The 144,179-nt window shown below is 37.8% G+C and overlaps 3 protein-coding genes and 1 pseudogene across 7 annotated transcripts; 2 read left to right on the forward strand and 2 right to left on the reverse strand.

Moving 5' to 3' along the window:
- The first annotated feature begins 17,432 nt into the window (after nucleotides 1–17,432).
- Nucleotides 17,433–92,634, forward strand: ZDHHC20 (zDHHC palmitoyltransferase 20). 2 transcript variants are annotated; one of them, XM_080797886.1, is made up of 13 exons: nucleotides 17,433–17,662; nucleotides 43,431–43,457; nucleotides 47,811–47,914; nucleotides 54,037–54,157; nucleotides 64,664–64,733; nucleotides 66,962–66,994; nucleotides 67,603–67,723; nucleotides 76,629–76,761; nucleotides 80,743–80,869; nucleotides 84,772–84,861; nucleotides 86,274–86,389; nucleotides 87,690–87,767; nucleotides 89,097–92,634. In XM_080797886.1, exons 1-12 carry the CDS (start codon nucleotides 17,545–17,547, stop codon nucleotides 87,725–87,727), a joined length of 1,098 nt encoding a protein of 365 aa, XP_080654012.1. In that variant the 5' UTR covers nucleotides 17,433–17,544; the 3' UTR covers nucleotides 87,728–87,767; nucleotides 89,097–92,634. The 2 variants fall into 2 exon arrangements, with proteins under 2 accessions (XP_080654012.1, XP_080654013.1); XM_080797887.1 differs by lacking the exon at nucleotides 87,690–87,767.
- Nucleotides 92,635–96,954: 4,320 nt separating this feature from the next.
- LOC308340244 (large ribosomal subunit protein uL11-like) lies at nucleotides 96,955–102,188 on the reverse strand (annotated as a pseudogene). The gene is made up of 2 exons: nucleotides 102,090–102,188; nucleotides 96,955–97,465 (listed from the first exon to the last, which is right to left on the reverse strand). The product of its transcript is annotated as a large ribosomal subunit protein uL11-like (transcript).
- A 15,172-nt stretch (nucleotides 102,189–117,360) lies between these two features.
- On the reverse strand, nucleotides 117,361–118,146 carry MRPL57 (mitochondrial ribosomal protein L57). 2 transcript variants are annotated; one of them, XM_080798751.1, is made up of 2 exons: nucleotides 118,046–118,146; nucleotides 117,361–117,842 (listed from the first exon to the last, which is right to left on the reverse strand). In XM_080798751.1, exon 2 carries the CDS (start codon nucleotides 117,835–117,837, stop codon nucleotides 117,529–117,531), a length of 309 nt encoding a protein of 102 aa, XP_080654877.1. In that variant the 5' UTR covers nucleotides 117,838–117,842; nucleotides 118,046–118,146; the 3' UTR covers nucleotides 117,361–117,528. The 2 variants fall into 2 exon arrangements, with proteins under 2 accessions (XP_080654877.1, XP_080654876.1); XM_080798750.1 differs by having other exon boundaries at nucleotides 117,361–117,845; nucleotides 118,046–118,144.
- A 56-nt stretch (nucleotides 118,147–118,202) lies between these two features.
- SKA3 (spindle and kinetochore associated complex subunit 3) lies at nucleotides 118,203–138,417 on the forward strand. Of its 2 annotated transcripts, XM_080798749.1 has the most exons (10): nucleotides 118,203–118,401; nucleotides 121,487–121,548; nucleotides 121,661–121,826; nucleotides 126,005–126,416; nucleotides 130,163–130,242; nucleotides 134,664–134,749; nucleotides 136,342–136,545; nucleotides 137,834–137,964; nucleotides 138,101–138,136; nucleotides 138,273–138,416. In XM_080798749.1, the coding sequence occupies exons 1-8, from the start codon at nucleotides 118,299–118,301 to the stop codon at nucleotides 137,960–137,962; spliced, it is 1,242 nt and encodes a 413-aa protein (XP_080654875.1). In that variant the 5' UTR covers nucleotides 118,203–118,298; the 3' UTR covers nucleotides 137,963–137,964; nucleotides 138,101–138,136; nucleotides 138,273–138,416. The 2 variants fall into 2 exon arrangements, with proteins under 2 accessions (XP_080654875.1, XP_080654874.1); XM_080798748.1 differs by having other exon boundaries at nucleotides 138,101–138,417.
- Nucleotides 138,418–144,179: the final 5,762 nt, after the last annotated feature.

Here is a 144,179-nt window from a genome sequence, read left to right on the forward strand (position 1 = left end):
CCCTTCCCTCTGAAATCTATCAGCCCTATCTCCCATTGCTCTCCTTCTTGCTCCACCATTGTGGCCATTTTGTTTCTCCTGGAACCGCCCCTACCCCCCCCCCAAGGCTCACTCCTGCCTCAAGCTGTTTGCTCCTGCTCTTCACTTGCCCTACACTGTTCTGACTCTGGGTCTTCCATGGGACTCACTCTTCCATTTGCTGCTCTCTGCACAAACCATTCTTTTTTCTTTTCTTTTCTTTTCTTTCTTTTTTTTTTTTCTTAGATTCCATTTATTTATTTGAGAGCGAGAGATAGCAATAGAGAACACAAGCAGGCAGTGTGGGAGAGAAGGATAAGTGGGCTCCCTGGCTGAGCAGGGAGTCCACCTAGGGGTTCTATCCCAGGATCGCAGGATCATGACCTGAGCCAAAGGCAGATGCTTAACTGACTGAGTCACCCAGGCGCCCCTGCTCAAACTATTCTTATCAAAGAGACTCTCACAGACCAATGCCCATCCTCTTGTGATGTCCAATCACTCTCCATCTTCTTACTCTATTTTTTCTCTGTCTATCCTCTTAGAATTTCTGTTTCATTAGAGTAGGGATTTTTTTTACTCACCATTTTTCTTATTCTCATTTAACACTTAAAACAACACCTGGCACATAGTTGATGCTCAACAAATATTTTTGAATCACTCAATAAATATTTCAGAAAGAGCTATGGACCAGCTATGAAAGCATAGAAAAGACATCACAGAAATAAGCAATGTGGGATACCTGGGTAGCTCAGTCGGTTAAGAGTCTGCCTTCAGCTCAGGTCATGATCCCAGGGATCTGGGATGGAGCCTCATATGAGGCTCCCTGCTCAGTGGGGAGCCTGCTTCTCCCTCTCCCTCTGCCTGCAGTTCCCCCTCTGTGTCAAACAAAAACTCAAAAAAAAAAAAAAAGGAATAAAGCAATGCAATGCAGAACTTTCCAGAGAGAGGGAGGCTGATCACTGAAGCATCCTTCTTCTGAGACAGATCGATCCCTATTAAAAGATGAGCACATCAAGCTACCAGAGCCTATGGTTATCAAACCCTCTGATCACATAGTTAGTGCCCCCTGTTCTGATTTTATGCTCACCAAACAACCTTCTGATAATCTGGTTCCATCTTGTCTGCTTACAGGGATGAAAAACTCTGGTCAGCGGGTGCCTGGGTGGCCCAGTCGGTTAAGAATCTGCTTTTGGATCAGGTCATGATCCCGAGGATGGGATGAGCCTGCATCGGGCTCCCTGCTCAGAAGGGTGCTTGCGTCTCCCTTTCCCTGCTTGTGTTCAAATAAATAAATAAAATCTTTTTAAAAAGAGAAAGAAAGAAAGAAAAGAGAAGAGGGAGGGAGGGAGGGAGGAAGGAAGGAAGGAAGGAAGGAAGGAAGGAAGGAAGAAAGAAGAAACCAACTCTGATCAGACCAGTCTTTCCTGACCATCCTATGACCTTGCTGTGGTCCTTCCCATGCGTATTCATTAGGACTCTCGGACATGAACAGTAGAAAGCTAGTCTGAAATAGGTTAAACAAAAGAAGAATTTAATGAAAGCACATAGAGGTGTCTCACATAGTCAAACCTTGGGAAGGTCAGAGGAGCTGCTGGAACTTAGAAAAACTCCACCGAAGGACTTGAAAACCACTAGTACTCTCACAATCCTTTGCTCGGCTCTGCCTGGGTATCAATTTCATTCTCTTCCACTGCGAATGCACCAGAGAAGGACCAATGCTGCTCTCTGTGAAATTCAGAAACTCCTGGGAAAGGTGCTGATTGGCTAGCCATCTGGCTTCGTTCCACCCCAGGCCAATCAACTGTGGCCAGGAAGGTGGGGTCTGTAAGAACATGGCAGCTTCTGGGAGTCTGCGTGGTTGGAAGGCGGCGTTTTCTAAAAGGGGTTATTGCTTTCAGAAGAATGTGAAAGTATGGGGAAGACGCACAGTAGATTCTTTCTCCTCAAGTTGAAATTCTATAAGCTAAAACCAGTTTCGGACTCTAGAGGCATGCAGGGCATACTAGTACTCCATGCTGGAGGAGCAGGGTGAAACTTCCAAATAAGTTTTAGGAAAACTTCCAAGAAATTGGCTGTCTGGCCAAAAAAAAAAGATACAGTTGAGCAAGTTACTCCAAAAGTTCGATATACTTAACCCTTTCTCACCAATACATTTCACAATAGCATGCAATAAATGAAGAGCTGTGTATAAGGTTTTAATTTGACTCATATGTTTGATTTTTTTCTTCCTCTTGGTAGGGCATGTTTTATACTTTTATGTGGGGCCAAGAGGTGAAATAGTAGGAAAATTTGGGTAAGCAAAGAGCAGCCAGCTAGGCCTTCAGCTGCCAGCCCTTTCAGTCCTTGGGTCTTCCTTTCTAAGCCCTCGGGTATCCCATATATCAATAGAAGCACTAGTGCCTGGAATCCTTCTCTTTATGATATGTGAAAACTTTCTCCAGACTACAGCCTCTCTGCCAACATTGTTCCAAAGAAAAGCAGAACCAATATCAACAAATCACATGTTGAACAGCTGAGCTGAACGCCACCTTTAGAGAGTTAACTCCACATTCTCTCCCCTCTCCTTGTAAGTGGCAGATATTTACCTCAAAACTGTAATGGTTACAAGACGTTACCTGGGGAACTGGAAGACAAACTAGAAAATCGGAGTTTGATGCAAATAAGGAAACAGGCAAATAGTTAAAGGCAGCACAGGACAGGAGGGGTTAGATTTTGTTTAGTGAAAATTGCCTGTGCTCAAAAGCTGGGGTGCAAATCAAACCAATACCACCCCAATGTCAAAAGGATGAAATGTAAAAGAAAAAAAAGAAGAAGTAGTAGTGAGAAAAATTTAAAGAATCCTTGGAGAGAGCAAAATGGAGTCTCTCATGTCAAGCGGGAGCCTGTGTCAATGACACAAGTAGTTAAGGAGATATCGACAGGACCAGCATCAGATGACACCCCAGAACTGATACGAATAGAACCAGGTGTCTGCAGAGACCCCAAACTGATGAAATCCCTTTAAAAAGGGGAGGATTTTGGCAGCAAACTGTCAGACTCTTCAGGCCTGAGCCCTCTATGTCTGACCACTTAAAAAAGGTGACCACCATGGATCTGGGAACAGAACCGGGAGTCTTCCCTGCTTGAACGTCAGAAGCAGTAGGAGTTGACCGGGACCAGACCGAGGCCTTATCTCAGCTCTGCGCCCCCAGACTGACTTCACATTTAGTTCCTTAACTTCCTGCACCCTTCTGTTAGCTTATTCCTTGTGTGGCTTATTTTCCGTCCTCCTCTTTGTGCTGCGTAAGAAGCCAAGTTTAATCACATGGTGAAATGTCATTGAGTCTGGAATCCTGAACCTGATTTATCATTGTGATAACTTTGCTTTACGATTGAATAAAGCTGACATTGTGGAAAGACACAATTTGTGTGCATGCCTTCACACCGTACTCAGGACAATCCCGCCCGCAAATAATTTGTAGTAGCTCTAGAATTCATTTAAAATCATTTTTAAAAAAAAAAACAACAAAAAAAAACTAAATATAAATGTTCCACAAGATGGCAGTCTTGCTTTTCCGAAATGTTTTATCTGCCTTGAGCACCAAGCATGATCTTTAACAGAAAAACCAAGGAAATGTACGGAAAATTACAGAACATTTCAAAGAGGACTTCCTTATTGAAGGAGAAGCACCATAGGAGACTTTGGACTGACTTTGGACCGATTTTGGACCGACATGCCTAAACTAAATATTTACCAGCTCTTAGAGAAATAAACGCAGTGAGTTACCATATTTACCACTAACATGTGCTGTTTGTGATTGGTTACATTTAGGAGGAAGAAAATTAATCTCTGAAGTCACTAGATGACACTTTGTAATTGGGCAGGTTATTTCTTCAGCAGCCTTAGACTCAAACCTTTATTGAGACCTGTTCTCAATAGGACTAGCTAGGTGCTAGTCCTCCTTCTATAAGAGTTTTCTTTCCAAAAAGATGGAAACAGGAGAAAATATTTTGCTTATAACATTGATACCACCTAGATTTACATAATATTTAGATCCTCAATATTGCAGGAAAAAAGTATTAATTAATAACTCCATTATTGTTTGCAGAATGTCATAAAGCTTTCCCCAACTACAAAATTTTAGAAACCAAAGAGTACTAAAGGGATGCTCATTGCAGCATCATTTCAAATGAGGAAAATTGGGCCCCAACTTGAATATACAGCGCCATGAAAATGAATTAATATACCGTGCTATAGTTGTACCATGGAATTCTAGGCAGCTGTCAAAATGATGAATGAATCAAATGAAGTTACACGATTCTGCTGGTCACTAAGCTATTGTCTCTCAGTTCCAACCCCACCCCTCCCCTCCATATGCTCTGCTCTCTGATGCTGGGCAGACACTGCAAAGCCTGTTTCCCCTTTGTTGGGAGGCTCTGCAAGGCTGTCCTGGTTGTGTTCCCGCAGTCACAGCCTCTGCCCTGGCAGCGGTTGGTACCAGGCTCCGGCTTTTGTTGTGATTGTTTTGGACCTTCCAGAACCAAGCTCATTGTGTCCTGGAGAACGAGCACTGACTGGCAGGCGCCCCCTCCCTGAGCAGGACAGGGCCTTTTCCCTGAAGCTTCCAGACTCTGAGACCTCTAACCTCTTTCCTTTGTGTCCCTGGTCTTAGGAGCGGTAGCTTTTGGTACAGGTACTTTCTCTGTGTCGCCCTTTGCTTTTTTAGTTCTCTAACACCTGTTTGACCCATTCCTTAACATTACCTTTTCTCTGTTGAAATACTGAAAAATCCGAACTGACATAATGACTATATAGCAGGAATTATAGATATAGAATATAGATAGATGATACATAGAAAGATAGATGGATTCATATACATATATATATTAGAATATATGTGCTTATATACATATGTATATGTACATAAAAGGATATATGTACTTTGTTTTACATATGCTACATATATACCCACAGGCATACATTGTGCTTAAAATTTCATCTATTCTTCACAATACATGCTATGAGATAGATGCTATTACCCCCCGTTATACAAAAGAAGAAAGTGAGTCTCAGGGAACTGACATGAATTCCACAATACTACATAGATCACAAGTGATGAAGCTAGGATTTGAGTGCAAATATCACGGACTCCACAATCTATCTTTTTTCTACTCTGCTCAAAGTCAGTTTATCCTGAATAGTGCTGTCAAAGGTCAATCCCTAGGCTAGTCCACGAATGTTTTTTACCCCATAATACAAACTATAACACTATTCTAATAACACCAGAGAATATAACCTTCCTGTACAAGATTGCCTCCATGACTGAAGTTATGGGGAGTTCAAGAAAAATTGGGAAAGCACGGACATACATAGTTCCAGGGTACTTGTCATTCATTTGTTCAGTTAATACGATTTTGTGCCTTTTATGTCCCTGGCAATGCATGGGGCTTTCTGTGGTAAGCAAAACAGAACCTCCTCATGCTTTCAAAAAGTTTATAGTCTGGGGAGAGTGACTGTTTTTAATTAAATAATCACCCATAGGACAGGTACCTGAGCATATTATACAGGAATTTTACATAGACAAACTGCATGACTACAGGGCAGTTCCAAATGCTGAACCCCCTACACGCACACATACACACACACACACTCGCACTCACACACACACAGTCACATTCACACACTCACACACACAAGACCTTGGCGTCTACCCATCTCCTGTCTAGCATGGTGTGTCTTCTCTGCTTTTGTTTTCCAAGAACTTGTCAGCTCTTAATCCAAAGTAATCATAGAGAGGTACCACAGCAGCAGAGACTGTGGAGTTGTGTAACGTTTGTTAAAAACCTGCTCTTCTCTCATAAGGAGTCAGTCAATGTTTCCAATGGCAGCAGCCAAGCCCAGACTTTTCTCTGTAACCTACACGTGAGCAGTAACACATACCTGGACTGATCGATGAACAAGTGGCCAGGAAGCTTTCTGGGGGACAGACTTCCAGATGTGCAAACATAAATGTAACCAAACCAGAAACTCTTAGAGTAATCATGGGCAGGAATCTGTCATCCCACCATGACAGCTAAATCTCTGGACTCCCTTTTTGGCCGCATTTCATTAATCAAGAAACAGATCATTAGTCAACTATTCCGCAAAGAAAAAGGCCTTGCTGCAGCCTAGGCCCTCAGGGGGACGTTAAAACTAGTGGGAGAAACCTCACAGAGAAACAGGGTATTGGTATAGCCTCAAAGTACCTCCCCCAAAATACTTACTAATCACTGCAATGGTTTGACTAGATGTCCACACAGTCTTTGACATTCCTCTCTCCAGGAGGTAGAATTTAATTCCCTATCCTTTGAGTGTGGCCAGATTTAATGACTGTTTTTCAATGAATAGTATAGGGAAAGGGGAAACCCGTGGCTTTACAGTAGAGATAGCATCTTACCTAGTGGATGTATAGTATCACTATACACTAGTATACACTAGTGATCCTAGTATCACCAGTGAAATCATGCCCACCCTGATGTGACGTGGCAAGAAAGGCACATCATCTCTGTGGTTTCCTTCCCCAAACCTCATAACCCCAATCTAGTCATGGGTGAGCATCAGACAAAACCAAATTGAGGGGTACTCCCCAAAATACCTCATCAGTCCTTCTCAAAAGTGTTTTTCCATGCAAAGCAAGGGAAGTCAGAGAAAGAATTGTTGACTGAAAGCCGACCTCCAAGTAGGTAAGGAAAACCTGATTCCTTGTGTTACTGAGGACTGTAGTAGCCTGGGAGGCACTCCTTCAGATTGCTCGAAGAACTGATCCAAGGCTTGTTAATTATAAGGGAGTTTAGGGGCACCTGGGTGGCTCAGTGGGTTAAAGCCTCTGCCTTCGGCTCAGGTCATGATCCCAGGGTCCTGGGATCAAGCCCCACATCGGGCTCTCTGCTCAGCAGGGAGCCTGCTTCCCCCCTCTCTCCCTGCCTGCCTCTCTCTCTCTCTGTGTCAAATAAATAGAAAATATCTTAAAAAAAAATTATAAGGGAGTTTATATTTAAAAAGGTAAAGGGGTGTACGTGCCAGTAAGCAGTTTTCCAAATACTTGTGCTTCACAAGATATACTCTGGTTGCAAAAATTAAGGTTTTCTGATTTCCGCGTAGACACAAGAAAGACCTTTAGGTCATCTTAATACATTATGTTTCTATCGTATCTGATGGTTCAAAAGGATTGCCTGCATGCTTCTGCTTAACTGGTTTCCCGGTTCTTCCTGTTTTGGATATTTTCTTGAGGTCACTTGAGATAGTCACAGAAGGCTGACGTCAGTCACCTACTGCAGTTTGAGTGCACAGAAGGAGATGAAGAGGACACGATAACTAAATGCAAATCCTGGGACAGGAAATTACATTAGAAGGAAAACCGGTAAAAACCAGTCTGTGGTTTAGTTAAAAGTGTTGTGCCAATGTGAATTTCTTAGCTTTGATAAATATGCCATGGTTATGTAACATACTAACAGTAAGGGAAGCTGGGTAAAGGTTATATAGGAACTCTCTATACTATCTTAATAACTTTTCTGCAAATTTAAAATTATTTTGAAATAAAAAGATTAAAGAAGAAAAGGGGAAAAAGCCACCAGAAGCTGGAATCCATCTCTACTAATGCATACAGCATGTCTGCTGTTTAAGTAATAGGTAATGGAATGTTACTTTTACATTCAACAAAGATGTGGTCTGCAGAGGAGAAGTTGGTCTCCTAAGAACTGGACCCAATTCATTAGCAACCAGGCCAGGACACAGGAGGATTCAGGGAAGGCTCCCCTGTGGCAGGGTTGAGCCAGATCTGAAGGAAGGATGGGAAATACCAGGGTAAGGTGGACAGAGTGGACACTTTGTGGGGGGAGTATGCAGACAGAGCAGAATTGCCAGGACCTGAGGAGGCCTGGACTGAGGTTCAAGGAAGGAAGGAAGCCATGGGAGGAAGAGGGAAGTGAGTAAGGGTGTTAGGCCCAGAGAAAGCTGGAAAGAAAGAGCTGAGAAAAGGTGGGGGTATGTGGGAAGGCAGCAGGGTAGTAGGGCCTTTGAAGCCCCCATCAGACATCATTCAAATCATTTAGTTTGTTGAGAAGATTTGATTTTCTAAGGTCTCACTCTAACCATGGCATGGAGGTGAACAGAATACAAGAAAGAACAAGAGAAGAAAAGCTGCATGTGAGCCAAGATTTTGTCCCTGTTCCACTTAGAATAGTGCCTGGCACAAAGCAGGCAGTCAGAAAATGTTTACTAAATGAGTGAGTAAAGGAATGAATGAATATGTAAAAATGGATTGGAGGAGGGTCAGTGTGGGAAGAGCAGATGGGAGGTGGATGAGGTAATTCAGACACAAGACTTACTGGGAGACAAGTCAACTGAGTGAGGGAAGCAGGCCCCCAGCCTTAAGTGATGACTCTGCTTCCTGAAGCAGCTGCCCACGCCTGTCTTTTTACTGCCCTGCCCCTAACCTTGCCCCTGCTCCCTCTCTCTCCTCTGAATGCATCAGTAAAGAATGAGGATTTGTTAATTTCCCCAACTCATTTGTTCCTAAAGCAAGACACAGTCATTCTGAAGTCCTCAAAGAGTATTTTTTTATTCTCAGTAGAAATAGGGAAACAAGGCTTTGTTTTTTCATGTGTTTCAGCCTATCCCCTACACTTTGATGGCCTGACATATTCAAAAGACTGTGGTAAGATTCATTCCCACTACAATAAGAAAGCCAAGACAAAGGCCTGAGTGGGGGTCCAGGGCAGCCTGCCCCCAGGGCAGCCTGGGCCACTTTGGTATGATGATTATTTTGGGAAAAGCAATCCAAACCCAGCAGATTCAGGGGAAGTTATTTACCTCCCCCTCAGCTGCCCGCCGTCTGTACCACAAGAGAGCTATTGACATATTCCTCTTTACCTAAGAAACGTATCCGCCTACCAGAGCAAAGTTTGTTTTCCAAACATCTCCTCTCACCTCCTTTAAGGTCTTCCTTCCCTACCCTTCTCCTTAGCTCCTATAAACTTCTTGTTTCCTCACTGCCTTTGGAATTTACATGTCTGTGTGGATTCCCCTTACGTATGCTATTAAATTTGATTTTCTCCTGTTAATCTGTCTTGCGTCAATTTGATTCGCAGTCTAGCTAGAAGGACCCTCAGGGGAGGAGGAAATTATTCCTCCCCAACACCTGTCTTGACGTTTTTAATGATTATTAATTACTACCCATTCCTGTATGCCAGGGATTTCCCTCTTTTTAAAAATGATCACATATAAAAGTATGTTTTTTGTAGAACTGTGGAAAATACCAAAGCAATGCTGCTGCTAACATTTTGCTTCCAATTTTTTCCGAAGCACCTTTATGCTAAAAAATTTAGTGTCTACTCTGTTTATATTAATTGTAGTTACTGATCTAGTTGATTTTAGCTTTCTCATTTCATATGTTTTCTGTTTCTAATCCTCTTTTGTCGATTTTTTCCCTCTCTTTTCCTATCTTCGTTTAGACTGAAGAACTTTTCTCTATTTTCTCAACTGCTATTCTAATAGTTTATAAGTTAGAAATTGTATTTCTATTCTTTCAGTGAATGCCCTTGTTTGAGCATACATATTTAAATATTTTTCTAACAAAATTATTCACTATTTATCTCCAGTTTATAACTAAAAGAAGCTTTTCCACACAAAATGAACAGACCTTTTTGAATCTCTAAAAGTCAGAGAGAGAGTTTTATTTGATCCCAAGTTAGGCAGCTGCCAGGAAAACATATTCTTCACAGGGAAGAACATGCTCTGGAGAATGAACAATTTTACAGGATCATATATTTTTTTGATCTTGTAAAAGCTCAAAAGATTATAGATTAGCATAGAGGCAGAAATCACAAGTGTAACCTCAAGAAAGGCAGAGAGTAGGAGCATTGATCAATATCTTAAGGACAAGATGGTTTCCCTTTAGGCTACTCATTTACAAAGTAGGTGCGCCATATATATATGCTTGGTGGGCCATAAGTCAGACTATACAAAGTTTATGTACAGTCATGCTGACTTAAAAAGAAATCTAAAATGGCTTTCCTTATATCTCAGGCCTTTAGGGTTTTTGGTTTTTGGGGGGGGTTTTTGTATTTTTTTTTCCTCTCACCAAGCTTAACATCTAATTACCTCTATGTACCATCCATTCCCTCATCTGGTTACCACTGGCCAGAGCTTTCCTTTTACTTTTTTTAAAACACAAAAGAAGGTTGTTTTAAGCTTTTGCATTAGCTACAATTAAATTCACAAACGTACTTTACCAACAGCTGTATTCACCACTGTTTCTTGTTTCAAATACCTTCCTTCTTTCTGATCACTATTCTATGTGCTCAAATACGTCACCTAATAGCTCTTTCAGTGAGAGTCTGTAGGTGGTAAGTTTTCTTAGTTTTCATGTCTGAAAATGTCTTTACTTTGCCTCCACTCTTTTTATTGTGACAAAATATAATACACAACATAAAATGTTACCTTTTTTAAGTGTGCAGGTCAGGGGTACTAAGTATGTTCAATAATGTCACCACTATCCATCTCCAGAACTTTTCATCTTCTGCAGCTGAAACTCCATACCCATTAAGCAATAATTCCTATATTCCCTCCCCCGAGACCCTGGTAACCACCATTTTTCTTTTGGTCTCTATGAATTTGACCCTTCTAGGTACCTTACGTAAGTGGAATCACACATTGTCACTTTGTGACTGGTTTATTTCACTTAAGCATAATGTCCTTAAGATGCATTTATTTTGTAGCATGTGTCAGAGTTTCCTTTCTTCTTATGGCTGGATGATATTCCACTGTATGTATATATCACATTTTATTTATCCATTCTTCTGACAATGGATACTTGGGTTGCTATTGTAGCTGAACTCAAGGGGCTCACTGCTTGGGGTCCATTAAATTGAACACTGTAAGGACCTATTTTATATTTTTATATTTTAGCAAGAAGCTTTCATTGAGGTTAAACAAAAACCTTGTTGTTTAACCCTTGTACTGTCCCTGCTCCCCTTCCTCCAGGGGATTCACTTAAAAACAAGTCCCAGAAACCAGCTCCAGGTAACAAAGTCCAGATACAAAGGTGGGTCAGGCCAGGTGGAGACATCCGATCGGTAGGGGGTTACATGCTGTCACCCTAGCTACCAAGGAGTATGGGCCCCCGAGCTTTGGGAACCCTTTTGGCGCCAATCCTAATCAAGGTATAATAGGCTGATTCAAATGTCTACTAGGGTAAATTGTAATTCAATTGGTCACCTAGCATCACTGTGGAGTTTCCTGTGTATGTTACAATCTCATTGGCCACCTGTGCGTGGCCAGGCCCGACCTCATGGCCTTTGCCCCTAAAAGCTAGTCTGTGAAACAGAGAAGGGTTGCCCTCTCTTGTAAGAGGTGCGTCCCTGAACATTCGGTTTGATTCTTGATGCTTGGCGCAAAATAAAGCTTTGCTTGACCTTCGCTTTATATCAGTCTCGCTCCTTTAATCACGGACCCATTATTGGGGCATAACAAACACAACCCGAGGAAGTGTTGAAAGCAAAGGACTTTTATTACTTATTACAAGTTAGGAGACAGGGAAATAGCTTTCAAGGTACTGTTTCACCATAGGGTTAGTACAGGAAGTTTCATTCAGTGTATTAGGTGGTGGGGGAAGGGAGCTTGTCCATACATTAAGGAACCTATACATATTCTATTATTTAGGCACTTTGGTTCACTTGCACATGTCTAGCATGTCAAAATACATTGGATATACCAAAAACGGTGGAAAACCCAGCCCATATGAGGAGATCTTAGTATTATAATGAGCTACAGTTAATTTTGGGACAACTCAGGGGGGCTTCTGGGTAGGTCCTCAACTCCAAATCACCTCAAACTCACTCACATAAGGGGCTATCAGGCAAAACACCTAGCTAAGCAGCTCATTAGTGGGAACTGCAAAACAAAACACATTCCTTCCCTGTTTTTGTCCTTTCCCGTTCCTCCCTTCTGCTGATAGATTTCAGCCCCTTATCTAAATAATTCCCTCCTGCATCCTAGCTGACAGGGGCAAGAGTCTCCTGGGAAGGTGGGTGCAGTTGATTGGAGGCCCATGAGGTCATGGGAGCAGACATTCTGGTGCCACCTCATCAGGGTCCCTGGAGGTCTTTACCATCTCAAGAGACTTGGAATCTAAAAAAAACTTTATTCTTCATGTTAGAGATTTCATTAGGTACGGTTGGTGATGATATCTCTAGTAACTACTTGTCCTACAGGTTCCTTTGAATGATAGGCAAGTTTTCTCATCCCTTGAGCCTGGGTTGTTGTGTTCCTTGGTTTGTCCAGCCATGCCTGCGGATGATAGGACCTCTAAAGTTCAGAAGTGATAAGATGAATGTTTAGACAGTGTCTTCATTGTCACCTTTCGACAACTGTGAATAATGCTGCTATGAAAATGGGTATACAGGGGTGCCTGGGTGGCTCAGTGGGTTAAAGCCTCTGCCTTTGGCTCAGATCATGATCCCAGGGTCTTGGGATAGAGTCCCGCATAGGGCTCTCTGCTCAGCAGGGAGCCTGCTTCCTCCCCTCTCTCTCTGCCTGCCTCTCTGCCTACTTGTGATCTCTGTCTGTCAAATAAATAAATAAAATCTTTGAAAATGGGTGTACAAATATCTGTGTGAGTCACTATTTTCATTTCTGTGGGCATATATCAGAAGTAGATCGTATGATAATCCTGTGGTTAATTTTTTGGGGGATTGCCATATGTTTTCCACAGCAGCTAAACAATTTTATATTCCCAACAGCAACACACAAGGGTTCCAAATTTCCTCATAACCTCAGAATTTGTTATTTTCTGCTTTTGTTGTTGTTTGTTTTGTAATAGCCATCCTAATTGGTATAAAGTAGTATCTCATTTTTGTTTAGTTTTGCATTTTCCTAATGATTAGTTCGTTGAGTGTCTTATCAGTTATTTGTATGTATCTGTCTGGAAAAATAGCTGTTCAAATCCTTTGCCCACTTTTTAATGGAATTGTTTTGTTTTGCTGTTGTTGAGTTGTAGGTGTTCTTTATATATTCTTTATATCAATCTCTTATCAGATACATGATTTGCAAATATTTGCTCCTATTCCATTAATTGCTTTTTCAATTTGACTTTTACTTTTTTTTTTTAAGATTTTATTTATTTAACAGACACAGAGCAAGCAAAAGCAGGGGGAATGGCAGGCAGAGGGAGAGGGAGAAACAGGCTCCCCACAGAGTAGGGAGCCAGATGCAAGATTCAATCCCAGGACCTTGGGATCTTGACCTGAGCCCAAGGCAGACACTTAACTGATTAAGTCACCCAGGTGCCCCAGTTTGTCTTTACTCTCAAGTGATGGTATCTCTGGCTATACAATTTAAGGATATTAATTATTTTCCCTCAGCACTTTGAAAATATTACTTCATTGTCTTCTGGCATCTGTTATCGCTGGTGAGAAGTCAGGGGTCTGTCTAATTAGTGTTCCTTTGGTACTTTGACTTTTATTCCTGGAATTCTGTAAGAGTTTTCTCTTTATCCTAAATGTTCAATAGTTTCACCACTCTGTGTCTTGGGGAAGATTTATCATTATTTATTCTGGTTGATATTCAAGTGACCCTTTGCCATAAAGACTTAGGTCTTTCTTCAGTTCTGAAATTAATTTTTTCAAAACTTGTTTCTTTAATATTCTTCTCAGCCTCTTCTGGAACTTTTAATAGAAATTTATGTTGAAGCCTGTGAATATATGTGTTTTTCATATTAAAACTGTCTGTGTTGTGTTTTGCAGGAGGCACTGTCTTCCAACTTGCTAAGCACCCCCTTCTCTGGTATCCAGATTACATTATTTTATCTATTGAGTTTTTGAGAAGAATATTTTATTATTTTGAAGATTTCTAAACGGTTATTTTTCAAATCCACCTGCTCTTTTTCCATTTTTGTTTATTATTTTGTGTATTTCACAATTTCTTGTTTTATTTAGATAGAAGTTATTCCTTCTTTTACCTCTTTGGGCATGCCATGTATTGTTTGAGAAGTCTTTTTAAGACTGCTTCATAAAATTAATTTTATTTTGAGTGAATTCAAGTTCTGATTGTTTTTGTTCTCGTTCTTTCTTAGTATTAGATTTCTTTGTGTGTTTTGGCATTGTTATTTGATTCTGAGTTTGTGAGTTTGTGTTTTTTTCTTCTTCACTCTGTCCATATCTTTATCTACGTGGTTTCCCTAAACTTTGTTGGGTGGTTTCATAGATGCTTCAAACTGTCCTTATTCTTCTCCAGCTTTTAGTTCAAAACTAAAACTTAGACTGGCATTTTGAGGTTCCTGGCTGGTGGTAATAATAGAGACACCATATATTGTGTCACAAGGGCAGCTGGCTGTTTGGTCTACTTCCAGGTCAGGGAGCTACAGTGTGGCCTCCAGTCTCTTTTAAAAGCCAATATCCTAGCTAGGCCTTGAGCACTTTTTTCTGCTTCCTTTGTTGAGGGCTAGGAGGATAGAAGTCAGGAATAGAGGCTTGAGTCTCAGTTTGTCTGATTGATTTTCTATTTTTAGATTTATATCTATTATTTACTGTTTTTGGAGCAGAGTTGGGTACAAAGTTGATCAGAAGTTCTAAATAGCTTTCTTACCACTTTCTTCACTGCCACACCCAAGTTCAGGCCACCATACCTCTTGCAACAGCATCCTAACTGGTTTCTCTGCCTCTAGTATTTCTTTTCTCCAATCCATTCTTCCCACTAAGGCAGGGGGGGTTGTTATAAAATGTAATTCCATTCGCATCGCTACCCTGCTTAAAGTCTTTAAATGATGCTTCATTGTCACGATCAGTAGCAAAGATGGTGTAAAATCACCAGCCTAATATGGACAAGGAAAGAAGAAATTTAAGTTGCTGGCTCTTATTGATTACAGGCAAAGGAACATTAACTCATGTCTAGTCGTTTAAGACAGAATCATTCTCATAAATAAAAATAAAAAAGGACTTTTTTTAAAAAAGATGGAAACAGTCTCAAAAGAATGAAAATGTTGCTACCTTCCTAAAAATGTGCATCCTCACTGGATTGGTCTCAGGACAAGGAAATAGATCAGAAATATTCTCTAGGTCCCATAAAGAATCAATATCTTCTTAGAACACATGACAATCATTAAGAAATCAGAAACTAATGTGATCTGGTTGGTGACTTTAGGAGTTAGGAAGGTTAGCCAGAACACAGCAGAAGCCTTTGAACGTCCATTCAAGATACAGTTATTGAATATTTCTGATTTGCAAGGCACTGTAGAGAAAACAGGATATGTAAAATACCTTCTACTTTCAAGGATCTCACAAGGTAGTAGGCAAGGTGACATTTACAATTACCATAAAAAATATGTATGTTGGGGCGCCTGGGTGGCTCAGTTGGTTAAGTGTCTGCCTTCGGCTCAGGTCATGATTCCAGGGTCCTGGGATTGAGCCCCGCATCAGGCTCCCCACTCAACGGAGAGCCTGCTTCTCTCTTCCCCTCTGCCTGCTGCTCTGCTTACTTGTGTTCTCTGTCAAATAAACAAATGAAATCTTTTTTTAAAAAGTGTGTGTGTTGTTGTGGGTTGAATTGTGTTCCCAAAAGACATGTTGAAGTCTTAACCTCCAGTGCTTTAGAATGGGAACTTATTTGCAAATAGGATCTTTACAGATGTAATTAGTTAAGATGAGGTAATACAGGAGTAGGGTGGACCCTTAATCCAATAAAGAAAAGACAAGAGATATAGACACAGGAAGGGAAAACATCCTGTGACAGTAGAGGCAGTGATTGGAGTGATCTAGCTGCAAGCCAAGGAATGCTGAGGACTGGTGGCTACTACCCGAAGCTAGGAAATGGGCAAGGATTAACCCCTATGGTTTTCAGAAGGAGGATAGCCCTGCTATCCTCTTGGACTTTGAACCTTCAAAACTGTGAGACAATAATTTTCTATTGTGTTAAGCCATCAGTTTGCGGTACTTTGTTATGGCAGCTCTAGGAAACTTATACATGTATTATAAGCAAAATGGCACAACAGAAATGAATCCTTTCCAGATTAAGAATGTCTGTTGGAAGACATGGCTCTTGTGCTGAACTTTAGTAGGATGATTTTTATATACATAGATGGCAGGAAGGGAAAAGGCTTTAAGTTAGGGTCTTCGTGTATATCCAAATTCTAGCCTGAAGCCTAACCCTCCCAAGCATCCTCTCTGGAAAACAATCAGAATTTGATCCACCATAATGCCTTTAACCTACTGTCAATTTCGCCACTAACATGACTTTGAAGACACAAAATCTGGAAGGACAAAATATTTCAAACAACCTTTATTATTTCTAACACTGGTGTGCTGTGGTTAAATATTATTTGCTTTCACTACCTTTACATCACACTATAAAAGGGGGAAATCCCCTTCATGAAGACGTTAGTGAGCAGTAGCTAATTAAAATCTCAGTCTAACCGGAAGAGACATGAGACTGGAAATGCAGCTTGGAATTACTTGTAATGCTTCTGACCTTGTATTATGATGTCTTCAGAGTGATGCTTCTAGGCTGTTATGACTACAGGCATTATTTAGCAAGATTCTCCAGTTGTAAATAAACTCGAAATTTCAGTAGTCGTTTGGGGGACAGGGAGAGGGTTGTTGCTCCCCTTCTGGGTTTCAAATCAAACTGACAGACACTGTGCTCGCTTCGGCAGCACATACACAAACTGACAGACACCACATGGCTTCCATCCCAAATCACGGACATCTACCATTTCCATCTTTGAAAAATGATAGCCTCCTGGGGGTCCCCGGGGCGCCTCCTTCGCCTGGGGAGGAATGCTCAGGAAGGGGTTTTCATCTGTCAGTTCCGCCTGAAACACGGAGCAAATTACTTCAAAGAATAGGGGTTCTTAACCTGAGATGCACATTCGGAATCACTAGAGGAGCTTATAACAATATACATTCCTTGCCCGCACGTTGGATGGGGCACGGTCTGGCCCTGTTTGAAAACGGGCCCCAACTGGTCAGAGGCCGAAGGACCCCAGGAGAACAAGTTCTGTACGGAGAGGCCAAGGCCCACGAATCAGACAAGGAGTCATTTCCAGCAGCCTCCCGACGTGAGACGCGATCCACAAAAGCCACTTCCTCTCCCTGTCAGCCATCGAGGAAGTGTCTTTCGTCTCGCGGACCACTCCATACTCGGTTCCTCCTCTCCTCCCCCATTCCGCCACGCCCCAAGAGCAGTTCCCAACGGAAACCCCGCCCCCACGCCCGGGCCCCGCCCCCGGAGGCGCGGCGCGGGCGGAGGCGGGCGGAGGCGGGGAGAGCGTGGGCGGGGGTGGGGGGAGGGTGGGGGGCGGTGGGATGCAGGGCCGGGGCGGGACCTGGCCCGGCGCGGCGAGGGGAGGAGTCGTGAGGGGGACTCCCATCTTCTCTTCCGCGGGCTCCGTCTCGGAGGCGGGGCACCTGGGCGAGGAGCGGCCCCAAGCGCCGGAGTCGCTGCCGCCGCCGCCGCCGGGGGCCTGGCGCTCCCCTCTTCAGTGGGGCGCTGGGTGCAGTAGCCGCCAGCGGAACATGGCGCCGTGGACATTCTGGCGCTGCTGCCAGCGCAGCGTGGGCTGGGTGCCGGTGCTCTTCATCACCTTCGTGGTCGTCTGGTCCTACTATGCGTACGTGGTGGAGCTGTGCGTGTGTGAGTACCAGGCGGGGCCGGGGCCGAGCGGAAGGCCGGGCCTCTGCGCCCCGCCGGCCTGCGCTTGCCTTTGCCGGGCCGCGGGGGTCCGGCCCAGGCCCGGGGGGAAGCAGGCCGCCGCGCTTGTGGCTTTGTCACCGTGGTGCGGTGCGGTGCGGTGCGGCGCGGCCTTCGGGCGTACGCTACACCCCGCGCAGAGCCGCGCTGCTCGGGCCGAGGTCCGAGCGGAGCAAGGCGGTGATAGCGTCCTGGGGTCTGCGGTCCCCCGCGGGCGTCTCGTTCTCCTGAGGCTTTCAGACGGGTTGTCCTCGAACGGAGGAGGCGAGCCTCGTAGAAGTTGTGTGTGTGTGTGTGTGTGTGTGTGTGTGTGCGCGCGCGCGTGTGCGTGCGTGTTGCATTCTTTGCTTTGTTAATGTTTTAAAATAAAGAAATCTGTTCCTCCTAGACTGCCTCAACAGCGTGAGAGGAAAAGCGTGTTACCTGAAGAGCCGGGTGGTGGGTGGGGGAAGGCAGGTGGTCTTTTCGTTGTCGCGTGCTGACGGCAGGTTAACCCTAGAAGACAGATGAGCACCCGCTTCTGATGTTTGGTGGCACTGACCCATTTTCAAGTTCATTTCTTTCAAGTCTGAATCCAGTAACTTATACAAAATGTTATGTTAACACCGAAAGAATGAGTGAGATGACCTATAGGCCGATTCTCTTTTTATCTTGGCTATTTATTATGGAGGTTTATGTTTCTTTCATCCCCAGATTTTAAGGTTTTGTTTTATTTTCGTGACTGCCAATTCAGTTTCTCACCAGGTTCCCTGGAGTAAGAAAGGAGTAACACCACAGTACACTTCAAAGATTTAAGATACTGATTTGAATACATAGCCGTTGAGATTGAAGGAAATTGGTTGTCCTCAAAATATTGTTTGAGGGCTCCTACTTTGTTTGTGATAGTGATTCGTTGCTCTGCCTTAAGTTAATTGTTCATAGGCTTTGAGTGTGCAGCATTTTAGGGTTATTCTAGCCTTCCACTTCTGTGTAGTTCTGCTCTTTATACCAATTCTTCCTGTCAGTTGAGGACCAAATGGTAAGTGGTGTTTGTAAAAGCAGTCCCTTGGTATCCCAGTGATCTAGTTTTAGTCTCCAGGCCACTGTTCTCTAAAGGACCCTTGTTATATACACTTTTAAAAAAAAGAGCCACCAGAGGTATATGGATATTGATAGTATGAAATGAAAAGTAGTTTACCACCCACTCCACTTGCAAGTGGCAGAATCTGGACTTCTCCAGTTGTGGGTGGCTCTGGATTTGTACAACTGTCAAAGACTTGGTTAAAACAGTTCTGCACATGAAAGAGAATGCTTTGGCTCAGAAGGTTTGAGGAGAGGTTTTCAAATGAAAATAATCACCTTCAAGAAAATTATATTTAATTTTAAGGAAAACTATCCCAGCAAATAGGCCCAGAATAAATTAGTTGTGGAATACATTTCCACATAATAGTGGAGTTAATCTGTTGAATATTATTGAATAATGTTTGAATCAATGAAAATTGACTAGATTTAGGTATTTCTTGAAGCTACTTCCAAAAAATGATAGTGATCATAGGATTCTCATCAGTTTATGATGGTACTTGATTTTATTTACTCTGAAGTGGGTATTTATTCCAAAAGTTGTATTAGTCTTATTTAATTCTTATTTAATTTGGAAGACTGTCCCTACCCTATCTTAATTACACAGTGGTTTTGAAATAACGCTTCTGAAGAAACACTAAAAATGTGTGTTTATGTTGAAATTGCACAGCCTAACCTATAGAAGGTTTTTGTCAAAAAAAATCAAAAGGTGAGGTTAAACCTAAGGGAAATGAATATGAATACAGAAGTGCTGTGTGCTAGTGGGGATGGAGGGGACATTTTATTCATTCTTTCCTTTAATCCTCATATCTCAGAGCATAGGTATCTTCTACAGATGTAGGAAATGAGACTCTGAGCAAATAGGTCCTTGTTAGGTCACACAATTATTGAGTGGCTATTGCACTGTTATCCACATCTTTACACTATACATGTAACTTGTAGTGAGTCACTGGAACTGTAATTGTTTGTTCCATGATTGGAAGTGGGTAATAGGTGGGGTTGAGTGGTTCCCCTTTTTGGAGATCATGACTTCAGTTAGGCATTAGGCCCATCCTTTAGATATCATACCCCAGGATTTCATTAAATTAAAACATTCTGCAACAATTAAGGCCCAATGCTTGACAGAATTTTAAAATATTCAGTACTAAAAGGTCTTATATAGAGCCTTCACTTAATACTTCTAAGTTATCTGAGGTTAACTAGGGACAGTTTGGAAGTCTGCAGTATTACTGGACTGTATGAATCAGCATAAAGGCTCATTCACTTTCTTTTCGTTTCTTTTTTTTTTTTTTAAGGTTTTATTTATTTATTTGACAGAGATCACAAGTAGTCAGAGAGGCAGGCGAAGAGGGGGGAAGCAGGCTCCCTGCTGAGCAGAGAGTTCAATGCGAGGCTCAGATCCCAGGACCTTGGGATCATGACCCGAGCCAAAGGCAGAGGCTTTAACCCACTGAGTCACCCAGGCACCCCAAGGCTCATTCACTTGCATAATAAAAGTATCCTTTAAGCTACTTTTATGTGTTTATCTTTTCATAACACAGACCCTCCTACTGTGAATATATAACTTTGCTGTAAATTGAGTGAAGTGTGAGTTTAACTTTAAAAAGTGCTGTTTTAGCCTTATTTACAATAGCCAAACTGTGGAAGCAGCCCAAGTGCCTGTTGATTGACGAATGGGTAAAGAAGAGGTAGTATAGGGTGCCTGGGTGGCTCAGTTGGTTAAGCATCTGCCTTTGGCTCAGGTCATGATCCTAGGGTTCTGGGATTGAGGCCCTGGTCAGCCTCCCTTCTGGGCAGGAAGTCCACTTCTCCCTCAGTGCACATACCCTCCTGTACATATGTGTGTTCAGCCATTAAAAGGATGAATCTTGCCATTTGCAACAACTTTGAGCCAGAGAGCATAAGAGTATAATCCTAAGTGAAATAAGTTAGATGAAGACAAATACCATATGATTTCACTCATGTGGAATTTAAGAAATAAAACAAATGAACAAAGTGGGGGGGGAATGAAACAAACTAAAAAACTGACTCTTAATTACAGAGAACAGATGGTTCTCAGAGGGGAGGTGGGTAGGAGAATGGGTGAAATAGGTGAAGGCAATTAAAAGTACACTTGTTGGGTGATGGGTATTAAGGAGGGTGCGTGTTGTGAAGAGCACTGGGTTTTATATGCAACTAATGAATCGTTGAACACTAAATCAAAAACTAATGATGTACTATATGTTGGCTAACTGAACATAATAAAAAAATTTTAAATGATTAAGGAAAGTTAAAAATAAATGCACTTTCAATTTTTAAAAAGTGTACACTTGTCTTGATGAGCAATTGTTGAATCACTGTATTTTATACCCAAAATTAATATAACACTATATGTTAACTACACAAGTTGAAATAAAAAAAGTAAAGTGCTGTTTTAATAATTTTTATAGAATTTTCTTAGCTTCTGGTATTTTTTAAATCAAACTTGATAGAAGAAGATGATTATAATTACATCTTTATTATGTGAATTTATTTAATGCACATATAAATGTTCAAAAAGTTAAATAATTTGTCCAAGGTAATACAAGTAGTAAATGCCATGATCATCATTAGAAGTCAAGTGGTTTGGCTCTAGAGCCTATGCTTTTAAAATAAACTGCTATGCAAGACTAGTGTACTTGGTTATCCAGGTCTGTGCAGTCATGGCAGATTTCAGTCTTATCTATGATCTATTTATATAAGGTAATTTTCTCTTAAAAGGTAGCAGCAAAGGGTTTCTAAATAACTCAGACAATAAAAATGCTGGTCCACAGTAGGACATTTGAACAAATAGTTTTTAAGAGGCCTTCATTCGTTTTCAGTCTCTATAACTTATATATAACTTATAAGTTATATGTATACACATATGTACACATACATATGTGTATATATATGCCATATATAACTTACAAGTATGGCATATATATACACGTATATGACATATAAGTTATAATATATATGTTATATAAGTTATTGTTATAACTATAACCATAACACATATAAGATGTATACTTCTATTACTAGAAGGAGTAATAGTGAAGACAAAAGTTGAGTAAGAAGTAATTACATCTCACAGGCGAGAAGTAGTGATTAAGAACTAGTAATATTGGTGCTTGACACTAAATTAAACTGAAATCCTCTTTTGATTTTCTCCCGAGATTGCTATTGAAACATACAAATTTATGGGTGGATTAACCAACTTTTACACTTTGGTCAAGATGGTTATTTTGGAGGAAAGTGCTAAATTCAGGGGTTTTTTGTTTGTTTGTTTTTTAAGACTTTATTTAGGGGCGCCTGGGTGGCTCAGTGGGTTAAGCCTCTGCCTTCAGCCCAGGTTATGATCCCAGGGTTCTGGGATCAAGCCCCACATCGAGCTCTCTGCTCAGCAGGGACCCTGCTTCCCCCTCTCTCTCTGCCTGCTTCTCTGCCTGCTTGTGATCTCTCTCTGTCGGATAAATAAATAAAATCTTAATATATATATAAAAAAATAAAGACTTTTTTTATATATTTGACAGACGGAGATCACAAAAAGGCAGAGAAGCAGGCAGAGAGAGAGAGGAGGAAGCAGGCTCCTTGCTGAGCGGAGAGCCCGATGCGGGGCTCAATCCCAGGATCCTGGGATCGTGACCTGAGCTGAAGGCAGAGGCTTTAACCCACTGAGCCACCCAGGCGCCCCTCAGGTTTTTATCAGGACATCTTGTTCAGGTTATTTAGAGTTGTCAGTAGTAGATGTGTACCTCTTATTTGACATGTAGAGGATCTTAGAGCCCAGAAGATTTTAGAGATGATCTAATCCATTTATTTTACTTCTGACGAAAACTGTTGTGTGAAGGAGTTATGTGGTTTGCCTATGGATGGATATGCCTCATCTCTTCAGAGAGACGTATGTAGAGTGGAAGTATGACCACTGAGGCCATATAGCTAATATTCCTGTGTCTCCTTCATAATTTCTTCAAATTTAGAATGAGACAGGATAAATAGCTTAAATATCAACATTGAGCACAGTGTCTTGCCAGAGTTGATTCCAGTGTTTTTTATTGGTTTCAAAACAACCAGCTTTTGATTTCATTGATTTTTCTTTTTTTTTTTTCTCTTAAGATTTTAAGATTTTATTTATTTGACAGAGAGAGATAGTTGAGAGAGGGAACACAAGCAGGGGGAATGGAAGAGGGAGATGCAGGCTTTCTGCTGAGCAGGGAGCCCAGTATTGGGCTGGTATTACAACTGGAGCCTAAGGCAGATGCTTAACAACCGAGCCACCCAGGCGTCCCTCATTGATCCTTCTCTATTATTTTGTTTTCCTTTTCACTGATTTCTTGTCTGATAATTATTGTTTCTTTCCTTCTTTTACTTTGGGTTTAATTTACTCTTTTTCTAGTTTCTTAATGTGGAAACTGAAGTCACAGATTTGAGTCCTTTCTTGTGTTTAGTCTTACAAATTTACTCGTAAATACAGCTTTATTCACATCCCATCAGTATTTACATGTTTTTCAGTTTCATTCAATTAAAATTATTTTCTAAATTCATTTTGGATTTCATCTTTGACCCGTGGGTTATTTTAGTAGTATGCTAATTTGCAGTTATCTGAGGATTTTCCAGATACCATTTTGGTACTGATTTTGAATTTAATTCTATGTGGTCAGATACGTTGCATGACTTGAGTCCTTTAAATGAGTAAATTTTTTGTTAAAGATTTTATTTGACAGAGACACAGCAAGAGAGGGAACACAGGTAGGGAGAGGAGAGGGAGAAGCAGGCCTCCTGCCAAGCATGGAGCCCAATCATGACCTGAGCCAAAGGCAGACACTTAACAACTGAGCCACCCAGGCACCCCTAAATTTTAAATGAGTACATTTGAAAGGACTTGTTTGACGGCCTGAAATGTGGTCTGTAGTAGAAGCATTTCATGTGTATTTGAGAAAAATGTATGCTGTTGTATTCAGCAGTGTATTTTGCTGTTTGTTGTTGGGTAGAGTTTCTGTTATGTCATAATGTGCCATAGATGTGAAGGCAAGTTGGATGACGGTGTTGTTCAAGTTTCCTATGTTCTTGATGATTTTCTTTTCTTTTTTAGGATTTTATTTATTTATTTATTTATTTGGGAGAGCATGAGCAGGGGGTGGAGTGGCAGGGAGGAAGGGACAGAGAGAGAGGGAGAAGCAGTCTCCCCCAGAGCAGGGAGCCCGATGCAGGACATATTTAGTCCTCAGTCCCAGGACCCCGGGATCATGACCTGAGCCAAAGGGAGATGCTTAACTAACTTGAGCCACCCAGGCACCTTGCTGATTTTCTATTTGTTCTATCGATCAATTTTGAGAGAGGTATGATTATAATTATGGAGTTGTGTCTTTCTCTTTGTAGTTCTGTCAGTTTTTGCTTCATGCATTTTGTAGCTCTGTAATTAAGTACTAGTGTTTAGGATTATAGTGTACTCTTGGTGAATTGACCCTTTGTCATTATGAAATGACTTTCTTATCCCTGGTGATATTATTTGCTTTGAAATCTAGTTTGGCAGATATTAACATGTCCACTAATCTTCCTTTTGATTACTGTTGGCATGGAAGGTCTTTCTCTGTCCTTTTATTTTAACTTGTTTATATCTTTATATTTAAAATGCATTTCTTGGGGCTCCTGGGTGGCTCAGTCAATTAAGCATCAAAATGTTGGTCTCAGCTCAGGTCTTGATCTCAGGGTTGTGAGTTCAGCCCCATATTAAGCTCAAGCTGGGCATAGAGCCTACTTAGAAACAAAAGCAAAAAACAACATAAAAATTATAAAATATTAATAACTCTATACTTAATTAAGAAATTCAGTTGGTAATTCAAAAAACATTTCTTTTGTTGTTGTTCAGGACAACAGCATGCCCTGGTAGCTTCACAGACAGATTTTTCAAACATTTAGTAGAAAAAACTCATAAGCAGCCTATAGTTAGTTCTTGCTTTTTAAATTTAATCTGGAAATCTATGGCTTTTTTTTTCCTTTTTTTGTTTTTTTTGTTTATTGAGTTATAATTGACATATAACATATTAGTTTCAAGTGTACAACACAGTAATTTAATTCATAAATATACTTGGCATAATTAAATAAAATAATCACAATAAGTCTGGTTAACATCCATCAACCACACATAGTTTCATGTTTTTTTTCCTTGTGTTGAAAACTTTGAAGATTTACTCTCAGCAACTTTCAAATATACAACAGTATTATCAATTATAGTATAATCTCTTTTAATTGAGGTGTTTTGACCATTTACATTTAATGTAATTATTGATAAAGTTAGGTTTTATGATTCTGTTTTCTCACCTTTATTGGCTTATTAGTTGTAACTCTGTTATTTTAGTGATTTACTTTAGAGTTTATAGAGTACATCTTTATCATAATCTACCTTCAAGTGATATACTACTTCACATATAGTACCTTATAAAAGCACTTTTCCAATTCTTCCCGCCAAGTCTTATATGCTAATTATTATGCATTTTCTATATTATATAGCTCAAATATTGATATTTATATCAATTTATATCAAATATTTATATTATAAAGCTCAAATATTGCTATTTGTTTAAACCATTTGTTATCTTTTTAACAGATTTAAATAATATGAAAACAAATCTTATATATTTACTTATGTTGTTACCATTTCTGGTACTTTTCTTTTTTTATAGATCCAGATTTCCTTCTCATGTCATTTCCCTCTGCCTGAGGACTTTCTTTAACATTTATTATAAGGCATGTCAGTTGGCGATGAATTATTTCAGCTTTTGTATGTTTATAAACATTTTTATTTTACCTTTTTAAAAAAAAGCTTTTTAATGTATAATTCACATACCATAAAATTCTCTCATTTGAGATACACAGTGCAGTAGTTTCCAGTGAACTTACAAAGTTGTGCTGTTACAATACCATTCATTTTTAGAACATTTCAGATTATCAGATCCCTCATGCCTAATAATGATTAATTCGTATTCCCAGCCCCAGGCAACGTCTAATCTGTGTTCTGTATCTGTATGCCTTTCTTGGACATCTCATGTAAATGGAGTCATAACAGTAAATGGTCTTTCGTGTTTGGTGTCTTTTACATGTTTTTGAGGTTTCTCTGTATTGTAGCATGCGTTGGTATTTCTCCCCTTATTCTCTACTTCACATCTATTTTGTATTTTTATGTTTGTAAAATATATTTATAGCTTTACTTAAGAATCTTATTTCTAGGGGCTCCTGGGTGGCTAGTTATTAGGCTTCTGCCTTCAGCTCAGGTCATGATTCCTGGGATCCAGCCCCTCATTGGGCTCCCTGCTCAGCAGGAAGCCTGCCTCTCCCTCTCCCACTTATATTCCCTCTCTCGCTGTCTCTCTCTGTCAAATAAATAAATAAAATCTTTTTTAAAAAATCTATTATTTTTAGTAAGCCTCCACAAACCATTCGTGCACTGAATTAGAATGTAAATAATAATTATGTACTATTTTGTTATATCACATTTAAGTATTTGAAAAATCCTGCTTCTAAGATTTCAGTATGTTTGGGTATTGCTGATCTTTGCATCTACTAGAGAGTCTAATTCCTAAAAACATTCAATTAATATGTGTTGAATAGAATCATACAGTCATAAACTCACTTGTGAGTTTGAATATGTTAGAACAAACATCCACAATAACAGTATTAAATTATGATTACCAAACATATATATTTCAATAGTCTTCAGGGTTAAAGACTAAATGATCTTGCTTATTGGTTATGGAGTTTTGCTTTGGATAATGAAACAATGATTCTTTGAAATTGTACTGATACCATTTAGAAAAAAAAATCTGGTTCCCTATATCTCATCCCCAGTGGTTGACGTAATTATAGGAAAAATTAAGATGTGAATTAGGATTTTGTTAAAAAAAACCTTCTTATTTTGTTATTTCCTATCTGTTTTCAGATGCTGGAGTATAGTAATTTTCTATATAACTTGCCTTTGAAAGCTGTAGTGCCCTGTAAACCCTTTAATTGCATTCTATAATTATCCCAGCCGTCTTTCCTTTTTTTTTTTTTTTTTTTTCTAAAGAACAGATATTTTTTCTTTTGACTGCTGGTGGATTAACCAGTTCTTGTATTATTTTCTTTTGGTACCAGAAAACAAACTGGTCTGAGAGAGCTCTATAAATATATATCCAAAAAACCCAACCCAAGTGAACAAAAAGAGCTTTTATATTTTCTTCCATATAAACTGAACCCTCTTTGGGTCTTCACTATTTCTTTTAAGACAAAAATATATGAAGGGAAAAAGGGCTGGACAAGTTAGAAACCATGGCAGACTATTTGGAAGAAGATCATTATGTTCTAGTGATACAAATAAAGGTTTCCTTTTCCCCTGGCCTCTTCTAGTTTGTGGTGAAGATATAGCATGCTAAACTCCAGATTAAGCCTCTATTTGATATCTCTACTTGGATTTCTAATAGGCATCTCAGACTTACCATGTCCAAAACAAAAACTCCTGAATTATTTTTCTCTTTGCCCCCCCCCCACTACCTCCTACTCCAGCTCAGTAAATGAGTTTCATCCTCCTAGTTTCTTGGTTGAAAATCTTCGCATTACCAATTAATCAAGAAATCCTGGCATTAAATCCAGCTTCTCACCACCACCACAGCAACTATATTCATTCAAGCCACTATAATCTCTGTCTTGTGGCACAGACTGAGAAACATGACCACAATAGTTTGTACTTCCTGCGATCAAGACGGGAAGTCTTTTTGCCCGCCCGGTGAATCTGGGTTGGTCTTGTACTTGCTTTGATCAATAGAATGTGGTAGAAGTGATGGGTGAGATCTGGAGCCTAGGCCTTAAGATATAGCATGGAGCTTTGGTCTTAACTCTTTTGAAACCGGTTGCTGTGTAAGGGAGTCCAGATAGACATATGGAGAGAGACGCCCAGCTAAGACGAGCTAAGTGCCAAAGCCCCTTATATGTGAATGAAGCCATCTTAGAGTCTCCTGCCCTAGTTGTGCTGCCAGTTGACTACAGCTAGTAGAAAAACAGTCCAGCTTATCATAGCCTGAACTGCTGACCCAGACAATTACAGGAAATAATACTTGGTGGTTGTTTAAAGTCACTGAGTTGTGGGTGGTTATCACATTATATCATTGTAGTACTATAGTCTTATATTTTGTTTCTCCTTCTCCACTCCACCCCCATCCTCACCCTGTACCTTTCCATTCTCCATAGAACAGCCAGAATAGTTCCCTTTAAAATCAGTACCAGATTGGTCATTCCTCTTCTGAAAACCTTGGCTGGCTTCCTGTCTTGTTCAGTGGAACACCTAAAGTGCTTACCATGGCCTCCACCCCTCATTACTTCTCTGACATAATTTCCTCTCCAGTCTTTCTTTGTTTCTACAGTTGTCACAATGGCCTCTTGGCTATATTTTAATACTTATTGAATGATCTTCATAAATTATTTAACCTCTCTGAACTTGTTCCCATGCTATAAAATGAAATAATACCTGTCTTACAAAATAAAGTTTTTAGCAGAGTAGGCTTTCAAATATTACTGGAGATGGGAATAAGATTTAAATGGCCACTAGCATATTTTTTCTTGCCTTCTTTTTTTTTTTGTCCTTTTTTTGGTAGGAGTTTTCTTTGTTTGTTTCTTTATTTTTAATTCCTAGTTTGTTTTTAAACCTCCCCTCCCCATCTTTAGTGAGTGAAAGCATATTCTCATGCAGTCTTTTTTTTTTTTTAAGTATATTCTTAATTGGCTGTATTTGGAGATCATATTGCAAAAGCATGTGCCTATTTTGCATGAGCTGCTGGTTGTGTTCAGATTATGTGTGTGGGAGAGTATGTTGTTTGAGGGAGGGAGGGCTTCACATGATGTGGGACTTTAAGAAGATTAACACCTGACACTATTCTTATAAGCATATAAGCTACACAGATTTATGTATTGCTGAAATATGCAGCACATCATCTTAAGCAGATGGGCACCTACACTTAACTGAAATAGTAGGTCACAAATAATGGTGATTATAGTTTTATGGAGAATAGATTTCTCTAAAATAGAGATCCATATTCCTTGATGCTAAAGATTGTTTAAAATTGTTTTTATTTTTGTTTTTTATTTTTTAAAAGATTTTATTTGTTTGTGAGAGAGAGTGTGAGTGGGGATGTGGGGAAGCCGGGTTGGGCAGAGGGAGAGGGAAAAGCAGACTCCCCGCTGTGCAGGGAGCCCCATATGGGGCTTGAACCCAGGACCCTGAGACTATGACCCGACTGAAGGCAGATGCCTAACCAACTGAGCCACCCAGGCAGCCCTAAAATTGTTTTTAAAACATTTCTGTTTTCTGTGTCTTCTCAGTCTTTCCCATGCTTCATTATACTTATTAATGTGGATTTAGGCCCACCCAATTGGAATCATAGGAGGAGTAATTTTTATTAACATACTAATTGAACAACATGTAAAAATAAATGTGAGCTTATTGACTGTGAAGTCTTCAGGGAAGCTTTTGAAACATTATTGTTTAAATTACATGAAAAGGATATCACCAGCACCTGATGGAAATAATAACACCAAAATGTTATTGCATATGTTGATTGGATACATCACTAGTGTGAATTTATACTGTTTTTTTTTTCTTCTTCTTGTGTGATTCTTATTTTTCTGTGGATAACTCGTATACTTTTTACAAGTATTTAAAAAGGAGAAGTGGGGGTCATGGCTATGACAAATACCATGTGCACATATGCAGTAGCTTCCTAACAGTATATCGTGTCCCTCCTGAAAATGCAGCAAGAATCTCTTAAAATCCAAGACAAGATTATTACTCCTCTCTACAGCACCCTCCAGTGGCTTTCCTCTTTGCTCATAATGAAATCCATAGTTCTTTCTGCAGCCTTTAAAGCCCTAAATGCTCTGATCTGCCACTAATTTTGATTCATCTCTTCCTTTGCCAATTGTGCTTCAGCCAACAGGCCACCTTGCTTTTCCTCTATCAGGCCATGCATGGTCCCACTCAAGGACCTCTGTACTTCCTTCTCTTTCTGCTAGGGATGGTTACCTCTCAGATTCCACATGGCTAGTTCTCTCCACCTAGATTTCTTTTAAAATACTCAACTGTCAGAGAGGCTTTTCCAACTATGCCATGTAAATAAAATAAGTACTTCCTCTTTCACTTTTCTCCCTACCCTGCTTTGTGCTTACGGTGTTCTGGGTGCTGTATTTGACACTAGGAATACAAAGATGTATAAATGTGCGTGGTCAAATGCATTTAGACTTCATATAGTAGTCCCTATTTTTAATATTATAGTGTTCATTTGCATAATACATTTTATTTTTAAATTCCAGTGAATTAACATATAGTGTTATATTAGTTTCAGGTGTACAATATAGTGATTCAACAGTTCCATGTATTACATCATCAAGATAAGTGTAATCCCCTTTGCTGATTTCACCCATCCCCCCCACCCACCTCACCTCTGGTAGCTATCAGTTTGTTCTCTGTAGTTAAGAGCCAGTTTTTCCGTTTGTCTCCCTGCCCCGCTTTGTTCATTTGTTTTGTTTCTTAAATTCCACATACGAGTAAAACCATATGGTATTTGTCTTTCTCTGGCTGGCTTATTTCACTTAGCACTATAATTTGTAGATCCATTCTTGTTGTTGCAAATGGCGAGATTTCATTCTTCTTTATGCTTGAATACTATTCTGTTGTAAATATATATCATATCTTCTTTATCCATTCATCTGTTGACACTTGGGCTGCTTCTATACTTTGGCTATTGTAAATAATGCTACAATAAACAAGAGTGCATATATCCCTTCAAATCAGTGTTCTCATGTTCTTTAAGTAAATACCCAGCAGTGTGATTCCTAGATCATAGAGTAGTTCTATTTTTAATTTTTTGAGGAACCTCCATACTGTCTTTCCTGGGGGCTGCACCAGTTTGCATCCTCACCAACACTTGTTGTTTCTTGAGTTTTTAGTTTTAGCCACTCTGGAGATGCAAGGTGATATCTCATTGTGGGTTTGGTTTTTTTTTAAGATTTTTAAAAAATTTTTTATTTATTTGACAGACAGAGATCACAAGTAGGCAGAGAGGCAGGCAGAGAGAGAGAGAGGAAGCAGGCTCCCCGCCGAGCAGAGAGCCCAATGCGGGGCTCCATCCCAGGACCCTGAGATCATGACCCGAACCGAAGGCAGAGGCTTTAACCCACTGAGCCACCCAGGCGCCCCTCTCATTGTGGTTTTGATTTGCATTTCCCTGATGATGAATAATGTTAAGCATATTTTTGTGTGTTGGTCTGTTCATGTCTTCTTCCCATTTTTAATTGCACTTTGTGTTTTTTTGGTGTCGAGTTATAGAAGTTCTTTATATATTTTGGATACTAACTTGTTATTGGATATGTCATGCACAAACATCTCCCATTCAGTAGGTTGTCTTTTAGTTTTGTTGGTTGTTTCCTTTGCTGTGCAGAAGCTTTTTATTTTGATGAAGTCCTATTAGTTAATAGTTTATTTTTGCTTTTGTTTCCCTTACCTCAGGAGACCTATCTAGTAAGAAGTTGCTATGGCCAATGTCAAAGAGGTTTACTGCCTGTGCTCTCTTCTAGGATTTTTACGGTTTCAGGTCTCAGCATTTAGGTTTTTAATTCAGTTCAAGTTTATTTGTGTTTATGATGAAATAAAGTGGTCCAGCTTCATTCTTTTGCATGTGGCCGTCCAGTTTTTCCAATACCATTTGCTGGATGGACTATTTCCCATTGGATATTCTTCTCTGCTTTGTTAAAGATTAATTGGCCATATAATAATGAGTTTATTTCTAGACTCTATTTTTTTCCATTGATCGATGTGTCTGTTTTTAGGCCAGTACTATACTGTTTTGATCACTACAGCTTTGTAATATAACTTGCAGTCTGGAATTGTGATACCTCCAGTTTTGTTTTTCTTTTTCAAGATTATTTTGGCTGTTTGGGATCTTTTGTAGTTCCTTCCATGCAAATTTTAGGATTGTTTGTTCTAGCTCTGTGAAAAATGCCCTTGATATTTTGATAGGGGTTGCATTAAATGTGTAGATTGCTTTCTGTAATATAGACATTTTTTTAAAGATTTTTTATTTATTTTTTGACAGAGGGAGACACAGCGAGAGAGGGAACACAAGCAGGGGGAGTGGGAGAGGGAGAAGCAGGCTTCCCGATGAGCAGGGAGCCCGATAGGGAGCAGGGAGTCCGATGCGGGGTTCAATCCCAGGACCTGGGATCATGACCTGAGCTGAAGGCAGACATTTAATGACTGAGCCACCCAGGAGTGTTCAAAAGAACAATATTTGTTCTTTTTACCCATGAGCATGGAACGTCTTTCCATTTCTCTTTGTGTCATCTTCCATTTCTTTCTTCAGTGTTTAATAGTTTTCAGAGTACAAGTCTTTAGTTAAGTGTATTCCTAAGTATTTAACGCATATTACAAGTTTTAAGAAGCGCTGCTGTAACTAAATATCTAAATCTGCTTAACCTAGTACTTTTCTAAACTTTTTTTTTTGCCATGTTATTCTTTTTTTTTTTTTTTTTTTTCATGAAATACCTATTTAAATCCTTTTAGATTTAGACAGTTGTTGATCTTTGAGAACAAAGCTCCCAATAATGGTGTTGGGGAGGAATGGGGAGCAGATCAGTTCTGAAGGGACTTGTGCCTCTGAAATAAATGATGTTACCAGTAGATATGAGGGGTAATAGCTGATTTCTTCTACTTACCTTTTGTTATTAAATTCATCATTATTTCTATAGATGGAAGAAAAATCATTATTTCTATAGATGACAAAAAGGTACTTGAAAAATCCCAACATCTATTCCTAATTTTAAAAGAGTCTTAATAAAGTAGGAATAAGTGGTTTTTGAACAAAATTGCACACACACAAAAAACAAAAGATGCTTATTACCATGGCCATTGCTGTGTAACATTTGTACTGCATTAACAAAATCAATTACCATATTCAATCAAGAGAAAATAATTAGAAGCCTAGGAAGGAAAGGGAGGAGGAAAGCCATTTCTGTGTATAGATTATGTGATAGTATATCTTGAAAGCCAAGAGGATCAATAATAAACAGAATACCTAAACAAAAAGGATTGAGTAAAGTTAACAGACAAAAACCAGGATACAAAATTAGCAAACAAAAACCAGTACTTTCTATATATACATAATAAAATGTTTGAAAACATGGTAGAAGAAAAGTCTCTGTTTCCAGTAACATCAAAAAGATAAAAATACTTAAGAATAAACTTAAGAAATATGCTAGATCTGTAAGAGGAAAACAGTCTTGAAAAACACAAATGTAGACTTGAACAAGTGGAAAGACCTTGCATATTTCATATTCATGGATAGAATAACTCAACATTACAAAGACTTCTCTTCTCCCCAAGTATAAAGTATAAATGAATTCTGTTCCCAATAAGTTTTCTTTTTTTTGGCACTAGAATTTGATGCTAAAAGTCATAGGGAAAAATAAACAGGAAAGAATCAGGAAACCTCTGAAAAAGGAGTCAGAAAGGGGGCAAACGTTACCCTACCACATTTTAAACCACAAAACCTGTGTAATTAAAACTGTTGGGGGCTTATGAGAACTCTCTACTTTCTGTTCAGTTTTGCTCCAAACCTAAAACTTCTCTGAAAAATAAAGTCTGTTACAAAAACAGTTGTATGTTATGGTGTGTGGACAGACATATGGCCAATGGAACAGAACAAAATGTCCAGAATTAGTAATTATAGAAATTTAAAACTTGGTAAAAGTAGCATCTCAAATCATAGAGGAACAGATGGGAAAACTGAATAGATATTTGGTGAGAGATAAAATCAGGTCCATACCTCATATGACATTCTAAGAATAAACTACAAATTGATAAAATCTTATTTTTTCTTCTTTTCTTTTATTTTAAACTTTTAAAATAATTTCAGGGGCACCTGGGTGGCTCAGTGGGTTAAGCCTCCGCCTTTGGCTCAGGTCATGATCTCAGGGTCCTGGGATGGAGCCCTGCATCAGGCTCTCTGCTCAGCAGGGAGCCTGCTTTTCCCTCTCCCTCTGCTGGCTCTGCCTGCTTGTGCTCTCTGCAGGGAGCCTGCTTCTCCCTCTCGTTCTGCCTGCTTTTCTGCCTACGTGTGATCTGTCAGATAAATAAAATCTTTAAAAAATAAAATAAAATAATTTCAGACTTTTGAAAAATAGTATGAAGACTTTTCATATATCCTTCACCCTGATTCCCTAATATTATTTGTATACGTTCCTTGTCATTCATTCTCTCTCTGAAACAGTTTGAGAATAAATTGCAGATATAATGTGCAATAAATTGCAATATAATTGCAATACAATAAATTGCAATATAATGTGCAATAAATACCTCCGTGGTATTTCCTAAGAACAAGAATGTCTGTCAGTTCAAGCTTCTGTAAAAGAATACCACAGACCAGGTAGCTTATAAACAACAGAAATTTATTTCTCACAGTCCTGGAATCTGGGAAGTCCCACATTAGGGCACCAGCAGATTTGTTGTCTGGTGAGGGCCCACTTCCTAGTTCTTAGATGGCCATCTTTTCACTGTATCATCACGTGGCAGAAGGGACTGGGGATCTCTCTGAGGTCTCTTAAAAGGACACTAATCCCATTCATGAAGGCTTCACCTTCATGATCTCATCACCTCCCAAAGGTCCCATCTTCAATACCATCACATTGGGCATTAGGACTTAACATATGAATTTTGGAAGGGGACACAAACATTCAGTCTGTAACAAAGAACATTTTCTTATATGATCAAAGTACAATTATCACAATCAAGAAATTAGCATTGGTAAAATACTACTCTAATCTGTAAGCCTTATTCAGACTTCACCAGTTGCCCCACTAATCCCTTCTGCTCCACAGTCCAGCCTGTGATCACACACTGCAGTTAGTTATCATGCCTCTTTAGTGTCCTTTAATCCGAAAGAGTTCCTCATTGTTGCCTTCTGTCTTGTGACCATAACAATTTTGAAGAGTACAGGCTTCTTCTGTAAAATGTCACTCAAATTAGGTTTGTCTGATGTTTCCTTGTGATTACATTCAAAGTACACATTTTTAGCAAAAATACCACAAAAGTAATGCTCCATCATTGAATGTACCATTTCTAGGACTGTTAACTTTAGTCACCACTTCAGGTGGTATCCGCCAAGTTTCTCCATTCTGCAAAGGTATGATTTTTTCTTTGTAATTATTAGGTATTTTGGTAGACTCAGATGTACCACACAGATCCTTCGAGGAAGGACTTGCTGCTCAGCTGTGGCAAGTACGGTCAGTGGACAGCTTCTAGCTGTTAGCTCTTTCAACATGACTAACTTTCCCCCAAGGTCACACCCTTCCTGTGCCAGCCCGAATTCAGTGCCTGAGTGAGAAGGGGCCTGGCTGCTTTAGAGCTCTCTGCAGGTTGGCCAAGATTTTGATAAGCCTGCACTGCGGTTAGATTTCCCCTTAGTACATAGCTCATACCCCAAACTCTCTCAGCATCTGATTCCAGAGAACCCAACCTGAGACAAGTGTCTTTGTGGGGAAATACTTTGAGACTCCGTAAATCTGTTCCTGATTACTTGAACTTACTCTTTTTAGCATCTATTGAGGATTCTTGCTTGAAACAGTTATTATTGTGTGGGTTGTCAAATGGTAATTTTTCTAATTCTATGATTTTGTCTACATTTTATAGTTAGAATTCCACTGTAAGGAAGAGCTTTCCCTCCTCTTCAGTCATTCATTTACATCTGCATTCTGTTGTGGATTCTATTTTTTATGGATTATGATCTATCATTTATTGCTCAAATTGTCCCAGATTTGGCCAGTAGGAGCCCCTTCAGTTTGGTTTCTGTATCCTTTTTGACATGTTCCTATCATTTATTCCTTCCTTACTTTCTGGTACCACCAGATTTTTCAGGCTTATCTGATACTTTTCCCATGCTGCAATCTGCAGTTTCAAAATGGACCACATATGCATGTAAAAAATAAAATCATTCAAATACTACAAAGAAACATGGGTGGATGATCTTATAACCAGGGAGTGAGGAAAGCCCAACAGAAAAAATGGAAAAGTGACATAAACAATTCAAAAAACAACAAGAAAGAATGTCTCTTAAAACACATGAAAAGATGCTTACTCTCATGTAGGACATGCAAAGTAAAATTACCCTGAATTTGGAATTATATTCCAAACAAATGTTTGGAAGCACTTTATTGGATAGACGATGGAGAAACAGGCAGTCTGATGCATTGCTCTAGGAGTATAAAATGGTACAACTTCTATAACAGGGATTTGGGAAAACCAGGCAGATTAACTTTTGGTCCAGTAATTTCACATTAGGAATCTACACTGAGAATAAACTTCCACAAATAAACAACACATGCATAAGGTTATTCATTGCCACATTGTTTGTAGCAGTAGAGATTGGAGATGACCCAAATGTCTATCAATGGAGGCCTGATTATATAACCGGAACACCCACACAATGGAGTACTGTGCAGTGCTTTAAAACACAGTGATTGTCTCTATGTACTAATGTGCAGTAATGTCTAAGGTGTGGTGAGAAAAGCAAGGTGTGGAATAGGTATATAAAGGAAGAAATTAGAAATATTTAATACATTTCTTTACTTTGCAGAAAGAAATAGGATAAAGCAAACTAGTAAAAATGATTACCTGGGGTGAGAAGGTAAGAAAGGAAAGCTAGGCCTTTCGAGTACCTTTTTATATAGTTTTGACTTCTAAACCATTTATACCTTTTATATATTCAGAAAATACATAAAACAGGAAAAGCAAATTGTAAAATTTGGAAATATGAAACAAATGAACTTAATTTTATGTGAAGTTGGTACTATACACAGAAGAAAGAATTATTTCAAGTGACTTTCGAATATTGTACTCCTTAGTGGGATACAGTTTAAAGCCAAAACAAAACAAAATTTTAAAACTGCAAAGAAAACTTAAACTAATACACAGTGTTTAAACTATTTTAGGTATACTTTAGGATAACTAAATAAGTAAATTAGGAACTAAGATTTTCATTGTATGTAAATGCAAAAAGATACAAATATAATGCCTAAGAAAGAGAAAGTTTATAATGTTCTATTTGAATTGGAAGTATCAGTGTGAATATAAATAGGTATATAATACTACTTCTGTCATCCGAAAGGCCTTAAAAGCAGTGAAACTCCAGTAGCTATGAGCACCCCTGGTATTCAGTGGTTGGTTTCTAAATATCATTTAGAGGAAACAGATGCAGGGCACCTGTTTGGCTCAGCCCGTAGAACACATGACTCTTGATATTGGAGTCACGAGTTCAAGCCCCACACTGGAGGTAGAGCCTACTTTTAAAAAACAAAAAACAATCAATGCCCCTTGGAGAAATGGCTAATTTCAGGTATGGAGGTGGGGAAGAATATAAAGTGAGCCTGGGATATCTTGTACTAGACAGCACGGAATGCTCCAAGACTTAATGGAGTTGGTTCAGGAGGATACAGGAGTCAGTTGAAAGAGCAATGACCAAAGATGAGACATTAGAAAGAATGAGCATAGGGTGCCTGGGTGGCTCAGTCATTTAAGCATCTGCCTTCAACTCAGGTCATGACCCCAGGGTCCTGGGATCGAGTCCTACTTCAGGTTCCCTGTTCAGCAGGGAGCCTGCTTCTCCCTCTGACCCTCCCCGCCTCATGCTTGCTCGCTCTCTGTAATAAATAAATAAAATCTTTGTTTAAAAAAAAGAATGAGTGTAGTTGATAATGCACATTAGATAAATAAAAATCCTGAGTTTCCCTATTGATATTCAAAAACAAACATTTAAATTTATTTGCTAAGAGTGGAGTTGAATGTTATACCAGCATCCCATTCTGAAAATGGGTAATTAGAGGGAAATAATTAAGTTTTTGTGCTGCCTTTTTAGGAAGGAGTTGAGAGCTCTTTTCAGAAGAATGCCAGCTTGAAAATGTAGAAATAAATAATAGAGGGTTTTTCGTGGTGATTTTCAAATTATGCAAAATAATTGATTCAGGCAGATTATCGGTGGATGCTAAAACCGTTGGGTGAAAAGTTTTGGGGGAAGAAGATATTCACATACTGCTGACATTTTACCCCACAAAAACTTTGATTTTTTTTTTTTTTGATGATTGTTAAAGTGGAAAATGTACTTTTACAAAGGAGAGACCTGGTGGTCACCACCTTAAGTGACCCAAATGTAGCGCCACTGATAGTGACAAACCTAAATAATGTATCTCCTCATATGCTGAACAGTGCCCAGAATACTTTATACCTGAGTATTCTTATCCATTATCTCCCTCCCACCCTCTAATTACATTCAAGCCTTTAGACTTGAAGTGGAATAATAGGAAAAGGAGTTTGGGGTAGGGGTCAGAGGATGAAGTCAAGGACACCAAAAAGAAACAGACTTCTGGCCTGTTCTTTTTAAAAAGGAACTATCCTGTGAGATTCTAAGAAGGAGATGGTAATGGTGCATTATTTTGAGTCTCCCCAACTCACTGCATAAAAACATTCAACAACTTGAGTATCTACAACAAAACCAGTTTGCTAGAGAATGGGAATGAGTTTTAGACAACCAGAGTGACTACAGAGATATCAACTTGACTCTGATATGAACATTAAATATGTATGTTCTTGTAGACCTTAGACCTATGAGTAATAGTAATAAGGAAGAGAGGCTATAGTTGGTAATAGATATATGATCTAACAAAGTAGCTATAGTATAGCTCTTACAAAATAGATAACAATGTAAAAAATTATTTAAATAATCATATTTTCAGTAATCATATTGGTCTCATTATCGAGGCTGTTGGGTGGGCAATATGGGATAAAGAAAGTGAATTACATTATCACATACCCATTATTGAAGCAATAAAAACAAAAAGAAAAAAATGAATGTAATATTCTAATTCTTCATCCTTTCTGTCCTTGAGAACAGAATTCTCAGTGGTAAGAAAAACAAACAAACAAAAAAACAAAAAAAAAAACCCATACTATTAAATGATAAATTAATGATAAAAACTTCGCAAACTTAAATTTGAATTAATAGTATGATGATTAATAGTATGAACTCATAAGGTGTTTTATCTTAAAAAAAAGTATGTGTTATACACATACATAGATAGTAAAGGGATTGAAACTATTAATTAACAGATAAATCATTTATGTAGAAAATTCCAGAGAATACACAAAAATAGTACTAAAAACTAATAAGTGAATTTACTAGCAGGGTTCACAGGATACAAGATCAATAAAACTCAGTTATATTTCTAATAAGAATTAGAAACTGAAATTTTTTAAACACAATAATCATCAGAAACAACTACTTTAGGGATAAATCTAACAAAATACATACACAGTTTTGTGTATTGATGAGATAAAATCTAAAATGACGAGATACACTGTGTTTATGGAATGGAAGACTGATTGTCGTAAAGATGTCAGTTCTTTCCGAATTGATCTAGGGAGTCAACACAATCCCAGATAAAATCCCAGCAGGCATTTTTTTTTTAAAGGAAATCAGTAAGATAAGCTTAGAATTTATATGGAAATATAAAAGACCTAAAATAGCCAAAACACTTTGAAAAAGAGCAAATTGGAGGACTCACACTATCTGATTTCAAGATTTACTAAGAGCTACATGTAATCAAGTCCTGTAGTATTGGGATAAGAATGGATGTAAACATCAATAGGACAGAATAGAGTTCAGAAATTAACCCTTGCACATATTAGTTTAATTTTTAATTAATTTTTGTCAGAAGTCCCAAGGCAATTCATTAGAGAAAGGAGTTTCAGGTAACAATATTGGAACTATTGGCCATCTATATACAATAAAATTAATCTCAACCCTTTATACCGTATTTACAAAAATCAGCTTTTAAAATAGATCACATACCTAAATGTAAAACCTCTAAAACTTCTAAAAGGAAACCTGAGCAATTCTTTGTGTCTTTTGGTTGGCAAAGATTTCCCAAAAAGGACACAAAATGTGAACCATAAAAGAAAAAATTGATAAATTGGACCTCATTAAAATTAAATTTTCTGTTCCTCAAAACTCAGTGCTAAATAAATGAAAAAACAAAATATGGACTAGAAGGAAATAGTTGCAGAATATATTTGTTAAAGGACCATATCTAGAGTATATAAAGAGCCCACAATTCAATAATAAGGAGATAATGATTAAAAAGTAGCCAACAATTTCAACACACAACTTCACAAAGAAGAGGTGTAGGGATGGCCAATAAGCATGTGAAATGATACTCAACATCATTGGTCATTAAGGAAACATAAAATCACAATGAGATATCACTGTATATTTTTTAGAATAGCTAAAAATTTAAAGATCGACAGTTCCAAGTGTTGATAAGGATGTGAAGCAACCTGTAACTCATACATTTTTGGTGGGAATGTAAAACAATACAACTTGTGAAAAAAGTTTGGCTGTTTCTGATTAAGTTAAACATAGATCCAGCAATGTTATATCTATATATTTACCTCAATAATAAAAATATATGTCCACCCAACGGCTTGTGCAGGACTGTTTATAATAGGCAAAAAACAAAAGCAAATGCCTTATCAATTGGTGGATGGCTAAACAAGTTGTGGTACCTCCAACAGTAGAATACTACTCAGCAGTAAAAGAATAATTTGTTAATTAGAATTTCCAGTTCCAGGACAAGTGAATACATACTCTTCCTATTTTTTCTGCTAAGTACAACTAAAACCCTTGGATATTATGCATAAAGCAAGCATAAGACAATTTTGACACATGGAGAGAGAAAGGCAGATCATCCAGGGACCTTGGTACCTGAGAAATGGTAATGGTGGTGAATTCCCTGGGTTTTCTTTTTTGCCACATTTATCCTATCCTGTGTGCTAGAGAAGCTGGCAACCTGGAAACACCAAAGAGCACAGATGAAAAGCCCCAAGAAAGGCTGGTTTTCTTTAGTCAAACAGGAAAAAAGCAACCTATAGCAAGACCAAACTAGACAGTGACTGCCCTACTGCAGCCAAAAACATTGGGAAAATGGCACTCTGTCCCCACTTTCTCCAGCAGAGGCTGAGTATGAGCTTAGACTTGCCCCTTGTTCAGCTGTAACAAGGCACACCTCTTGTATCTCCCCAATTTCCTACTGGGGTGGTGTCAGAGAAGGTGAAGGCCTAGGCAGTGAGTAGACTTCCATTACCCTCTCCCTGGGCAATGGTAATGCACCCTTCCCCATGTAGTATCAGTGAAGGCCTTGCGCAGAGCACTTGTGTAGATCTTGCTCAATTCTTAAATCTTTCTCTGGAATTTTATCTTTTTAGGTGGCTTTATAAATAAAACTTCAGTTATAATTTCTATATAGTGATTGCATGTTTACTGGAAAGCTACTGATTTCAGTATACCACTACCACCTCTTATTTATAATAGTTTTTCAGTTGGTTTTCTTTGACAATAAAGGCATATAGTCTTATAATCTGCAAATAGTGATACATTTGCTTCTTTTCCATTTTTATACCACTAATATATTTCTCAGAATTCTGTACCTTGTATAGTGCTTCCCAATCATTTTACAGCATGGCAATATTGAAAATTATACTTTTAGTGTATATTAGCATAAATGGGAAATGCTTTGTGAGGTCAGAGGGGACCAGCTCAGGATCTAACTACTTGTGTTCTGCCAGCTGACCTGAGATAGATTGAGAAGAAGCCCTATGCCTCTCTAAAACAATGCTTTAAAAAAAAAAATCATGAACTTGCTTATTTTATTTCTTAACCATTAGTGGGACTACTTTCTGAGTGTTTCTCATTAAATTTTGCTGGTTTGGGGATTGAAGTAGATTTATTTTAGTTTATTAAGGAAGCGTCCGGGTACTCCTCTGTTTTATCAACAGATTTTAGTCAAAAACGGTTATCGAATTAACAAACATTTCTGAAGCATTGCTACTGTATGCCAGGCTTTAGAACTAAAACAATGAATAAGGTGAGAGACACTATAGGAAAGAACACAAGTCCAGGTAGATTTGACGTCAGATATCTGTCTACACTGCATGTACTAGTTCTGTGACCTTAGGCAAGTCATTTAATTATTTTGAGCTTTAGCTTACTTATCTGTCAAATAGAGCTAATAATAACTGTCAGAGTTGTTATTATTTTTTTTAAGAAAAATTTTTTAAAGATATTTATTTATTTATTTATTTGACAGAGAGATCACAAGTAGGCAGAGAGAGAGGGGAAGCAGGCTCCCCGCTGAGCAGAGAGCCCGATGCGGGGCTCGATCCCAGGACCCTGAGATCATGACCTGAGCTGAAGGCAGAGGCTTAACCCACTGAGTGACCCACTGATGCCTGGGTTGTTGTTATTCTAAGACAGGATTCCACACTTGTGTAGTCCAGTAGGGTGAGACAGACTTATTACCAAGTAATTGCACACACACACACACACACAAAAAAAGAGGTGGCATGGTAGAGATGGAAGAATGAACAGTGGCGATATAAATGAGTACTTTGCCTAAAGAGGGACTCAAGACAGTTTTACAGAGGTGACTATTTAAACTGGGCCTTGGAGGATGAGTAGGGGAGGCATAGCACCTATGAAACTGTTTGTTGCGTTAAGGAAACTGCCATTTGTTCAGGATAATTAGATCACAGGTATTGGTAAATGACAAATTGGAGAGGTAGACAGATTGTAGGTCATAGAGGGACTATAGTTGCTATCCTGAAGATTTTGAACTTTATTCTGTAAGCGACTGAGAGGTGTTGAAGTGTATTTAGCCATCAGATTTGCTATAATGAGGTGTATTAAGCTTATAGTTGAAAGTCTCTTTAAAGACCCTTAATCTCACAAAACAAACTGAGGGTTGCTGGGGATGGGGGGTAGGGAGAGGGTGGTTGGGTTATGGACATTGGGGAGGGTGTGTGCTATGGTGAGTGCTGTGAAATGTGTAAGCCTGATGATTCACAGACCTGTACCCCTGGGGTAAATAATACACTATATGTTAATAAAAATAATTTTTAAAAAAAGTAAGTCTCTTTAAGCTACTACGTTTGAGGAGAGCCTGAAATAAGGCAGTGATACAAATTGAGAGTAGATGACAGATTTGAAGAGCATAGGTAGAATTAACAGGACCTAGAGGCCATTAGGACTATCTGGAGAGAAAGGATAAATAGCAATTCCCAGGGTCTTGGGCTAGGAATAAAAAACACTCTAAAAAATTACATGGATAAGTTCTGTACTTTTTTCTATAGAAAAACACAAGTTGTCTTGAGTATAAGATTTTACAAAGTTTGGTGAGGTACATCACAGACTGATGACATGAACACCATAGATGAAAGTCCTATTCATTCTGTAGGGCAATAAGGAAAGAGCTAAAGGAAACCTAACTATAACCATATTGATAGACTTAAAATTAACAAGGGTCTGAAAAAATTTTAATGTGATTGCTGTGTTGATAAAAATTTTATGTTTGGCATTTTAGTGTTTTTAGGGTTTTTTTAAGTGCAATCCTGGATTTGCATTAGTGTTTACATTTTATAACTAAATTTTATTTTTGTGAAAATGATATTAAGAAAGTAGTCAATCTGAAATAAAATGTATGTACAAAATGTTCTAAAGTATATTATTTATTCACTATTTTTCTTCTATTCTAGTTACCCTCTCTGGAAATGGAGAAAATGGTAAGACACTTTAAGTCTCAATTTAAGTAGAATACTTATGATATCCTAATTGTGACCCACATGCTTTTTATTTAGTGATGACTATATGTGTTTTTGTTTTCATAAAGAAAATATGTTTTTCAAGTTTAATTAAAAGGAGATCTAGTATTGTGTTTATTCCTATTCAATATATTTTCATTTGTGTTATTTATATAAATTAAAATAGCTGTTATTTTGTAAGGCATCTAGCACCCAAACTTCTCCAATATATTTATGTACATATGTATGCCTTATATATTCTTCAGAATGCTTGATAGTAGTGATTCAAAGGTTTTTAATACCAGTTCTAGCTAAGGTTGAGGAGCAGATTTTGTTTCATGATGCCTAAATTTTATCGATGGTTCTCTTATTTATATATTTGTTAAAAATAGTACATTACTACTCACAGACATTTAACAAAATAACCAGACTGTAAATTTGTAAATTGTATTACTAGTTCATTTTGTAAGGGAATTCTACTTTTTAATAAGGACTAGGTAATGAGATAATGCCTAGAGGGAAAAATTCATTGGTCAGAATTTCACCAAGCTAAAAGAAAGTATTAAGTCTGTTGAGATCAAATTTCAAAAATGAAATTTGATTTGAGATATGAAAATCCAGGGGATTTCTAAAACAGTTGAATAGTTAGAAATTATTAATTAATATTTATTCTTATTGGAAATAGTTAGGCATTAAGCATGTAAATCTCAAGTTGCCTTTGAATCTGATTTCTCAATTCTAGCCAGGGTTGAGGAGGAATAAATATAGACTCAGTCTTGGTAGGATTGATTTTCTCCCTTTAAATCAAAACTGTTTTCTGTATGCGAAAACACATATACAGAAAGCAGAGAATTTTTGAAGTACTTATGAAGGAACATCTAACTTGTCTCATTATTTCTTAGAGCTGTTTTCCCCATGTCTTTCAGAGAGTCTTTTGACGAGGTTGTTTGCTTTTTTGTTTGTTTTTTTAAATTCATTTACAGGTGATTTTTTAATCAGATTTTTTGATTTGTAGATTCAGATTTTTTTTGCTTTGATTTAATTTGCTTCGTTAACTAAGCTTTTATCACTTCTTTTTTTTGTTCATAGTATTTTTATTTTGTAATCTATGCTGCACTTTTACCTGTATCCACTTTATTACTTCCTTTTTTTAAGATTTATTTACTTATTTTAGAGAGAGAGAAAACGCACGAGTGGGAGAGGCAGAGGGAGAGGGAGAACCTCAAGTAGATTCCGTGCTCAGCACAGAACCTGACATGGGGCTTGATCCCAGGACTCAGAGATAACAACCCATGCTGAAACCAAGAGTCGTCCTCCCAGCTGACTGTGCCAGGCAGGCACGCCTTTATCTATTATTTCTAACCAGTGGTTTATAGCATATGTATGTGATCAGAAGTTTTCTTATTAACATTATTTCAAATTCATGAAAAAGCAGTATTTCCTGTTACTCTGTACATTATAATTTGATATTTTACATTGGTTAAGTACTTATTACATTCCAGGCATGATGCTAAGAGATTTATCAGTTGTTTTTTTTAACTGAGGATTAAGAATTTTTTAAAGCAGACAACCATTTTGTTTTTGGACCTGTGGAGAGCAGAAATACTCTAAAAATATTTTAAATGTCTTTAAAAATATTTTTTAAGTATATTGTTTAATATGTTGACCTTAGTTGTAAATAACTGAATGATTAAGAAGTTTAAAGTACCTCAAGGTTACCATTTATCTTGAAGCTATGCAATAGACTACAGATGAGGATTGACAAACTTGATTGAATATGGGGGCCAGGCAAAAATTTTAAAAAGTGAAGTGAGCTAGGTGAAGATAGTATTGCAAACTCGGTAAATGACCTCAGTGTTCATATAACAGTAGGAGACTGAGCTCCAGTATACTTTTCCAAAGGAAGATCAAATGAAGGAATGATATTGAATCCATTAAGTAGACCATGAAGTTCAACCTGGAGGGAATGGAGACAGTAGAGAATGCAGATTTTGAGAAGCCAAAATTTTCAATGAGGATGGTAATCAGCTTTAGTGGACATGAAAAGAAAGCAAATTTGAAGATAGAAGGAAGTTTTGGTAAGGATTTTGTCTTGGTATCAGATATTGGCTCTGAAATAGGATGTGACGACTAAGATGATGAGTAAAATGGAGCAAAAGATACTTCTAGGTATGACATAATGTAAAGAACCTTGGATTTTTATCAAGCAGATACGGGTTTGAATCCTGGCTTTATCATTTACTAAGTGACATTGGGCAGGATATTAAATTCTCTACACCTCAGTTTTCACATTTATAAACTGAAAGAATACCTTACAGGACTACAGTGAGGGTTAGAAATAAGGTACACATCATTATATACCTTCTAATAGGCCTTCAGTAGGTGGAAGTAGTGATTTGATTAGCTGTGGTCAAATATGGTACCAGGAAGTCCCAGTGTTTTATAATGTATTCATCAGTCATGAGTCATACACATGGAGTTATTTCCCAGGAATATCACAGCCAGGGTAGAGTAGAAACTATGAACAACACATTTATACTGGCCATTGAGATGGACTGGAGGGAAGAAGACCAGTTGCCTTTGCAGTGATCAAATGAGTTAAGCAACGGTTTATGAGCTGTTACACTGGCAGTGAAAATAATGAGTGAGGAACTAGAATTTGAGGAGCTTTGTGATGATTAGCTGTGCGATGTGAAGAGTTACTGGGCCCTGGCTTCCTGTGGGACTTGTGGTTCTGTTCTCTTAGACCATATGTGCCCCATTGTAATTGTAAAAGAAAAGGCTGGGTCCAACAAGTTGTTGATTTTTTTATCATTATTTTATTTAAAAAGAACATTTTTTAAAACCAAAAGTGAAAGGAGAAATAACCTCAGATGAAAGGATGGATAGTACTTTGAATTGAATACATCTTAGCTTTATAAAAACTTCACTACCTTGTTCTTAGTGTCTCTCATTTCACTGAGGACCAGTGAAAACTTTTATGATTCCTTAAACTTGGGAAACATGGTAATACGGAACATGCAAAAAGAACCAGATTTTGAGAGGAAAGGTTCTTGGATTGTAATAATATAGTAGCCAGTATTGAGGTGCCTGGCTGGCTCAGTCAATAGAGCGTGTGACTCTTGATCTCAGCATTGTGAGTTTGAACCCCAGTTGGGTGTAGAGATTACTTTTTTTAAATGGCCAGTATTTATTAAGGATTGATTATGTGCCAGGCACTGTTTTAAATGTTTTGCATGTATTAGGTCATCAATATTAAGCAACTAACTTTAATAAAACGAATTAAGTGCTTTAATTGAAGTCTGAGCATATTGGGGGGCAGTATAGTATAAAGAGGTAATGAATTCTAAAAGTAATGGAGAAGGGTTATATGCAAGAAGTAATATTTGATCTGAATTAAAAAATGAGTAGAATTTCAAACTTTGAAGCTTGTGTCTGCTTTGTTTTCTTCAGTGGATTTGTAGGTGTCTCATTCCAAACAAAAAATTTAAGCACCTGGTAGATAGTCTTTCTTCCTATAGAAACCAGTCCTGCTTCTTTCAAAAAGAAAAACTATAGAACACAACAAAAAGCTCTAAGTTATATCAGTAATGAGTTAATATTTGGAGTTAAAGATGTTATAATGTTTACACTAATCCACTTGTGAAACAGTTATTGTAGAAATTTTAAATGGCTGAAAATTTTTCATTAGCCTATGTTGAAAGGAGAATGAAATCTAGCATAATGTTTCTGGTTAATCCAGGAACTGAGTTTTTTAGATTACTCATTATTCACAGTGGTGGGAACTTCCTTTATTACTTTTCAGTTTGTAGTTCCTTGAATTTAACGTTCATGGTGATGGAATCTGTCTTAAATAATTTTTTTTGGTGTTGGAAAAAATATGGAAGCCTCGTGAATTTGCGTGTCATCCTTGCACAGGGGCCATGCTAATCTTCTCTGTATCATCCCAGTTGTAGTATATGTGCTGCTGAGGCAAGCACTGACTTAAATAATTTTTAAGTCATTTAAAATACTGGTAGGAAGAGCTTGAAATTTAGTGAGTGAAGGAGGTGTTTCAACTTAAATCTTCAGCAGTTCAATAATACCAAATCCAGATTATAGTCTTTACTTATAAACCAGGCTGATAACCCTTAAATACAGGAACTGAATGTTTCTTCATATCTGTACTGGTAGGTCATTCAGATAAAGGAGTTTATAAATTTGATGTCTTTGGTAGGTTTTAATTAAGGTATTTATTGGATTAAGCCTCCTGACCCTAAATATTGTGTTTTAATGTAATGCTTTTTCCTGTTTTCACCTGGATTCAATGAAATGTTATTTGTTTTTATTTACCAGGAAAGGCCGTTGTTTACCTTGTGGCTTTCCATCTGTTCTTTGTTATGTTTGTATGGTCCTATTGGATGACAATTTTCACATCTCCCGCTTCCCCCTCCAAAGAGGTAAATTTAATGTTGGTAAATTACCAAATGCTGTAGCTAATTATGGAATTATTTGCCCTATGTTACCTTTGTTAAAACTTTACTACATAATGCATTTCTTCTGTTTCCGTTCATGAACTTGCTTGGTGACTCCACATTGTGAATGTGAGTCATCAGCCTGGTCTTAGATACAACCCACTGATTTAGCACACTAAAAGACTGATCATACTTTACTTAGTACTGGTATTTTTCTGCCATGCTATATAGTCTTAAAGACATCCTTTTTTTTACTGGACTAAAAAATCTTAAGGGACAGAATTGAGTTAGAAAAGTAGAGTGTATATTTGGACACCTTAACATATTTTCTCAGGCCTAAAGAAATATGCTGCAACTAGAGAAAGTTTTAATTGTGGGAAACATATTGTCTAGGCTATTGTTTGTTATACTTTAATATGACTAGTGTTTCTTCTAATTTGAGGTTCCATTGGGAAAATAATGTAAATATTTATGTAGAGTAAGTTTTAAGACCAGGATGTTTCTCTTGCCTTCACATAACTGATGAAATCTGGTATAATTAGATGGCTAAGAGTGTACCCTCTGGTGTTAGGATTATCTGAGTTTGATTTTCTGCTCTAACATATTACTTAATGTCTCTGAGCTTCCATTTTCTTATTGGAAAATGGAGCTAACAATAGTGCCTATTTCTGTAAGATGTTTGTGAGGATTAAGTGATATTCATTCACATAAAGCTTTTAACGCAGTACCTGCCACATGGTTGGCAATCAAATATTAGATGATGATAATTATTTCTACTCATACAAAATTCATCAAAATTTGTTAAAAATTATAGACCATATGTTTAAAATAATATCAACTTCCATTTAACTTTTTATGAAACATATATACAGAAAAGTATATGTAAGTGTACACCTGATGGATTTTCACAAACCTAACACACTTGAGCAACCACCACCAAGTTGAAGAAACAGAACATTACCAGCATCTCATAAGCCTCCTCATGCTCCCTTTCAGCCACACAAACCCACTTTCCTGCCTCCTAATAGCATCAGTTTGTTTTGCCTGGTTTTACCCTTTACATGAATGGAATCATAACTCTGTGTGTTTGTGTCTCTGGCTCCTTTCATTAACATTCTGTTTGCATGTTCTTCCATGTTGTTGCATGTACTTGTAGAGCACTCATTCTCTTTATTGTTTGGTATTCAGTTATAGTAAACATTAGTTTATTTAACTGGTCTGCTGTTGATGGGCAGGGGCATTTGGGTGGCTTCTAGTGTAAGGCTGTTACAAAGAGGGCTGCTATAAACATTCTATTGCATATACCTATGTGTATACTTACATATATACATCCATACATAAATGTATATATATGTATATATAACTATATATACACACATATATGTATATGTATATATAGCTATATATATATATAAAAAACTATATATACATATATATGTATATAGTAGGTGCCTCAGATTGGAATGCTGGATCATATGTTGTGTGTACATTCAGCATTAAGTAGAAAATGCCAAACAGTCTTTTGCCCATTTTTTTTCTATTGGGTGCTTTTGTTTTAAGGGGTAGTAAAATTACCAATCAGACTTCGTGTTCCTTAAAATATATTCATCAGACATTTGGTAATAATTAGTCAACTCTTAAAGTTATGTTACAAACTGCCTTCCCTATCTTTTTTTATTTTTAAGATTGATTTATGTTTAAAGAGAGAGCACATTCATGCTAGCAGGAGAGGGCAGAGGGAGAGGGAGAGAAGCAGACACCTCACCAAACGCTGAGCCCAGCACAGGGCTCAATATCATGACCATGAGATCATGACCTGAGCTGAAACCAAGAGTCGGTCGCTTAACTGACTGAGCCACCCAGGCGCCCCTCAAACTGCCATCTATGTCTTAAGCTCCAAGTTGAAAAGGAACTATTTTATTTAATTACTTACTACTAGTGATGGCTATTGAAAACGTAGCATGAACAGAAGTAAATACTTCTTGTTATGGGAAATAAAAAATAGGAAAAGAGGGGTGCCTTGGTGGCTCAGTCATAAGAGAATATAATTCTTGATCTTGGGGTCATGGATTTGAGCCCCATGTTGGGTGTAGAGATTACTTAAATAAATAAACTTTAAAAAAGTATAATGAAAACAATTGGTAATACTTCTGAGAAGCAGTATAGTGTAGAGGTGAAGAACTCAGACTCTGGCATCAAACTGCCCAGGTTCAACTCCTGCCTCTGCTACTTACTAGCCATGTGGCCTTGGAGACTTGCCTTAGATATCTGTACCCCAGCTCTCTCCTGTAGAATGAGGATGCTAGTAGTACATACCTTACGGGATTGTTGGAAGTATTGACTAAGTCAATAATATATATGGTTAAAAAAATAATAATAATATATGTGGTTAGTAATATTTATAATAATGATATACACTTAATAGTATACGTAAAGTGCCCGGAAGAACACATTGCACTTAGTAAGTGCCATTTAAATGTTATTTATTTATTTTGGTGGTTGTTTGTCATATTGCATCCATTCAGCATTCAGCCGAGGGCTTAAGCCTTTACATCTACTTCATCCTTCATGTTCCCCTATTCCTAGAAGTTCAGCTGATTCCCCAGGCCTGTGTCCAGTGGCCCTGCTATGGCATGCTCTTGCCTTCCCCATCATAGAACCTACCATATAGTTTCTTAATTGCCTCTTGACTTGTATGTACCATCTTATTGTCAGTGTTTTGTGGGCAGGGATCATTTTTATGGTATCCTGCACTACATCCCTCTCCCCACTATTTAGCACATAGTGGATGTTCACTACTGAATGAGTTAATTATCAAATCATCAAGGGCCAGCTAAGTTAAGCTGCACTGACAGGAAAGAGCAGGATTTTATGGTTCTCTTTCTAAATAACCTTCCAGTGTGCTGAGATAGCTCCTTGTAGTAATTACAAAGCTATGAGGTAGCTCCTAAAGTAACCATATTAAAAGGACTCTCTGAGCTGAGAGGTTAGAGCAACACTTGGGAATCAGACCCAGGGAAACTGGTTGAGTCTGAATAACAAAAACTCTACATTTTTAGGGAAGTTAAGTTATAAATATGGGTATATTTTTCATCTTTTATCAGCAAGTACTTGGCACCTACTGTTTGTCAGACTGTGCTAGGCTCTGGGAATAAAAAGAACAAAAAAGAATGGTCCTAAACATTTTAAAAGGAGAGACAGATGGTAGACAAGTAAACAAACAAAGTAATTATAAATTGTGATAAGTTTAGGTACTTTTAGAATAAGAACATGATGATGTAGTAAAGTATAACAATAAAAGCTATTAGGGGAAAAAACTACTTTGGTAGTATGGTCAAAGACATCTCTGAGGAAGTGGCATTATTAAACCAAGACTTTTTAAAGTATCTCTTTCACTAAAGTATTAGCTTTTTGAAGGAAGCATCTTTGTTGTTTATTGCTGTATCCCCATTGCCTAGATTCCAACCTTGTATGTAAGAGGCAGATTGCTAAATATGTGAATGAGTGAATGGTGAGAGGGAGGCAGTATGTGAAGAGCTGGCAGGCATCTTCCATCACTAAGTATCACCTGTAAAAAGAAATTATGGCCCCATCACTTCTCTAGTAATCCTACAGAGGTTGCCAGTCAGCTCTAAGATAAAGGTCATGCTCACAAGACCCTTCATGAACTAAAATCTTACTAACTTCATCTCCACTGCTTCTTCCTGGAACTCGATAGTCAAGTAATATTTTGCCCTGACTGTACCATGCTGTATTCACATCTTTGTGCTTTCTGTATGCTGCTCCCTTTACCAAGATTCTCTTTCCCTCCTTGTTTTCCTGGAAGATTCCTGTTTACCTCTCAAAACCTAGCATAGGTACCACTTTCTCCAAGAGACTTTCATTGATAGTCCCTATACCCTCCTAAGGGAGCTTTTATCATACCTGGTAACACATTGTACTATGCTTATTTGTAAGTTGTATTTCTTTATTGACATAGGCAGCATTCCTACTGGACTGTAAGAAATGTGCTTTTGAAGGCAGGGCTGTATTGATTCTTCTGTGGATTCCTATTACCCAGAGCAGTGCCACGTTCTTAATTGGTATCTAATATATATTTGAATTGAACCATCTGAACACTGAATTTAAGATGATGGCATTTCATAGTTTGAATTCTGTTTTGTAGTTTTTAATGAAAATTAGATGTATAGTAATAATTTCCTAAGTCTAATCCATTTTAAATTTTGTTCCATTCCTCGTCTAAAATTCTGGTGGCTCTTAAGATTTTCATTTTAAGTTTTTCATAATTTGTAACATTAGTCCTTAAGGAAAAGTAATGATATGGAGGCTGGGATACTACCACAGGCTAGAAATAGGACAGCCCTATGTGAAATCTGTTCAGATTTTACAAGGAAACTGTAAAATTTGATTGGAACATCTCCTATCCATATATGTATTTATCATCATACCAAATGATTCTTATATTCTACTGTGAATGCTTCAGAGACACATCATGTCAGGGAAGAACTTTTAATTCAAACAAGTTAAAGTTACAATTCTCTTAAAAGAGAATAGGCCATTTTGCTAAGTAGGGAAGTATTTCAGTCCTCAGAAGTATTCACGAGGAAGTGGATCTCAGAAACGTTGTCTGAAGGTTCCTACCTCCCTGGGAAGTTACGTAAGTGACGTTCAAGATCTCAATTTAAGATTATGGGAAACTTTTCTGACCTCTTTCTATTCTGTTTGCCTGTGTTACTTCTCATGCCTTAGAAGTAATTTGGGAGTTTCTTATGCCATCAAGATTTGATTGTGGGAAACAGACAAGGTAACCTAAATAGACTCTTTTATATCCTAAACTGTGGTTTTTGGTCAGGTTAGAGTAACAGTCTGGAAAAAGCCAGAACAGTTATTTTACATCAGCAATATGGAGGGGAGGCATACTAGAGTAAAACTCAAAACACTTGCATTTTAATATCAGCTCTGCCAATAATTGTGCAATCTTAGAAAATTCCCTGAGCCTCTTGGTTTCAATATATTCTGTTTCCTCAGCCCAGAGCTCTTTCTACTATGCCAAACTGTTGCCTTGTTTGGAATAGGGTAGGTTGCACTGATAAACTAATACTGTTATTACTGATGATGAGGCATCAAGAGTATGGAAAGCTTTGGTAGTGAGTTAGCAGGCAGGACGAAATACTTGAATATAAAAACTCCATTCATGACTCTTTAGGCCTTTTCAAGCAAGACCTTGCTTTTAATTGAAAAAAATTGAGAAACAATACAGTTAAAATATAGGACATGATCAAGAAAAATATCAAGCCATTTTTAGTTTAAAAGGAAATTCTGTGAAGTAAAGACTAAAAGAAACTGAAAGCTTCTGTTTACATGAAATTAGAGACATAAAACTGAGGGTCCTTGAGATGCTAGGATGATGACAAGAGGAGCAACTATAAACAAGTTCTTTGTAAGGAAAATGCTATTTAAGAAATGAACTGGAGGCTGGCCACACTATGGGAATAAAAACTTAAGAAATGGAAACAAGAAATAACTCCATAAAGGAATTACTCTTTGAGAAAAGGAGACTCTGCTTGCCTTGACAATCCTTTATAATTTTACAGAAAGTACTCCTATTGGTAAGCTTTTTAAAAGCTAAAACAAAGTAGTAAAAGCATGACTTTTCGAGCTCATTGATATATTTGAGTAGAAGATAGCTGGACCCTGTGCCTATGATTTAACGTCTTACTCAAACCAAGTGAATCTTGGACATCCTTCCAAAAATTAAAAATTTCTCTAATTTTCAAACATCAGAATTTTTACTAATAGAAAATATATGTATTAAGCCCTTTTTGGTTGGGGGGGTATTTAATTTTTCTGTAAAATACAAAGATGCAAAATTTTCTAGTTCATATTTTTTCCCATCATTAATATGGAGGGCAAATATTTTTTTAATCTGTCAAAGAAAGGTATGAAGTTTTAAAATATACTCAATTTCGCTTCTTTAATTTGAAAATAAGTTTTGCCTTCATAGAAGAAAATGTTTTGTTTTTTTTTCTGTTCAGGATGAAACTCTGTTTTTCTGAACATGATAGTTTATGAGATTGAAAAGAATTAATAGTTTTCTCCTTTTATAGTTCTACTTGTCCAATTCTGAAAAGGAACGTTATGAAAAGGAATTCAGCCAAGAAAGACAACAAGAAATTTTGAGAAGAGCAGCAAGGGACTTACCTATCTACACCACATCAGCTTCAAGGAGTAAGAAAAATCAGTCTTAAGCTTTCCTTTCCAAGGAATTTTTAAAATATGGTTAATCCTTCCAAGATACATCTGCATGATTTGACAGTTAAATGGATGTTGTGATTGCTACAGATAACATCTGCAAGAACAAGATTTTCCTGTGTTCTGTATCTTCTGTGGTATTTCAGATATACACACACATGTACATTTATTGATACAGATTTTTTTAAGAGGCTTACTGTGAGCCTCTTTTCTCTGCATTTTTTTTTCCAATTGAACCTCATCGTTTAAAATGTCACTTGTTATTCTTAGCAAACCATCATTTAGAAATTCTGGTCTGAATTTGAATATTGTGTGTCATCACAGAGTCATTTTTAAAAAAACAAGAATGTGCTAACTTAGAATGGAGAGGAGTAAAAGACACAAGGGGGAAGAATCCTGTCAAGTTTTAAGACCAATACTCGGAGAGCCAAAATTTGAACTCAGGTTTATCTGGTTCCAGAGATTTTGGTATTTCCACTCTCCCACTGCCTACGTGGACATAGGTGACTCCTGCAGCAACTTTCCTTTTCTCAGGGTGACAGTCTTACAAGAGGAATGAATTTATGAGTGGCCATTGTAGTCACTTAAGTATAGGAAATTGTTTTAAGTTATATACTATGTATCTCATGAGTTTTGTTCAAATATGGGATAATATAATAGCTAATAATTATTCAGTTCTGAATGTTTTACACACACTCATTTATTTATTTGTCAGAGAGAGAGCGAGAGAGAGCACAAACAGGCAGAGGGAGAAGCAGAGGGAGAAGCAGGCTCCCTGCTAAGCAGAGAGCCTGATGTGGGACTCGATCCTTGGACTCTGGGATCATGACCTGAGCCAAAGGCAGAAGCTTAACCCACTAAGCCACCTAGGTGTTCCACACATACTCATTTAAACTTCATAACAACCCTGTAAAGTAAATACTACAGTCTTCATTTTACAGTTGAGGAAACTGAGACACAGAGAGGTTATAACTTGTTCGAAGTCATATGTGGAAAAATGGATTTAAATCTAGGTGCTCTGGTTCTAGAACCCACTATGCTGCTGAACTCCAAGGGGAAATAAAAGGAGTTTTACCTTTACGTGCAAGTTGTAGCTAAGGAATGTGACTAAGTTTGTACACGATTTTAGGAGGGGGGTATTTGACTAACTTTTATTTTTTTCATGCACTTAATACTATTCTTTTTGCATGACTAATACATTGGTGTACATAACAAAAACATGAATTTCAAGCCAGATCCTAGCTTTTCCATTACTAGTGTAGTGAGAGTCACTAACTTTCTAAGTTCTTGTTTCCTTATTTTGTTGGGGTGGGGGGGGGGCTTTTTTTGAGAGAGTGCAAGTGGTAGAGGGCAGAGGGAGAGCAGGAGAATCTTTTTTATTTATTTATTTTTTTTTAAAGATCTTGTTTATTTATTCATGAAAGACAGAGAGAGAGAGAGAGAGAGAGAGGCAGAGGGAGAAGCAGTCTCCCCACTGAGCAGGGAAGCCAATGTGATACTCGATCCCAAGACTCCAGGATCATGACCTGAGCCAAAGGCAGACACTTAACCATCTGAGCCAACCAGGCACCCACAAGAGAGAGAATCTTAAGCAGTCTCCATGCCTGGCGTGGAACCCAATGTGGGCTTAATCTCACAACCCTGAGATCATGACCTGAGCCAAAATCAAGAGTCAGATGCCTAACTGGCTGAGGCTCCTTTGTTTCCTTATTTTGAAATGAAGATAAGAATATCTGCATCTTTGGGTTAGTAGAAATATTTAATTAAATGAGATATATGCATTTAGTGTAGATCTTGGTATATAATAATAAATTTTCAGTAAATGATAGCTAATATAAAATAATCCTTTTTTATATTCAATAATGAAAAGTCTGAATTATAATAATTATTTCTACTTACAGTTATTTAGATTAGATGTTCTTTTTTTTTAAAGGAGTCTTTTTTTTTTTTTAAAGATTTTATTTATTTATTTGACAGACAGATCACAAGTAGGCAGAGAGGCAGGCAAAGAGAGAATGGAGGAAGCAGGCTCCCTGCTGAGCAGAGAGCCCGATGCGGGGCTCGATCCCAAGACACCGGGATCATGACCTGGAGCCCCGGACACTGGGATCATGACCTGAGCCGAAGGCAGTGGCTTTAACCCACTGAGCCACCCAGGCGCCCCTAGATTAGATGTTCTTAACCCAAAGTCCAAGACTTCAGAGAATTTGTGAATTCAGAGATAATATGCAAAGTTGTGGGTACATGTAGTTTTTAAAGTACCCCATTCATACCAAGATAATCTGATTTTCAGAGCAGTATGTATGCACCAAAGAGTTAATAGCCACTGATGTAAAATCTTTACTCTTAAGGCTTTATTATTTTTCATTAATTATAATAGCTTTCCTCTAATCTGAATAATACCCTTCATCTATTCAGTATTATACCAGAATTATCCTAAACACTTTACTGGTGATTATTTCATCCTCAGAAAAACTCTGAGGGAGGTGCTACATTTATCTTCATTTTAGAGATGAAGAAATGAGGCACAAATTAAGTGTCCGAAGTCCCCCAAGTGATAAGATCTGAGATTTATAGCTTACCTTTTTTTTTTTTAATTTTCATTATTTATTTATTTATTTATTTATTTAAAATACAGTGTTACTAACTGTAGTCACCATGCTGTACATGGCATTCCTAGAACGTCTTTTTTGAGGTTTGTTTTTTTAAGATTTTATTTGTTTATTGAGAGGGAGGGAGAGGGAGAAGCAGGCTTCCTGCTAAACAAGGAGGCTGATGCGGGGCTGGATCCCAAGACCCTGAGATCATAACCCAAGCCGAAGGCATATGCTTAACCAACTGAGCCACCCAGGTGCCCTTTATAGCTTACCTTCTGACTATAGGTAGAGTCCCTGCTCTTGAGCACCATTTTATACTGCATTTCTATTGCTTAGAATTCCAAACTTTGGGAGTTTTATCTTTTTTCTTATTATAGAAATAATATCCATTCACTCTTTTAAAAAATTTTACAGAAATACATATTATAGAAAGTAGACCTTTCATAGACCAGAGACAAATGGAAATGTTGGAGCTGTCTTCACAGGGAGGAATTGGGGGCTGAGAAACAGGGATGGGGAGGCTTTCACCTGGTTCCTTTTTGGGCTTTTTTGAACCATTTGGACTAATTATTATCTATTCAGGAAACAACATGAGTCTTTCTAGACCTTCTCCCTCCATAGTGCGGAGCTTTGTCCTTTGTTTGCTTGCATCAGTTCTGTGCTAAAGCACTCTTATCTCTCCCCATCTTTTTTATTGTCTTTTTCTCTGTCTACGACAATTATTTTTTCCTCTCTAAATCCAGTTTAAAGTTTTAATTCAGTGTCTGCTTCTTGAGCAAGAAATTATTTTTATTTTTTTAAATTTTTTAAAGATTCTATTATTTATTTGACAGAAAGACAGTGAGAGTAAGAACACAAGCAGCAGGAGTGGGAGAGGGAAAGCAGGCTTCCCACTGAGCAGGGAGCCCAATGTGGGGCTCAATCCCTGGACCCTGGGATGATGACCTGAGCTGAAGGCAGACACTTAATGACTGAGCCACCCAGGCGACCCTGATTTTTTTTTTTTTTTTAAGATTTATTTATTTTAAGGAGAGAGTGCAAGCGTTCATGTGTGTGCAAGGATGGGGTTGGGGGTGGGCGAGGTGCAGAGGGACAGGAAGACAAGCAGATGTGCCACTGAGCGGGGAGCCCAATATGGGACTCCATCCCAGGATCCTGAGCTCATGACCTGAGCCAAAATCAAGAGTCAGTCACTAACTGACTGAGCCACCCAGGTGCCCCAAGAAGTGATTTTTTTTTAAAGTCTGCTCTGCACTTCTCTAATTCTTACCTTGTAGGTCACAAATCACTGCCTCATAGTTATTTCTGTTTATCTCCCCTCCTCGACCTTATTCTAAGACTCTGGCAGTCAGGAATTTTTCCCGTGGCCTCTTAACAAAGTGTCTCATTAAATAGGCCCTCAGTAGGTGTTTGTTGAATGAATCTCTTCCTGGGTTTTCTCCATAATGGCTGTTTATATGCTTTTTGCATGTCATTCTCAAGCAGAGGCAGTGCTAATCTTATTTGTATTGTGCTAATTTTAGTATAAGTGCTGTCAAAGCAAGCACTGTTTATGCACTTTTAAGTCTCCCTAGTTTTCTCTCCTTTACTGGTTTTCCCCATCATAGTCTGAATTTATATTTTATCAGAAATAATAATCACTGGTATTATCCTAGTAACACCTCCTTCATTGAGAATCTGATATGTTCCAGGAGTTTTATGTTTAATCTGCACAATAGTCCTTTACACTTGGTATTATGTGCACTTACCAAAGAGAAAATTGAGGTTCATGAAAAGTAAGTTACTGCCCCAAGGTCACAAGCTGATAAGTGGGAGAGCTAGCATCCACCCTAACTGGTGACAGAGTCCCTGCTGATTCCAGGACCATGTTGTGCCACTGCACCTTTACAGACTGGCTTTTCCAAAGCATATCAGTTTCCTCTTGGTATCTGTGTTCTTGTCCTTTCTTTTTCGTTTCTTTTCTTTGTTTCTTTCTTTCTTTTTTTTTTTTTTTTTTAAAGATCTATTTATTTATTTGAGAGGGAAAGTGCAGGGCTCAGGGGGAGAGGGAAAGAGAGACCCAGCACGGGGCTCCATCCCACAATCCAGAGGTCACGATCTTAGCTGAAGCCAAAATGAGTGGCTGCACCACCCAGACATCCCTGGTCCTTTCTTATATTTACATAAAGATTACTGACCTTTTTCTTCTCCCCCAGTTTTCTCCTATAACGCTTGCTTCTCCACTTAATCACAACCAGTTTTTTCCCTTTGTTCTCAGGTATACATCAAAGTATATGTCTCTTAAAAACAGCAGTTTGGTTCAGACTTTGTTCTAACCACCATTATATCTTCTCTTCCCGTTGAGTTAGATCCTCTTATAAGCTGTCTGCACCCAAGTCCTCTTTTTCCTTCCCAGCTAAATACCAGGCAAGTGGCTTCTATTCTCCCTACCCAAAGTTGAGTGGCTCTTGTCATTCTGGCTTCTTCAAAAGCTTTCTTTGTTATGCTTTACTATTCTAGTTCTATTTCTGCATCCTTGAATGATTATTCTTCCCACTAAATTTTTTTAAATTTTTCTTTTTTTTCAAGTTTTTTTTTTTTTTTACTATTTTTTTAAAAGATTTTATTTATTTGGTGTACGTGCTTGGCTGAGGAGCCAATGGGGCGAAGCTACCATCTGTGGGATTATAACTGAACGCCTCTAAGTCAGAATCTCACCCAGGTGGAATGATACAGCAGCGCTGTGATGCCTCCCTGGCTTCGGATAGCTGGTCCCCTGCCGTCCCTGCCAGGGGGCTGCTGAGCGTGCTCTGCGTGGCGTGGGGTGCTCCGCGTGGCTTGGAGTGCTCCGCGTGGCGTGGGGTGCTCCGCCGGGTGTCCAACCGGGTTGGTGCGGAGAGCCCCTCCTCCCGGAAACGGGGCGCGGCCGGAAAGGGGGCCGCCCCCTCGCCCGTCACACAACGCACGTTCGTGGGGAACCTGGTGCTAAACTATTCCTAGACGACCTGCTTCTGGGTTGGGGTTTCCTTCGTAGCAGAGCAGCTCACTCGCGATCTGCCGAAAGTCAGCCCTCGACACGAGGGTTTGTAAAAAGTTTTTTTAAATAAGAAAAAAGATTTTATTTATTTGTTTGACAGAGAGATACTGCAAGAGAGGCAACACAAGCAGGGGGGTGGGAGAGGGAAAAACAAGCATCCTGCCAAGCAGGGAGCCCAATGTGGGACCTGATCCCAGGACGCTGGGATCATGACCTGAGCCGAAGGCAGATGCCTAACAGCTGAGCCACCCATGCGCCCCTTTTTTAAAGATTTTTTTTTTTTTTAAGATTTTATTTATTTATTTGACAGACAGAGATCACAAGTAGGCAGAGAGGCAGGCAGAGAGAGAGGAGGAAGCAGGCTCCCCGCTGAGCAGAGAGCCCGATGCGGGGCTCGATCCCAGGACCCTGGGATCATGGCCTGAGCCGAAGGCAGAGGCTTAACCCACTGAGCCACCCAGGCGCCCCATAAAGATTTTTTTATTTATTTGACAGAGAGTGATATAGCTAGAGAAAGAAAACAAGCAGGGGTTGTGGGAGAGGGATAAGCAGGTTTCCCACCAAGCAGGGAGCCCGATGCGGGGCCCAGTCCCAGGACCCCAGGATTATGACCTGAGCAGAAGGCAGATAACCTAATGACTGAGCCGCCTAGGCACCCCTTTTTAATTTTTCTATTTCTTAACCTCACAAGGTTGCCTTGCCTTCATTCTTTTCATACTATTATTTCGGCTTTTGTTTTCACCTCTGGAACTCTAACACTAGGATATTGTGATCATTAGTTTATTGTGTCTCAGTTTGTTTTCTTTGATAGTTTTTAGGAATGAGTTTCACTTTTTCGAATATGAATTAAAACAGATTCAAGGACATTGTCACACTAGCGGTTACTTGTATTCCAAATCCTTTCTTGTATGTCATACAAAGGAGTGGAGTTGCAGCTGCACATGGGAATCACTTGTCCACCTAGAGCTACAGTCTAGCTTCAGGAGGGCTACAGCACTCTTCCTGATGTTTCAGAGGGAAGAACCTGCAGACCTGTCCCCCAGAGCACCCAGTAGCCATTATTCAAGGCTTCATCACTCTTCTTGGCATGTGTGTTCCCATTCAGCATCTCCAGCTGAAGTTCATTTTCTGGGATAGTTGCACTGATATATCAGTTTATTTTCTACATGCATCCATGGGACTAGGTAAACTTGGAGTCCTCCTACTCCATCATCTTCCCTGGCTCCCACCAGAATAACTGTCCTTGAGTGACCTATTACCCAAACCTACAAACCCAATTAAAACTGGATTCATCAATTCAAATTTAATACCATCAAGCAATATTTGTCACATGGTAGAAACTCTCTAAATATTTCTTGAATGAATGAATGAGAGAATGAATAAATGAAAAACATCCAGCGCCACTCTCCCTGCTTCTCCCAGACTGAGTTTATTTCTGCCATGAGCAGCCTTATTCATCTCAGCACCCGAGACTAGAAACTGAAGTTTGCTGATTACTCCTTTTCCCTTGGTTCTTCTGTCTACTCAGTCATCAGAATCCTTCAGAAGTCTTCCTCAAAGGTCTGTTCAGTTTGGTCTCATCTCAGAGCAGAATTCTCATCTCATAATTTTGAGTGGAAGTATAGAGGAAAAAGAAAATAAGATACTCCTGATCCTCATCTTACCACTAATTCAGCTGTATATAGCCTTGGGCAAATTACTTTCTCTTGATATTGGGGTGTTTTTTATTTATAGACTGGAGAGATCAACTAGGAGATTTGTACGGTCCTATATAGGTTACTTTTTCTACATTGTGTGGTTTTATCTCCCTAGTGTCCAACCCAGGTAAGGTATTATAGAACACACCCTCAGTAGATTATAGCTTATTCATTTAAGTGGCTATTTATATAGATTCCCTTCATCTTAAAGATATTTTTGTTGAAATTATAGGAGTAATACATGCCCATGATTTAAAAAAAAAATTTTTTTTAGGGCACCAAATGAAATGTGAGGGGCACCTAGATGGCTCAGTTAAACATCCAACTCTTGATCTCAGGGTCTGACTCTTGATCTCAGCTCAGGTCTTGATCTCAGGGTCATGAGTTCAAACCCTGCTTTGGGTTCCACACTGAGTATGGAACCTACAAGAAAAAAAGAAAGAAAAGTGAGTTTAACTTCACCCCCGCACTGTTCTCAAGGTGCAAGGTGCACCCTGCGTATCTTTGCAGGAATTTTTTATACTTGTCAGAGTATTGCATAACTTATGTACAATTGATTAATATATTTTAACAACCAGAGTGAATATTTGTTAACTAATACAAATTTGGTTACCTGGATAGTGTCTTTTAGCAGGTATGACTTATAACATGACTTCAAAATAATACTTTAATTCACATCTAGAAGGTGGATGCATCTTATTATGATATGTAAAGAGATAAAAATATGTATTCTTATTCCCCTTACAGATGTGAAACATGCTACATATTCAGATGTTCAACAATTTGCTCTTTTTTCTACATGATATATTTGCATTTTTCCAACTTAGGGTACATGTGTATTTTGTATGAAAAATTCTTGTTAATGTCTACATAGCATTCCACTATATGGGTGTATCAAAATGCTTAGCCATTTAGATAATTCAAGTTATTAATAGTGTTATACTATTCAAAACAATGTTGTAGTGAACATGTCTATAGAATTTTCTCGAAGTAGAAATCCTGGGTCAGAGAACACATACATCTTAAATTTTTATCGATATTGCCAAATTTCCTTCCAAATAGATTGTAGTACATGACATGATTCATGTACTTTTTAGAGGGTATACTTAATTTAAATTTTTATTTGAACCTATTTTCTATGCTTTTACTCTGTTGTTAGGATCACAAGTAACACGCAACAACTTAAGCTTTTTAAACTCCTTTCACCCCAAAAAGCTACCAAAAAATATGAAACCGTATCAGAAATTTGTGCATTTTCCTGTATCGTAAGGGCAGGACTACAAGGAGGGACTGGAACCGAGAATTGGAAAGCTAAAACTGGGACTCTGTGCAGCTTGTTTCTTCTTATTTTTGTATATTTGTTTCATTTTTAACACTATCTCCCAGCGGACAAGTTTTAATTTTTTTCCAATTCACCTGGCAAAATATCACCATCACATGTTATTACCCAGTTACAGCAGCATGCAGCCATAATTCATTCTCAGTCCCAGTGCTTAATCCATAGGAGAGAGAGCATCAACTAGAAGCGGGGAGGGTGGAATGCACGCACTCACTTCCCAGAGGAGAGAGTGTCTTATAGATTAAGCAGATACCCTGAAAGAAGCCATTTACAATATCAAGTAGAGTATTTGCCATTTCAGTGCTCTAAATCTATAAATGTTTCAAATATTTGTGAAAGACCACTAGTAAGTGGTCTTGTTGCTAAGTCAGTTGCTAAGTCAGTACAGTTTGCTTTAGAGAACAATTAGTGTCTAACTATAAACATGTTCTCTATTCATCTATAATAATGGTTTTTAAGGTACTTTCTGATTTGTGAAGTTTTGGGACATTTCCCTCATGAATCTCAAAGATCTATTTGTCACTTATTTAAATTTCAAAAACCGAAACTTAAGGTTCTGTTCAACATACAGACTCTGATGGAACTCTTATTCCCGTGGACTCCTCTTGAATTTTTTTTATCAGAGTACTTGAGCTGAATTGGGAAAACAAGTCTTACTTGATCTGATTTCTTGTTAATCTCTGACGTCATCCCCGACGTCCTTTTCACCCTGTTCAGGTACACCAGGCCCTCCCCTATTCTTTAAACAAACTAAGCATACTCCCACCTCAAGGGCTGTCCTCTGCTTAGAATCTTCTTTTTCCCAGTGCGACTTACTAACCCCCTTCCTTTAATTTCAGTTTTCTCAGATGTCTCTGAAATTACAGTATACAGTATACCAATTCCCCTTCCCTGCTTTATTTTTCTTATTAGCACTTACCATTAATATACTATTTATTTTGTAAACTTATTTATTACTCCTGATCTCCAAAAGAATGTAAGTTTCACAAAGGCAGGGATTTAAGCCTAGAACAGTATCTGGCACAAAATAGGTGCTCATGTTTTGAATGAATGAACATATAAATTGGGCAGCAATAACATATGTTAGAATTGAGTGGAAAAAGTTTGGGATTTTTTTTATTTTTATTTTTTGTTTTATTTTTAAACATTGATTGATTGATTGGACAGACAGATCACAAATAGGCAGAGAGACAGGCGGGGCGGGGGTGGGGGGGAAGCAGGCTCCCTGCTGAGCAGAGAGCCCTATGCAGGGCTTGATCTCAGGACCCTGGGATCATGACCTGAGCCAGAGGCAGAGGCTTTAACCTACTGAGCCACCAGGCACCCCTTGGGGGTTTGTGTTTGAAAATGTGGTCTCAGTTTTGCTATTTGGGATAGGGATGGGAGATAAAGGTTATGTTTTTGTTTTTCTTGAAAAAGCTATTTTATAATGTTAAAAACAAAATCCCACAGGGTGCCTTGAAACGTTTAGACACTTCATTTTTATATTTTATTATAGACACTGTATTATAGTAGGAAAAAGAACTTGAACTGGGACTCCATAACTCTGAGTTATGCTACCTAACTGGTGTTTGACCTTGTTGAAGTCACTTACTTGCTATAGATTCTCTTTTTTCATCTGAAAATTGCTGGGCGCTATTCTATTTCTGAGGTTCCCTTCTACCTCTTGACAGTTTGATTTCAGAAGCTTTCTAATCCACTTTGGTATTATTTTAAAATTATTAGTTGTAAATTTCACAGAATTGTTTGTAAAAGAAATGAAAACAAATTTTACAGTCAAATTAACTAAGCTTGCACATCCTTCAACAATTTCCTTTTAATTCTTAAATGTAGCCATCAGATACTGTGAAAGATGTCAGTTGATTAAACCTGACCGGGCACATCACTGCTCAGCATGTGACGTGTAAGTATTACTTGTTTGTTTCTATTTAACCCTAGCACTAGAAGTTGGTGACAGGAGAACGGAAGGGGAAGGATTATTTTATATGCTTTATACTTAGCAAGAACATTGTATCCTTTCCCTTTATTTGCTATGTATGCTGGGCTAACAAAAATATTTATATAAGCTAGAATATACCTTGAAGTAATCTTGGTTAAGAGTTACTATACTGGTTGATAGAATATACTTCTTACACTTACATTTAATTTAATATTGATAAGCAAATAAGTAAAAACCCCCTTGAGGGAGATAACTTTATTTCCTAGATTAAAAAGACTGTCATGGAAAAAAAAGATGATCATGATACTTTTCTCTTTTTTTTTTTTTCAAGATTTTATAAATTTGACAGATCACAAGTAGGCAGAGAGGCAGGCAGAGAGAGGGGGAAGCAGGCTTCCCACTGAGCAGGGAGCCCAATGCGGGGCACAATCCCAGGACCCTGAGATCGTGACCCGAGCTGAAGGCAGGGGCTTAACCCACTGAGCCACCCAGGCGCCCCACTTTTCTCCTTTTTATTGTAATATTAAAACCTAATAATCCATAAAAATACTGTTTTCAGTTACTGTCTGTGACATTGTTCCCAGAAAATTCTCTCTCTCTCTTTTTTTTTTGTGCCCTTCTCAGAAGGTAGTGTGTTGAAAGGAAGATTCATAGTTTGGGAATCTCTACTGGTCCTTGAACTTTACTTGAACAGGCTGTTTAACATTCTGGGTATTAGTTTATTCATTTCCTATATTTCAGCAGTCACTTCTTATCTGCCTGGGGATCTATTCCAAGACCCCCAGTGGATGCCCAAAACTGGATAATACCAAACCCTACATATACTATACATACATAACTATGATAAAGTTTAATTTATAAATTAGGCACAGTAAGAGATTAGCTAATAATAATAGCTAATAATAAAATAGAACAATTATAGCAATATATTGTAATAAAAGTTATGTGAATGTGGTCTCTCTCTCAAAATGCCTTCTGCTATACTCATCCTTATTGTGATGAGATGAAGGGAAGTAAATGACATAGGCACTGTGACACAGCATTAGGCCACCGTTTACCTTCTGAAGTATGTCTGAAGGAGAATCATCTGCTGCTGGACTACGGGTGACTGTGGGTAGCTGAAACCAGGGGAAGTGACTATGGATAAGGGGAACTGCTGTATTTGAAGTGTTCCATGGTCTAACTTCATACAAATCTAGATTACGTGTATTGGTGAAGAGGTAAATTTGGAGGTTTTCTTTTTATTATAAAAGTACAGTACTGCTTATCCAGGGAATACAATTTTGTAAATTATATGGAAAAAATAACCATCTATAAGCCTATCATTATTAATATTTTAATGTATTTGCTCCTAAAGTTTTATTTTTATGTGTTACATATTTTTAGTGTTGTGTGTTTTATGTTTATGTGTAATGTTTATGTGTTTTATGTGGTTAAAATAGCATAGGGATTTCTGTATTTCATTTTATCTTCCTCAGCTAATTTATAAGCTGGGCCTATCTAATTTACCTAGTGCTTTGTGTACTACATCATATTAAAATGTCATTTGGCGTGGTTCAAGGCATTTGGCTATGCTCAGCTGAATTCCCAGTATTAAAGATCATCTAACTATGAAAGGCCTTCTGGAAATACCAGAACTTTTCTCTAACCTACTGGGTTAGTTTTTCTTTACTTTTTTTAGAGAAGGAGGCAGGGGGAGAGAGAGGCAGAAGGGGAGGGAGAGAGACAATCTTAAGCAGGCTCCACACCCAGCTTGGAGCCCGAAGCGCAGCTCAGTCTCACAACCCTGAAATCGTCATCTGAACTGAAATCAAGAGTCAGATGCTTAACTCACTGAGCCACCCAGGCACCTCTGGGTTGGTTTTTCTAGGATATTATTTGTAAAGGTAAAAATTTAAGCCAAACGGGCACCTGGGTGGCTCAGTGGGTTAAGCCTCTGCCTTCGGCTCAGGTCATGATCCCAGGGTCCTGGGATCGAGCCCCGCATTGGGCTCTCTGCTCAGCGGGGAGCCTGCTTTCTCCTCTCTCTCTGCCTGCTTCTCTGCCTACTTGTAGTCTCTGTCTGTCAAATAAATAAATAAATAAATAAATCTTTAAAAAAAAAAATTAAGCCAAAGAAAGAAAAAATTATCAGAAATTAGAATTAGGGGAATTTTTGTGCAAGGATTTTCTTATGTTTATTTGTTTTTTAGATGTGTTCTTAAGATGGATCATCACTGTCCTTGGTATGTATAAAAAAAGAGGAAATTACATTGGGGGTGGAGAGGTGGGAAGGAGAGAATTGAGAGTAATTTATCTCAGCATTCCCAAATTTTGAGGGTCAGTTCAATTACTCGATTACTCAAGATTGATCTGGTCCTATTTATATGCATATTTATGTATGTACATGTTTATATTAAATGTATTCCTTTAAGTATATACTCTGATGTTATTAATCCAAGTAAGTATATATTAAGAATTAACATTAAAATTCCAAATTCCCTCATGAATTTATTAAAAACACACATCCACAATTAAGATACTGCTCCCTACTTCCCAAATGACCCATTTCTAAGTAATGTTTTTTATCTGCCATATGTATTATTGTTTTTATTTATTATAGTTTAAAAATAACATTAAAACTTACTGTCTTAACCATTTCTAAGTGTACAGTTCAGTAGTATTAAATATGTTTATATTGTATAACAATCTTTGGAAATTTTTCATCTTGCAAAATAAATTTCTATACCCATCACAGCCCCCTCCAGCTCTTGGCAAACATCATTTTGTTTTTTGTTTCTGATAGGTTGTGATTTATCTTATTTTTACAGTGTGATTTTCTTTATTCTTCTAGGGTGAATAACTGTGTGGGATTTTCTAATTACAAATTCTTCCTGCTGTTTTTATTGTATTCCTTGTTATATTGCCTTTTCGTGGCTACAACAGTTTTACAGTACTTTATAAAATTTTGGACGGTAAGTCTTCTTTCTTTCTTAAAACATATACGTAAAACTTTTTAAGATGATATATTCATAAAGAATTCATTCTTTATTATAAGTAGATTTACTTTATTTCAATTTTACTAGGTAGAATTTATGATGGATCAGAAAGCAAATGGGATTACAATTTACCTTCATATGTTTATTTGTAAATAAATGGATATTAAATAGGATATAGTAAACTTTTTTTAGTGAGTCAAACTATTTCCAGCAATATTCTAACAATAGACCTATCAATTTTAAGGAAGTAATTGCTTTTACTTGAGTTGAAGAGACTTAACTGCAGTTTTACAGTAATAACAGTGAAATTGCAAATAGCCCAAATAACCACTAATCCGGTTCCTGCCTCTATAGATGTTAATCCTTTTTCTGTCATAAGTTGTGTTTTTTTCCACATTTTTAATTTATATTTTATAACCCTGTTTTCTTTGATTTTTATCAAATCAAAGTTTTATATTTTTAAAGCAGTGTTCTTACAATTTCTTTTTTTTTAAGAAGTTATTTTTTTATTCATTGTGGAGAGAGTGTGTGCATTGCATGCACTCGAGCAGGATGGGGGTTGGAGGGGGAGGAAGGGTAGAAGCAGACTCTGTGCTAAGCACCAGCCCTACAGAAGGCTCAACCTCATGACCCTGGGACCCTAAGGTCTGACCCCAGCCAAAATCAAGAGGCAGATGCTCAACCAACTGAGCCACCCAGGCACCCCTAAAGTACTGCTTTTAAATAAATAATCAGAAAATCAGAAATCAAAGGGGCACCTGGGTGGCTCAGTTGGTTAAGTGTCTGCCTTTGGCTCAGGTCATGATCCCAAGGTCCTGGGATCAAGCCCTGTATCTGGCTCCCACCTCAGTGAGGAGGAGCCTTCCTCTCCCGCTTCCTATGCTCTTCCCCCCTGGTGTGCTCGCTCTCACTCTCTCTCTCTCTCTCGCTCTGTACTCCCTCAAATTAATAAATGAAATCTTTTAAAAATTAAAAATATAAAAGTAGTACTTTTCATTTATGATTTCTGGCTTAAATCTATTCACTGTATATTTACACAATATTCACCCAGGTTTTCCTTTGGCATTTTAGTTGTTTTTGTTTTCACATTTAAATCTTTGATTTTGAAGAAGGCATTACTGTGGTCAAAAGTACTTTGTATTTACTCTTCCTAACAATCCTGTTAAGAAGTTTTAAAATGTAGGTTTTATAATTGAACTCTTCAGGTGTGGTGAAGCCAGCAGATTGTGAAGTGATTACTATTGAAAAGATAGTTTGTTGCTCACAGTTTCTGAGGGAAGGGTCATACCACGCCGTGCAGGGCCACACAGGGAAGCACCAGGCAGGGTAACAAGATTTAGGTTAGCCAGTTTGCATAGTATCTGTGGTCCCTAGGCATAATGGTTGTCCCTGGTTATCTATATGTATCCTTGGAGTGGTTAGGACAAGGAAGTTTTGCCTCGTGGAGTGTAATAGTCAGATAGAGGAGGTGATACGGGATATGAACTCTGGATTTGTTAGTTTTTGTATGAGAGATTTATTCCTTGCTATCACTTAAGGACTGGATAGCTGTGGGAAAGTCGGTCTCTCTCCAGTCAGCATGGCCTCAGATGCCAGAGCATCAAGAATACAGAAAATAAGGGGGACCTGGGTGGCTCAGTCAGTTAAGCATCCAAGTTTTGATTTTGGCTCAGGCCATGATCTCAAGGTTGTGAGATGTTGGACTCTGCACTGGGCATGGAGCCTCCTTAAGATTCTCTCTCTCCCTTTCCCTGTGTCTCTTCCTGCCTGCCCCCACTCACTCACTCTCTCTCTCTGTTAAAAATAAAAATAAAAAAGAATACAAAAAATAAGAAAATAGAGTTAATGCAGAAAGAGTTGTTACTATCCCAATTTCCAAAGTTGAAAACTGAGGTTAGAGAAGTTAGGAAACTAGCCAGATTTTGAACATAAATATCTCTATTTCAACATCCAACTACTTTTCACTGTGAGTTGCTATTCATAGTCATACTTGGGAATTACATAATTAAAGCCTTAAGTCATCAAGCACAATTATTTTTCCAAGAAATATCTAATACTTTTTAAGGACTTTCACTAACACATTGTTGAGTTTTTAAACTTTGGGTATTTAAAACCCAAGATATGTTAGTACTTACAGTGCCTTTGTGTATATTAGAAGAGAGTACCCAGTTCTATGTGGTCTCAGTCCAGTGAATTTTGGGTTCTGCTCTTCCCCTAGTTGTAAGTGTCTTTGTTCAGTTTACAACCTACTTAATCCTACTCAGTGGCCCTATTTAAATGAAGAGGATTCAGTGCCAGATGAATAAAGTCTAAACTATAGAATTTCACATTTCTTTACCAGAAACTTCAGCAGTGTTTGCATATAATGATTTATTAAAGAATAAATATTTTGGGGGGTGACTGGGTGGCTCAGTTGATTAAGCATCTAACTCTTGATTTCAACTCAGATCGTGATCCTCAGGGTCATCAGATTGAGCCCTGATTTGGGTTCCACACTGAGCATTTCCAGAACCTTCCTGGGATTCTCTCTCCCTTTCTTTCTGCCCTTCCCCCACTCATGTGCATGCTCTTTCTGTCTCTAAAAAAAGAATAAATATTTTTAAAACTTTTTTCCGATTTATCATAATAAGGAAAGACTAATAAACTTAAATCTTTTTCTTCAGTTAACAAATATGTATTTAGTACCTACTATGTGCCAGGCAGTGTTCAAGGCACTTTGGATATATCAGTGAACAAAACAGAGTCCTGTTTTTATAGACCTTACTTTTGAGAAGAGGATGGCATATACGCATAATAAATAAGTAAATCCTATTGTGTATTAGGAAGTAAACACTGAAAAATAGTAAAAGTAGAGTGGAGTAAGAGATGTGGCAAGTGTGTAGGGGTGAGTATGACAGGGGCAGATAGAAGTGTTAAAGAGAGTGATAAGAATAGACATGTCTCAGTAAGACGATCAGATTTGAGAATAGGCATGAAGGAAGTTAATAGACACATGGGAGCTCCTAGATAAATAAAACAAATATTAACAGACCTAAAGGGAGAAATTGAGAGCAATACAATAATAGTAGGGACTTTAACACCCCACTTTCATCAATGGATAAATCATCCAGACAGAAAATAAATAAGGTAGTTGGTATTAAAATGACACATTAGGCCAAGTGGACTTACTAGACATATAGAATACTCCATGCAGGGGCGCCTGGGTGGCTCAGTGGGTTAAGCTGCTGCCTTCGGCTCAGGTCATGATCTCAGGGTCCTGGGATTGAGCCCCACATCGGACTCTCTGCTCCACGGGGAGCCTGCTTCCTCCTCTCTCTCTCTGCCTGCCTGTCTGCCTACTTGTGATCTCTGTCTGTCAAATAAATAAATAAAATCTTAAAAAAAAAAAAAAAAGAATACTCCATCCAAAGAAACAGAAAACACAGTGGTATAAAACTAGAAATCAGTTACAAAAAAAGAAAACTAGAAAACTCACAAATAAGAATGATCTAAAGTAACCTAACTTCACATCTCAAGGAACTAGAAGAAGAACATACAAGCCAAAGTTAGTACAAGGAGGGAAATAACATACCAGAATGGTGGGTGCCTAGGTCGCTTAGTTGGTTGAGTCTGGTTCAGGTCATGATGCTGGAGTCCCAGGATCAAGTCCCAGGCTCCTTCTCAGCAGGGAAGACTGCTTCCTTTGACCCTCCTCCTTCTCATGCTTTCTCTCTTGTTCTCTCTCTCTCAAATAAATAAATAAAATCTTTTAAAAAGAAAAACAAATCAGAATGGAAATAAGTAGACACTAAAGAGACAATAGAAAAGATCAGTGAAAGAGCTGGTTTTCTTAAAAAGATAAACAAAATAGTCAAACCTTTACCTAAACTCACAAGAAAGAAAGAGGACTCGAAATCAGAAATGGAAGAGAAAACATTGTATCTAATGCCACAGAAATACAAAGGATCATAAGAGACTACTATGAACAATGATACACCAGCAAAATGGACAACTTAGCAGAAATGGATACTTTCCTAGAAAATACAACCAAGATTGAATCATGATGAAGTAGAAAATCTGAAGAGATTAATTGCTAGTAAGGAGATTAAATCAGTAATCAGTAACTTCCCAATAAACAAAAGTCCAGGACCAGATGGTTTGGTAGTGAATTCTACCAAACATACATACATACATCTATTTATTTATAAATAAATATTTTTATTTATTTATTTGACAGAGAGAGACACAGCAAGAGAGAGAACACAAGCAAGGGGAGTGGGAGAGGGAGAAGCAGGCTTCCCACAGAGCAGGGAGCCCGATTCAGGGCTCCATCCAGGACCCTGGGGTCATGACCTGAACTGAAAGCAGATGCTTAATGACTGAGCCACCCAGGTGCCCCTCTACCAAACATTTAAAGAACTAATGCTAGTCCTCAAAATCTCCCAAGAAAATAGAAAAGGGAGCACTTCCAAATTCATTTTATGAGGCCAGTATTACCCTGATACCAAAAATGGACAAGGGCACTATGAGAAAATAAAATTATAGGCTTTATATACGTGTTGGCCAAAGATGTAAAAATACTCAAAACAATATTAGCAAGCTGAATTCAGCAATTCATTGAAAGAATCATACACTGTGATCATGTGGGATTTATTCCAGGGATGCAGATATGGTTCAGCATCTTTAAATCAATCAGCATGACATACCACATTAACAAAATGAAGGAAGAAATATGATCATCTCAATAGATACAGAAAAGCATTAGATAAAATTCAACATCTATTTTTGGTAAAAATTCTTAACAAAGTAGGTATGGAGGGAATATATCTCAACACAGTAAAGACCTTCTATGACAATCCCACAGCTAACATCATACTCACTGATGAAAGGCTTAAAGCTTTCCCCCTAAGATTAAGAAAAAGACCAGGATTCCCACTCTTGCTATTTATTCAACACAGTATGTATTGGAAGTCCTAGCCAAAGCAATTAAGCAAGAAAAAAAAAATTCAAGTAGGAAAAAAGTAAAGCTGTCTCTATTTGCATAATACATAATATTATATTTAGAATACCCTGAAGTCTCCACCAAAAACTGTTAGAACCAAGAAATCAATTAAGACTAGTTGCACAGTTCAAAAATCAATTGCATTTCTATACACTAGTAACAGACTATAAGAAGAGAAATTAAGAAAATTTAAGAAATTAAGAAAGATAGGTGAGAGACCTGTACACTGAGAACTATGAGAGACTGATGAAAGCAATTGAAGGCACAAATTAATGGAAAGTTAATCTGTGCTCATGGACTGGAAGAATTAACATTGTTAATTGTGAAGAATTAATATTATTAAAATGTCCATACTACCAAAAGCCATTTACAGAATCAGTGTAATCCCTAAGTTTTTCACAGAAAAACTTAGACATTTTCAACACAGACATTTTTCACAGAAATAGAACAAACAGTTCTAAAATTTGTGTGGAACCGCAAAAGACCCCAAATAGCCAAGGCAGTCTTGAAAAAGAAGAACAAAGCTGGAGGTATCACACTTCCTGATTACAAACCATATTACAAAGCTGTAGTAATCAGAACCCTGGTATTGGCATGAAAACAGACACATAGACCAATGGAATAAAAGAGATAGGCCAGAAATAAGCCAATGAATCTTTGGTCAGTTAATTTACAACAAAGGAGCCAAGAGTATACAGTGGGTAAGGGTAGTCTCTGTAATAAATAATGTTGGGAAAATGGATAGCCACATGCAAAAGAATGAAACTGGATCTCTATCTTACATCATAACAAAAATCAATTACAAATGGATTAAACATTTGAACATATGCCTTGAAACCATAAATCTAGATTTTAAAAACATTAGCAGTAAGCTCCTTCACATTGGTCCTGGTGATGATTTTTTAGATTTAACACCAAAACCAAAATAACAAAAGCAAAAGTAAACAAGTGGGACTACATCAGTCTAAGAAGTTTCTATACAGCAAAGGGAACAATAAACAAAACAAAAGGCAGCATACTGAATGGTAGAAGATACTTGCAAGTCATATATCTGATACGAGCTTAATAGACAAAATATGTAAAGAACTCCTACAACTCAGTAGCCCCCCTCCCAAAAAAAGTAATTAAAAAATTGGGCAGAGGATCTGAACAGACATTTTTCCAAAGACATGGATGGCCAGCAGGTACACGAAAAATTGCTCAGTGTCTAATCAGGGAAATGCAAATCAAAACCACAGTGAGATACCAACTCATACCTCTTAGAATGGCTGTTAACAAAAGATAAGAAGTAGTATTGGCGAGGATGTGGAGAAAAAGGAACCCATGTACTGTTGGTGGGAATGTAGATTGGTTTAACCACTATGGAAACAGTATGACGATTCCTCCAAAAATTAGAACTACCATATGATCCAAGCAATTCTACTTCTGGATATTTATCCAAAGGAAATGAAAACACTAACTTGAAAAGATAAGTGCATGCTCCATGTGCATTGCAGCTTATTTATAATAGCCAAGACATGAAAACAACCTAAGTGTCCCATCAGTGGATGAATGGATGAAGAAAACTATGTGTGCGTGTATGTGTGTGTGTGTACGTGTACGTGTACGTGTACACGATGGAATATTACTTGGCCATAAAAACTTAGGAAACCCTGCCATTTGTGATCATATGGATGGGCCTGGAAGACATTACACTAAGTGAAATAAGTCAGAGAAAGACAACTGTTTTTGTCACTTACGTAGAATCTAAAAAAAAATTTTTTTGGACTCCTAGATAACAGATTGGTGATTGTTGGGGCAGTGGGTGGGGGATGGGTAAAGTGGATGAAGGTGCTCAAAATAACATGAATAAGTTTTGGGTATATAATGCACAATATGGTGACTATAGTTAGGTATATTTGAAAGTTGCTAAGATAGTACATCTTAAAAGATCTCATCACTAGAAAAAAGTTTTTGTAATTGTGGTATGGGTGTTAACTAGACTTATTGTGACTTTTGCAATTGTACATATTGTGACTTTTGCAATGTGTACATATATTGAGTCATGTTTTACACCTGAAACTAATAGAATGTTATATGTTCAGTTATATCTCAATTTTTTAAAGAGTGTAAGGGTAGATTTCCGAAGATAAGATTTGAGCAGAGACTTAAAGGGAGTTAGTGGACATTTGAGAGAAGAACATTTTTGAAGAAACATCTGGAGTTTGGAGCAAAGGCCCCAAAGTAGGAGTGGCCCCTCCATGTTTGTTTAACAGCAAGGAGGCTAGCTAGTGTGGCTGGATTAGAATGAGCAAGAATGGGATTAATGAGAAGTCCAGGCAGTGGGCCTTGGAGAGTGTTGGAGGACTGTGTCTTTTGTGCCTCAGTGAAACGGGAGCAGAGGAGTAACATTGTCTTAAATGTAATGGATCACTCTGATTACAGAGCTGAAACTAGACTGCAGGTCAAGTGACAGCACCTCTTAGAAGACTTTTGCAGTCGTAGTGAGTGAAGGTGATAGTTTTCAGAGTTTTAGAAACTGCTAATCAGAAGTTTTAAATAAAGGCTATTTGCTAAAAAAAATTAATTTTTTTCCTAGATTTTAGTCTCTTTAAAAAACAGAGGGAAAGTATATATTTAAAGTGTACCTCAGATGTGCTTGAGGAGCTAAATATTCTTTGTGGTTTTTTTTTGTTTTGTTTGTTTGTTTTTTTGTTTTAGGAGCTAAATATTCTTGTCTGTTTTCATTTTTGTGTTTTTGGAGAAAATGTTGTCAATGACCTTTAGAAAACAACATCTCAGTGTTCCTTCAAAACAAAAGATTTATAAAACTAGTGTTCAGGATAATTTTGTATAAAATTTGGTTTCTTAATACATTATCTCTATTTGTACAAGCTTTGCCGCAGGAAATCTACAGAGAGTTGTCCAAAGGTAAAATAACATTATTGCCATGCCATTCTTGTGACAGTTTATAGTAAATATGTATAATACTCATTTGCTTCACAAGAAGGGAAGTTAAAAGAATTGCTTGGTATGTTTAAAGGCACTGTGGTTACTCTGGGAGAGAAGAGTAAAAAATATATGTCAGAATAATCTAATGCTAAAAACCTTCATTTTATCCTGTAAACTATGTTTAAATCAAGCCAGGACCACCCATGTTCTAGTGGAGTCTGTAATTTGCCCATGTGGTTTTATTTTAAGAGCTGACACTTAAAGGCTTCCTCTTTCTCCTATTAAAGGATACTAAGATTTTGCTTCTGTTAAAATGAATATAGCTATAAGAAAAGGGGTAACAGCAAAGCTGTTTTCATTCACTAATACCTTATGGTAAATGTATTTACCAAAACTGCTAATTACAAAAAAAAAAAAGAAAGAAAGAAAAAGTGTAGGAATTGAGTGAGGGTAAAAAAGCTGAGGGTAAAACAACTGAGGGCATGGGGATATATGCTGGGGTCTTCCAAAAATAGAAATTAAAGAAGTACACAAATTTATCACAATTAGTATCTGGTTAGCAGCATTTATAATTAAAATAAGCAAATACTTTAGCATAGATAAGGAAAACCCCATGTATAACCTGGATATCAGGGAAAGCTTATGAATATATGCATAAAGTACAAAAGAAAAATGAGTTTAAAAATGCATCTTTTTTTATTGAATATATTACTAAATTTCTTCAATGTTTAAGAGTAATTTTTTTAAATGACCCTTTCAACCTTTCATACAAGCAAGCTCCTTTGATAATGCCAGTTTTCTGTTTTGGGAGATGTTGCTTTTGGATTTATTATCTGAATTTATTTTATATTCTTCATATCTGGCAAGATTTTTGGTAGATTCAGCAGTCTTTAGGAAGAATCAAATAACAATATACTTTAAGGGCTGGCTGTTCTAAATAAAGTTAACTCTTCTTTCTTCCTTCCTCAGAATGAACTCTCTGATACACGTGCGAAGTTCCATGTACTTTTCCTTTTCTTCGTGTCTACAATGTTTTTCATCAGCGTCCTATCACTTTTCAGCTACCACTGCTGGCTAGTTGGAAAAAACAGAACAACAATAGGTAAGTAGGCTAAAAGAAATCATAATTATTTAGGAAAATGACCATAGATGACTATGAAATCATGAGGACAATAGTCAGATGATAAAGAAATAGAAAATCATTCTGCATTAAGGTTTACTGTGACTAGATAAGAACAATGGGTATATAATAAATGTAGAATTTCAATATTTTGAAGAATGAGGATGTGAGATTGGCATTTGCATGTATTTTCAGTAGTATACTGTATATAAAAGAACTATATAAATTTTATTTTTTTTAAGATTTATTTATTTATGAGAACAAATAAACAGGCAGGGGGAGGGGCAGAGGGAGAGGGAGAAGAAGAGAAGCAGGGCTCAGTCTCATGACCCTGAGGATCATGACCTGCACCAAAATCAAGAGTCAGTCGCTTAATGGACTAAGCCATCAAGGTGCCCCCACTACAGCTTATCTTTTAGCTAAAACGTATTCTTTACTTTTTTCCCCACCTGTGATTACACAGTGATTGGTGTGTTCCCTGATTGAGGCTAAGGAGTAGCATTTTAGCATGGTTAATCATTTCCATCTTTATGTCAACTATACCACTAATATCAGCATTTATTTCCTTATTTTGCTCATTATTTAAAAAGTGAAATAGAGGGGGAGAATTCATTAAGGTATTAAAATAATTGGACAAACATTTCCTAAATAAAGGTGGTATGACATTGACTCAAACTAAGCTATTGGCCTCTAAGTAGCCACTGTGCTATAATTGAAATATTTAGGCATTGGCTGATGTATACATCAGCCAATCAGATACAAAATAGGAATCTGTCACATTGTTTCATAGGAAAGTCAAAGACTCCTTGACATCTAAAGCCATGTGTCTACCAGAGCAATTGGAGGCAGATAGATTATAATACAGAAAGATGAGGACATTTTAGGGAAGCTTTCAGATATGTTTATATTTGGATTATTTTAACTTTGTTGTCTTACTGAGTCATAAAAAGGCCTGATGGGCTCCAGGGTAAGGATTTCTATGCCCTTTCTTCTCCAGCTCCCTCTCCGTTGTGGAACTCTCCTCCAGTTCCATCATGCCTTCATCCCTTTTCTATGTAAATAATCTTTCTTGTATTTAGTAATTAATTTGTTATCCTCTCCACAGAGTACCCTGCCATCTCCTTACCTTTACTCATCAATGGTAAAAGGCAGCTTACATGCAAAGTCTAGCCCTTATGAACTATGCCAATTAAAAACGAAGAGATTTCACATAGAAAAGTAGATTTCTTTTCAAAAATTGCTAAGTCTGGTAACAGTAGGCCCATGTTCTGGGGCGTCTGGGTGGCTCAGTGAGTTAAGCCTCTGCCTTCAGCTCAGATCATGATCTCAGGGTCCTGAGATCGAGCGCCACATCAGGTTCTCTGCACAGCAGAGAGCCTGCTTCCCCCTCTCTCTCTGCCTGCCTCTCTGCCTACTTGTGATCTCTCTCTGTCAAATAAATGAATGAAGTCTTTAAAAAAATAAAAAACAACAGTAGGCCCATGTTCCTATCTGGCATCCTTCAGTTGGAACTGAGTAGTAGCTGACTGTTTTAGATGGGAGCCTGAACACTTTAATTTGCCATAGTTCCAAGCCTGCTTCATTTCCTGCCTAACCCCTTAGTTATGAGAGAGGCGTACTTCATGGGAAACCTAGCGTTCTCTTTAAGCAGTATTCTTCTCTCTAAGCAGTAAGTATTCTTCAGTCTTTTTTGCCAGTGACTACAGTAAGAAAGGCATCATTTATATTGTGACCTAGGGGATGCACATGTTTATAAAATTATATAAATAAAATAGGCAAGTATATTCAGAACGTCATTAATCTCTACATATGCAATGTACTGTAATATTTTCTGTTTTAGTTCATTAAAAAGATATGCTGGTCACACACACACACACACACAAAATAGATGTGAAAAACACCTTTAAAGGTGTTTTAACGCTTATTTTGAAAAAACTACCGTGGCACACCACCTCCTTTACAGCTCACCTTCCACACCCCTGGCCCTACCTAAGCTGGTTCTCTACTGCTCCTTCCAGAGTTCTGTTCTTCTGTCCTTGGAGAACACTTTCTGTCATCTCCACCCTTCTCCGTAACTGTCACCTACCTATCTTGAGACCATTTCCCCAGTTTAAAGAGTTTCTGTATTCAAACAAATGCTATTATCCCAAACAGGCAAGCTGCTCCCTTTGATGCTCATGGCCAATCTTTACCATAAATTAAACACTGAATCTTTTAATCCCTTGGAACTGAAGAGCACCTGAAATTGTCAGTTTGAACTTTCCATTCTCTGGCCACTCGTCGTCCTTGCAGCTCTCTTTTTCTGTACGCCAACTATATTTCATCTTTTACACTGCCTGCATTCTCCTGGTCTCATTTCTCACCTTTCCCATCCTAGATCCTGTAACAAATGACAACTCTTTTTAAAAGATTTTACTTATTTATTTGACAGAGAGGGATCACAAGTTGGCAGAGAGGCAGGCAGAGAGAGAGGGGGAAGCAGGCTCCCTGCCGTGCAGAGAGCCTGACATGGGGCTCAATGCGGGGCTCAATCTCAGGACCCTGAGATCATGACCTGAGCTGAAAGCAGAGGCTTAACCACTGAGCCACCCAGGTGCCCCGACTTTAACAACTCTTGACAGCACTCTCACACTATACATGTCCTGGCTTTCTCCTATCATTCAGCTACTGATGCATGACCTGAGCTATTCCAGCTCTCTACTCTACCCACAAGTAGGTCAGGCTATAGAAAGCTGAGGAAGGCAGTCTCACTCCCATAGCAACTGGTGCACCTACACATTTAAAGTGTCAGACCTCACTTGGGTCCTTTATTTGGCAGTCATGTCACGTGTTTCTGAAAAAATAAGAAGTTGTCACAAGTAATTTCTTATCTTCTCCCCTTTATAACCTTACACAGACATTTTTTCTTTCAAGCCCATCACTGTCACTCTGCCTCTAACTTCTGAGGACAAATGTCTTTTCTGGTATCTAAGGTTAATCTTTAGAACTCTTCTAGAGGATGTCTCCTTTCCTTTAGAATTTTCTTCCATCAATTTTTACCTTACTTTCTATATCATCAACCTTTTCCAATTCCTCTCTCCCTGCCTTTTTATCCTTAGCTTATAAAACATGATAAAATAAATTGTATTTTTAAATAAAGAAAAAAAACCTTTTTCTTGTGAAATATGTATTTTTCTCTAGCCCCCACTCAGCATCACTTAATATCCAAACTTGAAATAATGGTCTCTGATCACCATCTGCTTCTTTATCTTTTATTTTTTGTTCAGGATCATGCTCACATACTACCACCCCCATTCACACATGTATATCACAGTGTAGTTTTATTAGAGTTTGTTAGATTGTGGGTTCTTTGGTAAGAATTTCATCTCATTTATCTTTGGATCTCAAATACCTGGTACTGTGCTATTAGGCACATAGTAAGAATTTCATTAAGTAGTAAATGAGTGGGTTGCAAGAGCTAGATATCTTTTTAAAAAGGTGAGATATAGTGAACACACTTCAATAGATTTTTAGTAATATTAGATAATTGTTTTCACATTTTCATTTTATAAAGGTGATGAAATACTCAGAGGTGCTATTTTTTTCCCAAATAAGTTTCAGAAATTTTTCTTTTAATTATTATAATTATCTTATTTTAAATTATATTTATATAATTTTGATATCAAAAATATAAAGTGGGCACCAGAGTGGCTCAGTGGGTTAAGCCTCTGCCTTCAGCTCAGGTCATGATCCCAGGGTCCTGGGATCAAGGCCTGCATCAGGTTCTCTGCTCAGCAGGGACCCTTCTTCCCCCTCTTTCTCTCTCTGCCTGCCTCTTTGCCTACTTGTGATCTCTCTCTCACTGTCAAATAAATTAAAAAGTCTTTTTTAAAAAAAGATATAAAGCAAGAAAATTGCTACTTTCCATCCTCATATAATTTTTAAATAGATTAACTCTTTTTTTAATATATGTACATATAACAGAATCATTCCGCTCTGCCACATTTTCATATGGACCTGATGGAAATGGTTTTTCTCTTGGATGCAGTAAAAATTGGAGACAAGTCTTTGGTGATGAAAAGAAATACTGGCTACTTCCAATATTTTCAAGGTAATGTACAAAATGCAGGTCTCAGAAACTACGGAATCTGTGATAGTCTGTCTCTCTGTTTAAATGGCTTAAGATTCAGAGAATACAGTATATAATGACATCTTATGAGCCTTGAGAATGAAAACTCAGAACATCTTGATTATATAAAATATTTTTCATGTTTTTTATTAAACTCTCCCAAAAAGAGTTTGGGCATATATTTGAATGGAAAGTAGAAAAAAAAGATGATTCCTAAAAATAACAATCACTCTTTTTCCTTCAAGAGGAAAATAAGTTGTTTGAAATAGAGAATCATAAGACTTTATACTTACTAGCTATATCTTCAAAGATTCTATCACAGATTGTATATTCTGTTGTGTCTTAAAAGAAGACCCAACACATAATGCAATTTTTAACTTCAAATTTAAATGAAAGTATATCCTTGAGATGATTCAGTTTCCTTTTCTCCCAAATTCCCAGCCATCTTAGGCCATCTATATCCAAAGTCATTACAGGAAAGTAAAAAATATTTGAAATTCAAGTGACGTATTTATAAATGTTACAGGATTTTTCCCTCTTGTTTAGCTGTATTTCCTATATTTTTGTCTGAAAATAACATTTTGCTTTCACTTTTGAAAGACATTTTTGCTTAGCATATAATTCTAGATTCTGCTTCACTGTCTTCTGGGTTACATTTTTTCTCACAAGAAGTTTGCAGTCATTCTTTTTTTACTCCATATGTAATGTGTCTTATTTTCACTCACTCGGTCCTTTTAAGATGTGCTTTTTAGCACTAGTTTCATGCAGTTTGATTATGATGTGCCTTGCTATATAGTTTTCTTTATGTTTCTTATGCTTGGAATTGGTTGAGCTTCTTGGAACTGCGATTTTGTAACTTTCATCGAATTTGGAAAGTATTTTAACCATTATTTCTTTAAATACTTATTTTGTCATCCCCACCCCCCTTCCCCATTACTGTAGAGACTCCAGTTACATGTATATTAGTACACTTGAAGTTCTACCACAGCTCCCTGATACACTGTCCATTTTTTGTTCAATCTTTTTTCTGTGTTTCATTTGATAGATCCTACTGTTGTACATTTAAGCGCCTCAGTCTCTTTTGTGTACTATATCATCTCCTGTATTACAAGGTTTTCCACACTGACTAGATAGAACACAGACTAGTATTTTTTAAAATTATTTTCTCTAAACCAAGATTTCAGTATTGACTGGTTTGGTTTTGGTTTTTTCCGCTTTCTTTAAAGATGTTGTTCCATTAACTTCTGGCTTGCATTGTTTTGACAAGACTCAGCCTCACTCTTATCTGTATTCCACTGTTTGTAAATTAATATGTCTTTTTTTTTGCCCTTTGGCTACTTCTAAGATTTTATCTTTATCACTGATATTAAGCCATTCGATGATGATGGTTTTTGGTATGGTTTCTTTGTGTTAATCCTCTCTGGAGTTCATTAGGCTTCTTGGATCTGTGAATTTATAGTTTTCATCACATTTGAATAATTTTCATGCTCTCCCTCCACTGGTTTTTGGCGCACTCTTAAATATACGTTTGTTTAACTGCTTGATTGTGATCCACAGGTCATTGCTGTTCTTTGCTCCCCAGGCCCCATCTTTTTTCTCTGTCTCCTAAAGTTTGGATAGTTTCTGTTGCTATGTCTGTAAGTTCACTGACCCTTTCTTTTATGATGTCTGCTCTGCTGTTAAGCTCATCCGGTGAATTTTCATTTCAGATATTGTATTTTTTTAACTCTAGAAGTTCAATTTGGTTCTTTTTTATATCTTACATTTCTCTTCTCATATCCATTTTTTTCCAGTTAATTCACAGACATATTTATAGTCACTCTTTTAAAGTATTTGCTGGGGCGCCTGGGTGGCTCAGTGGGTTAAAGCCTCTGCATTTGGCTTAGGTCATGATCCTGGGGTCCTGGGATCAAGCTTCACATTAGGCTCTCTGTTCAGCGGGGAGCCTGCTTCCCTTCCTCTCTCTCTGCCTGCCTCTCTGCATACTTGTGATCTCTGTCTTTCAAATAAATAAATAAAATCTTTTTTAAAAATTAAAAAAAATATTTGCTTCAAATTTTCATAGTCATTTCTAATTCTTTTCTATTAACTATTTTTTTCTTAGTTGTGAACCACATTTTCCTGCTACTTTTCATACAAGTAATTTTTTTAAAAGATTTTATTTATTTATTTGACAAAGATCACAAGTAGGCAGAGAGAGAGGAAGGGAAGCAGGCTCCCCGCTGAGCAGAGAGCCCGATGTGGGGCTCAATCCCAGGACCCTAGGATCATGACCTGAGCTGAAGGCAGCGGCTTTAACCCACTGAGCCACCCAGGCACCCCTATACAAGTAATTTTTTATTATATGGTAGACATTTTAAATTCTGTGTATTAAATTTTGCTCTCCTGGCATCTGGGTGGCTCAGTTCTTAAGCGTCTGCCTTCAGCTCGGGTCATGGTCCCAGGGTCCTTGGATCGAGCCCCATATCTGGCGTCCTGCTCAGCAGGGAGCCTGCTTCTCCCTCTCCAGCTCCCCTGTGTTTATATTCCCTCTCTCGTTATCTCTCTCTGTCATAAATAAATTTTAAAAATAAATAAATTTTGCTCCCTCCCTTTGGGAGTTACTTGTGTTTTAGCTTGGTCCTTTTGAGGCTGTTTTAAGCCTAGATTCACATGTGTAGCTTAGCATTCATCAAAACGCTCCAGTAAAATGCTGTGCACTTGTTGTGGTCCTTTCTTTGCATATCTCCCTCTTCCTCAGCTCTGTCCAGTAGATTCAAGCTACTGCAACTTCTTGAAACACCCATCTCTGTCACCTCAGTTGACTGAGACTACCTTACTCTACTTTTTTATCCTAGTGGTGCTCAAGTCCTGGCAGAAACCTGGGACTCGGTTGGTTTCTCTTTTTTCAGGGACCACAGTTCTGTGTTGTTTGTTTGGAAAACAGTTATTGTATATACTGTTCGGTTTTCTGGTTGTTCATGACAAAAGGTCACATTTATCAGTTAATCCATCTTGGCTGGAGATGAAAGTCCCTATTATACATCATTTTAATAATTTTAAAATGTGAAATTAAGATATGTCCGTACTTTTTTTTAGATTGTAAATTTCTTGAGGGCAGAGGTTTTCTTCTCTTTTGTTCACTGCTGTATCCCTAGTCCTGATAATAGTACCCAGGGCATCATAGGCATTTAATAAAATATTTGTCAAATGAATAAATATTTGGAATTTACATTTTGCATTTCAATTTGAGCTTCTTTGGTGTCTTAAATGATTGTGATGAGTAGGTCAGTTAACCAAATATTTGATTACCTGTGTTTGAGATATCATAATCTTAATAGGGAATCATAATATTAATAAGCATTATAATGTCAATTACCCAAATATTTAATTAGCCAACTTCCCACATATTTGAATGTCTGTGTTTGAGGTATCATAATTTTAATAGGCATCATAATCTTTTTTTTTTAAGAGTTTTATTTATTCATTTAAGAGAGAGAGAGCAAGTGAGAAAGCACAGGCAGGGACCATGGCAGAGGAAGAGGGAGAAGCAGGCTCCCTGATGAGCAGGGAACCCGATGCAGGGCTCCATCCCAGGACCCTGGGATCATGACCTGAGCCAAAGGCAGCTGCTTAACTGACTGAGCCACTCAGGTGCAGAAGGCATTATAATCTTAATAGTCATGAAAGACTTTTTTAAAAATATATGTAAATTATAAGAGAAGGCAGCTTATTTCTTCAGTGACGCTAGTAACCCTAGAGAATTTTAAGAATTATTCTCTGAAATGACAGATTATGATAATTTCTTTATACTATGTTTTTGAAGAAGAGTGGTTGTTGAATTTGATCACCTTGATTTAAGTTAATATGGTTTAAGTTTATTCTGATATTTTTTCATTTTGCAGCTTGGGTGATGGTTGCAGTTTTCCAACTCGCCTTGTGGGGATGGATCCAGAACAAGCTTCTGTTGTAAATCAAAATGAATATCCTAGAAGGTGTGCTTCTTATCATTTTTTAAGTATTCGTTATAAAACAAACTGTGTGTATGTGCCATACATACATATCTGGTAAATACAGTAGTAATTTGTAAGTCAACATAGATAGGGAAAGAGAAATTCTATGTAAAATTTTTTTTAACTGAGAGCTAGTATGTGTGGGTACCTAAATGCTTAGTATAACCATATTTATTATCTTCCAAACCAAAACACTTGGAGAATAAGAAAAAGAATGTTTGCTTTTTAATAGTTGAACCAGGACAAACACATGTAACTGGAAATGTCTGGGCAAGCCAGGAAACACGGCTATCCTAAATATGCTACATCTTTCTAAAAACTAAGACATTCTTTCAAGATACAATTCTTGGTTTATATCAGCTATATTTTTTCAAAGAAATTAGTCATACTATCTACCATTATATCTTGAAAAACAAATTTAAATTGCAGTGTAAAAATAATAGGGAGGATTTTAAAAATATTAATGTAAAATTTTTTTCTCATTCATTCATCTTAGAGGATACTTTTTCAGTATTTGCATGGTAAGTAAACCAATTCAAAAATTCAAAGAAATAGTTCATTTTAAATGAAATTTTAAAGAAGTCAAAAAGATAAAAGTGAAATAGTCAAAATTTATTTAGGACAGAAATAAATTGTGGGGGAGGAGGGGTTATAAATTCCAAGACAGTCTATTAGTATCAGAACATAGACCCTCAAACCTACAGTCTTAGGACCTTAAAACTCTTAACATTTATTGTGCATCTGAACAAGTCACTTAAACTGTGTGAGACTCGGTTTCACTCAGTTTCCAGCTCTATAAAATGAGGATAACCATACCTACCTCCAAGGGTTATTGTGTTGACATAATGTGTTTAAAGCACCTAGCACAGTATCTGGCCCGTAGTAAGTACACAGGAAATACTAGTTCCCTTTTCCTTCTTCTGTTCCTCCATTCCTTCCCTCCCTGGATCTCTTAGCAAGAAAAGTAAGTCTACGCTAAATCACTAAATCATTTTTTCCCCTTAGATCTAAACTGCAGAGGTAGAAAGCAGAAAACTTGGGAAATGACAGGTAATTTTTTTGTCCTGGCCACAGACATAGATTCTCACCTTGTGCTACCTTACAGCTCTTGATTAACATGTTTTAAAAGTTTCACACCAGCCTCTGAAGCTTTTTTCTTTTGTCTAATTGTTTTCATTGGCACTGCTGGAATATAGATTCTTGGGTTTAGAGAGCCATTCAGTTGGGGGTTGGGGGCATATTTTTCTTTTGAAGATAGAGTTTTTTTAGAGTGCTGAGATCTCATGAGTTGCCCTCACATATTTAGGAGAAGGAATACTAATTTGCTGCTTATTAATTAAGTATCCTTGATTAAGCATTAAACTGTTTACTAAATTATTTCTTCCTCTTTTCAGTATTGGCTCAAATCAACCCTTTCCAATCAAACCGCTTAGTGAATCAAAAAACCGATTGTTGGACAGTGAATCTCAATGGATAGAGCATGGATCTGAAGAAGGCACTGTCAGATCAGGTAATACTTGTCGTTTGAAAACAGTGCTTTTTCTGGTCAAAATGAAGATCAACCAGATTTAACAAGTATGTAAAAATTAAAACAACATATTTTAAAATACTAAGATATGGGGCACCTGGGTGGCTCAGTGGGTTAAAGCCTCTGCCTTCGGCTCAGGTCATGAGCCCAGGGTCCTAGGATCGAGCCCCGCATTGGGCTCTCTGCTCAATTGGGAGCATTGCTCATTGGGAGCCTGCTTCCTCCTCTGTCTCTGCCTACCTCTCTGCCTACTTGTAATCTCTGTCTGTCAAATGAATAAATAAAATCTTTTAAAAAAATACTAAGATATGTGACACTTTTTAATAAAATACCTTACAAATGGGGTGTCAGTGTTTATTGGTACCTTTTATGGAGAAGGAGGTTTGAGTGAGGAAGTATAGTGGCTCTTGCTGTGTTTTGTTCTGTTCAGAGTTGGGATTTTCTTTTGTTACCCAGCCACATACTTCTTTACCTCAGATATAGAAAGTTCTTTTGGCATTCTCTATTCTGAATAACATTTGAACAAGATTATTCTTTAGTGTCTTAACTTTTACTTTTTTGAAAATAATTTTTAAAATGTATTGTAGTTTTTGCTGCCTCAATATAAAAAGAGTGTACCAAATACATTTTAACCTTTTCTTGATGACTTTAATCTTTTCATGAATTGTGGATGCATTATAGAACAGTTGATAAGTCAGAGATGGTCTTTCAAACCAGATTGTGTTTATAACATAGCCTGGCCACCTAACAAGCATTATAGCCTAAAATATATGCATGGTGGTTTTCAACAGTACTAGTAATAACATTATCATTGTCTTGCACTGTGGGAAAATGGTTTGGACATTCAGATCAGTTGGTGCCAACTCAAGGAAATACTTTAGAACTTTAAAACTTACTGTGGGAATTTCTGATTTTTTTTTCCTTTTGGCTTTTAGCAGCACTTAAATTATTCTCTTGAATTGGTATCATTAGGATCTTCATTAGGATTATTAGAACCCTTGTAGGTCAAGGGAAAAATTCATTTCATGGGCTTTATAATTATTGCTGTTGAACATCTTTAAAAGCCAATGGACATTTTTACAAATATAAGCGTAAAACCAGACTTTTAGCTCTTAGCACTGCTTTACTTCTGGGTTCTCCAAGAGGATAAATGCTTGACACCATAAACCTATTTAGTGCTTACATAAAAGTTGCTTTTACTGTAATCATCAATTTTACCAATTAGCCAGAAACTTAATACTTCTTTTTTTCTGTCCTGTCATATATAATTATGTGCTTACAGGGACAAATAACCATGTTACAGTGGCAATAGAAAATTGAGTACCACTTGTTCATAACTAACCATTTGAATAAGAGCAAGGTAAGACAGTATAAAGGTAATATTCCTTGAACAAATGCAATTATTTGCATATTTTGTAATCTCAGAACAATTCGCAAGTCAATTTTTTTTTACTCTTTTAATTATATCAGCAAAATTAGGTATTTCAGAAGAGATTGGAAGGTAATAGCTGCTTAAATCCCATTTTTCTAACCACTCCTAGTGCAATCTTTGTAATACATATTGGTAGATTAATGAGGAAACTAAAAGCCGATTTGGGTTGATATGTAGGCAACTAATCTTTTCAGTAAACAGTGTCTCATTAATTAGTTTAAGAAAGAAAAGTGATTAATTAGGCTGCAGAAAAGACTGAAGAGGTTCACCTATAGGACTTAGTTGGAAAAGACACAAGAAAAGATAAGTTTACTGTACCCAGCCACACTGATGAGGTATTCTCAATCTGGGTGTCCCTGAGACAATAGCCAGAGGAAATTAATTTAAATAGCAATCGAAGACATTCCAGACAGATTAAACATAAACTGTAGTATCAGCAGTGAGAGTAATGTAACTAAGTTGAATTTTGAGGGATGTAGTGAATTCTCTGTCTCTCCTGATGCTTAGCTCAGTGACTCAGTAGCATTTTAGGCAGCTATTAGATTTTTTGAAATCTTCTTTATAATGTGTATTGGTTACCTTTTGTTCCATAACAAATTACCACAATCTTAGCAACTTAAGACAACATCCATTTATTACCTCAGTTTCTCTGTGTCAGGAGTTCATTTTTGTCAAAGAGTTCTCATCTGGAGTCTCTATTAGGGAAACATCTGCTTCCCTGCTCAGCATTTTTCATTAGTGTTCGGTTCCCTACAGAGGACCCAGAGCCCATGTCCAAAGTAACAGCCAGAGGCTAAAACCTAGACGGTGATTTATCGTGTGGTGATCATGTCAGCCAGAACTGTGGCTGAGGTATAGCCCTGGTTCTAGGATTCTCAATGTGGGCAGGATAATGTCTGATGCTCCACAACCTGAAAGTGTTGCTGTGGGTAATTCCCCATATCCTATAGCAGTCTTACAAAGAGGTAAATAAGGTATCTCCTCAGCTTATGTCCAAGTTAACATTAAGGGAGAACTGTAAGAATCTACCTCTTTTAAAATGCTCTCTTGATTGCTTCAGAGGAAGAAAGAAATATCACTCACTGTTCATAAAAATCTTTGTTATTATTTACAATATTAGTAGTTTTAAAATATTTATTCCATCTCGTTATTTTAGCAGCTTTGTACCTTAGCGCACAGAACCATTTAATATATCTTTCTTTTCAGAAATATAAAATCAAATTTTAACCAATAACTCAATTGTTTCTGGTTTTATAGGTTTATAAAAACATATTATGGACTGATATTTTCAGTTTTATTTGCAAGAAAATGATCAATGGAATGAAATAACTGAAGTATAAGAGAAGATATATTTTTTAAAAAGGAAGCCTTTGTACAGATCGCCGGATCCACAGAAGCACTACCCCAGCGCAGAAAGATGCCTTAATCTTAAATACACCCATTTGTGCTACATCAACTTACTGCTACAAAAGTGACTTAATTTTACTCTGGAAATAACACCCACCTGTTATGAGATGCTACACTATGAGCTATCAAGTCACATGTTAATGGAGTATATGTATTTTTTTGACATCTGAGTTACATAATTAAGAGTTGTTTCTTAGTATCCATATAAAGTTTCACTCTCGAAACACAAGCTGAAAAGTTATCTTAAGTACATGTAGGGCAGTATAGTGGCTGAAGGTGAATAATAATGTCTATTTACTGTTGCTTATACTGTGTAAGAAAAGAAAATAACTTTTTTTTAATTGGGTGTTGCTGATTTATAATTACTGTTTTATACTTTTCAACATTTATAATAAAGTTTTTTATTGTTGGCTATAAGATAACACTCAGAAAGATTCAGATATCTAAATATAATTATTTAAAACATGGAGCACATTTGTATGATTCATTGATGGCTTAGTTCTAAGCATTAATATAACCATGTACTGTAGTGTTGTGCCCGAGGCTTAAAGGAAACTTGGCAGTATAGGAAACATTTTTCATTCTCGCTGCTTTTAAATTACTTTTTTGTTGAACTTTCATGGGTATTTTTATGGTCAGGGAGTCACAAAGGCACATGTGCTATAGAAATATTGGACAGAGAATAGTGGCAGTGGCTAGAAGAAAAGTAAAGAGGAAGATAGGCAGGTATTGTAAGCTGTTTAAAATTATTTATGGCCCCAAGATATTGACCCCAACATGCTATTGACTTTCAAATGACAATTTCGGTGATTACTAGAAATTACTTTGAAACTTTTTACAGTAGTCCAGTAACAGCTTAAACAGTGACTGAAAGGCAGTTTGAACTAGGGTAAAACTGCTTAATGTAATTCTGCTTTCTGGAAAGAAATTCTAACCCAAGCAGTCATTTAAGACTTCCAGTCTGAGCAGTGGATTCCACTCTTAGACACAAAATTTTAAATCTGACTTTCTAAACACCAGCCCCTTTCTGCCTGGTAGAGCTAGATCTTTTTCTTTTGAAATGCAATCTAAGCGACAGGAATTGTTGCATTAATTTTAAAGGCAAATACTGTATCCTATAAAGGAGAAGCCAGATAGAAATATTACTCCTCATGTATCCTGTTTGGTCAAATATACACAAACCAAAATGATTGATTGCTTCCAGCTTCAGGTAGAGATAAATCTTAACCAGCATCTGTAAATATCAACTGTTACAGTTTCCCTATCTGTAAAATGGAATTGGGGGGAAAGCGTGTTATGCATGAGTTGGACTAGATGACCTCTCACATTCTTTGATTCCTAATTTTGCAAAATTAACCTTACATTTCATTCATCCAACAAATATTTTTGGAGTATCTTCTGTATGCCAAACATATGCTAGGGATAGCGCTATGATTTCCTAATGTAGCATATATTTTATACTCAGCTATTCCAGTTATTAGTTCAGAGGATTTGTCTAATTCTGTTGGCCGTACTAGTACTAGATTTTAAAAGGAAGTTTTGTGTTTTCTTTTTTCTTTTGAACCAAAGGAATGAGTTAGCTTTGAAAATATAGTTTGGAATACTATTATTTTGATTCTTCTACCTTTATTTCAACTTTGTCTTCCCAATAATCTTGACTCTAGAACTGAGAGTTAAGGGATAACAAAATATCACTTCATTTTGGCATTTTATGTATTATAAGGAAATTGTGAATGTTTAAACCTACTTGACTACTTTCAGAATTATTCTCCTGGTACTTTTTGTGAGCATTTCTACATTTAGATCAAAGGATTTTCATGCATTTTCATGATTAACAATTGTGGAAACATAAATTTCCCCTCTAACCTATCCAGGCACTTTTGTGGTGGTGTATCTTTCTCTTTTAAGTTGTATTTCACTGTCATCTTTAATAGCATAGCAAACACCTTTTCAGAAATTTTCACTTGAAGCCTTTTGCTTTAGTTACCTTTGCTTTAATTTATAGCCAACATTTTGCCACATTCTAAATATTTGGCTGATTTATTAATACATATTACTGGTCGTTCAGCAAGGGCCCACGAGCTGCATGGGAGTCAGGGCAAGGCTGCCTCTTTGGTATTTGAACTGATATTGATTAGTTCTATCAACTCTTTGCGGGGGGAATGGTCAAAATGAAAGCCTTCAAAATGTATTAGTGCTATCTTTGGTCCGTCAAACACTTGAATAGTTGTGGTGTGATATTTAAGGAAAATAAAGTTGAATTTCAGGTCTTGCCATTGCCATTAAAGACAAAGTTGACAGGAGTCTTGGTTTTACCTGGGTACAGATTTACTTGAATATTCAGTACCTGGGGCATCTGACCAATATCACTTTGCCAAACCAAAGAGCAGCTGCAGTACAGTAGTTATTAAACATAAACATGTTTACAGAATTTAATTCCATCTTTACATGTGGATGATTTTTAAAAACCTTTTTACATGTTGAATGGTTTTGATCCAATGTGTCATAGGTGAATTTAATTGTAAGGTTAGTTTAAATCAAATATGCAATGTTTACTTGAATTTTAATTCCTTTAGAAAGATTTTGACTATGTTTACAGGATTGTTCAAGTTAAAGATTATCAGACACATGAGATGTCCATTCAGTAATCTTTAAAGCAAATGTGTAGTAAGGGCTTAGTGTTAGGATCTGTGTATTTGGGGCACCGAATAGACAGTGACTTACAAATATGTTTTGCTTATGTTTTGTTCTAGGACTAGCACTGCTATCAATGGAAACTATTTTTCAAATAACTAATCTGTTATTAAGAAATTAATCATATTTTTGCATTTCAGCCAAAATAAAGAACCATATCTGATAATTTGTAAGACATAGGTAATATGTAAGCCTGAAATCCATGTGTTTCATATGATCTGAACTGTATTTTCCAATCTAAATTAAAAATGCAATATAGATTCAGAAAGGTCCATATTTTTCTAATGACTTCACTTTATATTATTTTGTTGGGTTGCATAAAGGCAAGGAATCGTATTTGTATTAAAAGATTAAGAAAGCTATTAGTCAAGTTTATTATATTTGTACATGACTGCAGATGAGGCTATCCCCATTTAAAAGAAAAGATGGACACTATTTTAAAGTAATCTTTAATATGTTTTTATAGAAACAAATTTGAAATACAGTTTATTTTGGTTGTCTTTACTTATCAAGTACTGTAAGTCCTGTATTTGTTTCTCATAAGTATAATCCTGGACCATGACTTAATGTTAACTCTTTGCTTTGCCTTTTGGATGGCCTAATCTACATTAACATGAAGGCTGAACATTTTTAAACTTTTTTTTCAAAAATCATAATAATGATTTACTTTATTAATAAACAAAATAAAGTCCTGAAAGAACAGGTTGTTGTTGTTGTTGTTATAAAGTGGTATTTACCAAATGAGAGAATAACTATTATTTTGGTCATGTTGCAAATTTGGTTAAAATAGTGTTTAGAGAATTAGCTAATAATTTGGGAGTAACCACATCTAAGACAGGTACTATTTGAGTGCAGCAGTGTTTTAGTTTACATAGGCCTGAGGTATAGATTACTTTATTCAAAAGGTTTTAAATTTGCTTTTACTGAACATAAGTTGATTTTCAATTCAAAAGTCACTTTAGAATTGTAAGTACCTTTGAAACCCTATAAGCATTGTTGAATTGTGGCTGTCAAAATGCTGAATAATGGGTTTTATCTTGTGTAGAATTCTTTTCGACATTTATGTTATAATTCCCTTCCCAGTCAACAAAGTTTTGATATTTGAGGCTGCTGAATAAGACAGGAAGGCTCGGGGCACCTGGGTGGCTCAGTGGGTTAAAGCCTCTGCCTTCGGCTCAGGTCATGATCCCAGGGTCCTGGGATCCAGCCCCACATCGGGCTCTCTGCTCAGCAGGGAGCCTGCTTCCCTTCCTCTCTCTCTGCCTGCCTCTCTGCCTACTTGTGCTCTCTGTCAAATAAATAAATAAAATCTTTAAATTAAAAAAAAAAAAACAAAAACAGGAAGGCTCTGAGAGCTAGGATTCCCAGTTTTTAGACTAGCAAAATTTCAAAACACTCGCAGGAACCAGTAGAGATGAAGCAACCTTTATGGTTTTTTTGGGGGAAGGGGAGTGGGAAGCAGAGGGGAATTTAGAGCGATATGTTTGGGGTAGGAAGGAAAATAGACCATTAACTGGCCAAATGGCCATTTTGACACCCAAAGCACTAATGACATCATGCTGACTTTACTTTTCTCACTTCTCATAAGCTAACTTTTCAAAAGCATTCTGGAAAATTGAGTGATGTTGGCCTCCTTTATCTATCTTACAGTCATGCACCCCAGAATCTATAGGGATGAGAACTAACAGTTTTTTCTGTGTAACAGGTTTTAATGAATGTTTCAACACTCCTGTGAAGTTAACCTCATTTTCTTTAACCCCTCCATATCAGTGCCTTCCATCTGATACAGAGGATTTAAGTGCCATTTCCACTCCTTAATCTGCCATCTGTTGTTCTTCAAGCAAGAATGTTACCTCTCAGCCCATTCACCAGTCAGGTAATTTTTTTCATCCAGGATTTCCAATCCAGTAGCGTGCTTCCATCACACTTCCCCGTGACTCCAAACCAAGTTATTAGGGCTCTGTGCTGCCCGAAGGACTGCACTACCATTACTAATTTAGCCATATATTGGTCACACATGCTTTCAAGACAGCTCTAGATTCTAAATCCTTGAGGACTTTATTTTGATACTACCTACCCACAAAATGAACACTGGAATTCAGAACGGAATTGTAAGGAATTTCATTTTCATTACTCTGTCATGTCCCAAGTTCTCAAAGAAAAGTGAGCATCATAGCATATAAAATTATCCCAAACTTGAAAAAGATTAAACAATCCTTGACACATTTTAGTTGAAGTATAAATTTGTGGTGCCACATCATTGCAGAGCAGTTTGGCAATACCAAGTTTTCAAATGCCCATATTCTCTGACCTATCAGTTCTACTTTGGGGAATTTTGTAGATTTACTTACTCATTGTGAGCAGTACCTAAGGATATTAGTTGCAGAGGTGTTTGAACGAAGGGAAGAATGGAAACAGCATGTTCCACTGCCATTTATAGTGGCAGAATGTTCACAAGAGAATTGAAGGGTCAGGAATAGGTTACATTTCAGTTTGCCCTTTCATACTATTTTTATATTGTGTGTACCTGTTACTTTTAAAAAAGAAAAATGGGTTGTTTGAGATGTGATTCTGGACCAGCGTGCCAGCCATTTGGGAAAAAATGAAGTTGCTCTATCCTTCACATCTTACATCAGAACAAATTCCACTTGGCTCATGAACTTAATTAAACATTAGAAAATGAAAACAAATGCTACAGCAAAAGCATGGGCAACAAATTCTATAATGGGCTCGGAAAGATATTTCTAAGTGGGCATGAAACTGCTGCTCATGAAGAAAAACAGATTTGAGTACATACAAATTTAAGAGAAAAACTAGCACTAAGGAAAAAATGGAGGTAGAACAAGAAATTCACAAAAGAAATAGGGATCAATAATTGCATATGAAAAGATGCTTGGCTTCATTAAGTAAGGAAATACAAGTGAAAACACCAGTAAGATTATTTTTGTCTAAGACAGCCAATAGCCAGTTTTGCTGAGGATATGGGCAAAGAATTTTGGTGGGAATGTAAAATGGGTTAACTTCACTAAAAAAGTAATTTGGCAATATATGTCAAGTTTCACTGTGCATAATCTTGGTACTGGCCACTGTACTCTTAGGAGTTTATTTAGAGATATGCACCTAAGGCTGGGTGTTTGAGAGGATTTTGGAAAAGTAGCACATGTTCATTTATAGGGAATCAGCTAAATTTTGTTACTCTTTTCCAGAGACTACAGTGAAGCCATTTGAAGAAGTTTTTGAATAGCTATATGCATAAAAATTGAAGTATCTCCATGGGAAAGATCTCAAAGACATTACTCTACCTACATGGTATGATCCTGTCTATGTACTTTCAAAGTACTTACTGTGTACCTGTGTGCTCAAACTCAGCCAATTTGTTGAGCATCTGCTCCGGAGGATGGGTGAGTGCTGGGACCAGAGAGAACACATAGGCACAGCCTGCCCTGCCTTCCAGGGCTGACTTGGGGTTGGGGGAAGCTGCTCCTACCCTCCTGGCTGCTGGGGGAATATGGGCACCCAGGACCTCCACACTGAGATGGTAAAGGAAGCTCCTCGTCCTGAATCCGCTGGGGCCCAAGCAGGCAGTGCAAGGGCCCAGGACATCAGCAGGCCTCTGGGCATTCTGGTACAGGGGATGAAAAATGGCCACTTATGAGGTGCCTCCTTTGGCTGCTTGGAAGTGATGACCACCTGTTTGGAAGATTTACCAACTATAAACCTGTGTGTATAGTGTAGATAGGCTTCTGTAAGCCTTTCCCACAGCCTTTTAAACTTGAACACCTTGTTAGCGACCTGTGACCTTTCTAGATGCAGAGAAGCTATCAACGTATGCTAAAAGGACAATTGGAGAAAAGACTTGTTTTGTGATCTTTTTGTTAAAATTCACTCAAGAGATACTTCATCTGGAAATGACTTTTGGAAATGCAGCCTCTACATCACGTTTTGGATTCACATCCACATATTTTGTCCAGGGTTGGAGAGAAGGAGAGAAGACAATGAGAGGCGGGGAAAGGTTTCCCCAGAACGGGTGTGTTGGAGCCATTTCCCCAGATGTGTGCTATCACTCAGCACTCCTGTACGTAGTGTATATAGTGATTAAACTTCAGTCCTTAATTAAAGTATGTTGCTTTTCTAGATGTTTAGAGGTGCTCATCCTATTTAACAGTAGATATAGAAAGGGTTAATATTTTGCTCTTCTTAGATTGTCTTTCTAATAGAAACACTGAACCACTCTGAAAAATAATTTATCTATACTTTTCACTGAGTAGATGGAGGAGACTGGGAAGGGAATTATACACATTTCCTATAATGTTGCTGTATACATGGTGTATACAATAGAAAAGGGTGTGCTCTGATTTCATATGACAGAGGATTGATAAATATTTTGTATACTTTCTTGGTTAAGTTTGTAAGAAGACTTTTAAGCAGTACTTTTAGAAGTGAAATCCTTAACCTACCTCTGGAGTACAACATGCCTGTATTTTGTCCTTTAGTTAGGTTGGGAAGACAAAAAATAAGGAGAGATTTTGCCAAAATGTCATATTTTGCAGACACTTTCAGATTATAACCATTCCTCCCCATGTGCATTTTATTCCAAACAGCTATACATACAATGAACATTGTAGGTCCATATTTTAACATCTAGTCTTTCTAGATACTTTGAAGTGAAGATGTTTGTTACACATAGTAAAATAATGTGTTTTTGGTACTTTTTTTGGGGGGGGTTATTAAGTTCAAAACCTAATATCCTGTGATGAAGTTTATTTTAAAAGAAAAAAAGGACTGTCTTCTGAAACTGATGTCGTTTCCATCTCTTTGAGCTGTATCACATTTATGAACTCTTTCCTGGACAAATTACAAAAGAATGTATGAAAGGAAACATCCTATGCCATCTGTTCATTTTTAGAAAACACTCCAAATTATACTTGATTCCATATGTGTAGGGGGCTTGGGGGCTTTGTTTTGGTTTCAGTTGTTAAATTATCCTTTATTGAAATGTTTTTCTTTGTAGTTCTTAACTAGTGGGGCATTCCACTGCACCATTACTGATGTCATCTATGATGTCATGAGGGCGGCAACCATCAACATTGCAGGCCACAGACTGGGCAGTGCCCAGGACCTCTCTAATGGTTTCAGACAGTTCTCTGGCTAAAGATTGGTGCCACATCTGTCGGGCATTGCTGACAATCTCATCAAAAGTGATATTTCCACTGTGCTTAATGTTTTCCTGCTTCTTTCTGTCTCTTGGCAGTTCCTTGAGGGCTTTGATAATCAGGGCAGAGGCAGAAGGTAGCCCTTCAGTCTGGGCCTGCCTGTTCCAAATGGTCGATCTCATTGTCATCCTCAAACCTTTCCAATCACCAGTTGCCTTAGTGATGTCATCACCAGCCATTTTTTTTTTTTTTTTGGAGACAGACCAGGGGGCTGATCGTAGGTGCCAGGGCAGATGTGGCACCAGAGCACCTCAGGTACATGAGTGTGATCTCACTGGGGTCGAACTTAGGGGTTGTGGTGGAGGTGGCTGACTGAAGAGAACACTCCTCAGAACCCAAAACCAAAAGGTCCGTATGTGTTTGTAGTGGGTGCAGTTAAATTTCTTGGGGTACCTGGGTGGCTCAGTCCGTTAAGCATCTGCCTTCAGCTCAGGTCACGGTTTCAGGGTCCTGGGATCAAGTCCCACATCAGGCTCCCTGCTCAGTGGGGAGCCTGCTTCTCTCTCTCCCTCTGCCACTCCTCCTGCTTGTACTCTCTCTCTCTCTCTCTCTCAAATAAATAAATAAATAAAAGAAATTAAGTTTCTTGTTTTGAAACAACCTAGATGTCTTGGGTGATGACGCATGATATAGAGCTAGTGGAATAACATTTTATAAATATCTTTGTTTAATTTTATGTAAAACGGGGGAACTATTTTATAGGTAGAATTGTTAAACCACTTTGGGAAGTACACATTCGGTGCTTGTTCATTGGTTTGTGAGTGAGATAAAAGGCAGTACAAGGTTGAGGTTCTACAGATGTGTTTCTATGTAGATTATAGCTGTAGACTGATTTGTATCAGTCAGCATTTGATATAGCTATACTCTATAGATACATTATTAAACAGTTAAATGGAAAATATTTCTTGCTAATACTCTAGTAGTATAGGTCAAGTATTGATTAGAAGCATTCAATTATATATTCTGTGCTTTATTATTTAATGTCTTATTTTATTCTGATTATTAAAAGAGAAGAGACTCTTCTAATTGAAATATTTATAGCAGCCTGATGTTCTTTCCTTCTTCTAAGATTAAACATTTTATTCTCCTACCGAGGACTAGACTACCTTTCTTTATTAACTAGTTGGTGATGTTCACTCATACTGATTAAAAAAAACTAGTGCTTCCAAACTTTGATACAGGACATTATTCATGACAAATGAAAAAGTGAGGTACAAAACCATGTGTATGATCCTCAGTCATATAAAAAATGTATATGCCTAGATACCATGCTCTGATATTGTGGTTTTCAGTGAATTTGTTTTGGGACTCCTGGGTGGTTCAGTCAGTTAAGTGTCTGACTCCGTTTCAGCTCAGGTCATGATCTCATGGGTGGTGGGATCGAACCTCCAGTCAGGCTCCAGGCTCAGCAGGGAGTCTGCTTGAAGATTCTCCCCACCCGGGCTCACACGCTCTTCCTCTTAAAAAAATAAATAAATCTTTAAAAAAATAAGTGGATTTATTATTTAATTATTTTTCAGTTTTCTGTGATAAACACATTGCTTTTAAATCTGTGGAGAAAAACATACATAGAAACATTGAAGGAGACTAGAAGGAAACACCAAAACAGTTGGGAAAAGTGGGGGGGGGGGGTCAGCAGGGCAGTAGTGAAGGGATCTTCTGTGTTTTGCTTTATATGTTATATACTACAGGAATCTTTCTTTTTTAAAGATTTAATTAAGAGAGAGAGAATGGGGGAGGGGGTAGGGAGGGAGATGATCCCAAGCAGACTCCCCACTGAGCATGGAAGCCATCACAGGACTGGATCCCACAATCCTCAGATGATGACCTGAGCCAAAATTGAGAGTCAGATGCTTAACTGACTGAGCCACCCAGGCATCCCTATGTAAATCTTTCAATGTATGTATGTTAAAACCAGATGAGAAAGTGAAAAAAAGGTTTTTGTGAGAAAAATTTGTAACACTATCTTATTTATCACTATTTTCCCAGTACCTAAAAATAGTGCCACATAGTAGTCACTCAGTAGTTTCTCAGTGTGATTCCCTACAAAGAAAACAATAACTGTGCAGACATGGAGATCTGGAAGGACATTATTTTTGTAATCAGGAAAAAAACATTCAGTACTACCTTCTGACTGGAAGATTATCTTCCAGTACCAGGAGTTCCACTTGGTGGGACCTGTGCCTGGGAAATGCAGCTATGTGAGTATGCCTGCACACAGATACACATGACAGCATCATTTGAGATTGGAAAAAATTAGAAATAACTAATTATCCATAATGAAACATATTAAATACTTAATGGATATATCCATTCTCTACAATACTGTGCATTTTTTTTAAGTAAAAAGAAGTATCTATCTAGACTGACAGGGAAGGCCCATGATACATTGTTGAGTGAAGAACAAGCAAGTTCAGACTATCAGTAGCTGCAACAACTCCAGTGGCTCTCAAAGAATTACACTGAGTGAAACAAACTAACATAATCCCACTTATACTACACTCTTGAAATAAAAAACTTCTGGAAGTGAAGAATAGATAGTGGTTGACAGGGATTGGGAAGTGGAGACTGGAGTTATAAATGGAGAGTGTGAGAAGTCCTGTGGTGATAGCACAGTTCCGTACCTTGATTGTGGTGGTTACGCAATTCCACACATGACAAAATTTTGTAGGAAACTATACACACTAACAAGTGAGTGCATGTAAAACCGTGAAATTGGAGTAAGCCCTAGGTTGTACCAATGTCACTTTCCTGGTTTGGTACTGTACTATAGTTAAGTAAGATACTACCACTGGGGGAAACAGTGAAGGATACACAGGGCCCCTTAGTACTTTTTGCAACTTTCTGTGAATCTCTAGTTCCAAATAATAAGTTGGAAAAAGCAAGTTGCAGAACAAAGTATATAGTATGATTCCTTTTTTTTTTTTTTAAAGATTTATTTATTTATTTATTTGTCAGAGAGAGAGAGAGGAGCGAGAGTGAGCACAAGCAGACAGAGTGGCAGGCAGAGGGAGAAGCAGGCTCCCTGCCGAGCAAGGAGCCCGATGTGGGACTCGATCCCAGGACGCTGGGATCATGACCTGAGCCGAAGGCAGCTGCTTAACCAACTGAACCACCCAGGCGTCCCAGTATGATTCCTTTTTTAAAGTATGTTATGGGTCAGTCGTCTTGACTCCAGCTCATGTCATGATCTCAGGGTCGTGGCTTCAAGCCCTGTGTCAAGCTCCACACTCAGCGGGGAGTCTCCTTGAGGATCTTCTCTCCTTCTGCTCCCCTCAGCTTGCCTTCTCTCTCTCAAAACTAAATAAATCTATAAAAAGATAAACATATGTTATACATGCACATGCACATGTGTTAGCATGTCAATTTTATATGCATAGGAAAACACCTAAAGGGTAGACAGCAAACTGTTCCCACTACTTAGCCCTGGGGACGAGAAGGGCAAGCAGGAGTGGGCTGACACAGGAGGGAAGACTTCACTGCTTCCTCCACATGTTTGCACACTGTTTAGACTTTTTTCTCAATGGACGTTTATATTATACTTTTATGTTATTTTAGTAACCAATAAGAAATGTTTTGAGTGGTGCCTTTAAAACAGGAGGACTAAGGCTGTATGAATGGCCAAGAAGTTGTCACCTCCCTTTTAAATAATGAAATCTAAACACCATGGGAATCAGCTCAGTAAAATTCCCGCAGCATCAAAATAAATACAAAGAAACATCTGCTTCTTAGAAATTTCAAGGAGGCAAGGGAAGCAAGGGCAAAAATGAACTATTGGGATTTCATCAAGATCAAAAGCTTTTGCACAGCAAACAGTTAACAAAACCAAAAGACAACTGACAGAATGGGAGAAGATATTTGCTAATATTTGCAAACATATCAGATAAAGGGCTAGTATCCAAACTCTATAAAGAGCTTAGCAAACTCAACACCCAAAGAACAAAGAATCCAATCAAGAAATGGGCAGAGGACATGAACAGACATTTCTGCAAAGAAGACATCCAGATGGCCAAAGGACACATGAAAAAGTACTCCACATCACTCGGCATCAGGGAAATACAAATCAAAACCACAATGCGATACCACCTCACACCAGTCAGAATCACTAAAATTAACGAGTCAGGAAATGACAGATGCTGGCGAGGATGCAGAGAAAGGGGAACCCTCCTACTCTGTTGGTGGGAATGCAAGCTGGTGCAGCCACTCTGGAAAACAGCATGGAGGTTCTTCAAAAAGTTGAAAATAGAGCTACCCTACGACCTAGCAGTTGCACTACTGGGTATTTACCCTAAAGATATGAATGTAGTGATTCAAAGGGGCACGTGCACCCGAATGTTTATAGCAGCAATGTCCACAATAGCCAAACTATGGAAAAAACCTAGATGTCTATCAACAGATGAGTGGATAAAGAAGAGGTGGTATATATATACAATGGAATACTATGCAGCCATCAAAAGAAATGAAATCTTGCCATTTGCGACGACGTGGATGGAACTAGAGGGTATTATGCTTAGTGAAATAAGTTAATTGGAGAAAGACAACTATCATGTGATCTCTTTGATATGAGGAAGTCAAGAAGCAACGTGGGGGGTTTGCGGGGTAGGAAAAGAATAAATGAAACAAGATGGGATCAGGAGGGAGACAAACCATAAGAGACTCTTAATCTCACAAAACAAACTGAGGGTTGCGGGGGGTGGGGGTAGGGGGGTAGGGAGAGGGTGGTTGGGTTATGGACATTGGGGAGGGTATGTGCTATAGTGAGTGCTGTGAAGTGTGTAAACCTGGGGATTCACAGACCTGTACCCCTGGGGCTAATAATACATTATATGTTAATTTAAAAGAAAAAGAAAAAAAGAAATTTCAACGAACCTTAGTTGTCATCATAAACAAAGAGCACAGTCAATAGAAACAACCTTGACTGTGGAGATAAAGCTACCTGGCTAGAATCAGACTCGTGTGCCCTAAGGCTTTCAGGATCTGCGCTGACACCACAAATAACTCTCTTAATTTCAGTTAGGGACAATTTATTGAACATAGTATAAGAGGAATTTAGGAATGTGGCTAGAAATAAAGTTAATGTGAAACAATATATATGATCTTTATCGTGTTGCTCATGCGGCTCATGTGGGGAAATTATTCATGTTCAAGTTAAGGTACGAAGAAGGAAGAAAAATGGCTGGAGTAGGAAGTCTTCCTTTTTAACAACACCCTTTTTAAAGAAAAACAAAAAGGGCAGCAAGTAAGAAAAATAAAATGAGGAATCAATGCTTTGAAGTTTCTGGCTTCTGGTATGAGAAAATGTGAGTTTCCATAATAGAGAAGGCTAGTAAGAAAGTAGATGCTTTGAGGTGGAAGAGAGAGTTTGGTTTTGAACATCTTAACTTTGAGATAACATGTAGGTAAAGACGTCAAATAATGGGGTGTTTCAATCTGGAGCTTAGAAGAGATAGTACAAATTTTGTGCATCAGATCTATAGCCTGGAAATGATCACCAGTAATGGCAAATTCATAGATAAGTATGTAAAATTATATTTTATTAATTTCTCTAAAAGTTGTTCTTCTTTAAAACAAAAATTATAATGCTATATTGTGAGATTTGTAACATTAAAAGCACAAAAAAATGGGTTGGTAAATGAATGAATGAAAAATGGTTGGTAAATGAAACTATACAGTTGTAATGAAAATAGTGTAATATTAACTCTAAGTAGACTGATAACTTAAAGATGTAGTTCCTAATTCCTGGAGATGCCACTAAAATTACTGCAGAGCAATATAGCCTAAAAGTGAACAGAGGAGCCAAAATGGAATAATAAAAGATGTTAACCCCAAAGAAGTCAAGAGAGGAACTGACACAAAAACCAAATGAGAGTAATAGAAAACAAATAGCAAAAAGCAGACCTTAATCATAACTTAAATGTAAATATACTAAATACTACAATTCAAAGATAGTAATTGTCAAATTGGATTTTTTTTTTTAACCCTGGGGCATCTGGGTGGCTTAGTCAGTTGGACATCTAACTCTTGATTTCAATTCAGGTCATGATCTCAGGGTCATGAGTTCCAGCCCTGTATCCGGCTCCGTGCTGGGCATGCAGCCTGCTTAAGGTTCTCTCTCTCCCTCTCTCTCTGCCCCTCGATCCACACTTATGCACTCACTCTCTCATCCTCTCTCTCTTAGAAAAAAAAAAAAAAAAGACCCAATTATATGATTATATGCTGTCTCTAAGAAATGTATTATAAACACACACAAAAAAGCCTTGAAAGTAAAAGAATGAAATAAATATACATGTCATGCAAACATTAGTCATCAGATAAAATATGCTTTCATAATGATAAAAGATCAATACTTCAGGAAGGCATAATAGAGATTTATATGTGCCTAATTACAAAGCTTCAAAATACATGAAGTAAAAACAACTAAAGGGAGAAATTGACAAACCTGGAGGCATAATTGCAATATTTTAAATCACTTTCTTTATAATTGATTAAATGCCTATACCAAAAGTCAGAATATAAAGAGTTGAGTGACACTATCACCCACCTTGACCTGGCATTTACAGAACAGTACACCCATTATCCATAGAATGCACTTATCTTCATTAACACATGGGATGTTCACTAAGACCACATGGTGAACTATAAAAAAATCTCCAAATTTTGAAAGATTGGGGCACCTGGGTGGCTCAATTGGCTAAGCACCTACCTTCAGCTCAGGTCATGATCCCAGAGTCCTGGGATCAAGCCCCACATCAGGCTCTGGGCTCAGCAGGGAGCCTGCTTCTCCCTCCCCTCTCCACTCATGCTCTCTCTTGCTATCTCTGTTGCTATCTCTGTCTCTCTCTCTCAAATAAACAAAATAAAATTTAAAAATAAACAATAAAATTAAAAAAATAGACTGAAATATTTTTCAATGTCTCTCTTGCTATCTCTGTTGCTATCTCTGTCTCTCTCAAATAAACAAAATAAAATTTAAAAATAAACAAAATAAAATTAAAAAAATAGACTGAAATATTTTTCAATGTCTTATTACCATGACAGAATAAAATTAGGAATTAATAGCAATAACACATCTACAAAAGTTTGAAGTAAGACCCAAGGTCATGTAATACGAATATGTCCAAGATACAATAAAAAATCAATCATACCAAGAACCTGAAAAGCCTCAACTTGAGAGAAAATATAAAGACACTGACACTGAGATGTTGGAGTTATCTGATAAAAAGTTAAAGCAGCCATCATAAAAATGTTTCAGTGAACAATTATAAATACTCTTGAAATAAATGAAAAATAGAAAGTCCCAGCAAAGAAATAGAATATACAAAGAAGAAACAGATGGAAGTTATAGTTATAGTTATAGTTATAGTTGAACTGAAAAATACAATAACCAATATAGAAAAAAATACAATAACCAATATAGAAAACATAATGGATGGGCTTAGGAGTAGAATGGAGGAAACAGAAGAAAAATATAGTGAAGTTGGAAATAGAATTATAGAAATTACCCAATCTGAACAACAGAAAATCAACTCAGGGTCGGGGAAGAAGGGGGAGAACAGAGCCTCGAGGACCTGTGGGAGGTCTAACATTCCTATTATTGGAGGTCAAGAACAGGAAAAAGAGTGTGGGGCTGATAAAGTATTTGTAGAAGTATGATTGAAAATGCCCCCAAATTTGACAAAATACATAAATCTACAGATTTAAGAAGTTGAGTGAACCCCAAACGATAAAAAAATCCAAGCCAACACCCATAATAATCAAACTTCTGAAAACTAAAGACAAAGGAAACAGTTCTTGAAAACAGCAAGAGAAATGACACCTTTACCTAGAGGGAAAAACAAGTTGAATGGCAGTGTATTTGGATTTCTTACCTGAAAATAAGAAGGAGGAAGGAAGTGACACGTTTTTTCAAGCACTGAAAGATAGAACCACCAATGCGGAATCCTACGTACGTCTGGTGAAAATACTGGTCAGGAATAAAATTCACTTTCTAAGTGAATTCATGGTGACAGATCATAGCTACACTTGTGGTGAGCGCAGCATAACAAATAGATTAGATATTGAATCACTATGTTGTGCACCTGAAACTAACGTAATATTGTGTGTCAACTATACTTCAATTTTATTTTTTATTTATTTATTTTTGAGATTTTATTTATTTGACAGAGAGAGACACAGTGAGAGAGGGAGCACAAGCAGGGCTCGGAGTGGGGGAGGAAGAAGCAGGCTTCCCACTGAGCAGGGTGCCCGATGTGGAGCTTGATCCCAGGACACCTGGGAAAGCTTGGCACTTAATGACTGAGCCACCCAGGCGCCCCTATACTTTAATTTTTAAAAAGTAAGTGAATTCATTGCCAGCAGACCTACCCCGAAAGAATGCCTAAGCAGAAAAGAAATGATAAAATAAGGATTCTTGCAACATCAGAAAGAAAGATGGAAGGAGCAACAACTTAGAGTTGGCTCCATGTTACATGTGATGGAAAAACTGGCTGCAGCGGCCATAACTACTAATCTTTGGATTCCCAATAGGAATATGAAGGATCTTTATCCCAGCACCCCAAGAGAAAATATCATTGCACCCCATTGATCTCAGTGGATCACATAACCTTCCCTGAACCAGCCACAACTACAGGTGTACAATGTGCTCACTGGACCCATTCTTGAGATGGAGGAAGACCCCACCTGCATCAAAAGACTGAGAAAAGGGATAATTCCCTAGTGGAAAATCAGAGACTTGTTAGCAGGGGGAAAAAAAGTGTTCTGGGAGGAATTAATAGACGTTTCACTGTAATGAATAAATAAAGATGAAGAGCAAATGGAAAAAAAAACCCAAAAAACAAAAAGCCCTTCACCACAAAGAAAACACCAAACTCAGATTGTTTCATTGGTGAACTCTATCAAACAGCTAAAGAAGTAATAATACCAATGTTACATAAATCTTTCAGAAGATAAAGGAGGAAGCTCCCAGCTTATTTTAGATATGGTGTAACCCTAATACCAAAACTAACAAAGGCATTACAAAAAATTAAGTTCCTACATAAACATAGGCAAAACAATCCTTAACCAAAGCAAATCAAATCCAGCAATATATGAAAAGAATAATATATATCATAACCAAGGAGTTTTATCTCAGAAGCCCTAGATTGGTTAGATATCTCAAAATCAACCAATATAATCTAGCATATTACCTGAATAATAGAGTAAAAGTAAGTGATTAAATCAGTGGATTCAGGAAAAGCATTTTACAAAATTCAGTATCATTAATGATAAAAAATGCTCAGGAAAGCAGGAATACAAGGAAACAAGGCAAAATGTCCACTCTCATCACTTCTATTCACTGAAACACTGGAGGTTCCTATCCCATTCTGGAGGTTCTGTCCCATCTGATAAGGCAAAAAGAATAAATGAAATGCATAAGCAACATAAAATAAGCAAAACTGTCCCTATTTGGGGGTAACAATTCCTTAAAAAAAATTCCAAGAAATTGGTAACAATGAAAAAAAACCTGCTATAACAAATGATTAGCAAGGGCTCAGGATACAAGGTCAATATCAAAAATCAATTGTATTCCTATATATATGAGTATCAAAGGCATATAATAGTTATAATAATAAATTAAGGGAAATGAAAGTTTTCTACACTGAAAACTGCAAAACATTGCTGAGACAAGATTAAATAAATGGAGAGAGAACATATTTGTGGAGGGGAAGACTCAATATTTTCAAGATGTTACAAAAAATACATTTTCAAGATGTTAGTTCTCCTCCAGATCTATTTGTAGATTCAATACAATCCTAACTTGTGATCACAACAGGCATTTTTTATGTTTAAGAAACTGAGAAGCTGATCCTAAAATGTATATAGAAACACAAAGGACTGGAAAGAACCAAGACAACTTTGAAAAAGAAGAACAAAATTGTATTAGTTACACTTCAAAATCTACCCTGAAGTAAAAATAATTGAGCCAGTGTGATATGGGCGTAATTATAAAACAAATGGATAGACCAGAATGAGTCCAGAAGTATATGCACATTCATATAGTTGATGTATTTTCAGTAAAAATGCAATACAAATTTAATGGGGAAGTATTTGAACAAACAGTACTGAACCAACAGTGTCCTAATGTAAAACGAAAGTGAACTTTGATTCCTATCTGATACCATACACAAAAGAATAGGAGAGAGAGAGCATCAAGATAAACATACAAGGTAAACCTAAAACTCTTTCAGAGGGAAAAATAGAAGAAAATCTTCATTATTTGTCACAGATAAAGATTTAGAATCTAAGGGGTGCCTGGCTGGCTCAGTCAGTAGAGCATGTGACTCTTGATCTCAGAGTCATGAGTTCAAGCCCCACACTGGGTATAGAGCTTACTTTAAAAAAAGAAGAAGAAGAAGAACCCAAAGCAACAACCAAAAAAGTTGATGTTAGACTTTGAGAAAATTGCCAAATTCTAACTGAAAAAATGTTAAGAAAATGAGTTAGACAAGTCTCAGACCATGAAGTTGATGACATTTGTGAAATGTTCACAAAACATTTCTGACAAAGGACTTGTATCCAGAATATATATTAAGAAAACAACTACAAGGGGTGCCTGGGTGGTTCAGTTGGTTAAGCCTCTGCCTTAGGCTCAGGTCTTGATTCCAGGGTCCTGGGACTGAGCCCCGCTTTGGGCTCCCTGCTAAGCAGCCTGCTTCTCTCTCTCCTTCTGCCTGCTGCTCTTCTTATTTGTGCTCCCTATCTCTCTGCCAAATAAATAAATACAAATCTTAAAAAAAAAAAAAGAACTACAATTCATTAAGAAGAATCTAAACATGTGCAAAAGACTTGAATAGGGTCTTCAGAAAAGAAGCTACACAGATAGCCAAGATGTATGTTAAAATGTGCCAATCATTATTAGTCATCAGACAAGTACAAATTAAAACCACTCTTTTACATTGCTGGTAGGACTGTAAACTGCTTTAAAACCACTTTGGAAAATACTTGACAATTTTTAAAACAGCTTTATTAAAGAATAGTTTACATAGAATAAAATGTACATATATAAAATGTGCGTTTTGCTAAGATTTTACATATACACAGCCATAAAATCATCACCACAATTAAGATAAAAATATCCATCAAGCACAAAAGTTCCTTATGCCAGGTTGTAATCCCTTCCTCCTGCCTTTCCCTGCCTACCCGCTCTAAACCCAGGCAAGCACTGATCTGTCACCACTATAGCCTAGCTTGCATTTTCTAGAATTTTATATAAATGGAATGTACTTTATGGGGTCATCTAGCTTTTTTCATTCAGCCTAATTGTTTTGAGATTCACTCATATTATTGTGTTTATCAGATCATTCATTTGTATTCATTTGTACAAGGAGATACCACAAATTGCCCATTCATCAATTGAAAGTTAATTGTTTCTAGTTTTTTTTTTTTTAATTAAAACAATAGAGCTGATATGAACATTTAGGTACAGGCCTTTCTATGGACACATGCTTTCATTTGTCTTAGATAAATACCCAAGAGGAGAGTACCTGAGTTATGATTAATGAATGTTTAACTTTTTAAGGAACTTCCAAACTTGGCTGCAACATTTTACATTCTTACCAGTATCTAAGTATTCCAGGAGAGCCATACCCTTCATGACACTTGGTATTGTCAGTGTTTTAAATCTTACACTAATAAATATGTATTCTAATGGATATGTAGTGGTAATCATGGTGGTTTTAATTTGCATTTCCCTAATGACTAGGGATATTGAGCATTTACTCATGGGTTTTGTTTTTTTTTGTTTTTTGTTTTTTGTTTTGGCAATCCATTTATTTTCTTTGATAAAGTGTCCAAATAGCTTGCCTATTCAAAAAAATTAGGTTGTTTTTTTGTTACTGAGTTGTTTGTGTTTTTTTTAGATTTTATTTAATTATTTGACAGACAGAGATCACAAGTAGGCAGAGAGGCAAGCAGAGAGGGGCAGGGGAGGGGGGAAGCAGGCTACCTGCTGAGCAGAGAGCCCAATGTGGGACTTGATCCCAGGACCCTAAGATCATGACCTGAGCTGAAGGCAGAGGCTTAACCCACTGAGCCACCCAGGTGCCCCTTGTTATTGAGTTTTAAGAATGATTTACATATTCTGGATATGAGTCCTTCATCAGGTATTTTTCTTCCAGTCTTTGGCTTTTCTTTTCATTCTCTTAACAGAGTGTCTTTCAAAGAACAGAAATTCTTAATTTTGATGAATTCTAATTTATCAAATTTGGATTTTATAAATCGTGATGGATTTATAAATCGTGATCTTCATATACATTTAAGAAATCATTGCCTAACCCAAGGTCACAAAAAGTTTTCCCCTATGTTTTCTGTGGGAAGGTTTTTGTTTTTGTTTGTTTTTTTAACATTTTATTTATTTATTTGACAGAGAAAGACACAGTGAGAGAGGCAACACAAGCAAGGGGAGTGGAGGAGGGAGAAGCAGGCCTCCCACAGAGCAGGGAGCCCAATGCAGGGCTCTATCCCAGGACCTTGGGATCATGACCTGAGCCAAAGGCAGATGCTTAACAACTGAGCCACCTAGGCGCCCCATGTGGGAAGTTTTATACTAATTTTAGGTTTTATATTTAGTTCATGATCCATTTTGAAGTAATTTTTGGATATGGCATGAGAGCAATTTTTTGCATATGAATATTCATTTGTTCCAGTACCATGTTTTGGAAAAGATTATCCTTTCTTCACTGAGTTTTCTGTGTGTGTCTGTTAAAAATTAATAGACTATACACATGTGGTCTGTTTATGGACCTTCCATTTTATTTATCTATTTATCTTTTTTTTTTTTTTCTTTTAAGTAGGCTCTACACCCAGCATGGAACCCAGTGCATGGCTTGAACTCACAGCCCTGAGATCAAGACCTGAGAGGAGATCAAGAGTCAGATGCTTGACCAAGTGAGCCACCCAGGTGCCTCTATTTATCTTTATGTCAACATTATACCCTCTTAATTACTGAAGCTCTATAGTAAGACTTGAAATACTGTAGTATTAAGTCCTCCAACTTTGTTTTTCTATTTCAAAATTGTTTCGGCTATTCTCAGTCCTTTGAATTTCCATATGAATTTTAGAATTACCTAGTCAATTTCTAAAAATAAGAAAAAATCCTACTGGGACTTGAAATGGGATTGTATTGATACTATAGTTTTGGCAAAATTAGCAGTTACCTTATTGGCTTTTCCGACCACTGTGAATAGAATATCTCTTCATTTCTTTAGGATTTATTTGATTTCCCTCAAACACCTTATAATTTTCACTGTGTGGTGGTGTACATTTTTTTCAGACTTATTCTAAGTATTTCATATATTTTTTAAAGATTTTATTTATTTATTTATTTATTTGAGAGAGAGCAAGAGAGAGAGCACAGGGGTGGGGAGAAGGGGCAGAGGGAGAGGGAGAAGCAGGCTGCTTGCTGAGCAGGGAGCTCAATGGCAGATGCTTAACTAGTTGAGCCACCTAGGCGCCCTAGTATTTCTTTTTTTTTTTTTATTTTTTTTAAGATTTTATTTATTTATTTGACAGAGAAAGATCACAAGTAGGCAGAGAGAAAGGAGGAAGCAGGCTCCCTGCTGAGCAGAGAGCCCGATGCAGGACTTGATCCCAGGACCCTGAAATCATGACCTGAGCCGAAGGCAGAGGCTTTAACCCACTGAGCCACCCAGGCGCCCGTATTTCATATATTTTAAAGAAGTCTCTACACCCATCATGGGGCTTGAATTGTCAACCCTGAGATCAAGAGTCAAGCGACTGACGTGGCCAGTCACCCTGTATCTCATATTTTTTAGTGCTACTGGAAACGGGATTTTAAAGATAGATTTATTTATTTATTTATCTATTTATTTATTTTTAAAGATTTTATTTATTTATTTGACAGAGAGACAGAGATCACAAGTAGGCAGAGAGGCAGGCAGAGGGAGAGGAAGGGAAGCAGGCTCTCTGCTGAGCAGAGAGCCCGATGTGGGGCTTGATCCCAGGACTCTGAGATCATGACCTGAGCCGAAGGCAGAGGCTTTAACCCACTGAGCCACCCAGGTGCCCCGTATTTATTTATTTTAGAGAGAGAGAGAGGGAGCGAGCATGAGTGGGAGGGACAGAGGGAGAGGGAGAGAGAATCCCAAGCAGAGTCTGCATTGAACATGGAACCCAGCATGGGGCTCTATCTCATAACCCTGAGATCACAATCTGAGTCGAAACCAAGCATTGGGCACTTAACCCACTGTACAATACAGGCAGCCCTGGAAATAGCATCTAAAAATTTAATTTGCTTATTGAGAGCATATAAAAATAGAGTTGATTTTTGAGTAGTGTTCTCTTTCCTGCAACCTTACAAAATTCACTTGGTTCTGGTAGCATTTTTGTCATTTTCTAGGTAGACAAACTTGTCATTTGTTAAGGACTGTTTTATTTCTGACTTTCAATCTGGATGGATTTTATTTCTTCTTACTTTTTTATTACACTTTATTACACTGACTATATCATCCAGTACAATACTGAATAGAGCTTGTGAGATAAGTCATCTTAACATTGTTCCTGATCTTAGGGGGAAATAATCAGTTCATTCACAAGTAATTGTGCTGTTAGCACATTAGAAATCCTTTGTTAAAAAAAAAAAAAAAAGAAAGAAAGAAATCCTTTGTTAGGTTAAGGAAGTTTCCTTCTAATCATAATTTTGAGGGTTTTTTTTTTAATCAAGATTGGATGTTGATTTTGTCAAATGCTTTTGTCTATATCTAAAGATATGATGATTTGTGTGTGTTAATATGGTAACTATAGTGATTTGCACATCCTAAATGAACCTTGCATTCAAGGGCTAACTTCACTTGGTCGTGATGTAATAATGTTTTCACACCCTATAGGGTTTGACTTATTAAAATTTTGTCTAGAGGTTTTTTTTTAAATCTATGTAAATAGGGGATATTTCTATCAATTTCTTAACATATAAAGTCTTTATGGTTTTGGTATCAGGATAATACTGGCTTCATACAATGAGTCAGAAAATATTCCTTCCTCTTCAGTGTCTTTACAAGGTTGTGTAAAATTGTTATTTCTTCCAGCGATGTTTGGTAAAATTTACCAGTGAAATATCTGGGTCTGGATTTTTCTTTTTCTTTTTTTTTTTTTTTTTTAAGATTTATTTATTTATTTGACAGACAGAAATCACAAGTAGGCAGAGAGAGAGGAGAAAGCAGGTTCCCCACTGAGCAGAGAGCCCGATGCGGGGCTTCGATCCCAGGACTCTGGGATCATGACCTGAGCTGAAGGCAGAGGCTTTAACCCACTGAGCCACCCAGGCACCCCGGGTCTGGATTTTTCTTTGTGGGAAGGTTTTTACCTACAAATTCAATTATCTAACAGATATAAGGCCATTAAGGTTATCTCTTTTTTCATAAGTGAGCTTAATAGTTTGCATCTTTTAAAGATTTGTACATTTCACCTACTAGCCCAGTTTGTTGGCTACTATTTCTGCCACATGTCCATCAGTAATACTCTCCATAAAGTCAAACACATCATTTCTTGTACTTTCCTGGAAACTACCCTTCCTGAGTCTTCCAACCTCCTGATCCAATCTGCACCTATTGACTTTTAGACAACTCCCAGTTAGGTTTGTACTTTCCTTCCCTGCTCTCCTTTGTCAATTCCATGCCTTTTTCATTCTTGTTTTACTCTCTGGTTTTCCGGGAGTTCATCATCCAGCTGCTTTCCACTTGAGCTTCTTGGGAGGTCCTTTGCCTCTCTCCTAAGATGTTTAGATTACAACTTTCTTCCCTTTGTTATGTCAACATCCCTGACATCCTTATTTCTTCCAAAATAGTCATTGAAATAGCTCCTATTGGTTTCTCTCCCTTTCTTCTCATGGGTTAATAACTTTTAAAATGTTTTTACTGTCACCTCACCAAGGTATTGGGAGAGAAACCTATGTGTTTAATTAATCATCATAAAATTGGAACCTTGGCATTGCATTTGGAACATATCTTTGATTTTAACAAAGGAGAGAAAATTTGGTGCTGTGAAGATGAAGGGATTCACATCCATGGGCTTTAGTTTTATCAGTAAAATAAGAGTCCCCAGCTGAGAGTGATGATGGAGGAAGGTCTGTAGGTATAAGGCTTTTGGAGAGAAAAAAGTCATCTCACTGAATAGGAATTACAGCAATCAGAGAAACATGTTACGGGCTTATTTGTGACCCCCAAATACATATGTTGGAGTCCTAACACCCAGTACCTCAGAATATTATCATATTTGGAGATAAGGTCTTTAAAGAGGTGATTAAAACAAGGCTATGAAGGTGGGCCCTAATCTAATATTGCTGGTGTCCTTATATGAAGAGGAAATTTAGACACACAGACTGATATCAGACACATGTAAGCACAGCATGACAAATGTGAAGACACAGCGAGGCAGTCATTTGCAAGCAAAGGAGAGAGGGCTGGAACAGATCCTTCCTATGGCCCTCAGAGAAAACCAACGTGCCAACACCTTGATCTCAGACATCCAGCTTCCAAGTATTATGAAAAAATAAATGTTCAAGCCACTGTGAATTTTCTTCTGGCAACTCTAGCAAACTAATTCACATGGTCAAGTTTCTGGGCAGTGTTCAGTTCCAATCTGAGGTTTGTGGTCATTGAAGAGAGTTTTAAACAGAAACTAATAATCCTAATTAAGTGATTTTCTCCAGCAATATTCGGCAGTTCAGTGGGTTCCCAACAAAAGGCAAATGATCCAGTTCATCCAGGGGATTTTTCAGGGAATATGCTGGAGAGGCAAAGACACTGAAGGTGTATGGATTATCCAAATTAAACCATAAAGTACCCTCCACTTAGGGACCCGAGGCAGAAAATAAGCGGTTATACAAATGGTCACAAAAGTCTGTTAATTCTCTTAACCTCTTTCCACCTCCACCACCCAAATATCAATACGTAATTGGATTATTTTAATAGCTACCAGGTCTTTCTATTCCTATTTCTTCTTTCAAGCCACTTTTCACAATGCTGCCCATTATTTAACTAAACATTTTTGATGGCTCCCTATTACTTACAGGATAAAAGCCAAATTACTTAAAGTGTCATACAAGAACTTTCACGTTCCTGTGCCTGCTTACATCTTCGGCCTCATTGTCTATCACTTCTATTCCCCATTCACAGATACCCTATATTGCAACTAAACTACTGGCAATTCCATGAATTAGACTGTTACTTCTACCTTTACTTCCTGCCAGGGAAAGGAAGAAGTTGTTCAAAGATCACCTCTTCTGAAGTTTTTCCTGACTTTTCAGGTAAGGTTGACAAATGGCCCTTTCCCTGGACTCTTATTATACTTTACACTTATATCCATGAAGCCAATCATCATGCTTATTATTTACATTGTGCATTTTATCCAGTGAGATAGTAGAGCCCTTGAGCTTAATGATCAATAGCACCAGAATGAGTCATGATAGATCTTCCATAAATATTTGCAAAGTGAACAACTGGATGACACACAGAGCCTTAGGAGCTGTATTACAGATAGAAAGGAGTGACTGTTCCTAATGAACAGGTTGGCATGGATGTATTTTATTACAATGTAATTATAATCAGCTGTGTGACAATTAACTCTTGATAAAAAAAGATTAACTTTATGATGACTGTGGAGGTGATAACTGTAGAGTTTCAAGGAGAAAATTCAACTGTTTCAATAGTATTGCTTTGACCAAGAACTGATTAAAACAAAGCTACAATCTTTCTCTTTTTTTAGATTATTTCTTTATTTGACAGAGATCACAAGCAGGCAGAGAAGCAGACAGAGAGAGAGGGAAGCTCCCCACTGAGCAGAGAGCCTGATGTGGGGCTCGATCCCAGGACCCTGAGATCATGACCTGAGCTGAAGGCAGAGGCTTTAACCCACTGAGCCACCCAGGCGCCCCTAGAGCTACAATCTTTTTATTTCAAGCAGCTAGTGTACTATATTAAAATAAATATGGTCTTTTGAAAAAAACCTTATCCTGAATTCTACCTTTATCGTTTATTAGCTGTGTGAACATGGGAATGTTGCTGACATTTCTGAGCTTCAGTTTCTAATCTGCATAATGGGGATAAAATACCTTTCTTCTCATGAACTGCCTTCTATTTCTTCAGACTCAAGATTTTAGCATCTTTTTCCTTCTCCAAGATTCAAGTTAACCATTACTTTTTCAAACTCCAAAGTCAAAGAAAGTTTCTGAGTTACATGAATATCAAAGCAATATAATTATGGTTTTTAAGCAAATCCCCTGAGCCCCCTTCAATTTTCTCCTCAACAGCATCAGCTGTCACCATTTTCAGATGTGAAAATAAAAGGTCACAGGTACTAAATTGCTCACATGAACCAGAGACATTTCTTACAGAAGTGTAAGCTATAAAAAGCATTCAAAAACTAATTATACACCACCAAGAAGATGACATATTAATAAGGGTTCAGCCTGGTTAAACATTCAGCTACCACGTGGCAGGTACTTTTTAGGAGCAATGACTTAAAAAAAACCCAATTATGTGCACCAAAGCCTATACATCCCAATGGCAGACATTTAAATATAAATCACGAATCACGTATTAATAAAGATAACAGTCAGTGTTGGCAAATGAGACTGGCAGACATTTACATATAAATCACGAATCATTTATTAATGAAGGTAACAGTCAATGTTGGCAAATGAGATTGGCACACTTTATACATGATCTTGCTGTTCTATAGTCTTTCTGGAAAGCCACTGGCAATATGCATCACGATATTTATTTATTTAAATCTTTTTATTTTAAGATTTTATTTTATTTATTTGACAGGCAGAGATCACAAGCAGGCAGAGAGGCAGGCAGAGAGAGAGAGGGAAGCAGGCTCCCTGCTGAGCAGGGAGCCCGATGTGGGGCTCGATCCCAGGACCCGGAGATCATGACCTGAGCTGAAGGCAAAGGTTTAACCCGCTGAGCCACCGAGGCGCCCCTATTTATTTTTTTTTAAAGATTTTATTTTTTTGACAGAGAGAGATCACAAGTAGGCAGAGAGGCAAGCAGAGAGAGATGGGGAAGCAGGCTCCCCGACGAGCAGAGAGCTGGATGCGGGGCTCAATCCCAGGATCCCGAGACCATGACCTGAGCCAAAGGCAGAGGCTCTAACCCACTGAGCCACCCAGGCGCCCCGCATCAAGATCTTTAAATGTTAAGAGTTTTTAGCTCTAAATTCTGTTTATGCATATAAATTCAATATTTCATCTCTGGGTAACGGGGCTGAGTTATTTTTCTTCTGTGTTTTGAAAATGTTCTATTAAATATATACATAGCAGTTACTATTTCTAGACTACACAGAAACTGAAATCCAAGTCACACTCTTTATTGGGTATGATTTTGGACAAGTTTCTTAAATATGTCCTCACATATAAAATATCCCCAGGTGATAGGACTGCTGTATTTGGTAACACCTATGAAGTGTTTCACTATTAATATTCTTTAAAAGGTAATTTGAAACAACAAACATCTTCAACTGGTGGACTGTAAGGTTTATTAATTACATCCCAGAAAGGTTTTTTTTTTTTTTAATTTTTAAAAAGTTTTTAAATATTTATTTGAGGTAGGGGGAGGGGCAGAGAGAGAGAATCTTAAGAAGCGCTGGTCCCCACCCCCTGCCGCCCAGCATGAAGCCCTATGCAGGGCTGTATCTCACCACCTCAGGGGAAACCACAAGTTAGAGGGGCTTAACTGACTGTGACACCCAGGTACCTCAGAAAAGGTTTTTATATTTTATTTTTTGTTAAAGGTTTTGACAGAGGGCTCAATCCCACGGTGCTGGGATCATGACCTGAGCTGAAGGTAAACGTTTAAGGACTGGGCCACCCAGGCGCCTCAAAATGTTTTTAAAATACAACTTCATGTAGCAGTTCTGATGAGTACCTTTTACTTCATTTAAGTATCTTTTAATAGCAATCCCAGAAGAAAATGTTATTTTTAGGAGTATGTTTAACCAAAAAAACTTTTTTTCCACTTATGTTTAGGCAATTATTCTCTGTAAGAAGAATAAGGCCCCATCAAGTATCTCATACTTAAACATAGATTCCAAACCATAGTTTGTAGCTTTTTTTGAAGCTTTCATCCAAAATACATTCTATATCCTCTGTGACTTAGGAAATCTCTTGTATCTTCCCATCAGGGTGACAGAAAAGAAAACACTGTCACAGATACTGAACTATTAAGTTTTATTAAAGAGTCTGGAGCCCCAGATATTCTATATGCAGACCACTATACTCATACTTGCTGTTCAGTAAGACTGGTCCAAAGGATCATTTTTTCCCCCTTCTTCGGTTCCAGAATCAGTCCAGAGGTGGCAGCCCTGTGACTGCCTCCGGGTCAGGACCACTTCTTGCTGACATTGAGATGGTCGAGCTGGTCTACCACAAATCTGTGGGGGGGGAACTTGGACATGCTGGCCGCCTTGATAGCCTCGAAGGCCGCCGCCCTGCGCTCCGCTGCGTGGCCGTACTCCTGCTCCGCGGTGAGGTAGGGCATGCTCAGCCAGTAATGGTTCTCCGCCTCTATCTCCAGGCGACGGATCATGTTCTGCTTCGCCTGGGAAGACACGGTCCGCGGCCGCCGGTGCTTCCCAATCCACTGTCTGCCAGGAATGCGATTGCGGAGGAGGAGGGCGGTCAGGAACATAGTACCTGCTGAGACGGCAGAAGTCGCACAAACACGACGCGTTTGGCGGCGGGAAGAAGCAAAGCGAGCGAGCGCAAAACCGGCTCTCGTGCCACTCGGCCAACTCCGAAAACGCACACCGCACCCCATACAAAGCGGGGATCCCAGCTAGGCGCGACAGGGAAAAGAAGGGGACTTGTGAAAGAACCAAATATGCCAACCAACTCACCGGTTGCCACCCACAGAAGACCACAGACGACCTCCCGCCCTCCACACGGTAGCGGACACGACCCCGGAAGTGCGCCCGTCCTGCGGAACGGCCTTACCCCTTCTCGCGACACTTCAGCTCTCGCGAGAGAGGACTTGAGCGACTCCGCGGACACAGGGACGCTTCCGGCGCAAAGAGATTCAAACTAGTGGCGGGCGCAAGCGGAGCGATCGGATCTCCCGGCGTCTAGTGTACCGCGGAGGAGTCCTTACCCATGGATCTGATCCGAAGCTTCCACGCGAAGCTACGGTCCCTGGCCATCACCCTAGACAGCGAGACGGCTCGGCTGCAGCGAGCACTGGACGGAGAGGAGAGCGGTGAGTAAAGTGGGCGGGCGTCGGGGAGATCGCGGCTACTACGACCCACCCTGCCGCCCCAGCCATCCAGGAGTGCGACATTTGAAAAGGACCTTAACGAGTGAAAACGCACACACTTGCAGAAAGGTTATTTGTCTACAGTGGTGAGGAGTGCTTCGAAAGAGATACGGAATGGGGGGGGGTGATACACCTATCAAAATGCTCGATGTTTGTCGTTAGCAGAGTTTCGAGGTGACAGGTGTCACCTTTTCATTATTTATTCTTACGCGCCCCTCAAGTATGTTGTGGCTGTTTCCACTTTTATGTACGACTACATTTGCTCTCCTCAAATAATGAAATAGCGTTATTACTGTGTTGCGAAGAGAAACAGCATAGGCTAAAAATGTAAATTGACAGATTGAGCTCATAATGCATACATGATATACTTTCAAGTCACATATAATGGGTATTTATCAATAAAAATACAATATAATAAAACAAAATGCATTTATTTAGCAGGGTTCTTTACATGTACAGTGACTTTGTCTCACCCAAATTGTCCACAGTTGCAGGAAATGCCCGTGTTTTTCCAGCAAACAGTATTGCCAACACTAACACTAGGACTCAGTACTGCTTTTTCCTTTCTCCCTCCCTTCCTCTACACCCAATGTGGGGCTCGAATTCAAGACCCAGAGATTGAGAGTCACATGCTCATGAGACTGAGCCAGCCAGGCACCCCTGAATACTGCTCTTAAAAAAAAAAATACAGCAGAATTCTTCACCACTGATCTTTATGCTAGAATTTTTTTTTATTGTTTCATTCAGATTTTGAGATTATTTTATAAATGTCATAATTGTTATTTGCCTTAAAATATTGCACCCTGTAGACACAGACTCCTTTTACTTTAGTTATATTATGAATAGTGTTCCAGCTATTTAAAAATATTTATTCTTTTGACTGTAAAACAATACATGTACATGGCAAAAAATTTGAGATATATATGCAAAAGTAGAAAGAGGAAAATAAATATTTCCTATAACTCAACCACTTAAAGACACCACTATTAGTATTTTATTTATTTTTTGTTTTCTCTCTCTCTCTCTCTCTTTTTTTTTTTTTTTTTGTTGAGCTCTGTGCCTGACCCTGAGGTCAAGAGTCACATACTCAAGGGTCTGAGCCAGCTAGGTGCCTTGTTGGATTCTTGAGATATAGCTGAATTGCTTTCCACAAAGCTTGTGCCAATTTACCCTCTTACCAGCATATTAACTGTGTACAGATATTTTGCATTTTCGTCTGGTTTTATAAGAAAAAGTTGGATTGATTTTTCTATTTGCAGCCAGCATGTATTACAGAAAATATGGAATTGTGATAGAGAAAATGATCACCAAAAAAATCTCACCTATTATAATCACAGTGATAAGTCAGCATGGATTCTCTCTCCCTCTGCTCCTTCCCTCTGTGCATGCTCTTTCTCTAAAATAAATCTTTAAAGAAATAAAGGATACAATTCAGTGGTTTTTTATATACTCACAGAGTTGTGCAAACATTATAGTAAGTTTAGATTTTCATCACCCTCAAAAGAAACTCTCTTGCTTGTTAATATCCACTCCCCATAGTCCCACCTCCACCTACCACACTAGCTTTATGCAAACACTAATCTGGGCGCCTGGGTGGCTCAGTGGATTAAGCCTCTGCCTTCAGCCCAGGTCATGATCACAGGGTCCTGGGATCGGCCGCATGGGGCTCTTTGCTCAGCAGGGAGCCGCTTCCCCCTCTCTCCCTGTCTGCCTTTCTGCCTACTTGTGATCTCTCTCTCTGTCAAACAAATAAACAAAATCTTTAAAACAAACAAAAAACAAAAACAAAACATACTGATCTATTTTCTGTCTGTATAAATTTGCCTATTCTGGATATTTCAGATAAAACAAATCATACAGTTTGTGGGCTTTTGTGATTGACTTATTTTAGCATAATGTTGTAAGATTTATTCATGTCATAAGCATGTATCACTACCTCATTCCATTTTATTGCTGAATAATATTCCATTGTATGGCTATACCACCCCACTGTGTTTATGTATCAGTTCATGAACATTTGGGTTGTTTCCACTTTTTAGCTATTATGAATGTATGTAAACATCTATGAGTGAGTTTTTGGGTGAACATAATGCTTTCAGTTCTCTTTGCTATGCGATTCAAAGTAGAATTGCTGGGTCATATGATAACCCTATGTTTATCTTTTTGAAGAGCTGCCAAATTGTTTTCCAAAGTGGATACATGATGGTACATTTCCACCAGCAATGAATGAAGGTTGCAGTTTCTCCACATCCTCATTTATTATTATTTGTCTTTTTGAATATAGTCATTCTAGTGGGTATGAAGTATCACCATTGTGTTGACTTGCACTTCTGAAATGAAAATTGGTCAGCTTTTAGCAATGAAGGGAGATCTTCAAAGGAGGTGTGTTTTAGAAAGAAAAATATAATTATTTAAAAAACTGCTTTCACATCATGTATATTATACATACTGCAACTGATTAATAAGGTGACAGTACAGTGGGTGAAGGATGTCTTTTCAATAAATGGTGTCAGGCTAGTTGGACACTCATGGAAAATAAGAATGGATCTTGATCCTTACCTCTTGCTATATAAAAAAAAATCAATTAGATTGTATTGTGGCTTGTAGCTACAGGTAGGTTGTAGCTCTAAATGCAAAAGGCAAACAATAAAGCACTTAGAAGAAAATGTAAATGTTGTCATTGGCAAAGATTTTAAAACTAGGAACCAAAAGGTTCTCACCATGAAAAAATTGCTAAGTCAGATTACATTTTCTCCTTCTCCCACCCTTCTTCCCTTTCCTTCTTGATCTGAGTACTGATTATGTAGGGTATGTTTGCTTTCAAAATTCGTGAAGCTATATACTTAATGATTTTTGTACTTTATGTACATTATAATTTCATAAATTTTAAAAGAAAGGCCTTAACATTTTTTTTATAATTGACAGATAAATTATGAGTAAATATTGACAAGGATTTTATGATTCTGGGAAACAACACTAAATTATATTTTCTATTTTGCACTTTTTCTTTTCTCTATTCATATTGAAGACTGTGAAGATTATCCAATGAGAATTTTATATGACCTTCATTCAGAAGTCCAGACTCTAAAGGTATAGCTTCTGCAATATTAATGTATCATCTTTGTGTCATAATTTTTAAAATCTAAATAGACTTAGCCAAAAGACAGAAATTATAATAATGTACTTTTTTTCCTTATAAAAGGATGATGTCAGTATTCTTCTTGATCAAGCAAGTTTGGAAAGTCAAGAAAGCATTGGTTTCATAAAGGCAACAAAAGTACTGATGAAAAAAAATTCAGTGGATATCATGAAAATAAGAGAGTTTTTCCAGAAGTATGGATATAATCCACGTGCCAAGAAAGATTCAGGTGTGGACAACTTGTATTTTACGGTATTTGTTTAGTATTAAAGAAGGAAGCCTGCATGATTAAATGTGACTACTCCGGGCTTTCTGATTCTAGCTCTGCCATTATGAACGTCATGCATGATCATCATTTATTCATCACTGTGGTGGATGCGGTGCTGATTGGTAGTGTAAAACAAAGACAGTCCTTGCTCTCCTTTCCAAAGTACTAGGTAAAAGAAAAGTACAAGATATAAATCTACATGATTTTAGGATAGTTGGTTTCTAGTCAGCTTTGCCAGTAAATAGCTGAGAGACTAATCTTAAAGCATGCTATTTCCTTTTTCTTCTCAATTTTCTCTTCTGTAGAATGAGAAATTTGGGGCATTATAAACTGAAAAGGCCTTTTTAAGTTCTACAGTTTTAATGAAGGCTAGTATAGCATGGTGGTTTAGAATTTCACCCACAATCTGAATGCAAATCTCTGTTTCCGTCATTTATTAGCTGTATTTTCTTTGACCAGTTACTGAGCGCTGTACCTCAGTGTCTCATCTGTAAAGTGGAGATGTTTAATAGTATCTACCTCTGAGGTTGTATAAGGATTGAATGAGATAAAATTTGTTTAGAACAGTACCTGGCATGTTAATCACCCAGTGTTAAGTACTGTTAGGCCCATACCTATGAATGACTAATTTCAGTATGCTTCATTGTCTTTGTTTCTGTGAAGAGAATGATCTTTGTACATAAGTAAACCATTAATGAAATTCAGCGAATGTATATTGAGGATATGTGTGTGGAGGGTAAATTGAACAGTCTGCATGGTACAGTGGAAAGAATTCAGTTGACTTAATTGTGAACAAGCCATGGATTAAAGTACTGGCGCCACCAGTTACTACATGTGTGTGACCCTGGATAATTTCTTTGAATTGCTTTTTCCTCACTTGCAAAGTGGGAATGATAATACCTCCCAAGAGGCACTGATAGGGTGATGATTTTATTAATCTCATCAGTGATAACCTTGTGATAAATACAAGAATAGGTTTTTGGTAGCTTTTATAACATTTCTCCAAATTAACAGAAAGCACAATACCTAAACAGTAAATCAGCAGCTCTTCCAGGGGCCAAAAGTCAAGAAACTAAAGTCTGCAACTTTTTTTTTTTTTTTTTGGTATGGTACGTACTCCATATTTAACACATCCTTGTTTATCATGCATACAAAAATAGTACCCTATCCTAGTTCATTTCCTATTGCCAGTCAAAACAAAGAAAATCCTATCTTTAAAGAAATAAATGTGCTCCTCTTCAGTTCCTCCAGTCTGTTGGATCTCTTAGCTGGACCAGGAAATATGTAGCCTAAATTTATCCCTATTCTATTTCTTTGGATCCAAAGGATTCTGGGATGGATCTGTACCAATGTCTGAAAGACCCCATTTTATTTTTATTTTTTTAAAGATTTTATTTATTTATTTGAGATCACAAGTAGGCAGAGAGGCAGGCAGAGAGGGAGGGAGGAAGCAGGCTCCTGGCTGAGCAGAGAGTCTGATGCGGGGCTTGATCCCACGACCCTTAGATCATGACCTGAGCCGAATGCAGAGGCTTTAACCCACTGAGCCACCCAGGTGCCTGAAAGACCCCATTTTAACTACAGACATTCCTTTAAAAGATGAAGTGAAGAAAAACAAAAAAGGTCATTATCAGATTTGCAAAAATATGTTCCAATTCATAACAAGAAAAGTACAAATACTTTATTCTTAAAAAGAATGCAACAGGGGCGCCTGGGTAGCTCAGTTGGTTGAGCGGCTGCCTTTGGTTCAGATCATGATCCCAGGGTCCTAGGAACGAGCCCCTTATCGGTCTCCCTGCTCCAAGGGAAGCCTGCTTCTCCCTCTCCCTGCTGCTCTGCCTACTTGTGCTCTCTATCTCTCTTCAAATAAATAAATAAAATCTTAAAAAAAAAAATGCAACAAATTATGGAGAAACTTTTTCCCATTTCTTTCAATATGTGCAGTTGTTACAATTCATATTTCCAATTTGGCAACCAAATGTTATCTATTCAAGGTCATCTAAAACAGATCTTTGTATGAACTCCCTCCCTCCTTATTCTTAAACAAATGGTAGTGTTTGGAATCAAAAGATGTGGGTTCAAGTCTTGCTCTTTAAATTTTAATCAGCTGAGTGTTTTCCAGAACATTGTTTGATACCTTTACCTATAAAAGCAAGGAAAAAGATCCTAAGATATTTCATGCTTGAAACAATTAACACAAAAATTAAATGGAGGGGCGCCTGGGTGGCTCAGTGGGTTAAAGCCTCTGCCTTCGGCTCAGGTCATGATCCCGGGGTCCTGGGATCAAGCCCCACATCGGGCTCTCTGCTCGGCAGGGAGCCTGCTTCCTCCTCTATCTCTGCCTGCCTCTCTGCCTACTTGTGATCTCTGTCTGTCAAATAAATAAATAAAATCTTTAAAAAAAAAATTAAATGGAGTGAAACATCAAATGCTTGTCCCGGGGGGGGATTTATCCAAACACATTTTTATTTGTCTTCCTTCATCTCAACTCCTCCATTTTTTCTTCCTTTCTGGTACCCTTTCTTATTACTGGTTCACTTTTCTTCTCCACTGCCTGCTACACATTTTACATCGTCCTGCATTTTCTAACACCTGTTCTGTTCTCCATACCTTGTTATCTCACTGAAACCCTGTCCTTTATTAAGTTAATCTCTGCCCAGATCCTGGCCAAATCCAGTTATCTTCTTTCTGGTTATCCTCTTTGACTTTCTGTTGTCTTGCACTTAAACCTGTTATTTCTCCTTCTTAATCTTTCTTGGCATCATAGTGCTATCCCAGACCTTTTTAACTGCCACTTGGGTCCCACACCAAATTCATTAACCATTAATGTATGTGGGGCACCTGGGTGGCTCAGTGGGTTAAAGCCTCTGCCTTCGTTCGGGTCATGATCTCGGGGTCCTGGGATCGAGCCCCGCATCGGGCTCCCTGCTCAGAGGGGAGCCTGCTTCCTCCCTCTCTCTCTGCCTGTTTCTCTGCCTACTTGTGATCTCTGTCTGTCAAGTAAATAAATAAAATCTTAAAAAAAAAAAAAACCAAAACCATTAATGTATGCAAGGAATGGCAAAGGACTGTGGGGAAAAGCGTAGTTGTTATTCAGTTATTTAGTCTGAAATGCTCAGTGTGATGGTTAGGCATATGGAGTCTGGAGCCAGATTTAACGTACTCAGGGTTGAGAAACTATATGTCTTTCTAATGCTCTCCTGTCATTTTCATCAACCAGACTTTAGTTACATGTGTTCCAGACTGAGGATAAAAATTTATCTTGGTTTAATAGTCTTTCCTTTTTTAAGTTAGGCATCTATAAATGAAAAATCTAAAATAATACTATACTTCATGTTAAATCCAGATCATCGTTAATTCCACCCTGTGTTTAATGTCATAAAATGGTAAAATGATTCTACAATCTATCAAGAGAGATGGGTAAATCACAGTAACTGAGAAAGTAAGGATATTGGACTTTTATTTGCATTGATTTTTCATCTTTTTTTTTTAAATTTTATTTATTTATTTGACAGAAAGAGAGATCACAAGTAGACAGAGGGGCAGGCAGAGAGAGAGAGAGAGAGAGAAGCAGGCTCCCTGCTGTGCAGAGAGCCCGATGTGGGGCTCAATCTCAGGACCCTGAGATCATGACCTGAGCCGAAGGCAGAGGCTTAACCCACCAAGCCACCCAGGCGCCCCTGATTTTTCATCTTTTTTTTTTTTTTAAAGATTTTATTTATTTATTTGACAGAGATCACAAGTAGGCAGAGAGGCAGGCAGAGAGAGAGGAGAAAGCAGGCTCTCCACGGAGCAGAGAGCCCGATGCGGGGCCCGATCCCAGGACCCTGGGATCATGACCTGAGCCGAAGGCAGAGGCTTTAACCCACTGAGCCACCCAGGCGCCCCTGATTTTTCATCTTTTAACATTTTGGTTTACTTCTTAAATGTCCTCAAAATGGGATATGGCTACATAAGAGGTACATGTCAGAAATTTCCTAAAGGGACAATTGAAATAAAACTTTAGAGACTAAGGAGGGAATCAGGACCTTTGCTGATTTGGGACATTTCAAATGGAGCTGTTTTATATGGTTTTAGTACATGGAATTTTGTGGTTTGATGTTTGACCAAAATATGACCTCCTTGGTTCTTCTTCACAGTGGGTGAACAAGAAATCATTGACTCTGAATCAGAGTCCACTAAGCATGAAAATTTTCAAATGCCTGATGTGAAGGACAATCTATCTGATCCTGCTATTCCGAGGACTTCTGGTTCTGAGAAGTCTCCACGGAGTCCACAACTTTCCGATTTTGGACTTGAACGGTACATGATATCCCAAGTTCCACCAAACCCTCCACGGGCAGTAAATGACCATGAGGAAGAGCCAAAAAATTTAACTCCATCTTTTAAACAGTCACTAGTTAAAGTACTAAAAACTCCGAAATGTGCTCTGAAGATGGATGATTTTGAGTGTGTAACTCCTAAATTAGAACACTTTGGTATCTCTGACTATACTGCCTGTTTAAATGAAGATTACACAATGGGACTTAAAAATATGAAGGAGAATAAAAGGTAAGCCACTTTCATAAAAGGCACATTTTATCTAACTTTCTAAATCTTTTGTATGATTTTTCCTAGAAGAGATACGACATTTCAGACAGTAACTTTCCTTCAAATGCTTCTAAGAAACTTTACATTTCAGACTTCCCTGAATCACCAATTCCGTGAGTAAAGTGTGAGGTCTTGGATTTCCAGTTAGATGCTGTAGGAGTAATTGATAGGGTTTGGCATTTGGAGGGATAGAGAAGAGGTAGAGTCAGTAAGAACCTGTAAATGATTTTGCATGGAGATGTGGGGAAAGACTTGGGGATCCAGGATAAATCACAGACTTAGCTTTTGTTACCTGTGATGATGCTTGGGAAAACAATGAAGTCAGGAAAACCTGCAGCCTCGGTTAAAGGTGGATGTGTTTCCATGTTGATTTAGAGGTCCTGGTAGAGGTGTTCTTGAGTGTAGGTATTTTAATATGAATTGGAAGCTCAGTGACCCATTTTTGTGGAGTGAATAGTGCGGAAGTGGTACTTAAAGAGTTACAATGAAAATGCAAATGCCCCATATTAAAGCAGCCAAGCAAGAGCTAAAGATAAATCTGTACAGTTAAGAACTGTAATTATTTAAGAAGGCAAATAAACATTCAACCTAAGGAGTCAAGTAAAAACCTCAAAAAACTTTGTTGTGGGACAAAGAGAAGGGAGTAAATACCAAAGATAAAATGTGATTATAAAAGATTTTTAGAAGAGTAGCGTTGATAAATCTAAGAACTGGTTCATACTTAAACATAAATGCAAATAGCAGAATTAGGAAGGAAGGGCTATATTATTTTTTAATCTATTAGAAATACTATAGGGGATAGTATTGGGAAATTTGGAAAGTTCGGATAATTAAAAATTTTTTGAAAACTATACACAGTTATCAAAATCAGCTTGAAATAGAAAACCTGTACAGACCAAAAGAGAAGAAAGCCAAAAAAGCTATCAGAGAACCAATTCCAAAAAGCTCTGAGCACAGATGGTTTTCTGGATGAATCCTTTCATAATTTCATAGAATATATACATTTCACTTACATAAAAAGTTATTTTCCTGAAGAGGGGATATACATTGTATTGTGGGTCCCAGCACCTCACCTGGACTCTTCAGATTCATAAAACCTCCGTTTTCCATTTCCTCACTAGTAAAATGTATATAACCACACCCATTGCTGCTTACCACACTGAGTCAGTGGAGTAGAGTGGATAACAAAGTTATAAATTGCCTTAAGAATGAGACGCTATAAAAATAATTACCTTTAAGAGGAACTCATTACCAGGGGTCTACAAACTACTGCTGCAGGCCAAATCCAGCCTGCTGCCCATTTTTTTGGTAAATAAAGTTTTATTGGAGCATAGACTAAAAAAAATTCTTTTTCTAAAAGTAGATTAAGACAGAAAAATGTTGCAGTTTAGTTTATTAGATTGACATACCCTTGATACCCTGACAAAGCACACAAAAGGAAACTATAGCCAATCTAATTTAGAATATGGATGTAAAATCCTGGTTAAAATACTCACAAATTGATTTTAGCAGAATATTAAAAGTGTAGTGAACTACTTTCAAGTTAAGCTTATCCTAGGAATGCAAAGATAGTTTAATACTTGGAAACTCATAAAATACATTATTTTAACGACTTTATAAGAGAAAGGATAATCTCAATAGATACCAATAAGGAATTTGAGAAAATATGACACTCATTCCTCATTTAAAATGCTTGGTCAAACTCAAAATAGAATACTTCATTAACATGATAAACTATGGGTATCTCAATAATAAAGCTATCTGTCACCATCATTTAATGTCATTCTTGATATCTGGCCAGTAAGAAGTATGTTTAGGCCATATTTTGTACCTGGGCTACTCAAGAAACTCATTTAAAATTTCAAGAAAGAGACTGATATATTTTATACAGTTATAACCATGTAAAATAATGTGCTTTCCTTTATTTTATTAAAACATAATTTGGGGGGCACCTGGGTGGCTCAGTTTGTTAAGCGTCTGCCTTCAGCTCAGGTCATGATTCCAGAGTCCCTGGATTGAGCCCCACATCAGGATCCCTGCCCAGTGGGGAGTGTGTTTCTCCCTCTCCGTCTGCTTCTCCCCTGGGTCTTGCTCTCTCTCTCAAATAAATAAATAAAATCTCTAAAAATAATAATAATAATTTCTAAACAAAGTGGAAAAAAAACAAAGTAAAATACCAACGTCAGTGATAGGTAAAAAGGTCTATGTGATAAAAACCGTAAAACATTTCTGAATTATATAAAGGGGAAATTAGGGAATGTAGTGTTTTTCTTCATCTGAATAGATGGACTGAATATTGCTAAGATGTTTAATCACAACAAATTAACTTACTGATGTCATGCATTTACAACAAAGCCTCAATAGGATTTTTTAAGGTGGAGAAAGGGATATTTGATAAAATGATTCTAAAATTTATTTGGAAGAATGGGGGCACCTGGGTGGCTCAGTTGTTAAGCAACTGCCTTCAGCTCAGGTAATGATCCCAGGGTCCTGGGATCGAGCCCTGCATTGGGCTCCCTACTTGGCAGGAGGCCTGCTTCTCCCTCTCCCACTCTTCCTGCTTGTGTTCCCTCTCTCACTCTCTCTAAAATAAATAAAATCTTTTAAAAAAATTATTTGGAAGAATAGATAGTAGGAGTAGCTTAAAAAAATAATGAAAAATAAGAATAATGAGGGAATTTGACCTCCTAATATGAAAATACATAAAGCTATAATAAGTAAAACAGTATAAAACTGTCCCAGAATAGATATGTAACTAGAATAGAATAGCCCAGAAACCAACTCTAAATTTATATAATTTATATAAGAAGGTGTTTTTGAATAAGAATGTTCAGTAAATTATGCTAGGACAGGGATGCCTGGGTGGCTCAGTTAATTAAATGTCTACCTTTGGCTGGTGGGGAGATGTTGAGCCCTGCATTGGGCTCCTTGCTCAGTGGGGAGCCTGCTTCTCCCTCTGACTGCTGCTTCCCAGCTTATTCTCTCTCTCTCTCTCTCTGACAAATAAAATCTTTAAAAAAAAAATTATGCTAGGACAATTGGTTAATTGAACCAGCTTGTAATACTTGATGACACTCCTCTTTATAACTATATTTCAGACATCTGGGTAATTGACTAGAATACCCTTAGTAACTAGATGACAGGATCAGTCTTTTTAGTCCAAAAAAATGAAAAGTTCTTAATCTATGTCTGGTTATGATTGCAAAATTCCACTTCATGGTTTTGAAACCATGAGCTATATAATTCCTGTATTTGAACTAGTGAGTTAAACTTGTGGCTTGCCCTTAAGTCAGAGTTTCTTTTCTTTTTTTTTAGATTTTATTTATTTATTTGACAGAGAGCACAAGTAGGCAGAGGGAGAAAGAGAAGCAGGCACCTCACTGAGCAGGGAGCCTGATGCGGGACTCGATCATGACCTGGGATTATGACCTGAGCCCCTTAACCGACTGAGCTACCCAGGCATCCCAGGTCAGAGTTTCTTAACCTGCTTCTAAGTCACACCTGCCAATACAAAATGGTGTAAACCTTTTTTGACCCGTGGGTATACATTAAAGAAGGAAAAAAAAAAGATTAGTTCCATGGGACTTCTGTTCCACAAAACAGAACTGAATGTCCAGACTTGATGAAATATAGTAAGATTGATTTTTTTCCCAGAGGTTCAATATTAACTTTTTTTAAACTTTTAATTTCCCTATGATTCACACCAGGGAAGAGGCCACAGAACCAGAACCAATGACCAGTGATAATTTCTTTGTCACTCCTGGCCTCCAGCAGTTGAAAAAAAATGGTAAGTATAACAATCCCATTACTTCTCAGCCATCCTCTTTCTAGATTATCTTTGTACAGAAATGGTTCTCTATCTGCATCTTTTCAGTTCATAACATTGAATTATATAAAGTATCATCCCACCAGGTGCAACATGATTTCATACTGTAGAAAGGTATAATTCTCTGGTATGTTTTTCATATTTTTCCTGATTATAGTCAGTATCTCGGCTTATTGTTTTTAACAATTTTACTAAAAACATATATATATATATATATATATATATATATATATATATATATATTCAGTCACCAAACTTTTGATACAGAGCCAATAGTACCTTTTTAAAAAATATTTATTTATTTATTTTAGAGGGGAGGGGCAATGGGAGAGGGAGAGAAATTTAAGTAACTCCATGCAGAGTTCAAAGCTGGATTCGGGGCTTGATCTCACAACCCTGAGATTACAACCCAGTTATTACAACCTGAGCCAAAACCAAGTCAGATGTTTAAGTGACTGCGCCATCCAGCTGCCCTCAGTAGTACCTTTTTAAAATTTAGCATCAGCCTAATGATTAGAATTCTACATTATTTTTCTTATATAAACCACACTTCTTATATAAACCACACTCAGAATACATTAGCTAACGTTTCAAATTCTGTTTTTTTAAAATACTACAAGATCTGAAAGAAAATTTTCATGTAGTGTTTTCATATTTGTCCCATGAAACATGAAAACATTAGTTTTCACAAAAATGTAAGAAATTCTAGAGTTTGTGACTTTTTTAATTTACATTTGTCTATATAAATTTATTGGCATATTTTTTGAAGTAACTTGTCTTCATCAGGTCTTTCCAAATTTATAAACATATTTTCAGAAAAATTCTCTTTGTACTAATTTCACTGACATGTTATTAAATTAAGTTAAATATTATTAAATTAAATATGAAATGTGTTATTACATATGTTATTAAATTATCAGGTACTTCTGGCATACACAGAAGTGAAAAAATACAAATGACTTCTAGTAAACTTAGACCTCAGCTTGTTGGAAAGAGCCTGCCTGTACCAAAGAGAGGGAGAGAGTGGACCACCACCTCATACAGACCCAGAATTAATTCCCAGTGGAGCCAAACTTTTAGAAAATGATGAAGGAGGAGAACTGTGTAACTTCTGAAGTGGGATGGATTTTTAAAGAATAGCTTCGTGACTGAAAGTCTTCAGTAACCACAGGCAGTCTATTTTGTGAAAGGAATGGCAAGCTCAGGTTTATCCACTAGTACTTTGGCTAAGTGGAGGCTTGTTAAGAGAGTTTCTGTTGTATTTTAGCTTGACCCTGTTCTTAGGCCACAAAAGTACCATTATTGCAGTCCATACCTGGGAAAGTTTAGTAACTTGTTTACCATTTTCTTTACTTACTCTTGCTTCTTATATCCCACTCCTTCCTTCTGGGTTTAGTTTTCTTCTTGTTAAAGCACATCCATCAGCACTTCTTTCAGAGATGTTATTTCTAGTCTGCAAGAAGTCTTCTCTGGTTTTGTGTCTGAAGACGTCTTTTTATTTTTCTTTCTCATTCATTCATTTTTTAATAATAATTTAACTGGTTAAAGACAATAGGTTGACAGCTGACTTTCTTCAATATTTTATAAAGAAATTATTTCATTGTCATCTGGTGTCCATTGCTAATAAGCAGAATGCTGTGGGTCTGATTCACTTTTGTTTGTAGATTGTTGTTCTTTTCTTCCTGGTAGTAAGATTTTTGTCGATATCTTTGACATTCTACATTTCTCTATTATTTTAAAATACGGTTTTTTTAAAATCTGTTATGCTTAGAATTTGGTATGATTTTTGAACTAAGGACCCATGTCATTAATTTTGGAAAATACTCTGAGATTCTCTTTAACAAAATTACCTCTCCCCTAATTCCTCAATTTTTTTTTTCTCTTGGGTTTCCTGTACACTATATTTTAGAATGTTATTCTTCAGTCTCCTTGGTTTGTTAACTTCCCTTTGATATTTTCCTTCCTTTTGTCTCTGCTACCTTGTGCTTTAGTTAGAACTTTCTTCCATTTTGCTATTTTTCTCTTACCCTGAGTCTAAATTATTATTTTAATCTATTAAATTTTTACTCCGGTGATATTTTCTGTTTTATACATTTTTCTTTCAAATGTGACTGTTCTTTTTCCGTTCCATAATACTGTTCTCTTGCCTCATAATTTCTGTGCCTTCCTTTATCTCTTTGAATATTTTAAATATGTGTATCTGAAAGACTGATTAAAGTGTTGATATTTCTCTTTATTGCTCTGTTCTTTCTTGGAGGTGCATTTCCTCACAGGGCTTTAATTTTTAACTGTGAACTCCTCTTCTGGTGACACTGTTTTCAGTGGAGTTCTGGGAGCCACAGGTTGTCCTGTGGAGATCTTTCATGCTCACCCCAGCCAAGGCCCCATGGTTTACCAGTTGCACACAGGTTTTTAGGTGAACTGCTGGACTCAGGATGCCTGCACTGGACTCCTAGGGTGAACTTAGAGCCCGACGACGCTGTGCTGGGTAGAGTTGATATTCTGATTTTCAGACTTTTCTGAAGACTTAACCCTTAGCTTGGCTGACTTCATCCTGTTCCGCTGGAGCTGGCACCGGTTGGCAGGTATTTTCCAGTCTCTGCTTCACATACTTCACTGCTCTTCCAGGCTCTTGGCTTAATACACCATGCTCTGTTTCAGTGCCTCCTACCTTGGAGCCTGTGCCCTTAACTTCTGTCTGTGCTGGTCTTAGAATCCCAGGTGTTTGGGTGTGTACTTGGAAATTTCAGATTAGGTAGATGTTAGCATCTTACTGAATTTGCTCCAGATCTTCATCTTCATGTTATACCTAAAACTAAATCCTCACTCTGTTATTCTCCTTCCCTTCCTACCCTAAAGTGATGATTATTCTAGGGTTGTGTTGTTTGAAAATTTCATTTAAGTTGCAACATCCAATTTGTGTTCTTCTGCCACTTGCTTTTTTCACTCAATTCGTGTAAATCCAGTTTATCCATTTTAATTGTTGAGTGTTGTATGAATAAGCCGTATTTTATTTATTTACTTGCTTATTAAGGAGTAGTTGTTTTTTACTATTACAGGCAGTACTCTGACAAAATTGTGCTCTGATGAAATTGTTCCTTACACGTGTATTACTCACGTTAGGAGTGGAGCCTCTAAATCTGTTGGGATGCACATCTTCCCCTATTCTAGAAAATGCTAACTTGCCACTCGAGAGTGGCTGTCCTGATTCTCACCGGCAGTGTTTACATTTCTGTTTTTCCATCTTTTCCAGCACTTGATGATTTTTAGACTTCATAAATTTTTGCCAGTCGTGTCATTTTTCTAACATTTACTTTTTCTCTTTGATTTTTTTTAAAGGCTTATTCATTTATTTGAAAGAGAGAGAGAGACTGTGTGTGTGTGCAGGGCGAGGGGCAAAGGGAGAGAATATTCAAGCAGACTCCCCACTGAGTGCAGAGTCCTGTATGGGCTTGATCTCACAACCCATGGATTATGACTTGAGCCAAACCAAGGGTTAACCAGCTGAGCCACCCAGGTGCCCCTCATTGGTTTTTTTCTTTTTTTTTAAGATTTCTTTCATGATACTGTATATGGTAGAGGTATTAAATGTCTCTATACCCATGATTCTGTTCCTGGGATCTCTTTCTAAAAGTTCTGATAGTCAATTACTGCTTTAGAAAAACCCAGTTGAAGTCTTAGAAGGCAGATCTCCTTGCCTTCTAAGTCTTAGAAGGCAAGATCTCCTTGCCTTCTCTCCTTGTCTCCTCTTTCTCCTCCTTTTTCTTCTTCAGAAATTTTATTTTCTCCATAAAGATCATATAGATTTTAATAGTCACATGTAGGTGTCGTGTCTTCTTTGTTGTTGTAAAAAAAAAAAAAAAAACACTTTTTTAAGATTTTACTTATTTGAGAGAGAGAGGAAGAGGGAGAGCGAGAGTGAGCACACAAGCAGTGGGAGAGAGAGAGGCAAGCTCTCCACTGAGCAGGGACCCCAATGCAGAGCTTGATGCCAGGACCCTGGGATCATGACCTGACCTGACATGAACCTGACTGAGCCACCCAGATGGTGGCTTTTCTCAAATTATATTTTTATTTTATTATATTTCTCAAATTATATTTTTAATTGTTTGTTGCTCTTTTGCTAGAAATATTCATTTTTATGTATTGCTCTTATACCTTGCAGCCTTGCTGAGGTTTTATTAATGCCGATGATAACTAGATAAGCAAATATGAAGTTTTATTTTTTCCTGTCTAGTCAAGCACACACTATAGCTATTTCTTAAGTTATTAAGAATAAAGTGCACAAATTATATTGACTATGTTTATAACCTAAAGTTGAAATAAACATTTCAACTTTATTTTCAAATATATCTATTCATGCCATTGTTTGTGTCTTTTAGATGCTGACTGTACAGATTCTCCCTTAGCACCTATATTCTGCACTCCTGGTTTGAAAATTCCTCCTACAAAGAACAATACAGCTTTGGTACGGTCCCATAACATTGAAAGCTCTAATCTATTTCCTGATGACTCCTATACACTACTGTTTTTAGACTCCAACAGTCTGTTTTAAAAACTTAGATTATTGTATGTCAACTATACTTTACTTTAAAAAGAAAACACACTTAGATTAATGCAGGCTTTACGAGTATTTTTACTTATTTCTGGTGGGGAGTTTATTTATTTATTTATTTATTTTTTAAGATTTTATTTATTTATTTGACTGAGAGAGAGAGAGAGAGAGATCACAAGCAGGCAGAGAGAGGGGGGGAAGCAGGCTCCCCGCTGAGCAGAGAGCCTGATGCGGGGCTCCATCCCAGGACTCTGGGATCATGACCTGAGCCGAAGGCAAACACTTAACAACTGAGCCCCCCAGGCGCCCTGTCTGGAGGGGAATTTAGCAGTGTATAGCAAAAACTTTAAAATTTTTTCATATACTTTAACCGTATCTCAGAATTTATTCTAAGGCACATTGGCACGAAGAATTATAATAATGAAGTTATAGAAGAAAGAACAGCATATTTATAAGAGCAAAGAGTGGGAAAAATCTGAATGTCAAGTGGTAATGGAGAGGCGAAATACACTATATGTTTTAAAGAACAGATAAGAACATATAAAGAATGTTTTCAAGAAATACTTAATGATGGAAAATGACATGCATACATATGGATATACAAACACACACAATATACTTTATTTCAAGGAAAAAGAATAAAAGAATGAAAATTATCAAAATGTGATTATTTATAGGTGATAGATTTACAGGTGATTTTTTAGGCTTTTTCCAAATATTTCTCAATAAACAAATTTACTATAAGCATACCTCAACCCTTTTTTAAAGTCGCTGTGAATACTTAAAAGACAACCAGTGCAGAAGACTGCACTGTCCAGAAAACTGCAGTGCTGTCCATGAAATGTGACCATATATCTGTGGAGCTAAGTTTTTATTTTTAAAAATTTGATGAATTTAAAATTAAATAGCCCCATGTGGTTTGCTGCTACTGTATTGGACAGTGTTGCTCTAGACCAACCAAATGCGATTTGTATCCATCGAAGTACCTCTCGGGTTATTGCCTGCTAGTACTTGCCTTTTACAGTTAATCCACTCCTTGTGTTCCAGTGTGGAAGGCACTGTACTGATGTGACTCTCCCTCTTTATTAACTCTGACCCTAGGGAGATGAGGGGATCTACTGGATTGGTGAGTTTAGTGTGAACTTCATGCTAAGCTACGTCAGATGGGCTTTCTTGGTCTTGAGAGGGAGGGTGTGTAGAACACTTGTGCTCACCCGTACTGTTACTCTCACCTGGCCCAGCTTAGTGTTGCCCGAAACTGGTGTGTGAATCGATCTAAATCTGGTTCAGTCAAGCCCATTTAGTTTTCATATTAAGCTGTAACTCAGCCGTTATTAGTAACAAAGGATGGTATTTTGTCCTCCCTATGCCATTTCTTTGTTTTCTCAATTTTCTTTAGTCGAGGAAGAACAGGTCACTTTCGTGCAACAGAATTAAAACTGACTCAATTTTTGTTCACTGTATTTTATACCATCATAATTTAATGATTTATTTTTGTTCAATAGGGGTGCACAGATTATCCATTACCAAAAACAAATAGTTCATCAAATGATTTGGAAATGAAAGACTGTACATCGTTAGTTTTAAATTCAGACAAGTGTTTTGAGAGTTTTGCGGATCCCTCTTCTCCTGTAATTTCTTCTTATGAGAATCTGCTGAGAACACCTACACCTCCAGAAGTAACTACCATTCCAGAAGATATTCTCCAGGTTGTTTTTCCATGCCATTTCTTTCTCTGACACATTCTTTTCAAAATTAGATATTTAAGACCTGAAACTATATAAACTGTCTTATTTCTCAATGGGCTAATGTGCTGTTTTGTGTACTGAGAAAATCTAAATTCTGTGCCCTTCTGAGAACACCTGGCTGAAGCTCTTCTGAGCTGAGTACAAGCTCATGACTTCATCATACTTTTTTGTCCTCACACTGTATTTTCTGTCTGACTTCATGTTCTGAAATGTATTCTTAGAATATTTTGTAATAATTGTTCAACTGCAGTTGCCATGCTGACCATTGTTTCCATTGGAGGTATGGCTGGCAAAAATCAGAAATGTCGTTTACCCTCCCGTTCTCCAGGGTGGGGTATCCTGAACCGCTTAGATCAGCGTTTCTTGAACCCAAGACATCTTGGACCTCAGTTTGAGAAACACTGATTTAAATGTTAGAATATCTGATTCTTTAGTATATCATCATTTACCTATATCATCTATTCCTGGTCTGTATACCAACTGCCAGCTCTGCTAAATAACCACCAGTCATTCCCCCCTCCTTAATGGAAGTACAGTGCTTGGTGGAATGGCTTAGGCAAGTGGAATTGTTAAGAACCATTCTAGCAACTGACCTAGTTTGGGAGAGCTGTGAGAAGGATGAAAGTACTTGGAAGAATACCTAAATGCCATTAGAGCAGACTCATCCTGTGACAATCAACAAAGTATTTGTTACCCTTTTTTCTTTGTCTTCTGTTTTCCTGGGCATTATAAGAAGTAGGGTGGGCATCTTCTGTCTTTAAGGAGTTTTCTTGAGTTTCCACTTTACTGTGGTTGATCCTTCTCTTTTTATTTCTACATGGAATTAGGGGAAACCTTGTATTTAATGAAAAAAATCATAGGTGATATTTCAGACTCTTTATAATCTTTAAGAGCTGATGCTCTTTTGAGCATGTATCTTGCCTTTTTCCTATATACATTTTTCCTGACAACTTTGTAGAGGCTTAATTTGCTCTGAGGGATGATTTGCTGCTTACTCCTATTAATCTTAGAGTACATTATAAAAGTCTTTAGAAATCAAGCCTCCAAATTCAATTTCTCATAACTCCATATTTTCTTTGCTGTTTAACGTCTGTCTGTACTGCTGAAAAATTATTAGTTTCAAAAACCCGTATCTTTCAATTTCCGTATCTTTCAATTTTCCTTGGCTTTTCTTGAATGTTTTATAAGACCTTCCAAATTTGTTGTGTTGGTTTAATGACTTGATAAAAAGGAGTATGTTTTGTTTCAGATTTTATCAAAATACAACTCAAACCTAGCAACTCCAGTAGCAGTGAAAGCCGTGCCATCCAGCAAAGGGCTCCCCACTAAACACATAGGACCAAACATCCGAGGTGTTGGCAACAAAGAAAACTGGTGAAGGTACGTTACCATTCTAAAGAAATTACCTGTGTTATTTGAGGAGAACATTTAAAAATTAACATTCATATGGGGGAATAGTAAACTTTTAATTGACATTTTGCAGCTTAGGTTAACAGCCTTCTCTCTTTTGATATAGAGCTTAACCCTGGAATTCAGACTTCTTCACGAGCAGGTTGGATGACATCACTGGGAATCTATACCCAGTTATTTTATTATTGTTAAAGTATATAGCCACCATATTTTATCATTTGTTTTATTGGTGTCTATTAATTATGCTTGATTTTTTAAAAAATTGCATCTTTTTGCAGAAGTTCTAGTGGATCCACCCACTGTAGAAACTGAACAGAAAGTTGAAAGCAGATCGGGACTGACTTTGTTATTCACATTGCCCTACATTTTACCCCTTCTTAAAAACCAACCCATATTAAAGATGATCATGGACACTGGTGTGATAACATGGTTTGTTTTGTTTTTGTTTTTTTTTTAAAGGAGGCTCCATGCGCAGTGTGGGGCTTGAACTCACAACCCTGAGAACGAGAGCAGCATACTCTGCCTAAGCCAGCCAGGCGCCCCTGTCATAATGTTTTTAATTGAGATCTGCTTTAGTTTAACCTTGGTCTTAATCAGTTATTCACTTTTCAAAGATCATTAGTATTTCACTGATTTCACATTCACCCTGCCTAATCTGACAGAATGGCTGAGTAATATCAGGAAGCAGGGCAAATAATTTAAAATTTTAAAATGTTTATTACTCGAGCAGGGCCACCCTGATCTCATGGTGAGGTGGCGTTGCTGTTGGCTGGAGCTGGGCTTCTTCCCTGATTCTGGCTCTTCCCTTGTCCTGTCTCCTCTCACAACTGCCCCCAGAGCCTTTCACACCATTTATTTCAGCAGTGCTTTAAAGACTCTCTTGTCTACAAACGACAGCTCAAATAACTTGAGGAAAAGGGAGGAATTTGCACGTCTGGACAACTGTATAGCAGGTCTCAGAGAGTTGGAAACAGACTCACCTGTCAGGATGTGTGGTTTTTTTGTTTTTATTCCCAGCTATTTACTTGGTGTCAGTTTTATCCTCTCAGATCAGCTCTTTCCGTCACATGTCTGCTGACCTCTCCAAGCGCCCTCTCCAGCTTGGCCACCCAGCAGACTTTGAGTCTCTATCTGGAAGGTTCTGATGACTCTTCCTGGGCTGGGTGCCCTTCTGTGGCTTGTTACCTGAGAGCCCAGGAGGCGGGAGACCCTTGCCTCTCGAGCTCTTTGATAGCTTCAGGCTGCCCTGTCCATCAAGCCCAGGATCCTTCCCATTTAAGTATAAGCGGGAAGTAGTTCAGAGTTCATGCAAGTATTATTGGCAAACTCCAGATTACAGCCCAAGGGAAAATAAGGACCTGGTCTATTGCAGAGAGCAGTTAAAATGTTGAAAAGAAACAGTTTGCAAGTATTGTGACAAGGTACTTCAAAGGCTTAGGTTTGGAAAATCTATTGCAGTGAAGACTAGCCTCTTTTGGGACACCTGGGTGGCTGTTGGTTAGGTGTCTGCCTTCAGCTCAGGTCATGATCCCAGAGTCCTGGGATCAAGTTCCATGTTGGGCTCCTCACCAGCAGGGAGCCTGTGTCCCCCTCTGCCTGCTCCTCCCCCTGCTTGTGCTCTGACAAATGAATACATAAAATCCTAAAAATAAATAAAGACTACCCTCTGTTATGATGGTATCTTGGAAGTTCAGTGTGAAAACTTGTCACATTGTGCTTTTCATCTTGTCAGAAAATCATCACTAAAACAAAACTTTGCTCTTTGTTTTAGGAATTTCTGTGTGGTTAGAATATTTATTAAGTATAGTATAAAATAAATTATTTTCAAGGTAAAGCTCTGGTCAGCTTTATATATGACAGACTCCAAATTGCTGTCCAACTCTTGTTCGCTGTTTTCCATAGCTACATGCGCAGAGATCCACAGAGCAGACGAGATGGCTTGAGGAGGGATGGGTAGATTCAAAGCAAACTCAGAACTGAACCCTGGAGTTCTCCTAACTTTGGAAGATGGAAAGAGGCAGAGCAGTCTAGCAAAGGGGGTTGAGAAGAGGCCAGTGAAGCAGGAAGTATTTCACAGAGAGTAATCAATTCTGTCAATATTGCTGAGAATCTAAGTGGAAAAACAGAACTGACCACTGGACGTGGTGAAACTGATTGAGAGCACTGATTAATTCTGAAGAGGACCTAGGACCAGAGGTCTGCAGTGGGCTGAAAAAAAGGGGGGTGGGATGAAGAGCAAAGGGTATTTTATCTTTTTTTTTAAGATTTTATTTATTTATTTGATAGAGATCACAAGTACACAGAGAGGCAGGCAGAGAGAGAGGAAGGGAAGCAGGCTCCCTGCTGAGCAGAGAGCGCGACGTGGGGCTTGATCCCAGGACCCTGGGATCTTGACCTGAGCCGAAGGCAGAGGCTTTAACCCACTGAGCCACCCAGGCGCCCCGAGCAAAGGGTATTATAAAATGAGAAATAAAGAATGCTGTAGTAAACATTTCTGGCTGTCGGCTAGTATCCCCAAATTGTTTTGTGATGGCCCCCCAAATTCCATTTGTCTAAAACTTGTCTTTCCCTGATGCTTCCCGCTTTTCTCCTATGATCCTAGTTTCTGTTATAACTGTGATGCTTCCAGCTTATCAAGTTAGGATCTTGCAAGCCTGTTCCTTGCTTAAAACCCTTGCTCTCAAAATGAAATCCAAGATCCTATGTAATCTGACCTTTAGGTTACTCCCCCATGTCCTCTTGCACCTTGTGCTCAGCCCTGCAGGCCAACTTTCCTTTCCTTTCCTTCTTTCCTGCTTCGGGGCTTCAGGCACACTGCTACTTTTCCCTACCTGCTCTGCTTAGCTAACACCCTCTCATCCATCTGCCCCCAGATGCCTGAGGTTTGTCTGCCCACCACTACTAGCCCTTTAAAGGAAAAAATAGGGCGCCTGGGTGGCTCAGTTGGTTGAACGACTGCCTTCGGCTCAAGTCATGATCCCAGACTTCCAGGATCGAGTCCCGCATCTGGCTCCCAGCTCCTTGGGGAGTCTGCTTCTCTCTCTGACCTTCTCCTCTCTCATGCTCTCTCTCACTCCTTTTCTCTCAAATAAATAAAAAGAACTGCCTCATTGTGGTTACCTCTTAAAAAAAAAAATAAAGGGAAAAATATTTTCCTTGAAGAACTGACAGCCAGGCTCAACCAAGCAGTATCAATCCCTGACTGGTGTGGTCAGTGAAAGCTAATTCTTGGACTTTGGGAACTGCTGGGAAACACCACTTCTTTTCTGGGGCCACAGAGACGCACACCTGGAGCTCCTGGCCACCATCTTCTCACCGTGATGGGAATGGACCCCGAGCAGGAGAGAGCAAGAGTGAGCTGAGGTGTGACAACTTGGAGCCTCATCATCTAGCTGGGCCCACAACCAGCTCTCTCTAGCTGGAGACTTTGCAGTTAAATGCTTCATAAACTCCCGTACTATGCTAGCTGGAGTTTCCTTGTTATCTGAAAGGAGTTTCAGCTGATCTGTTTCAGGTCTCAGGTTAAATGTCACTTTGTTAACTTTCCCAGGCCCAAAGGTCCTCCTGCTTAGTTCTGAGCTCCCTGTTATCCTTCACAGTACCTGGTAGAGTTCGTTAGAAAATATCTTGTGTTTTAATTTTTTTCTCTACTACTGGACCATAAACTCAGTAAAGGCAAGGATCTTGTTTGCTTTTGTTCATTATGCAGATACTTAGTAACTTAAGCTCCTGAATGATTTCGTGGTAACATCAAACACTGAGCTCACACTATGCTAGGCACAGTTCTAAATATATTAACCAATTCTTAAATCAACTCTTATGAAGTAGGTACTATGGTCCCAACTTTTCGGATGAATACATTGTGGCTTTAATGACTGACTTAACTTTTCTGTGCCCCATTTCCCACCCCCCATCTTGGCTACAGATCTTTTTGATGGCCTAAGATCTCTGGGACTTGTTCCCTCCCCCATTCCCTCTGCCACCATTGCAGTTCTCACCTAGATTATTGCAGCAGCATCAGACATTCCTTTTTATCCTGAACTCCAGTCAAAACAGTACTTCAGTGCTCTAGGGACTGTTCCTTTTTCACATTCCTGCCTTTATTCAAGCTAGATCTGTATCTGGAGTATAAATCCAACCCAACTTCCCTGAGGAGTTCAACAAGCTCAAATGCCATCTTCAGTAGCAACTGTCTTTGGCAAGACCCTTTCCCCTCCACCTTTTATCATATTTATACTTCCATGACTAGACTGTAAGACTTTCCGAGGACCTGTATCTGGGTCAGATTTATCTGTGTACCACACCAGGCCCATAGTAGCTACTACCAGGGAAGCACTTTCTAAATATATTTTATCCCCTGGTATAGTACAGTACTGGAAAGCGAGAAAAGTTTCAGGAATCCTACAAATTCTGACAGTTCCCAATAGTTTTGGGAATTTTGAAAATGCCTCAGGAGGTTCAACTCATTCACAGTGAAAACTGCTTTAATCTCATCAACTCCTATCTGAAATTTTCTTAGGAGCTGCTAGCCTGGACAGGAAATTCTGACAGCTGAAAGCACAAAACAAGGAAGCACCAAATGCCTTTTTTCTTCTTTGTAAATTGCTCTTCACTGAATATTCACCATCAGGCACACTCAACACCATTTCATCAGCTCCTCCCAACAAGCCTTTGTGGCTGGTACTAATGAGAACACCTTTCTACAGCAAATTATGCGTAACATTCCCAGGTTCATTTTTGCTTAGGAAGATTATTTTTTAGTATTAAGTATTAAAATTGTTTTTTAGACATTAGCTTATTTGCTTGGTATAGGGGGGAAGAAAAATCCATGAATAAACATACTTCCTTCAAGCTTGCTCCACTGCAGACTCCCAAGAAATCACAGCTGTTGGTAAAACCACCTGTATGCAAGCAATAGAACACAACTCGAAAGCTGCTCTTTTGGCAGCTCTGACCCTCCAAGTGGAAGCAGGGAACGTATCATTTAAGACACATGTTCTGGTTTGTATAAAAACTGAAACCAGTCCATACTCAGGACAATGCAACTTGGCAGAAATCAGTTACAGAGGATAACTTCCCTAAACAAACAGTATCCTGGGGGCTGCGGGTGGAAGCCAGGGTGCAGAGCTGAGGATCAAGTAAACCGTCCAAGAACACCACTTTTGGAAATGTATTATTTCAGCATCTGTTCAGTACCTAGGTTCATGTGACCCACTTGTGACCTGTTAAAGCGGGCTTCAATCTCACCTCTAAATGGGAACTAGTCTTTGCATCTTGGTTGGGAAGGTTCAATGAGAAGACACACAGTCAAGTTCCTTGTGCCCAGCACTGCACTAACTAATTCTGATGAATTGTTTCAGGGTGTGACCCTCTTGGAGTCTGAGAAGTACTCAAGTCTGGAATTTCACTGAATAGAAAGAGGCAGGCTGAGTTCAGCTCTTTATTGAAGAGTAACAGTTTAAGTTTTAGAATTCTAAACCTAAGCTAACAGTGTAATAGCTCCTTCCCCCTGACATGCATGTGTGCACTCGCACACACACGTGCACACGCCACCATCTCAAACATCACCTGAGCCAGCGATTACTGTGGGTGTAATGGTCCCACAGCCACGTTTTGTAAAATCCAAATATAAATGTAACAGCGAGACTCCCTATTGAAGATCTGGTAAATAACTCAAAACACCAAGTTCACGTATACTATGAGGAAACTCAAAAGATAGGCAAATTATTGGCAACACATGAGCTAGAACACATACTCCAAAGGGAAAATTTCAACTCCAGAAATACCTTCTGAGCAAACAAGGCAGTCAGGATTCTAAGCACTGAGCACGGTGCTGTCATGGTGACCATTTATTTCTATTTTATATTTGAGGAAACAGCTCAGTTACTTACCCATAAGCCATACTTACCAAAGCCAGAGGTAAATAAGGACTAAGTACAAGTCGTCTGATTCTTAGCATTATGGTCAATAATAAATCCATCAAGTAGTCTTTAACTGTACTTTTGGTAGAAGACTGAAATCTTTAAAGGAAAAATTCCATGTCGGAACCAGGCAAATAAACCACTTTAAAATTACTGGGAGAATAACCTGGAATTACAGGAGAGCCCTCATTGTAGTTCACACCATATAAAAAACTGGCTTACAGAGGTCCTGTATTTAGCTCCTGCCTTCTTCTCTGCATAGTA

Source organism: Martes martes (assembly GCF_963455335.1).
Source record: "Martes martes genome assembly, chromosome: 3".
In the NCBI taxonomy this organism is placed as follows: domain Eukaryota; kingdom Metazoa; phylum Chordata; class Mammalia; order Carnivora; family Mustelidae; genus Martes; species Martes martes.

Coding starts and splice junctions, on each gene's coding strand:
- ZDHHC20 (XM_080797886.1), top strand. CDS start 17,545: ATGGCGCCGTGGACATTCTGGCGCTGCTGCCAGCGCAGCGTGGGCTGG. Junction 47,915..54,036: donor CCGCTTCCCCCTCCAAAGAG/GTAAATTTAATG, acceptor CTCCTTTTATAG/TTCTACTTGTCCAATTCTGA. Junction 67,724..76,628: donor ACTTTATAAAATTTTGGACG/GTAAGTCTTCTT, acceptor TTCCTTCCTCAG/AATGAACTCTCTGATACACG.
- MRPL57 (XM_080798751.1), bottom strand. CDS start 117,837: ATGTTCCTGACCGCCCTCCTCCTCCGCAATCGCATTCCTGGCAGACAG.
- SKA3 (XM_080798748.1), top strand. CDS start 118,299: ATGGATCTGATCCGAAGCTTCCACGCGAAGCTACGGTCCCTGGCCATC. Junction 118,402..121,486: donor ACTGGACGGAGAGGAGAGCG/GTGAGTAAAGTG, acceptor TTCATATTGAAG/ACTGTGAAGATTATCCAATG. Junction 136,546..137,833: donor TTCCAGAAGATATTCTCCAG/GTTGTTTTTCCA, acceptor GTTTTGTTTCAG/ATTTTATCAAAATACAACTC.